This window comes from Rattus norvegicus, chromosome X, assembly GCF_036323735.1.
Source record: "Rattus norvegicus strain BN/NHsdMcwi chromosome X, GRCr8, whole genome shotgun sequence".
In the NCBI taxonomy this organism is placed as follows: domain Eukaryota; kingdom Metazoa; phylum Chordata; class Mammalia; order Rodentia; family Muridae; genus Rattus; species Rattus norvegicus.
Window position 1 is genome coordinate 121,188,232 of NC_086039.1, and position 143,172 is coordinate 121,331,403.

General features: G+C 42.5%; 6 protein-coding genes, 1 long non-coding RNA gene and 2 other non-coding genes across 14 annotated transcripts; 3 read left to right on the plus strand and 6 right to left on the minus strand.

Annotated features, from left to right (window-relative positions):
* Positions 1-4,669: 4,669 nt before the first annotated feature.
* Positions 4,670-7,665, minus strand: Rpl39 (ribosomal protein L39). Its single transcript, NM_012875.4, has 3 exons — positions 7,592-7,665; positions 6,589-6,692; positions 4,670-4,867 (listed from the first exon to the last, which is right to left on the minus strand). Exons 1-3 carry the CDS (start codon positions 7,592-7,594, stop codon positions 4,819-4,821), a joined length of 156 nt encoding a protein of 51 aa, NP_037007.1. The 5' UTR covers positions 7,595-7,665; the 3' UTR covers positions 4,670-4,818.
* LOC120099449 (small nucleolar RNA SNORA69) lies at positions 5,230-5,363 on the minus strand. The gene has a single exon (XR_005498627.1). It is a non-coding gene; the product is annotated as a small nucleolar RNA SNORA69 (small nucleolar RNA).
* Positions 7,666-12,761: 5,096 nt separating the features above from the next.
* On the minus strand, positions 12,762-30,828 carry Upf3b (UPF3B, regulator of nonsense mediated mRNA decay). Of its 5 annotated transcripts, none has more exons than XM_017602038.3 (11): positions 30,426-30,828; positions 29,493-29,599; positions 29,238-29,344; positions 24,819-24,917; positions 22,558-22,668; positions 20,750-20,793; positions 20,163-20,345; positions 19,730-19,768; positions 17,687-17,847; positions 16,650-16,867; positions 12,769-13,733 (listed from the first exon to the last, which is right to left on the minus strand). In XM_017602038.3, exons 1-11 carry the CDS (start codon positions 30,579-30,581, stop codon positions 13,666-13,668), a joined length of 1,293 nt encoding a protein of 430 aa, XP_017457527.1. In that variant the 5' UTR covers positions 30,582-30,828; the 3' UTR covers positions 12,769-13,665. The 5 variants fall into 5 exon arrangements, with proteins under 5 accessions (NP_001129345.1, XP_017457527.1, XP_006257517.1 ...); XM_006257455.5 differs by having other exon boundaries at positions 16,567-16,867; NM_001135873.1 differs by lacking the exon at positions 19,730-19,768 and having other exon boundaries at positions 12,762-13,733; positions 16,567-16,867; positions 30,426-30,690.
* A 19,654-nt stretch (positions 30,829-50,482) lies between these two features.
* Nkap (NFKB activating protein) lies at positions 50,483-70,129 on the plus strand. Its single transcript, NM_001024872.1, has 9 exons — positions 50,483-50,959; positions 54,265-54,345; positions 59,301-59,371; positions 59,777-59,917; positions 62,787-62,850; positions 64,653-64,762; positions 64,852-64,927; positions 66,251-66,400; positions 69,871-70,129. The coding sequence occupies exons 1-9, from the start codon at positions 50,580-50,582 to the stop codon at positions 70,043-70,045; spliced, it is 1,248 nt and encodes a 415-aa protein (NP_001020043.1). The 5' UTR covers positions 50,483-50,579; the 3' UTR covers positions 70,046-70,129.
* Positions 70,130-72,963: 2,834 nt separating this feature from the next.
* On the minus strand, positions 72,964-88,145 carry Akap14 (A-kinase anchoring protein 14). Of its 2 annotated transcripts, NM_021703.1 has the most exon segments (6): positions 72,964-73,160; positions 73,912-73,964; positions 78,055-78,234; positions 82,421-82,512; positions 82,604-83,703; positions 87,916-88,145. In NM_021703.1, coding segments are annotated over 5 exon segments (1,509 nt in total). In that variant the 5' UTR covers positions 83,694-83,703; positions 87,916-88,145; the 3' UTR covers positions 72,964-73,066.
* Positions 88,140-101,419, plus strand: LOC134484097 (uncharacterized). The gene is made up of 3 exons (XR_010061447.1): positions 88,140-88,289; positions 95,465-95,703; positions 96,788-101,419. It is a non-coding gene; the product is annotated as an uncharacterized LOC134484097 (long non-coding RNA).
* Positions 101,420-101,672: 253 nt separating this feature from the next.
* Positions 101,673-105,324, minus strand: Ndufa1 (NADH:ubiquinone oxidoreductase subunit A1). Its single transcript, NM_001108813.2, has 3 exons — positions 105,137-105,324; positions 103,976-104,065; positions 101,673-101,819 (listed from the first exon to the last, which is right to left on the minus strand). The coding sequence occupies exons 1-3, from the start codon at positions 105,236-105,238 to the stop codon at positions 101,799-101,801; spliced, it is 213 nt and encodes a 70-aa protein (NP_001102283.2). The 5' UTR covers positions 105,239-105,324; the 3' UTR covers positions 101,673-101,798.
* Positions 105,325-105,389: 65 nt separating this feature from the next.
* On the plus strand, positions 105,390-106,613 carry Rnf113a1 (ring finger protein 113A1). Its single transcript, NM_001014791.2, has one exon. It carries the CDS (start codon positions 105,539-105,541, stop codon positions 106,562-106,564), a length of 1,026 nt encoding a protein of 341 aa, NP_001014791.1. The 5' UTR covers positions 105,390-105,538; the 3' UTR covers positions 106,565-106,613.
* Positions 106,614-120,119: 13,506 nt separating this feature from the next.
* Positions 120,120-121,551, minus strand: Rhoxl (reproductive homeobox like). The gene is made up of 3 exons (NR_173353.1): positions 121,349-121,551; positions 120,568-120,766; positions 120,120-120,307 (listed from the first exon to the last, which is right to left on the minus strand). It is a non-coding gene; the product is annotated as a reproductive homeobox like (transcript).
* Positions 121,552-143,172: the final 21,621 nt, after the last annotated feature.

The following is a 143,172-nucleotide window of genomic DNA, read 5'->3' on the forward strand; positions in this document are numbered from 1 at the left end:
CAGTGAAGACTAGTGAGGCGGAGCAAAGTGAACCAATGCTCAAACCCCCACTGTCTGTGGGGTCAGGGGTCAGGGGTCAGGAATTTATATTCCTTCTAAACATCATGCATCCTTTCATGTGTCTGCTATAGAGAAACATCTTTTCACCTGTGTGCCCAGGCAAAACATCATTCATCACAACTGACTTTCCAAAGAAACTAGAAGTGTCCACTTCAATTCCGTTCTTTAATTTTTTTTCAGACAGTTTCAGGTCCCCAGTGCTGGATGACCTTGAATTTCCGATCTTCTTGCCTTGTACTGGGATTGCAGGCATGTGCCACTACGCTCCATATTTGCTTTATGTAGCACAAGGGGTTGACCTCAGGGGTTTGTGCATGCTAAGAAAGCATTCTCCAAACTGAGCCACATCCCCAGCCATTGGCATTTTTTAAATAAGGAGCTGGAGAGAAGACTCAGTTTAAGAACACTTTCAGGCCAGGCACAGTGACACATACCTCTAATACATATACTTGGGAGGCAGGGGCAGACATATTTCTATATGTTTAAGAACAGCCTGGTACATACTGTAAATTCCACTGCAGCTGTGTCTATGTAGAGTCCCTGCCTCAAAAAATAAAGTTTGTGGCTTCTCCAGAGGACCCAAATTTTTTGCATGGGATCTGACACTCTCTTCTGGCCTCTGTGGGCACTAGTGCTCTCTCTCTCTCTCTCTCTCTCTCTCTCTCTCTCTCTCTCTCACACACACACACACACACACACACACACACACACACACACTGTAGGCACTACCCCACTGTCATGCACATAACACATACATATAAAATATTTTTAAATTAAAAATAAATGACTGCTCATCATCAAAAATTAAATTCATTCCCTTGTAATAAAACACAATGACATCATGTCTATATAGCCTAGGAAAAATAAAAATGAAGATGGAGGGTCACATATAATGAAATATATACACTTGTTGAACAAAAGATATGCTCAATAATGTTCACAGCTATACTATTCATAAAGACTCCAACCAGGCACGGTGGTGTTGCATGTGATCCCACTGTGTGACAAACAGCAGTATGCAAGCCATTGTGTCTATCCGGCAGCACTCATAATCTGGTGGAAAAGGCGACATCAATGAATCAAACACACATGCAAGTTTACAATTAACAACTGTGATGTAAGCCCAGAGGCTAGTTGAAGAGGTAAGCCTAACTGGATTGGGAGGAGATGGGAACTTCATTCAGGGAGCCATTCACTCTCTGTGGACATATAAGGTAAGCTGCCACGTGACCAGTCTGGAGTTAACAGGTGAAGAGGAGGAGCATTCCTAGTTGAGGCAACAGCATCTGGTACTGTGAGGGGCAGACCCATGCGGCTGAATCCAACTTAGGAAACAGGGTATTGGAGGCACATCCTGCTTGTTTGAGTCATTTCAAGGAGTGAGCTTTCCCCTGAGAGCACTGTGAAAGTAGAGGCAGGGAATGGAGGGCTGGGAGTTGTGCCTGACATAGCTCATTCTGGCTGCCAAGGTAGTGCTATGGTACCAACCTTTCTCAGCCCAGGCATTGTTGGGATTTGGGGCAGGATAATTCTGTTGCGGACTAACCTGTGTAAGTCATAGCATTTTTAAAACTCATCTACTGTTAATGGCACCTCCCCTCTTAGTTACAACTAGAACTGTCTCTAGACAATGTCACCCCTCCTGGGCTAACTGCCAGGTGGTTGCCTTTGTTTGATTTGTTTTCTTGGTTGGTCACTTTATCTCCCTCAGTCCAAACACACAGAGCCATGCACAGCCTTGATTGACTGTGGTGCCCTTGGAGATCACACTTGGGGCTGGCTCTCTGCTCACTTACTAAAGCTTTGTGTAGCTAGGGGTTTGATGTATTTTTAGAGACCCACTCCTGCAGAGAATTTCATTGGAGTATAAATAATACTCCACCCAGTATCTCCAAAATTTACAAAATGTATTCCCTATTCAATAGGGATCTTACTTTAAACCCTACTAACAGCTACCTAGCATGATCCAAGCACCTAAAGAGTTGGTAATTATAAACTGGACATGGTGACACACACCTGTATTCCCGTATTGCCCCTGAAGGTGAAGGCAGGAAGATCAGGAGTTCAAGGCTGTTTTTAGCTATATACAATGAGTTCTAGGGCACCCTGGGAAACATGAAACTGCCTCATTAAAACAATTGCCGTTAGCAAGAATAAACTTTTGTTCTCCTCTGTAAAACAGGAGAGTTATCTGTTAGAATTGGCCTTGTGTAGGGACTGTAGAGATGGCTCAGCAGTTAAGACTGCATTCTGCTCTTGCAGAGCACTGGCCAATAGCCCACAAAACACCCGTAACCCCAGCAACAGGGGCCCTAACATCTTCTGCTACTCCTGGGCATCTGCACTTATGTATGCACATATCCACTCAGACACATGCATACACATAACTAAAAATAAATTTAGGGGCTGCAGGGACTCAGTGGTTAAGAGTTCCTGGTGCTCTTACAGACAATCGATCTGGGTTGAGTTCCCAGAACCCACCCCAGGCAGCTCACACCCACTTTTCACTCCAGTTCCATGGCACCTGGTGCTCCCTTTGGGCCTGAGTGCACTTGGCCACTGCACGGAGCACACATATGTACATGCATATACACACATATATGAAAGAACCATTTAAAAATTAAGAATTGGTCCTTTGTATATTTGTAAACATTATAACTTTATTCTGTAGCCCAGGCCAGCCTTGAACTCCTGACTATCCTTCTTTCCCCTCCCAAGTGCACCACCAGTCCTGCATTATGCAGTGCTGTCAAGGAGCATATCTTACTTTGAAGCTCAGAATGTGGATCTCCCTTTATAGTCCCGGCTGGCCTTGAGCTGCTGGCAATTCTAACTCAGCCTCTCTGAGTTAGGGTTGCAGGTGTGAAGCATCACACCCAGGGGATCCCCCTACAGTAAATTGCAACCATTTCAGAGACGGACCTGGAATCCAGCCCTGTCCTGACTTCAGCACCTAAGGGTTTTTCTCATGCCATCCTGCCTCCTTTGTTCAGCAACTCGAGTTAGAACCCTGGAATGGGAAGGGGTAGCATCTTCTGATTTCTTGAGTTGGCTCTGATCATAGCCTCCTTCTCCCTACTATCCTTGGGTGGCTATATCTTATTCCTACCCACTCAAGGTCCCAAGAGAAAGTTGATAATACTTTTAGTGTCATCTTGGCCTCCTCACTTAACCTCTCAGGTCCAGATGCCCGCCCAATCTCCTGTTTAAACTCACAGATCCTTAAGATGCCCCTGCCCCTGGAATGCTGGGATAAAAGGAGTGTGCATCACACACCTGGCTATAAATGTTTATTATCTCTAAATTATCTGGGTATGTGCATAAGTTGCAGGTACTTGAGAGGCTGGAGGCATATGGGTACTAGGAACCAATCGAACTCTGGTTAAGCACTGAACCATCACTCCAGGACTAAAATGAAAATAGGCCAGAATGTTTAAAAATTTGTCATGCTAATCCATTCCGGTCTGCTTTGGACTTGATAGTGACAGCGCTGGTGATTATGTATCCACATGGCTGGCCCTATGTCTTTATCTACAAAGCAATACTGGTAAAAAATCAAGCTACAGGCCGGAAAGATAGCTCAGCGGTTAAGAGTACTGGTTGCTATTCCAGAGGTTCTTCGTTCGATTCCCAGTAACCACATGGTGGCTCATAGCCACCTGTAATGGGGTCTGAGGCCCTCTTCTGGTGTGTCTGAAGAGGGTGACAGTGTACTTACATACATGAATTAAATATTAAAAAAAAGTTAAGCTAGCTCAGAGGTAAAGGAGCCAATTGTCCTAAATTGAATCCCTGGTTATCTACTCGCTCCTGCAAGTTGTTTCAACCTCCATACTTACCTTCAAATAAATGTAAATTTAAATTTCCTTAATTATGCAGAAACCTGGGCTCAGCCAAGACAAACATGCCTTTAAACTGCTGCACTTGGGGGCAGCAGTTCGATCTCTGGAAGCTCCTGACTCAAAAAACAAACAAAAAAAACAAGAACCAAGGCCCAGTGGGTGTGGCAGTACACACCTGTAATCCTCAAACCTAGGATCCAGGCCAGCCTGAGTTAATATCAGGACACTTTACATCTTAGTTCCCATGATTCCAGCTATCAAGCATTAAAGTCAGCCCATCAGGGTGTGGAAGACATAGCTGAGCAGTTGAGTACTATTCTTGCAGAGGACCTGGTTTCAACTCCCTGCACCCAGCGTCTACATTCATATTAACCCCCAGATTGAGAACCGCTGCTAGAGGACTAGGGAAGCAGTTCAGAGCGTTGGCTTACAAGAGCCTTGGGGCTCAATCTAAACACACAAACCACCATGCAAATGTGGAGGGGGGCGGTCATGGAGATAGCTGTTGGTAAAGCTCTGCCATAAGGAGAACAACTCCAGTTGACCTAACGTCTACCAACAATGGCTTATACATGTGGATACAATCTTAAGGTTTAAAACAAAACAAAATCTTTTTTAAACTATGACCCAAAGCCAGGACTTCTTCAAGAACACCAAGTACTTTTAATTGTTGAGCAATCTCTAGCTGCCAGGAAACAATACTTTACCCACCGAAGAAGCCTTATTAGGTCTTATAGGGGAAATTCAGTACTTTATAAACCAGAACATCAGTTTGAAAGGTTCTAAATTTTATTACTGGACAAATTAGTTCAGACACAAGTAAATCTCTAGGTTAAAAATGTTGAAATCCATCTGGTCGGACTGATCGATGACGGTGATTCAGTAGAAATCCTCAGTCTGGCCGTAGTGTGACTCCTTATAGACCCAGCTTCGTTCTCCTCCAGTGTCTTCTCTTAGAGTTGTACCTGTACAAAGAGAAGCCATCAGTTACAAGGTGGTTTGGTCACAATATATCTGCTCCTAAAGCACACTCAAGTCTTCCAGAGAACAGGATAATGGCTGCTTCTTAAATTCTAGCCAGCCAAAGTACACAGTAAGACTATCTCCAAAATAAGTAATTGTTACACGTGTCATCCATTTCAGATGTATGAGCTGGGACCACCTAGCTTAAAACAAAAACAACACCACCATGGCCTGGAAATTACATACAAGTGGTGCCAAACTAGGACTCACATTAGGTGCCCCCTAGAATTCACATTAACATAGGAGACAGATCCTACCTTAATTCCAAAACTCCAAATTGCAGAGCTAAGCCAACCAGTCTCTGAACTGTCCCCATGCAAGTGTCATGATTTTTACTCCAATAAATGCAAAAATCAGAAACATCAACATGGCTTTTCTTTCAGCAGGATTAATGGCAGTACTCCCACAAAATGAAGCACTGTAATTGCTACCTGCTCTTAAGTTTTCAGAGAATGGAAGAGTAAGGGGGGGGGCTAGTCCAGTGACAGCACTTGTTCAGCAGGCAGGAGGCAATTCTGTGGGTTGGGGGATTATATCCCCTAACAAAATACCACCCCATCTCTAGGATATTATGTCCTATATATTAGGAACACAAAGATATGTGTAAAAGTTTCATATTACAAAAAATAGGTGATATATTTATTTTTTCCAAATATCAACTATCAGTCCCCACTGTGGCTAGATATGGTCCTAGTGAAAGTTGATGTAATTATAAAAGGTGGCACCCACCTCACACCTTGGCACTTGGCAGGCGTGAGCAGATTAGCCAGTCTGAGCTCACAAGACTTTCAAAAAGCAAAGGATAACATCCTATCAAGCACATAAAATCCACTGCTTAGCTCAATGCTTTCCTTAGCATTCCATGGGGGTGAGACCAAAGTTTGACAGTCTTGTCCTGACTGCAATTAAAAGACTGAATAAAAGGACAGCACCTACCATACCAGGAGACAGAAGATGGCAATTAACTCGAATGTAAGGCCAGAGTGGGTTGTTGATCATCAAGCTTAAGTGGCTAAATTAAGAACAAGATTCTGGGGGCTGGGGATTTAGCTCAGTGGTAGAGCGCTTACCTAGGAAGCACAAGGCCCTGGGTTCGGTCCCCAGCTCCGAAAAAAAGAACCAAAAAAAAAAAAAAAAAAAACAAGATTCTGCCCCAGCAGATACACACCCAAATTTTTACTAATCCCTAAACTGGGCAGTGCTCAAATTTAATCCCAGCACTTTGGGAAGAGAACCAATTCCCACCAACTATCCTCTGACCACATATGGGCAGGCATCCCCACACAAATACTCTTCCCTCTAAGCCTCAAAGGCTTCAGACAGAAAGAACTCAGTAAGGCACTTCCTATGTCTGAAGGAGGCCTTGGGTTCGATCCCAATCCTCTCAAAGGTCCAGCTGGTCCTGAGTTCTGATGCCGATTCAACTCTGGTTGTAGTTAAAAAATAAATAAAATAAAATCTCCCGCCAGGATAGTCGAATCTCCTTAAGCCTTCCTAGGGAATTACCAAGTGAGAAAGCTCTGCCTCAAAGCCTAGCTGTGGCCACATAGAACTCAATGAAACACACAGGGGAAAACCAAAGGAGCGCCACAGCGTAGTAAACAGAGGCTCTGTCTTGAATGGCATGTGCTTTGCAACTGTGTATCTACAACGTTAGTCTTACCTGATTTTGTTACCAGTTTTCATCCGAATCCATTGAGGAATAGGACGATTTTGCTTTTGTTTCTTTGCCAGGAATCGCTTGATTCTGAAAGTCTTGTGAGAAGACTACGAGGAGATGCACCAGTTTAGTGACATCAGAGCCCTACTTTTGATTCAGTCACAAATTCCCACAAACATCAGGCCTGCAGAGCACACACCCAGGAAAATCTCCCAACCCCGAAGTCCTTTTACAAACTGGTTGCTTCTGTGCTCCAGGTCACCAAACAAGGAAGAGCTAGAGTAGGAGAGCAAAGTGACTTACTAGCTTTAGTTTTAAGTCAATGACTCTAGGTGCTGTTCTTTGGAAAACAGTCACATCTACCTTCAAGTGTCATTGCTGAGGAGCCCTTGACACTCAGTAGCAAGTACCACTAGATTAAAAAAAAAAGGCAGCGAAAGGAAAAGTACACTCGTCCTCCTAGACCAGCTGTAGATTTTACTTAACAAATTCTGATACTAATGCTACTTTGTACCTAGAGACCAATAAGCCTAATCTGTCAGTAGGCAGTGAATGATGCGCTGTTAACAGACGCTTCCAAACAGTGATGCCTTAACTTATGAAGAAAGGGATCTCAAAGTTCTTTTAACCCTGTGGACATCTCCCTGTGCAAGTAAGTTTCATGCTCTTTGTGCATGCCAAGGGAAGACTAAGGACAATCTAAGAGTGGCCCCAAGCCTCCCTTTTTGCCCCAAATCATGCAGATCACCGTCACCGAGGCTATGTGAAACAAGGATACTTTTCACCCCTTGCCAGGTTTCAGGAGGAGCAGCCCGACCCTGCTGGGGTAAATGGGTTAATTTCATGCCGCACCCGCGATCTATTAGGTGGCCTAACTCCCAAAACAAAACACTAAAACCCTGAAAATGCACCCAGCGCTTAATGCTGCGCACGTCCACCACAAAGGCACAGCGGTGTCCGGCCTCAGGAGAGCCGCCTAGGAACGGATGGCGGCCGATAGTCTTACCATGGCGAGGATCTGAATCAGGCGCAGAGCGCACGATGGCGGAGGAAAGGAGAAGAGAAAGGACAGGCCGGAAGAACGCGATTAGAAGACGCTGCTAGAGGCGGAGCTTAGGTAGATGACTCGCTGCGTCTTCCCTAGCCCCGCCCCTTCGCTACCAAGGGGCCGTGGGAACCCACACAGATTTATAGGGAATGTAATTTCGAATTCTCCGCTTCCACGCATGTTCCTCCTAGTGAGCATCAGAGTCTTGGGGGACACAGTCTTTGTGGCCGTGGTAGGTGACCTTTCAGAAGTAACCAAGTAAATAAAAGCAAAACCGGGGAAGCGGAGTAGGCAGTACCAACTCTGAGGGCGGGATAAGGGCTTTGTCACTTCCTACAGCTGCAACTTCCGTCCGGTCTTTGAGAGGGGCGGGGCTTAGGGCTGGGAATGCACACCCAGGGCGGGTGGAAGGGAGGGAAGACAGCTGCAGACATTGTTTAATGGCTAACTGCACGATTATAGAGAACCCAAGTTCTTTTCACAGCACCTGAGCCAGGCAACTCACAACCGTACAGCGCTAGGGGATAACATGTCTCTGGCTCCCAGGGGCACCTACAACTCATGATTTACAGGTGCACATCCCTACGTAGACACACGGACACATAATCAAAAGTACCTAAAATATTTCATTAAAAAGGGGGTGGGGTGGGGCTGGAGAGATGGCTCAGTGGCTATGAGCACTGACTGCTGTTTCAGAGATCCTGAGTTCAATTTCCAGCAACCACATGGTGGCTCACAACCATCTGTAATGGGATCTGATGCCCTCTTCTGGTGTGTCTGAAGACAGCTACAGCGTACTCTCATAAATAAGTAAATAAGAAAAAAAAAAAAAGACGCCAGGCGGTGATGGTGTACGCCTTTAATCCCAGCACTTGGGAGGAAGGCAATGCTATAGAGAAACCCTGTCATAAAAAAAAGACAAAACAAACAAACAAAAACGAACCGAGCAAACAAAAATGGATGAGATGCCACTTATCCTCTTGTCTGAATTGTCTCCATTCTGTCTTTAATTCCAAAGAAATCAAAGCTGGGAGTGTACTCCATAATAAAGTATTTGCTTAGCACCAGTGAGGGTTGTATATGTGTATGTGTGTGTTGCTAGGGATGGAACCATGATTGTATACATGTTAGGAAAAGCACTCTACCATTGAGACACACCCAGCTCCTATGAGTTTATTCTTTTTGACTTACAATATAGTTCTGATGGGCTTCAAACTCACCATATAGTCCACGTTGGCCTTAAACTTACAGTTTTCCTCCTGCATCAGCCTCTTGAGTACCAAGCATTCTAGATAATATCCCACCATGCCTGGCTCCCATTGGTTTATTATAAATAATATGAAGTTATGATTTAGGGCAGCAAAGGTAGGACATGGTGTACACATCTGTAATCCTAGTATGCAGAAGGCAGATGTATGTGAGTGAGGCTAGCCTGGTCTACAAAGTAAGTTCCAAGACTGCCAGAGTTACACAGAGAGATCCTGTCTCAAGAAATATAAAAAAAAAAAGGTGTTAGAGGGGGACAGCAAGGGAACAAACTGAGGTTTACAAGGGAGAGGGAGTGAGATGGCTCAGTGACTAAACCTAACACTTAGAAACCAATTCCCAAAAGTTGTCCTCCGACCTCCACACATTATGTCATGGGAATGCAGCTCCATTAAATAAATATAATAAAAAATAAAATTAGGGCTGGAGAAATGGTTCAGAGGTTAAAAATTGGTACTATTTGGGAGAGGGTGGGGGTTGATACAGGGCCTCTCTATATATTTCTGATGTCCTAGAACTCAGGCTGGCCTTGAACTCACAGAAATCTACCTACTTCTGCCTCCTGAGTGTTGGAATTAAAGGTGTTTGTCTAGCCTAAACTGGTCCCCAAGTTCCACTCCCAACATCCACAATGAGTGGCTCATTGCCACTTTTAACTCCAGCTCCAGAGGACTGAGCACCTCTCTCTGGCCTCCACAGTCACACACAGATACAAAGTTAAAAGAAAGCAAAGATAAAAGAAAGAAAAGGCAGCTTTGTCTAAAAGGTATCACTTCTCCACAGATTAAACAACTGCTTAAGCAGGAGGGAGGGCCCTCGTACGGTTTCCTTCAGTAAATCCAGTTTAGGGATTTTCTCTTTTTTTAAGATTTATTCATTTATTATATATAAGTACACTGTAGCTGTCTTCAGATACACCAGAAGATGGCATCGGATCTCTTAACAGATGGTTGTGAGCCACCATGTGGTTGCTGGGAATTGAACTCAGGACCTCTGGAAGAGCAGTCGGTGCTCTTAACTGCTGAACCATCTCTCCAGCCCTAGGGATTTTCTTCAGCACCGCTGGGCAGCTTCCAGGCAGGAGACTCCCAAACCAAGTTGTCTTCTCACAGCCCTTCTCAGAGCTGCATCTCAGGTTCTGACTAATTCCACTGGTAGTTCTGGTGGCCACTAACATATCCTAAGGACAAGGACTTGTCTTTTCTTCATCCTTGTCCCCAGGGACTGACACATATACAGTGAATAGTAAATGCTTGCTAATTGAATGAAGGAATGGAAGAAATCTGAAGGCGGGGAAATGAGCTTGACTCAGAGCTGGGCAGAATAGGCAAGCACCAGAAGAAGGTGCTGACAGGAAAACTGCCGAATTTACTCAGCTGCTAACAGGCCAGAAGGGAGGAAGACAGTGCTAGCTTGTTACTGATGGTTCTGGATGTAGCCTTTTTCCTAAGACCAGCTCACCTGACCTCTACCTTGGCTTCTATTTTGGCTGCCTTTGCAAGAATCCTACACTTATTTCCTCAGGTATCTCTTCTCTTGAATGTCCTCTAAATATACTTTAGTATTTCTTATATATGAAATAGTCATTTTTCAAGACTACTTGCCTTTTATTTCAAGGCCAGACTTCTATAAAGTTATAAATGCTAACTGAATCTATTCTAAACCTAATGACTTCCTGCAATCCCAAGTCATTAATGGTCTAGAAGTCAGCACATCTGTGAGTCTCTTCAAGTATCATAATTAAGTTTTCTCTAGCATCCAACCCTCTGTCTCTTCCAAGTGCTGTGATTCTAGGTTTGTGTCACCATACCCAGGGCCATTACTTCTTGAAACATTCTTTTAGATTAAGTAGCACCAGAATGTTTGGTTTTACTTCTACTCTATGGCTATCCCCCCACTCTGGGGTGTGTGTGTGTGTGTGTGTGTGTGTGTGTGTGTGTGTGTGTGTGTGTGTTGGTCTAGAAATGTTAGGATACACTCAGGCTGAGCTCTAGCTCTATTTCTGTCCCTACCTTATTCTTTTTGGCTGTAGCTCAATGACCATCTAAAACTAGAGAGTTTCTAAATTTCAAATGCCTTCTGATCTATTTGCCCCATCTCTACTTCCCACGACGTGCCATTCACTCTGGACTATGACATGGGTTCCCTCTAAGCCCTGCCAAATCCACTGACAATTTCATGCTTCTGTTCCTTCACCTCTCTCGGGTCAGGGACACACTGAGCCATTCTCCGGAAACTTTCCCTTACTTGGAAGTACTTTCTCAGTTTCTCATGAGTCTCTTCCAATCGTTTTTAGTAGCTCTTCTACCTGCTTTGAGGAACTGACTTCTAAAAGCTGAGGAAGGTGGCGCAGGGGCTGGAGAGATAGACTCGTGCTTTGGAGCACCTGTTGCTCCTGGAGAGATCCCATGTCAATTCCCAGTACCTATAGGGCAGTTTACAACTGCCTGTGATTCCAGTTTCAGAAGATGTGACTCCTGCTGGCACGAGGCACTCATGTGTAAGCACATGCAGACAAATGCTCAGGTACATGAAATGAATAAAATGAATTTGAAAAGATACATTGCATACATGTATGAAATTACCAAAGAATAAAAATATTTTTAATAAAGCTAAAGAAATATAAAGCCATAAGTTAACCTATTAGTAATGGGCAACTGATGCCTACTAGTTGGGGCTGGCAGGAAGAAAGTCAGGCAGAAGCTCAAGAGTGCTGTGCAGACTCATTGATAAGTGGCTATTACCCCAAATGCTTGAATTACCCCAGATGCATAGAACACATGAAACTCAAGACGGATGATCAAAATGTGAATGCTTCACTCCTTCTTTAAAAGGGGAACAAGAATACCCTTGGCAGGGAATAGAGAGGCAAAGATTAAAACAGACACAGAAGGAACACCCATTCAGAGCCTGCCCCACATGTGGCCCATACATATACAGCCATCCAATTAGACAAGATGGATGAAGCAAAGAAGTGCAGGCCGACAGGAGCCGGATGTAGATCTCTCCTGAGAGACACAGCCAGAATACAGCAAATACAGAGGCGAATGCCAGCAGCAAACCACTGAACTGAGAACGGGACCCCCGTTGAAGGAATCAGAGAAAGAACTGGAAGAGCTTGAAGGGGCTCGAGACCCCATACGTACAACAATGCCAAGCAACCAGAGCTTCCAGGGACTAAGCCACTACCTAAAGACTATACATGGACTGACCCTGGACTCTGACCTCATAGGTAGCAATGAATAGCCTAGTAAGAGCACCAGTGGAAGGGGAAGCCCTGGGTCCTGCTAAGACTGAACCCCCAGTGAACTAGACTGTTGGGGGGAGGGCGGCAATGGGGGGAGGGTAGGGAGGGGAACACATATAAGGACGTGGAGGGGGGAGGGGGATGTTTGCCCGGAAACCGGGAAAGGGAATAACATTTGAAATGTAAATAAGAAATACTCAAGTTAATAAAAAAAAAAAGAGTGCTGTGCAGATATGTTGTTGTTTGGGACAGGGTCTCGATTTGTAGCTCAGAGTAGCCGTGAACTTAAAGCACTATACCCATCTCATTTTGGTTCTTATGCTAAAAGAATAATGAACCATGATCTGACGCTCTAGTTGGTCAAAGCCTCTCCTTACCTACTAAAGGCAGAAATGAATATCATTTATCCCCTTTCAAAATTCCCAAGAACTTAAATCAGAATCAAATGTTTAACTTCTTAAAACCAACAGCTATTTAATAAAGTTGATAATCTCACTTGGCATGGGGCTGGAAAGGTTATAGCTCAGTGGCAGAATATACACAGGGCATGGTTGAGGCCCTTGGTTTCATCCCCAGCACCACATATAAGTGAGCACTTGAATAAATAAATGTAGCTTCACACTTGAATGAAGTAGAAATTTATTGACAGCATTACAAAACAAGCTAAGACTGAAAGCTGCCATGACAGGAACAGATATTGGTGTAGTTTGCTTCCTGAAGAGGGTATTCACTCAAATCATCAGACCTAAGGTAAAACAAAGACTAGATTATCAGTAACTAACCAAGGACTACATTTTATCTATTAACAGGAAAAGATGCTAAAGGCAAAAACGAGATGTTTACAAGTATTTTTGATGCTAAGTTCACAGAAGTAAAACAAGCTGTAATTACGCAAACTTCAGACACAGGATATAGATGTAACGAGACTATTTAAATCCTTTCCATCAGCCATTATTTGCTCTACCTTCTGCTCCTACTTGTGCTACAATTACATGCTTGTTGCTTCTACACTACAGAGTCAACACCAACAATGCAAAAGTTAGATCCCAACAAGACTTAGTGTGCTCCTGCTCCACTCGAACTAAGGCGCGCCAAGCCAGGATTAAGACACCTGTTGAGTTTCGAACCTGCTCTTTTTAGCTGTCATAACAAAGTTAAGCCCTTATTTGACATTTTTCACTTGCAATATCCTTGCTACCATCTTTTTCTGAGACATTAAAATTAACTTGTGGAAACTGCAGAAAACAATGAAATTGTCCTTTGATTCTGCGCCTGCAATCTTATTCTGCTTAGACACACTCCTCTGTAGTGCCCCACCAGCACAGCGACCCCTTTTCTTGTTCTCTGTTCCTCTGCCCTGAAGGCACTTCTGGACAGCATAGCCAGGTGCACTCTGGCTGCCTGGACAGTCAGGACACCTATGGCCATTTGGACTTCTCACTCCTCTCCTCCTTCTTTTCTATGGCTAATACCACTTTCCTGCTTTTTCTCCACTGGGGAATCTCCAGGCTTGATGCTGTCATCGGCGGGACAGAGTCGACTTCGGCTTCGAGCCCCTGGTTGGTAAAGCTGCATTGCTGGACGATCCTGAAACAAAACAAAATATTCATGTTATAACCCTGTGATTCCGCTTTAACACAGGGAGCGTTCCACAGCACTAATTATGCACTCATATATCCTGAGACCAAGTCATACCAGGCCAAAGACTTGGATATATGGTACATAACAGTTTCTCCTTTCCTCTCTCCTCCAAAAAAAAAAGCAAACATTTTTGGCAGGAGGGACTGAAACAAGAGCCTTGTACATGGTAGGTTAGTGCTGCACTGAGCCATATTTCCAGCCCCTTTTCTATTTATCCTGAGACAAGCTATCACTACGTGGCCCAGGCAGGCCTTGACTTTAACATCTCCTTGCCTCAGCCTTCCTGGGATTACAAGCTGTCACTACCAGCTCTAGCTGCTGCCACTTTTTATTTAAGTCAGGATCTCTCAATGTAGTCTAGCAGTCCTGGAAATTCTTATGTAGTCCAGGCTGGCCTCAAGCTCACAGAGATCTGTCTCTGCCTCCTGAGTGCTGGGATTAAAGGTGTTCAACACTATGCCCAACCTGTAGTCATTTAAGAATGACTCTACACATCTACTATGGTGACTTTTGGAGAAGTCTATTGTATAAGTTTTAAAATAATACTTTATTAATTCTTTGAGAATTTTGTACATGTATATAGTGTATTTGCCTAATTTTAAAACTATCTCAAGATCACCTAACTATTTAGCTATTAGCTAAATAAAAATTAATTGCCTCTACTTTTTTAAACTTAAAAACTACAAGAATCAAGGGCCAAGCTATAGCTCAGTGACAGAGCGTCTAATACATTCAAAGGCCTGGGTGAAAAACATCACTGAAGAAACCACAACAATTACATGCCTGTGATTCTCTACCAGTAAACTGTCTTTTGTTTGTTTGTTTGTTTTTGTTTTTGTTTTTTTTTTTGGTAGGAGAGGGAGAACAGGGTCTAAGGTAGCCCAGGCTGACTTTCAACTTGAAATCCTCCTTCAGACATGGGCCACCATGTCCCATGCAATAAATTCACTGTAAAAATTCAAAAGTACACAAAAATATGTTTGTTTGGCTCAGTGGTAGAATTAGGTCTTGGATTTGATCCAGCGAAGCAAAAACTGAAAAAAATCTGCCTGCCTTACAGAAATCTACCTGCTTCTGCCTCCTGTGTTCTGGGATTCTAGGTGTGCACCACACCTAGCCTTTTATTATATGTAAGTACACTGTAGCTGTCTTCAGATACACCAGAAGAGGGCATCGGATCTCTCTTTTTTTTTTTTCTTTTGGAGCTGGGGACTGAACCCAGGGCCTTGAGCTTGCTAGGCAAGCGCTCTACCACTGAGCTAAATCCCCAACCACACCTAGCCTTTTAAAAAAGATTTATTTATCCTTAAATTTTTAAGTGTGCGTGTATATATATAAGTACATGCAGTTGCCCATTGTGGCTGGAGTTATGTCTGTGAGCTGCCTGACATGGGTACTAGCAATTGAACTCCAGTACTCTGAAAAAAATAATATTCACCCCTTAACAGCTAAGCCATCTCTCCAGTGTTGTTATTGATACAGGGTTTCTCTACATAGCCCTGGCTGCCCTTGGATTCAGCTAAATAGACCAGGTTGTCCCTGAACTCAGGGATCCTCCTACATCTGCCTCCCAAGTGCTAGGATAAAAGCTTGTTTTTATTATCATTTTTTGAACCTAGGGCCTCATGCAAGCTAGGCAAGCATTTTAACCACTGAGAAACACTCTCAACCCAAAGCTCATTTTTATATACCACCCATGTCTATTTTCTTTCAGAGTTTGGCTGTTGTGACAGAGGCTGTATGGCTCAAACAACCTAATCTATTTAGCAGCTGGTCTTTTCAGAAAAAAAAATTGCTGATGTCTAGCCTAGATTTGACTATTACTTTCATTTTAAATTGTTTAATTATAACTTTTTAATGCTGGGTTTTGAACATATGGTTCCAATTATGCTGCTGTGTACCACAGTACCAGCACTTAACTAATAACTGTAAAAATAACAGAATATGTATGTTCAATGAGATAAAAAAGTTATAATTTGCCAATCTGCAATCTGAGAAGATTCACAGGACAAATTGCTTTCTACAACAACCAAGGGAGAAAAAGGAGATTGTTTAAAGTTCAACCACACACTATGAACATTTGTTCACAGTCCTTATTTAAAAAGACATTAATGATGCAACGGGGAAACTCTGACTCTGAAAAATTAGGATATTAAGAAATTACCTTTGAAGCTGGGCATGGTGGCACATGCCTTTAATGTCAGCACTCAGGAGGCAGAGGCAGGTAGATCTCTGTGAGTTCAAGGCCAGCCTGGTCTACAAAATGAATTCCAAGACAACCAAGGGTACAAAGAGAAACCCTGTCTTGAAAACCTCCCAAAAAAAAAAAAAAAAAAAAAGAGCGAACAAAAAAAGAAAAACAAAAAGTAAAAAAGAGAGAGAGAAATTACCATTGGGCTGATGAGATGGTTCATTGGGTAAGAGGACTTGCTGCCAAGCTTGACAACCTGGGTTCAATCCCTAGAACCCACCTGGTGGAAGGAGAGAATGGCTCCCACAAGTTATCCTCTGACCATCACTCATGCACTTGGACAGGTGTGTACTTGGGCACACTCATGTGCACACACGCAAAAAAAAAACCAAATGAATAAATTAGAAAAAAAGAAAATGAAAATGCCACAATGGGGACTGGGGATGAAGTTCACTGGCTGAAAGCTCGCAATGATTCAATACCTAGTGAGCGTGGGGAGAGACACATTCCTTTCAATTTATACTTGTAAGAACAGGGAAAAAAATCCTCATAAAAACAACCAAGTGTAATAAAAAAAACCAGCAGCACCTTGTTCCTTATGCGATCTCTCTTAACCACTTCCTCTTTTTTTTCAATTTTTTCTAACGAGCATATTGATTCTGTATTCTCACTCTTCTTTCCTTTATCTCGAAGTGCTTCTTTCTCTCTCTTCATTTCTTCTTCCTTTCGCTTAAAAGCCTTCTCTTTCTCATAGCGCTCCTTCTGCTGCTGCCTCCGGCGCTCTTCTTCCTGCCGCTTCATCCTCTCTCTTTCTCGGATCATGCGCTCCTGATCTCTTTCATAATCCCGGTCCCTATCTCTGTAGTCTCTGACACTCTCGTCATCAGGCCTGTATGAAAAATAAACAAGAGGGCTGGAGACACAGTTCAGTGGATAGAGCGCTTTGCCTAATGCTGTGTGAAGTGCCCAGGGCTCAAGTCCCAGCACTACAGGCTCGAGAGCCTATCTGAAAAACAAAACAAGACAAATTAGAACAGAACGGAATGAGGGGAGACTAAACCTTCAAGCATCAAGACTGCAAATGCAGAAACACTGGGATTCTAAATTGGCCATCTTATTGAGGGTGCACTTTTACAGCTGAGGAAAAAGTAGCAGTTGTTTTAGAAAATAAGAAGGAGCAGATATCAGGGCTGGAGAGCTGACTCATAAGAGCCTATCTATCGTTTTTGCAGATATTACTCAGATGGCTTATTACTGCCACTTACAACTCCTGTTACAGGAGGGTCTGACACCTTTGGCCTCCATGGGCACATGCACTCATGTGCACATAGGCACACACAAGACAGACAGACTGATACACACACACACACACACACACACACACACACACACACACTGAAAATAATGTAAGTAAAAAAGAAAAACCAAAGGTCATTCACCTAGCTGGAGACACAAGAATATTTGAAACCTTCGCTCCTCCTCCCTCCACTCCATATAAAGCAGTTCATTTCCTTTTTTTTGGACAAGGTCTTACTATGTAGTCTAAACTGACCTTGAAGCTAGCCATCCTCCTACCTCAGCCTGAGTGTTATTATTATAAGCTGCAAGCCAGCAAATAATTTAATTCCATCCCAGTCTAGGACACGGCCATCTACATTAGTGCTACTGATGAAAGATGGTTAAGAGCCAGCTCTCACTGCTGACTGACCTCTTTGGTTTTTCATCCTTCAGTTCGACATCAGAACGCCTGGGCAGAGTATAACTGTGCCCACTGGCTCTGTCTTCATTCAGATTTTCTTTGTCCAGTCTCTTGGTTTTGTCTCTTTTATCAAGTTCCTTTTCATCTCCTTTTTCTGGTTTCCTGAGCAGCTTTTAAAGAGAAAATGTTTAATTTTTATTCTGGTACATGGGGCACTGCCTTCTGATTCTATCCAAAATCCCATAATATACTAAATATTTTAAATTTAGATTACAGAAGACCCTTTATCTCTGCCATTAGCCTCAAACTTCCAGTGAGCAGTTAAAGCCCAATAGTGATTTATCAAAAGGAAGCTACCAATGTGAAAGTGTCATCCCCCTACAGGAAGTGGTTTCATCATCCTGTGGCAATGATATCAATACTCCTTTGGTTTCAAGTCAACCTCTTTTGAAGGGGCTTTGAGACAGGGTCTTAATATGTAGCCCAGGCTAGCCAGGAAATTATAATCTGCCTATATCTGTCTCCCTAGTGCTGGTTAAAAGTGTGTATCACCATACCTGGTTACAGGTCAAACTTTTAAGTGACTCAGTGTATTTTTTCTTAGTTTGTTTTTCTTATGTGTATATTCCTGGAATGCCAAATACCTTAATTACCAAAGGAGAGATCCATTGCAGGAATGATTCTTTAAGAAATGATGTTTAAGCCTGAGAACAACATATTTATGACGGTACAATCACATTGTCATTAGAGATAAATAGCAAGAATAATTTGGTGCTGGATTTTTAAAATCCAAAAGTCTTATACAATAGAATGTTGAGACTCCATCTCTATTCGGTGCCACATAAGATGCTCTTTCTGACATCATTGCTATAAAGAGGTATCATGAATACCTCTGAAAGGTGTTGGATGGGCAGTTTCTTAGACAAAACATCATAGTAAAGGCATAAGAGGGTCATCTCAGGGAGAGGGCATCATGCAAGTCACAAAGCAAAAGGCAAAGGAACCACACTTAAGCATGAGCTACTTCAGCACACACAGCAACTGCAAATGGGAAACCAAAATTGACACAATAAAGGTCCCAAAGCAAAATGAGGGCATATGTGCAGGTTTCATTAGAAGTGTTCTTATTTCTCTAATGAACATCTATCTACCTGTATTAGATGCCGAGATGTTCATTATTCTCATAAGAACATTAGAGAAGCTGTCCAGCATGGCTGGCTACCTTCCGTCTTGCTCATCATGAGGACTAGCAAGTCAAATAACTTGTGGCATGGCGGACAGACACTCAGCTGCAAGGAACTGAGGTGGAACATTCCCCTCTATCAGCGATGATGAGCCTAAAAAAGGCTCAGGAAACCCCAGCCCCTTTAAACTGTTGTGTTTCCAGAAAGTAGAAGAAGGCGACCATGCCAATATACCTGTAAGATGCTTTCAGGCTCTCTGAGGGTCTAGTGGCAAGTACTTCTCTAGGATGTTACTGCCTAAGCCATGCCCTTGGCAAGGAAGCAGAAAGGCTGAGCTTTTTCTACAAGATTTCCTCTTCCTACATGCAAGGCAGCAATAAGCATCTGCTGCTCATAGATTTCTAGATGCAAGACGGTCACTCAGGAATCACGTGAGAGGGGGAAAGCACTTAAGGCACAGTATCTGTCCATACACTTCTCCCATTGGAAGACGCATAAGAGAAGATGAGAAGGCGCTGTATATCCTGACTTTCCTCTGAATTTATATTGCTGGTACTTCTGGGTACCAGCAGAGCATCAGAGCTCCCTCTATTTTATTCTATCCTACTTTATTGAGACAGGTTCTGGACCTGCAGGCCTGGCTGGCTTCTCAAACTAAACCCTCGTGCTGTGTTGAGTCACCATGCCTAGTTTTGGGTTTCCTTTTAAAGAGAGATATCAAAAAGCTCAGCTTTTACAAAGCCCCAAGTCCATCTGTACGGGCTTTACTATGTAACACTAACACCACCACCACCAAAAGTTCTTATTAGCTAAGACCTGAGTGTATGACATGATACTAGGTGCTCTGTATCATGTACTTGATCCTTACATTTTTCTGATTCACAGCTTGTAACAGAAACCTGTGTACCTGAAGACAGTGGAAAACAAACAGATGAGGCAACTTCATGTATCATTTATGAAAGAAAAGCTGAATAAAACCCCAAATTCATGCAAGCCACAACTAAGTCCTCCTTTACCAGGAACCGAGAGACTAGTGACCCACATACCAAACATTACTAGTGACTTAAGCAAACAGGTCTGCAATGGAGGATGATAGATAGCATTGGGTAAAGTATTGAATCCTTCTATGGCATCTTAAGCTTAAAACTTAATACTATTGGCACAACAGGAAATGTATTTCTGTACACCACCCCCCGCCCCAGTGTAAAACCAAAACAAAACGTGCCGCAACAAGAGGCTCATGCACACACAGATGCATGCAGTTTTCAGAGGCATGCAGTCAGCTTTCGTTACTTTCATACCTTAATCTTTGGTTCATCCCTTATCTTTTCCCTTTCTGGAATTCTTTCTATCTTCTTTAGTTTTTCTATATCTTTTCTTTTTCGTTTCTCCTCTTCTTTCCATTTTCTTCTCTCTTCTTCTCTTTGTCTTTTCCTCTCTATTTCCCGTCTCCTCCTCTCTTCTCTCTTTTCTTCTCTCATTCTCTAGAAATAACAACACAACCCTTTTGATTACAAACATGCCAAAACCCCAATTAAACCCAAAGGCAGTTTGGGTACCTGCTAACCTATCTGACTTTTTTCCTTCTTTCTTCATTGTCCTTACTACCCATTCTCTTGAGAATCAAGACCAGAATCTGCTCCTCCTATTCTCTTTGTACACCTCAAGGCGTTCAGGGTACTGCAAATGTCTCTAGGACGGCAAAGCTCTCTCCAGGTCTACAGGGTAAACCTCTAGACCCACAACTGCCTTGAATAAGATGGCCGAAGAAGCTTGAAGGGCTAACTGGGGAAGGGAGCCATGTTTCCTGCAGGATTCCAAGGCTCTCGAATGTTCATTCACTGTAAACCAATAAAGAGCCAAGACAACTACCAAAATGAACACTTACCTGCTTGTTCTTCAGGAAGCTCAAAAGTGGGGTTGTCCTTTTAGCTATAAAGCATAAGCAGATTATTAATCAACCCTGGAAAGGAGTCTGCTTTTCATCATCCCCTACTACCCTTACCCACTCAGGATGGGGAAATTACACCCCTTACAAAATCTACAACTGCATTAACTCAACCAAGTTTTATAGTATTCTATTTCAAATTGCAGGCTTAAAATATTTTTTTAACTGTGGATAAAACCAGGTGTTGGCACACGCCTGTGGACACAAGAAGATCAGGAGTTGAGGCCATCCCTGGCTATATGGCTATAAGGTTTGTGTCTAGCTGGGACACATGAGACGCTCTCAAGAAAGAAAGAAGGAGGGAGGGAGGAAGGGAAAAGGAAAAAAAGAGAGAAAAATAGTGAATTAGTTCCCACTGAATACTGAAGTGTTTATGAGTCATTTGTAACTGGTAAGAAGTAAGTAAGGACAGTCTTATCATACAGGAGCGTGTTTGTTCAACTGGACAAAACCTGATCATTCGGATTCCCTAAATCTAACTCTAGGAACTTATTCTAAGGAAGTGATCAGATATGAGCTTATTCTGCATATTCATTAATAGAAATGTTTTAGAAATTTATTTAAGGAGGTTAAGAGCAAGTACTGCTATTCCAGAGGACCTGAGTTCAATTCTCAGTATCGACATCAGGTAGCTTAGAGCCTCAGAGTTCACAGTAACTCAAGCTCTAAACAATCTGAAGTCTCTGGCCTCCCTAGGAATCAGCACTCATGTGCATATACCCTCCTCCAGCACGCATAGACATCATTAAAAGAGTAAAAATGGATCAGATATGGTGGCACACTAGGAGATAGAGGCAGGCAGATCTCTGAGAGTTTAAGGCCAGCCTGGTCTACATACCAAGTCCCAGGACAGCCAGGGCTACACAGATAAACCCTATCTCAAAACAATAAACAAACAAAAAACCAAGCAAAATAAAAATGAGTTTTTAAAAAGAAATTTATTTAAGTTCATTTTTCAACATTCTGAACAATGATATTAACCTTGATGGCATCTTTTTGAACATAACTTTTGAAAATTTTTCTTTTTGTTTATTTAGATCTAGGGTCTAATATGGCTCAGGATGGTCTGGTCTTTGTAACTGAAGATGTTCTTAACCCCTGATCTTTCTGCCTCTATCCCCCAAGTGCTGGAATTACAAGGGTATGCCACCATTACAATCTTTTTTGGTTTGATTTGGTTTGGTTTGGTTTCTTTACTCACTAAATTGCTCAACTGGCCACAAGCAAACTACAGCCCAGGCAGACCTTAACTTTCCATCCTCCTGAGTGGCTAGGATTATGGAACAAATTTCTGGGATAAATTCCTAGGGGTGGAAATCCTTGGTCAAACTCTATATCAGTAGTTAGAATTGGTTGCTTAGAACAAACATCTGAACTGAAATTTCTCAGATTTTCAGTTTTATAGTAATGAATTTGAGCTGTTAGATTACCAGGTCAAGTTTTCAGAATAAACCTACTATTAGGAGACAATTGTTCTTCAAAGACTTACCTTTGGCTAGGAATCCTGTAACAAGCTTTAAACTCAGCATACTTATTACCACAGCTGTATAACACTAAGAAAGCCACTAGAATCTTGTCTTATGGATGCAGTGTCCCCATGTGAGGTAGGTGTTACTCTATGCATTCAAGTAGAAGCAGTGAAGAGAATGAATTCAAGATCACACAACTGCCAAACTATGCAGGAGGAGACAAGACTTTAGTAGTCTTAGAACCAAAAAGCCATTGGCCAAAATCCTTTTCCTACTTACCTATTAATTCTCGATTTTTGGCTTCAATTTCTTCCAGCAATGTCTCTGGAGTAGATGTCATTTTCTCATTGTCTGTGGCATAACTCTCCAAAAATTTTCTGTATTCTGGATCTAAATAAACATTTAAGGAACAGAAAATAGAGAGTTTAAACAACAAAAAGGAACTATTAGCTGGGATAAGTATTTATCTTAGAAGTACGGCATTTCGTCTACTATATGGAAGATTTTTAAAAAACTGAGCACATTGACAAGAGGCAGCAGACTGCTCCAGGCCTGGGTTGCACCTCAGTTGGAAAGCACTTACTTGGCATGGGTGAGGGGTTAGTTTTGAGTCTCAAGAGTCTCAGGAGATAAAAACTAAGACTTCTGCGAATCAAGAGCCACAGTTATAGGAGAAATGGGAATTATAGAGTAATTAACAGCACGTAAGCAATATGTACATGGGCATAACACACTTTAGGAATAGTCAACACAGGAGAGTGAGGTGTTCCAAAAAGATAATTGGAGGGCAAGTCCTAGACATGGCTTTGGAGAGCATGGTGATTCCTCCAGTCCATTCCTAGATACCTCTGTGCTAAGAAAGGGAGAGAAATACACCTGAGCTATTTTGTTTGCTCTTCCACATTTAATATCTGTACTATCATCAAAAAAGAGCTGTGCTGTCAAGTCCTCACTGTTTTATAAAGTACCTGTTAGAGTAACAAAAGACAGAAATTCAACAAGGTGATTCTAAAAGTTCAATCTGACAGAAAAATATTGGCTGGTGGCTGGATAGATGGCTGAACAGTTGAGAACAGTAGCTGGACTCTCAGAGGACCCAGGTTCAAGTCCCAGAACCTAATGGTACCTCACAGTATTCTGTCTCTCCAATTCTAAGGGATGAGGTACCCTCTTCTAGCCTCTGAGGTGCATGCATGTGGTATATAGATATACAAACAGGCAAACACCCACACACATAAGAAATAAAACTAAAAATTACTGAAGCTAAATCCTTATCTAATACAGGAGTCATACAACAGTTAGCCAATATAATGTTACCAAAATCGCAAAATCTAGAATTAGTTTTGCCTTAGATGGAAATTATTTCAGTTTTCCATTCCCAAATTTCTGTTTAGCCTAAGAATTCCATGTATTGTTAACTACATATTCAAAGCCTGGGAGATCAGACTGGCAATTTGAGTTGCTTTACATGAAGTTACTTGGGATAAGGCTTTTTTTCTTCTTTTGGGTGGGAGATGTTTCAAGATGGTTTAGATAGTACAGACATCTACTGTCAAACCTGATGACCTGAGTTCAATCCCCAGGACCCAAACAGTAGAAGGGAAGGACCAAGTCCTCCATGCTGTCCTCTGAACTCTACACTTATGCATTCCCCCCACCCCCACTACATACACCAATTAAAAAAAAGTTTTGGGGGGCTAGAGAGATGTCTCATTAGTTAAGAGTACCGACTGCTTTTGGACCAGGGTTTAATACTAAGCACCCACATAGTAGTTCCTAATTGCCTATACTCCAGTTCCAGGGGACATAATGTCCTCTTCTGATTTCTCCTTTCACGAGGCACACAAATGCTACATAGACATACATGCAGGCAAATTACTCATATACATAAATAAAAGCAAATCTCAAAAAATTGTACAAAGCTTTCTACCACAGGTCAAACCTTGTTTTAGAACACAGAAAGTCAAATCATGGCAACAGTAGGGGGTTGCAAGGAGCACTCATTAGTCTTTAAAAACTGATTTTTCTTACCATTTTCTTTTCAAAACATTTTATGTATTTTTTTTAAATTGTAGAAGTGTTGTCTGCATGTACACCTACATGCCAGTAGGGAACATCAGATCCCTTTATAGATGGTTGTGAGGGGGCACCATGTGGTTGCTGGGAATTGAACTCAGACCTTTGGAAGAACAGCCAGCGTTCTTAACTTCTTAAGCACTGAACCACCTGAGCTGCCCTTTCTTAGCATTTTCTAATCAGAAGACTCAGACTCAGAGTGATTTACTGCTCAGTGGTTAAGACTAGATTGCTCAGTGGTTGAGGAATGAAACACCAACAGCCAAAGAGAACAGAAACACAGGAAAACCCACACCCACTTAACAGCTTCCATAAGCATAAGATTTCTCATTAACTTTATCTGTATGTTTTCTAATTTAACATACTGGAGTCTAACTCACAAGGACATCATACAAAAGAACTAAAAACTAAAGTGGATAGCTAAAAGCCGACAATGGTAGTATATAACTGGAGCTATACTGTACCATCCTCGATAGTCCCAACTTTTGTATCTCTTTTCTTAATCTTCTTTTTTGCAGCTTTTTGAAATGGTGCAAATTCTACTATAGCATGATATTCCTGACCTGTTTAGGAAAAAAAATACCATTCTTGCTTTAACAATGAAGATGTCAAAAAAGATGTATAAGCAAATCAACCTGTTTTTTAGACCTACTTCGATGACAGTCATTTGAATAATCTCCCAAAGGCCAACACCCTTACTAGAATAACATAGAGTAACTACAGAATTAACTCTGATAACATAATTAAACATACGACAGCAGACTTAGGGAGTAGTATGTACCTACAATCTCAACTACCGGGAAGACTGAGGCAGGAATATTGCTTAAACCCAAGAATTTCAGGCCAGCACACAAACATCCTATCACAATCAACAACAGCAACAGATAAATAAAACGGAGCAGAGAAGTCAATGTTCCCTGAAATTCAACTTCTAAAATGTGGTGTTTTGATATGTGAAAAGACATTCTATAATTTAATTTTCATTAATGTATATATTAGAACCTAAAATAGTGGCTCTTGTTGATAAGTGCTAACACTGGTAAGGTGAAAGCAAGAGGGCCATGAGTTCAAGGCCAGCCTGGGCTGCCTAGCAAGCTCCTGTCTCAAAAATCCTAAATAATCTAGCAAACATTAGATATCCCTTAAATAAGCAAACTTTAAGAAAAACTATTTTTGCAAGTAGGACACTTCATGTAGCCACAGCCAGCCTCAAACTTGCTATGTAGTTAAACTATCTTAAAACCCTGATCCCCTTGCCCCTACCCTCCGAACTCTGGGGTTACAAGCATGTAATTCCCAGCTAGAAGTAAATCTAAAGACAGAAGCTTCATGTAGAGGCACATGCTGGTCATCCCAGTACTCATGACGAAGACCATTAGTTTAAGGCCACTGTTGGAGAGTGAGACCCTGTCTGGGGATCCAGGAGATACTAATGGTTTAGAGTTAGTTGTAGGGATGACAACTAATGAGTATGGGGTTTCTCATTGGGATGATGATCCAGTCTAAAATTAGGTTGTGGTGATGGTCACACAACTCTATGAAGAAATGAAAAATCAAAGGGGTAGATTTTGCTAGGCAGTAGTGGCAAATTCCTTTGGTCCCAGCAGAAAGAGGCAGATCTCTGAGTTCAAGGCCAGTCTGGTCCAGAGTGAATTCCAGAACTGTAGAACAACAGAAAAAAACTCTATCTATAAAAAAAAATGTGGGACTGGGGAGATACCTCAGAGATTAAGAGCACTGACTGCTCTTCCAAAGGTCCTGAGTTCAATTCCCAGCAACCACATGGTGGCTCACAACCATTTATTTTTTTTTCTTTTTTCTTTTTTTCAGAGCTGGGGACCGAACCCAGGGCCTTGCGCTTGCTAGGCAAGTGCTCTACCACTGAGCTAAATCCCCAACCCTCACAACCATTTATAATGAGATCTGGCACTTGCAGGCATACATGAAGGCAGAAAAAACACTATATACATAATAAATATTTTTTAAAGATTTATTATACAGTGTAGTTGTTTTCAGATACACCAAAGAAAGCAACAGATCTCATTACAGATGGTTGTGAGCCACCATGTGGTTGCTGGGATTTGAACTCAAGACTTCTGGAAGAGCAGTCAGTGCTCTTAACCACTGAGCCATCTCTCCAGCCCATAATAAATCTTTTTAAAAAGTGGGTTTTATTATGTGTAAATTGTGTCTTCATAAAGCTATTTTTGTGAATAAGGTACCAATGTGAGTTTGACAGATGAAATTAACTTCATTATAGCAATCATTTTACAGCATATGCATAATCAAGTTATCATATTACACAGCATTCAGAAAAGAGAGACAGGAAGTTCAAGGCTGGCCTGGTCTACACAGAGAAATTGTTTCAAAAAGTCAGGACAAAGGAAAATGAAACTCCGAAAGGGCTACAGATTGCACATATTGTATGATTCTGTTGAAATGAAATGCCCAAGTAGGGAAATCCATAGAGACAAAGTAGATCAGTGTGGCTGCCAGGGCTGAAGGGGAGATAGGAGAAACGGCTACCAGATGCGGGGTTCTCTGGGGATGAGGAGACACTGCAGAAGTAGTAGTGATGATTGCAGAAGTTTGTGAATATACTAACCCCATTAAGTTTGCACTTACAGATGGTGAATTTTATGATGTATAAATTATAGTTCAATTTTTCATTGACTGTTAAAAGAAGATATATTAGATCACTCCCACCAAGCAGTGTCATACAAGGTACACAATACTATCTTGTCTTCAGTGGCACATGGACATTAACTAGAATAAAGTAAGAACTGGAGTTGGGTTGGGCAGCATATACTTGTAATCCTAGTACTCAGAAGATGAAGGCAAGAGGAGGAGAAATCCAAAGCCGGACTAGGTAGCAAAGCCACATCATGAGGGAAACATGGTTATGGAAATCCTAGAATGCAGAACCAGATGAGTAACTATTTGAAGAGTAGAAAAAAACAGATGAAAGGACTGTGAAATTGGCGGAGACAGACTGGGGAAACAAACAAAAAAGAAAACCAGAACTGAGGTGAGGCAAGGCAATGGAGGGCTATGACTTGGAAGTTTTGTTTCATAACTATCAGTTTAAATCATCTTTTCAAAAGGGTTAATTTCAAGTTTGGTATATAGCTCACTGGTAAAGGCATGGCCTAGTATGTGAGAATCCCCAGGTCTAATCCTTAGTATAGTGGGTGCGTGCAAGTGTGCACACACACATGTACACACACACACACACACACACACACACACACACACACGAGGATTTTATGCCAATTAAGTTGAAGTATACAGAAATAGAAAAACAGAAACCCTTGCAAAAGACGCTGACTGTCTGTATATTACCTGGTGAGAACACAATGTATAGTATAGATAGTCTCAAAAAAAGCCCTAGAAGTCTCAGAAAAAAACTACATTTTAGGTGCTGGAGTGATGGCTCAGTGATTAAGAGTACTTCTTACTCTTAGATCTGGATTCAATTCCTAGCACCCACATCGCAGCTCACACACATCTGTAACTCTCCAGTCCAAGTAATCTGATGCCCTTGTCTGGCCTCTGTAGGGAACAGGCATGAACAGGCAACACCCATACACATAAAATACTTTAAAAATAAACACAATAAATGTAACTGTAAAAAAGAAAATCTACAGCAGGCTGGTGAGAGGGCTCAGTGTGTGAGGGCACTTGCCACCAAGGTTGATGATCTGAGTTCAACTCCCGAGACCCTCATAGTAGAAGGGAGACTAAGGATTCCATAGCCTGATGACACACAAAATAAACACATTTGTGTAATAAAATTATTAAGAAAATAATAAGTTGATAAGACATCACTTAGATAAAAGGGATAAAAAATGAAAATATTATACAACTTGGATCCCTGAAGTTAAATGAGAGATCATTGTCATCTACTAGAATAAAAATGCTGGTCAGGAAAAGATAGCCAGTTTGGGAAATTTGATAATTAGGCAAGAGGAAGAATGTAGCAAAGAGTGACTTTTAGCAAGTAAGAGACCCTTATTTGACCCTAAGTGTACACAAGTTGGACAGGCACAGTTGTCAAGTCTCAACTTGTATAGGCATATTCCATAACAAGGATTTAATATTTGCAAACTTAGAGTAATTGAGGAAATAAAAACAGACAGGAACCCCCACATCACTTGTCCATGATCATAAAACCAAATGAGAGCTGGCAAATGGCAACTTGAATACATTGTAGCTAAATATTGCAAATACCAGATAGCAAATAACAAGTGAGACAGGAATTCAGTCAGAAACCTGTCACTGTTACAAACTGTGTATCTTGGATCCCAAGAATTTGTGTGTTCCTGTTTGTTGCTGATGCTGGGGATTGAACCCAAGGTCTCAGACATAATCAATCACTGCATTACATCTCCAGCCTGGAAGATCAAACTTGATACTTTAGTTATATGCAACTTTGTGAGAAAGGTAAACAGTATCCTAACTGAGGACTGGCAACAAACGTTATTAATCAGTAGCTTTGAAACAGAAAGTCAACATTTAAAGCAAGTTTAAAGTATCACATAAGGAGAAAGCAGTGGCAATTTCACTCACTGGATCAAAGTAAAGAAACAGTAAATTAATAAAAATATCTCAGAGTTATAAAAATTCTTTCAGTGTTGCACATTTTATCTTAAAGAAGTTTAGAAAAAGTAGCTACCTAGGCATGCTCTCCCCAACCCCTTCCTCCCTCTCCGCAACCCTCTCTCTTTTCTTCTCTCTCCAGGGTCATTTCTAGACTGGCCTCAAACTTGAAGTCATCCTCCTGCCTCTGCCACTAGCGCTCTGATTACAGGCATGCATCACAAGTGGCTGTACACATTCTCTTAAACATAACCATGGCAAACTCTCCTGAATTGTATACTCACCTTTATTGTCAAGGAATACATAGCCATCAAATCGGTCCCTGAATAAAAGAATGTCCTCTTGGTTTTTAAAGTTGATATATGCTCTGGCATACATATGAGGATAAAGACTGTAGAGGGGAAAGCAATGATGTGAATATGGTTGCAGGTCTGGCTGAATTGCAAACATGTATATATTAAAGACACTAGCTCAAAAAAACAAAAAGGATAAAGAGAAAGAAAGACTGTTTTGCACCCCCGTTTAATTTTTTTTTTTACCTAGTATCATTGGAAAAAAACTCAAAATAATCATGCTCAGGCATAGGTTGAAGATGTTCCTGAAGCTGCTCCTTGGTCAGAGTGGGAGGTAATCTTCGAATTACGACCTTAGGAAATGAATGGAGAAAGTAAAATCAGTACATAGCAACGAAGTCTTTGACGTACCATGGCTTCTGATAATCGGCTTAAAAAGACAAAAACACTTATTATAAAACCACTGAAAATATCCTTCAGCCCAGTGCTCTGAATTACTCAAAGGTATAGATAGCGTGGGTCTATACAAACTCCTGGAAATGAAAACTGTCTGAGGCTAGAACAATCCCAGGTTCTGTTCTTAAATGGAGTTTAAAATCCATTTCGTCCGAATCTGTTGGTTAAAAAGGTAGACGAATCCTGGTCTTTTGTGGGTGTCACGAAATTTTATCTCTCACACGTCTAACGTGCGCTAAATGAACTCCCCTCCTCATTCTGCTTAACACACAGAAAACATTTACCCATCGCCCTCCTTCGGTCCGCTCTTCCAGGTCATCAGTTCCCTTAACGTGCTCCCCCAACTCGCCTCCATTAACACTTACACTACAATAACTCCCACCCCTAAACCCTGGTGTCGAAAGGTCTATTTAGCAATTCAAACCAATTAAAGTTCCCCTATCTTTACTGCCGCTCCCCTCTCCCATAGCCACCCGAAAGTCGCAGCTCTGACCTAAACCCTTCTCATCTGGGAACCGTCCCTTTCCCTCACCCCACACTTCAGGGGCTTTACCAGAACCTGTTAATCCCATTTCCACCAGCTCGTGAGACGGAGCGAAGCAATTTCCATTCAGTTAGAAACAGAAGAGATACCCGGGTGAGGAAGAGAACAGCCCCGTTCCCAGCCATCATCCCCAATCACTGTACACGTCCTGCCCTCTCGTGCTACCAGCCTATAAGCACCTTGCTCAAAGCTTCTTTCTTGTCCCTGTTGCGATCTTGCCTATCGTCCCCTTTGGCGCCTTCTGCGGTAGCTCCAATGCAGCCGCCTGTAGCGCCCTGAGGCGTTAACAGGGTCACTCGTTTCTCCTTAGGCCTATGATCTTTTTCTTCCTTCATGGCCACGGTGACGCTCTTAAGAGCGGTGGCACAGCTGCTAAGCCGTTACGCCGGGCACCTATGACTCTAGGGTAGAGCCCTCAGGAGCTCCGCCCACAACAAATAGCCCTAGTGATAAGCCGAGCCCCGCGTTCCATTGGGCTCCCCGAGATCTCGCGAGAGTTCAAGGCACCCGGTTTCACTCAGGGTTAAGGTTTTAACACCTGACCTTTACTTCCCGCCTGCCTAAGTCCCGTTGCTGCCCAATCCCCTAGCGGCCCAGATTCCCTCGGGGCCCGCCCCTTAGCGCGTCATTAGCAACTTCGCCATCTTGTCTAGAAACGACTCTTTCCTGGACTACAACTCCCAGCATGCAAAGCAGCTACCATTTAGGATTAGAAATGTGGGCATCATCCAGATGTCTCATAAAGATTTTTAAGTATATGTGATCTTTTAATCTTAAAAGTTTAGTGATTTTTTTCAAGATAAAAAGTACCATAAAGATTTTAAGTATATATAATCTCTTAATCTTAAAAGTTTAGTGCTTTTTTTTCCAGATAAAAAAAATACCCACAAGGTTTTGAGCCACATGAGGTAGATCGAGTGCTGGGGAACCTGAAGAGGAGGATCACGGCAAATTCAAAGTCTGGTCTAAATAGCAAGTTTCAGGCAAATTAGTACTAGATAGTGGAACCTTGTATCGACCAAACAATCAGCAGGTAAATAAATAGATAAGTAAAAGCTTTTTAAAACTGAAGTACACTTTCAGAGGCATTAGGATTTACAGATACTCTAGAAGCACACATGACACTAATTTCAATGAATTAGAACCAAAATGTATGAAATTTGTTTTCACCACCTTTCTTTCTTTTTCTAATTAAAGAATTCTCTCCTGGTATTGGTATCTAACAGGAAGGGGAGAGGAAAATATCCAACTGGATTTTGTTCACTTTCTTCCCTTTGAGAAAGGTCCAATGCCCATTAACAGTTGAATGGACAAGCAAGATGTGATACATCCACAGAATGAAGTATTGTGTCGTGGTAGTGACCAGTTGGTACATGCCATAAATTTGAGCAATAAAATGAACTATTAACCAAGTGTGGTGGCATGTTCCCTGCTTTGGGGAAGCTGAGGCAGGATGGTCATAAATTCTAGGTCAGATTGAGATATCCAACAAGATGTTTTCTGTAGATGGAAGGAGGGAGGGAATGAAGAAAGGAAGACAAGAATAAAGCATGTTGTTAGTGAGTCCACCTGAAGGAGGAGGGGAGTCTCCAGGGCAGTTTGCTGGTGCCCAAAGAAGACAAGGCACTGACTGGGCCCGGTGTGGCAGGTTCCTGATCGTGGCAGGTGGTTCTCAGCACTGTGATTAAAAAGAACCATGGTGTGTTGCAATTAAAGAAAGAGTGAGGTCTGGAGCAAACTTCCCTCACCTATATTCTGCACTAACCTGAGAACTAAAATTTTGCTACTACAAAGGATGACCTTTATCTGAAGTTGACCAGATCCTGTAACTTTGGTCTTTCTTGTAGCCCTGTATTTTTTGTGGGGAAAAAAAAGATCTGAAACCAGCATATTTATGTGTCAGGTAGACAGAGGTAAATAAGTGTAGTGGCAGATAGTAGTAGTAGTCATAGCTACTACTCCCAGCTACTGAGCCACAAGTTCACTGAGCTCACCCGTCTGAGCAACAAACTAAAATTTCATTGTTCTCCCCAAGAGACATTTATTTGCTTTTTGTTTCTTTGTTTTTTCAAGACAGTGAGACAGGGTTTCTCTGCGTAGCCTTGGCTGTCCTGGCCAAGGACTCTGGAGAACAGCCTGGCCTTGAACTCCAAGATTAGCTTGCATCTGTCTCTGGAGTCCTGGAACTAAAGGGTGTGTGTCACTAATGCCCGGCATGAGACAACATTTATTAACACTTATTTTGTTTTAGAAATACCTGGGGCTGGAGAGATGGCTCAGCGGTTAAGAACACCCGACTACTCTTCCAGAGGTCCTGAGTTCAATTCCCAGCAACCACATGGTGGCTCACAACCATCTGTAATGGGATCTGATGCCCTCTTCTGGTGTATCTGAAGACAGCTACAGTGTACTTATATATAATAAATGAATAAATCTTATATTTTTGGTTGTGAGCCTAGCCTTTAACGGCTGAGCCATCTCTCCAGCCCATAAATGAATAAATCTTAAAAAAAAAGAAATACCTGGCTTGGACTCTGTGGGAGACTCCTAGCATTGGCAGGATATGGATCCTGAAGTGTCCACTTCCTGTTGCCAGGCAGGACCTCCAGTGGAAAGGATAAGGCCTGCAACCCATCCACAAAAACCATCTACCCAAAATTTGTCCTGCCTATAAGATGTGCAGAGACTGTGGGAATGGACAGCCAGTGACTGGCTCAAATTGAGATCCATCCCACAGGCAAGAACCAATCCCTGACACTATTAATGATACTTTATTATGCTTGCAGACAGGAGCCTAGCCTCTGAGAGCTTCTTAGAGGCTCCATCAATAAGCTGACAGAAATCGATGTAAGGACCCAAGGGCCGAAATTAGATGGAGCTAAGGGAGTCTTGTGGAAGAGTTGGGGGAATGATTAGGGGACCCAAAGAGGACAGGGACATCACAGAAAGGCTAACAAAGTCAACTAACCTGGACCCTTGGAGTATCCCAGAGACTGAGTCACCAACCAAAGAGCAAGCATGGGCTGAACAACACCCTCTCCCCAGAAATTGCATATATGTAGCAGATATGCAGCTCAATCTTCTTCATGCAAGTCCCCCAACAACTGGAGTGGAGGCTGTCCCTGTGGATCCCATTCCTCTAAGTGGGAGGGGAAGCTCCTAGTTCTACAGTTCTACTTGATATGACAGGGGTGGGTGATGGGGAGACTCCCCCTTCTCCTCTGAGAAAGGGAGGGAAGATGGAGGAAGGATCTCTGTGAGGGGATCCTGGGAGGAAAGGGGGGCCGATATTGGGATGTAAAGAGAATAAGTAAATTAATTTTAAAATATACCTAGTTTTTAAAAAAGCTGGGCAGTGGTGGCACATACTTTTAACCTCCGCACTTGGGAAGGAAAGGCAGGTGGATATCTGTGAGTTTGAGGCCAGCCTGATGTACAGTGTGAGTTTCAAGACAGCCAGCCAGGGCTACATAGGCAAACCTTGTCGTGAAAAACCATAAATAAATAAATAAATAAATACCTGATTTTATCATAAAGATCACAATAAGGTATTTTAAAGCAAAAAGCTAATATGTTGGAAAACAATTCAGAAGTAGAGTTCTGAGGCAAGCTAAAAAAGACAGGAAGTTGGGGAGACATGAGGGGAGAAGGAAGCCCCTTCATCTTGAAATCCAGCTTTTGTCATTCCAGTTCTCAGAGAACTGAAAGGAGAGGAGTCAGACAGCCAGGAAATGTCAAGACTAATGACAGGGAAACTTGCATACAGAGACAATGTGTGCCTACCAAACCCAAAATGTCATGTAATCTCAAGTTTTAACACCTCTTTAATCCAGTAATTTTGGTAACTCTTTTGTAACTTTAAAGCTTTTAACCTTGTTCTAAAACACACTCTGAACAATGGAAAAAACTGGGGAGAGATTGTTCTAAAGGTTTAGAGATGTAACTTGAGAGATGTAATATGCCTTCAGTCCCTAGGATCCATACTTACACACCACCAGCACCAGCACCACCACCACTATAATCCTACATGTGCCGATTGTAAAAATGCCCAAAGATGAATCTCCTTTGAGAAGCCATTATCCACACTTGGTTATGTCTGATTTTTCTGACTGCCTTTCTTCCCTAAATCTTTGTGGTTAACTTTTTTCCTGAGATTTAAAATTTTAGGTTTCATTTATTTTTATTTAAGTGGATGAGTGTTTATCTGAATGTATATCTGTTTTTTTTTCTTTTTTCTTTTCCATAAAATGTTATTTGGGGTTTGACTGTATGCCCTTGAGTAAGATAGAAGACACGCTACCAGACTTGGCATTCTCCTTCCATCACCTGATTTCCAGATACACGATTCAGATTGCCAGACCTGGCAGAGGGAAAATTAGAATATTTTTAGAAGCATTTAATTGTATGTGTATGAAGGTGTGCATGCATGTCTGTGTACCATATCCATGCCTGGTGCCAGAGGAGGCCAGAGGTGGACATGGGAGCCCCTGAAATTAGATGCAATAGTAGTTGCAAGCCACCATGTGGATTCTGGGAATAAAATCCAGGTTCTCTGCAACAGAAACGAGTACTCAAAGCCCCAGAGCCATTTCTTCATCCTTAATGTGTTTTCAAACTTAATTTTTAAAGGCTTAGCATGGTGGTGTACACCTTTAATCAGAGGAAGAGAGAGGCAGAGAGAGAGAGAGAGAGAGAGAGAGAGAGAGAGAGAGAGAGAGAGAGAAAGAGAGAGAGAGAGAGAGAGAGAGAGAGAGAAAGAGAGAGAGAGAGAGAGAGAGAGAGAGGCAGAGAGAGGCAGAGAGAGAGGCACAGAGGCAGAGAAGCTGGCACATGCGCGCGCGTGTGTGTGTGTGTGTGTGTGTGTGTGTGTGTGTGTGTGTGTGTGTTTGACCCTGTGAGGCTAGATGATGCCTCACCTGACTGCTCTCTCCTTCCATGATGTGTCCTCCTGGATTGAGCTCAGGTCTTTAGACATGGTGGCAAGCACCGTCCACTCTGACACTTCATAACCTCTACCTCCTTTTTAATGTTCTTTTGAGGGAGGTATGAAAGGTTCCCTCTGTGTCTCTCTGTCTCTCTGTGTCTCCCGGTCCCCCTCGCTGTGTTCCTGTTCCTGAGGGGTACAGGAAGGAGATGGAAGATGACACTCACCAGGGCTGGCTCTCTTCTTCCATCACAGGGATCCTAAGGCTTGAACTCTGCTTTTCAGGCTTGTTAGCAGGCACCTGGTGAGCCATCTTGCTGGCTCTTTTCTTTTTCTTTCTTTCTCCTTTCTCTTCCCTGTTGTTGTTGTTGTTGTTGTTGTTGTTGTTGTTGTTTCCCCTTATTTTGGACAAGGTTTCACTCTGTAGCCCTGGTTGGCTTCAGACTCAGGGCAGCCCTCCTTCCTCAGATTTCCATGTGCTGTGATTATAGGTGTGGTCTACCAAAGTAAGTTCAATGTCTCTGGTGAAAATGCTTTTAAAGAATGTCCCAGTTGTTGGGACTGGGTTGCATCCATATGAGTTGTTGGCCAAAGGCATCCCAAGCAAACCCCCACACAAACCAAGCTGTTGCCAAGGCAATAGATTTCTTTCTTCAAACTGATATCAAGGCCCCATTGTTGAAGATAACACACACACACACACACACACACACACACACACACAACTTATTAAACATGGAGTGATAGATACGGTGCCAACATAGAACATCCGTCCCTATATTTTAGCGTCTTTGGTACAGGAAAGTTCTTGGCAGGTTACCGAAAGAGAAAGATAAACAACCTTGCCATATTACCTTTGACCTACAATACTGTCATGCCAGAAAAAATATCCTAAGGCAATGGTGGCATAACCAACCAATGTTTGATTTTACTTAAAGCCTACCCCACAAGATTGAAATCATATCTGATACTACTTAGGAGAGCAAGAACCAGAGACTGTATAGCCCAGATACCTAGGGTGAAACCAAATATTACCGGTCTTAAAGAAATAGTAAGAATGTACGTGACTCCTAATGATATTCTGTAATACTTGTAGATTTGTGCCTTATTCACCCATCATTAGAGAGACTTCCTCTTGCAGCAGACAGGAACAGGTGCAGAGGCTACAGCCAGACACTGCACAGAGAGCGGGTAAGGGCTGACTTTGGAACACGCAGATCTAATTCCACTGTCTCTACAAATCCCTCCCTTCAGAGCTCAGGGAACCTCCTAGAAGAGGAGGCAGAAAGAATGTAAAAGCCATAGGGGATGGAGGACAGCAGGAGAACAACATCTGTAAATCAACATGAACAAAGCTCATATGAGCTCACAGAGACTGAAGCAGCCTGCACAGGTCTTCAGTGCTGGTTCCTCTGCGTATAGATTATGGATTTCAGCTTAGTATTCTTATGGGACTCCTGAGTGTGCGAATGAATGGGTCTCTAATATTTGTGTTTTCTCTTGGGCTCTTTTCCTTCCATTGGTTTGCCTTGTCCAAATTTGATGCAATTCGTTTTGCTTTATATTATTACATTTTATTTTGTTGTGTTTTGTTTTCTCTTGGTAGCCTGTTCTTTTCTGTTAAGATCGAGAAAAGGAGTGGATCTGGATGGGAGGGGATGTGGAGAGGAACGGGGAGGAGTGGAGGGGCTGAAAACTGTAATCATAATAGAGTGGATGAAAAAATAAGCTATTTTCAATAAAAGGGCAAATTCCCAGTAATGTGTAGTTGTTTATGTTTTTTTTTTTTTTTGGTTCTTTTTTTTCGGAGCTGGGGACTGAACCCAGGGCCTTGCGCTTCCTAGGTAAGCGCTCTACCACTGAGCTAAATCCCCAGCCCCGTTGTTTATGCTTTTAATCCTATCACTAGGTAGGCGGAGGAAGATGGGCGGTTATCTTTGAGTTTGAGGTCAAGCTGTTCTACATAATCAGTCCCAGGGCAGTGCTGGCTATATAGTGTTATCCTATCTCAAAAACAAACAGACAAGCAAGAAAGTGTTTGAGTCCAGGAGTCACCCCACAAAGCATACGAACACCAGTCTCAGTCAGACAGGGATAGTTTATTGCCCCAGAACTGATCTATTAGGGCTGCAAACCAGACTCGGGAGCTGATTGCAACCCCCAACCAGAATCCGACAGACCTTTTAAAGCCTGAAATTCACAAACGTCTTCACCAAGTTATTCCACTGACAGGATTTAGGGATACGAGACTTCTTAGATTATGTCTTTGTTGTACATTTATCCTATTTATTGGGTTATTCAACTGTGGCAGAAGACTTGCCTTGTCTAACATTCATATCTTTTTTTTTTAAGATTTATTTATTTTATACATATGAGTACACTAGCTGTCTTCAGACACGCCAGAAGAGGGCGTCAGATCTCATTTACAGATGCTCTGGAAGAGCAGACAGCACTCTTAACTGCTGAGCCATCTCTCCAGCCCCGATTTTTTTTTTTTTTATTAACTTGAGTATTTCTTATATACATTTCAAGTGTTATTCCCTTTCCCGGTTTCCGGACAAACATCACCCTCCCCCCTCCCCTTCCTTATGGGTGTTCCCCTCCCAAACCTCCCCCCATTGCCACCCTCCCCGCATAGTCTAGTTCACTGGGGGTTCAGTCTTAGCAGGACCCAGGGCTTCCCCTTCCACTGGTGCTCTTACTAGGATATTCATTGCTACCTATGGGGTCAGAGTCCAGGGTCAGTCCATGTATAGTCTTTAGGTAGCGGCTTAGTCCCTGGAAGCTCTGGTTGCTTGACATTGTTGTACTTTTGGGGTCTCGAGCACCTTCAAGCTCTTCCAGTTCTTTCTCTGATTCCTTCAACGGGGGACCTATTCTCAGTTCAGTGGTTTGCTGCTGGCATTCGCCTCTGTATTTGCTGTATTCTGGCTGTGTCTCTCAGGAGCGATCTACATCCGGCTCCTGTCGGTCTGCACTTCTTTGCTTCATCCATCTTGTCTAATTGGGTGGCTGTATATGTATGGGCCACCTGTGGGGCAGGCTCTGAATGGGTGTTCCTTCAGTCTCTGTTTTAATCTTTGCCTCTCCCTTCCCTGCCAAGGGTATTCTTTTTCCTCATTTAAAGAAGGAGTGAAGCATTCACATTTTGATCATCCGTCTTGAGTTTCCTTTGTTCTAGGGATCTAGGGTAATTCAAGCATTTGGGCTAATAGCCACTTATCAATGAGTGCATACCATGTATGTCTTTCTGTGAGTGGGTTAGCTCACTCAGGATGATATTTTCCAGTTCCAACCATTTGCCTACGAATTTCATAAACTCGTTGTTTTTGATAGCTGAGTAATATTCCATTGTGTAGATGTACCACATTTTCTGTATCCATTCCTCTGTTGAAGGGCATCTGGGTTCTTTCCATTTTCTGGCTATTATAAATAAGGCTGCGATGAACATAGTGGAGCACGTGTCTCTTTTATATGTTGAGGCGTCTTTTGGGTATATGCCCAAGAGATGTATGGCTGGATCCTCAGGCAGTTCAATGTCCAATTTTCTGAGGAACCTCCAGACTGATTTCCAGAATGGTTTTACCAGTCTGCAATCCCACCAACAATGGAGGAGTGTTCCTCTTTCTCCACATCCTCGCCAGCATCTGCTGTCACCTGAGTTTTTGATCTTAGCCATTCTCACTGGTGTGAGGTGAAATCTCAGGGTTGTTTTGATTTGCATTTCCCTTATGACTAAAGATGTTGAACATTTCTTTAGGTGTTTCTCAGCCATTCGGCATTCCTCAGCTGTGAATTCTTTGTTTAGCTCTGAACCCCATTTTTTAATAGGGTTATTTGTTTCCCTGCGGTCTAACTTCTTGAGTTCTTTGTATATTTTGGATATAAGGCCTCTATCTGTTATAGGATTGGTAAAGATCTTTTCCCAATCTGTTGGTTGCCGTTTTGTCCTAACCACAGTGTCCTTTGCCTTACAGAAGCTTTGCAGTTTTATGAGATCCCATTTGTCGATTCTTGATCTTAGAGCATAAGCCATTGGTGTTTTGTTCAGGAAATTTTTTCCAGTGCCCATGTGTTCCAGATGCTTCCCTAGTTTTTCTTCTATTAGTTTGAGTGTGTCTGGTTTGATGTGGAGGTCCTTGATCCACTTGGACTTAAGCTTTGTACAGGGTGATAAGCATGGATCGATCTGCATTCTTCTACATGTTGCCCTCCAGTTGAACCAGCACCATATGCTGAAAATGCTATCTTTTTTCCATTGGATGGTTTTGGCTCCTTTGTCAAAAATCAAGTGACCATAGGTGTGTGGGTTCATTTCTGGGTCTTCAATTCTATTCCATTGGTCTATCTGTCTGTCTCTGTACCAATACCATGCAGTTTTTATCACTATTGCTCTGTAATACTGCTTGAGTTCAGGGATAGTGATTCCCCCTGAAGTCCTCTTATTGTTGAGGATAGCTTTAGCTATCCTGGGTTTTTTGTTATTCCAGATGAATTTGCAAATTGTTCTGTCTAACTCTTTGAAGAATTGGATTGGTATTTTGATGGGGATTGCATTGAATCTGTAGATTGCTTTTGGTAAAATGGCCATTTTTACTATATTAATCCTGCCAATCCATGAGCATGGGAGATCTTTCCATCTTCTGAGGTCTTCTTCAATTTCTTTCCTCAGTGTCTTGAAGTTCTTATTGTACAGATCTTTTACTTGCTTGGTTAAAGTCACACCGAGGTACTTTATATTATTTGGGTCTATTATGAAGGGTGTCGTTTCCCTAGTTTCTTTCTCGGCTTGTTTCTCTTTTGTATAGAGGAAGGCAACTGATTTATTTGAGTTAATTTTATACCCAGCCACTTTGCTGAAGTTGTTTATCAGCTTTAGTAGTTCTCTGGTGGAACTTTTGGGATCACTTAAATATACTATCATGTCGTCTGCAAATAGTGATATTTTGACCTCTTCTTTTCCGATCTGTATCCCCTTGATCTCCTTTTGTTGTCTGATTGCTCTGGCTAGAACTTCAAGAACTATATTGAATAAGTAGGGAGAGAGTGGGCAGCCTTGTCTAGTCCCTGATTTTAGTGGGATTGCTTCAAGTTTCTCTCCATTTAGTTTAATGTTAGCAACTGGTTTGCTGTATATGGCTTTTACTATGTTTAGGTATGGGCCTTGAATACCTATTCTTTCCAGGACTTTTATCATGAAGGGGTGTTGAATTTTGTCAAATGCTTTCTCAGCATCTAATGAAATGATCATGTGGTTCTGTTCTTTCAGTTTGTTTATATGATGGATCACGTTGATGGTTTTCCTTATATTAAACCATCCCTGCATGCCTGGGATGAAGCCTACTTGATCATGGTGGATGATTGTTTTGATGTGCTCTTGAATTCGGTTTGCCAGAATTTTATTGAGTATTTTTGCGTCGATATTCATAAGGGAAATTGGTCTGAAGTTCTCTTTCTTTGTTGGGTCTTTGTGTGGTTTAGGTATAAGAGTAATTGTGGCTTCATAGAAGGAATTCGGTAGGGCTCCATCTGTTTCAATTTTGTGGAATAGTTTGGATAATATTGGTATAAGGTCTTCTATGAAGGTTTGATAGAATTCTGCACTAAACCCGTCTGGACCTGGGCTCTTTTTGGTTGGGAGACCTTTAATGACTGCTTCTATTTCCTTAGGAGTTATGGGGTTGTTTAACTGGTTTATCTGTTCCTGATTTAATTTCGATACCTGGTATCTGTCTAGGAAATTGTCCATTTCCTGAAGATTTTCAAGTTTTGTTGAATATAGGTTTTTATAGTAAGATCTGATGATTTTTTGAATTTCCTCTGAATCTGTAGTTATGTCTCCCTTTTCATTTCTGATTTTGTTAATTTGGACGCACTCTCTGTGTCCTCTCGTTAGTCTGGCTAAGGGTTTATCTATCTTGTTGATTTTCTCAAAGAACCAACTTTTGGTTCTGTTGATTCTTTCTATGGTCCTTTTTGTTTCTACTTGGTTGATTTCAGCTCTGAGTTTGATTATTTCCTGCCTTCTACTCCTCCTGGGTGTATTTGCTTCTTTTTGTTCTAGAGCTTTTAGGTGTGCTGTCAAGCTGCTGACATATGCTCTTTCCTGTTTCTTTCTGCAGGCACTCAGCGCTATGAGTTTTCCTCTTAGCACAGCTTTCATTGTGTCCCATAAGTTTGGGTATGTTGTACCTTCATTTTCATTAAATTCTAAAAAGTTTTTAATTTCTTTCTTTATTTCTTCCTTGACCAGGTTATCATTGAGTAGAGCATTGTTCAATTTCCACGTATATGTGGGCATTCTTCCCTTATTGTTATTGAAGACCAGTTTTAGGCCGTGGTGGTCCGATAGCACGCATGGGATTATTTCTATCTTTCTGTACCTGTTGAGGCCCGTTTTTTGACCAATTATATGGTCAATTTTGGAGAAAGTACCATGAGGAGCTGAGAAGAAGGTATATCCTTTTGCTTTAGGATAGAATGTTCTATAAATATCCGTTAAGTCCATTTGGCTCATGACTTCTCTTAGTCTGTCTACATCTCTGTTTAATTTCTGTTTCCATGATCTGTCCATTGATGAGAGTGGGGTGTTGAAATCTCCCACTATTATTGTGTGAGGTGCAATGTGTGTTTTGAGCTTTAGTAAGGTTTCTTTTACATATGTAGGTGCCCTTGTATTTGGGGCATAGATATTTAGGATTGAGACTTCATCTTGGTGGATTTTTCCTTTGATGAATATGAAGTGTCCTTCCTTATCTTTTTTGATGACTTTTAGTTGAAAATTGATTTTATTTGATATTAGAATGGCTACTCCAGCTTTCTTCTTCTGACCATTTGCTTGGAAAATTGTTTTCCAGCCTTTCACTCTGAGGTAATGTCTGTCTTTGTCTCTGAGGTGTGTTTCCTGTAGGCAGCAGAATGCAGGGTCCTCGTTGCGTATCCAGTTTGTTAATCTATGTCTTTTTATTGGGGAGTTGAGGCCATTGATATTGAGAGATATTAAGGAATAGTGATTATTGCTTCCCGTTATATTCATATTTGGAAGTGAGGTTATGATTGTGTGCTTTCATTCTCTTTGTTTTGTTGCCAAGATGATTAGTTTCTTGCTTCTAGGGTATAGCTTGCCTCCTTATGTTGGGCTTTACCCTTTATTATCCTTTGTAGTGCTGGATTTGTAGAAAGATATTGTGTAAATTTGGTTTTGTCATGGAATATCTTGGTTTCTCCATCTATGTTAATTGAGAGTTTTGCAGGATACAGTAACCTGGGCTGGCATTTGTGTTCTCTTAGGGTCTGTATGACATCTGTCCAGGATCTTCTGGCCTTCATAGTTTCTGGCGAAAAGTCTGGTGTGATTCTGATAGGTCTCCCTTTATATGTTATTTGACCTTTTTCCCTTACTGCTTTTAATATTCTTTCTTTATTTTGTGCGTTTGGTGTTTTGACAATTATGTGACGGGAGGTGTTTCTTTTCTGGTCCAATCTATTTGGAGTTCTGTAGGCTTCTTGTATGCCTATGGGTATCTCTTTTTTTAGGTTAGGGAAGTTTTCTTCTATGATTTTGTTGAAGATATTTACTGGTCCTTTGAGCTGGGAGTTTTCACTCTCTTCTATACCTATTATCCTTAGGTTTGATCTTCTCATTGAGTCCTGGATTTCCTGTATGTTTTGGACCAGTAGCTTTTTCCGCTTTACATTATCTTTGACAGTTGAGTCAATGATTTCTATGGAATCTTCTGCTCCTGAGATTCTCTCTTCCATCTCTTGAATTCTGTTGGTGAAGCTTGTATCTACAGCTCCTTGTCTTTTCTTTTGATTTTCTATGTCCAGGGTTGTTTCCATGTGTTCTTTCTTGATTGCTTCTATTTCCATTTTTAATTCCTTCAACTGTTTGATTGTGTTTTCCTGGAATTCTTTCAGGGATTTTTGCGATTCCTCTCTGTAGGCTTCTACTTGTTCTCTAAGGGAGTTCTTTATGTCTTTCTTGAAGTCCTCCAGCATCATGATCAAATATGATTTTGAAACTAGGTCTTGCTTTTCTGGTGTGTTTGGATATTCCGTGTTTGCTTTGGTGGGAGAATTGGGCTCCGATGATGCCATGTAGTCTTGGTTTCTGTTGCTTGGGTTCCTGTGCTTGCCTCTCGCCATCAGATTATCTCTAGTGTTACTTTGTTCTGCTATTTCTGACTGTGGCTAGACTGTCCTATAACCTGTGTGTCAGGAGTGCTGTAGACCTGTTTTCCTGTTTTCTTTCAGCCAGTTATGGGGACAGAGTGTTCTGCTTTCGGGCGTGTAGATTTTCCTCTCTACAGGTCTTCAGCTGTTCCTGTGGGCCTGTGTCTTGAGTTCACCAGGCAGGTTTCTTGCAGGGGAAAAATTGGTCCTACCTGTGGTTCCAAGGCTCAAGTTTGCTTGTGGGGTACTGCCTAAGTCCTCTCCGCTGTGGCAGCAACCGGGAAAATCTGTGCCGCTCCTTCCGGGAGCCTCCGTGCACCAGGGTTTCAGATGACGTTTGGTGTTTTCCTCTGGCGCCTGGATGTGCACAGAGTGCAGTCTCTTCTGGTTTCCCAGGCGTGTTCGCCTCTCTGAAGGTTCAGCTCTCCCTCCCACGGGATTTGGGTGCAGAGAACTGTTTATCCGGTCTGTTTCCTTCAGGTTCCGGCAGTGTCTCAGGCGCAGGGGTCCTGCCGCTCCCGGGCCCTCCCCTACGGGAACCCAGAGGCCTTATACAGTTGCCTCTTGGGCCAGGGATGTGGGCAGGGGTGGGCAGTGTTGGTGGTCTCCTCCGCTCTGCAGCCTCAGGAGTGCCCACCTGATCAGGCGGTGAGGTCTCTCTCCCACGGGGTTTGGGAGCAGAGAGCTGCTGCGGTCCGGGATCCGCCGTTGTGGGACTTCCGGTAAACACAGGAAGTGCCCGGCCTTAGAGGAATTTTGCCTCTGTGTGTCCTGAGTTCACCAGGCAGGTTTCTTGCAGGGGAAAAGTTGGTCCTACCTGCAGTTCCAAGGCTCAAGTTTGCTCGTGGGGTACTGCCTAAGTCCTCTCCGCTGTGGCAGCAACCGGGAAGATCTGCGTCGCTCTTTCCGGGAGCCTCCGTGCACCAGGGTTCCAGATGGCGTTTGGTGTTTTCCTCTGGCGCCTGGATGTGCACAGAGTGCAGTCTCTTCTGGTTTCCCAGGCGTGTCCGCCTCTCTGAAGGTTCAGCTCTCCCTCCCTCGGGATTTGGGTGCAGAGAACTGTTTATCCGGTCTGTTTCCTTCAGGTTCCGGCAGTGTCTCAGGCGCAGGGGTCCTGCCGCTCCCGGGCCCTCCCCTACGGGAACCCAGAGGCCTTATACAGTTGCCTCTTGGGCCAGGGATGTGGGCAGGGGTGGGCAGTGTTGGTGGTCTCCTCCGCTCTGCAGCCTCAGGAGTGCCCACCTGATCAGGCGGTGGGGTCTCTCTCCCACGGGGTTTGGCTCATATCTTTTTTTAAAGATTTATTTATTTATTATATATAAGTACACTGTAGTTGTCTCCCGACACACTAGAAGAGGGCATCAGATCCCATTACAAATGGTTATGAGCCACCATGTAGTTGCTGGGATTTGAACTCAGGATCTCTGGAAGAGTAGCCAGTGCCCTTAACCACTGAACCATCTCTCAAGCCCTAATATTCATGTCTTAACTTGCCAACCAGGATGTCAGTTATCCATGTACATGATTCTTTCTGTCAGGTAGGATGTCAATTCCCAGAGAGGTCTTAGAAACTTAAAGCTTTACTCAACCCCTACTCAAAGTGGAAGTCTTATTCCAAAAGATGTTTTTATATTAGCACAGGTGTCTTTCTTATTGGGATCCATCCCAGGGGCAGCTTAAAATGCAAAAACCATACAAGCTCATACACAAGTGCAGAAAGTGCTGCCAGATGGTTGGTTTGGGTCCAAGGATATTGTGGCTACTATGCAAAGCAGTTCTAACTGACTTCTATTGTAATTTGGTGTTTCCGAGAACACCAAAGGACAGAACATAACAGAATATGCAATCAACTAGGACATGAGAAAGTTTCCTAGTAAGAGTAGTAATAGCACATAAGAAAGTTTCCTTGTAACATTAGTAACAGCATAAAACGGCTGGCTACACAGGCAGTAGTTACTCAGGCCTTATTGGAAAAGAAAGAGGGAAAAAAAACTCCCTCCATTTCTGGATTTTAATTCATTCTAGATGTAGTCAAGTTGGCAACCAAGAAAACCAAGAAGATCCATCACGCTAGATTAGAAGTTGCTCATGTGGCAAAGATTAAAACAGAGACAGAAGGAACACCCATTCAGAGCCTGCCCCACATGTGGCCCATACATATACAGCCACCCAATTAGAGAAGATGGATGAAGCAAAGAAGTGCAGGCTGACAGGAGCCGGATGTAGATCGCTCCTGGGAGACACAGCTAGAATACAGCAAACACAGAGGCGAATGCCAGCAGTAAACCACTGAACTGAGAACAGGACCCCCGCTGAAGGAATCAGAGAAAGAACTGGAAGAGTTTGAAGGGGCTCATGACCCCTTATGAACAACAATGCCAAGCAACTAGAGTTTCCAGGGACTAAGCCACTACCTAAAGACTATACATGGACTGACCCTGGACTCTGACCTCATAGGTAGCAATGAATATCCTAGTAAGATCACCAGTGGAAGGGGAAGCCCTGGGTCCTGCTAAGACTGAACCCCCAGTGAACATGATTGTTGGGGGGAGGGCGGTAATGGGGGGAGTGTGGGGAGGGGAACACCCATAAAGAAGGGGAGGGGGGCGGATTAGGGGGATGTTTGCCCGGAAACCGGGAAAGGGAATAACATTCGAAATGTAAATAAGAAATACTCAAGTTAATAAAAGAAAAAAAAAAGAAGTTGTTCATGTCCAGCCTCAGCAGGAGGAGGGTCCTGAGAAAGGGGGAATGGGAGCAGCGTTGATTCAATAAGGATTCAGAGTCAGTAGTGGATGCAAGCTGTCAGTTCAAGTGCTCTCTCTTTGTCCAAGAATGTTCATCATTCTTCCTTCTTCTCATTCCTCACTCCTATTCTTCATTCTGATTTGAGAACCTGAACCCAGTCTTTTATTTACTAAAGCTATATCATCAAGGCTTTGACCATTTTAATAATTTTTTAGAAATTCTTAAATTTACATAAATTCTAACAATACTGTATCATTATTTCCAACCCCCACTTCCTTAGAGCAGAAACTAAATACAAAGCAAAAACATATTTCCTTATGGGTTTATACAGCCTATTCTTTTTTTAAAGAGTTTAGTTTTTATTTGAGTATACTGTAGCTGTCTTCAGATACACTAGAAGAGGGCATCAGATCTCATTACATATGGCTGTGAGTCACCATGTGGTTGCTGGGATTTGAACTCAGGACCTCTGGAAGAGTACAGATAGTGCTCTTAACCACTGAGCCATCTCTCCAGCCCTATACAGCCTATTCTTCATGGGTATCTGGAAACAGCTCCTGTGGTTTTCTGGTACAGCAGACAGCAGTCTTTAGTAACTGTTTTCGTGTAAGAACAGAAAGGTGACAGACTACTAAGGTTGAAATTATTTCTTTTTTTTTAAAGATTTTATTTATTCATTTTATATATGATGAGTACACTGTAGCTGTCTTCAGACACACCAGAAGAGGGCATCAGATCTCTTTACAGATGGTTGTGAGCCACCATGTGGTTGCTGGGATTTGAACTCAGGACCTCTGGAAGAGCAGTCGGTGCTCTTAACCACTGAGCCATCTCTCCAGCCCTGAAATTATTTCTTACAAAGTTTCAAAATTTATGCAGGTAAAGCAGCTATATTCACTACAATATATCTCCAGGAATTGGCAACTCCAATTCTTCAAGTAACTAAGGGAACAAAGTACAAACTTTTCAGATGCTTGTACATCATCTTTTTTTTTTTTTTTTTCGGAGCTGGGGACCGAACCCAGGGCCTTGGGGACCGAACCCAGGGCCTTGCGCTTCCTAGGTAAGCGCTCTACCACTGAGCTAAATCCCCAGCCCCGTACATCATCTTTTAATTCTCTAATCTTTGTTTCCACATCCTAGCAATTACATGGCTTCATGTGCCCTCTAATACCATTTGTTTCTAAATCACATATGAGCCTTCCTCCTATAAGATAACCATCGTCATTTCCTTGCTTTCTGTAAATTCCTCCTTCTTTCCCTACCCATGCCTTTTCTTCTTGAGACCACTTTAACTCTCTATCCTTGAGTCCCTCAGTTCACCCTAGCTAATTAATGCAGCGGCCATTCAACCGGAGGGTACATGTATGTCCTCACATAATTCCAAGTTCAAGGCCAAGTCTTGCAGTGAGTAATTTCTACAAAGGACCATGTAGGCTTTCATGACCTCTGTGGTTATGTCTAGATCCTTTCTCATGGCCATAAAGACTAAGTGGAAGGCCTGTTCCTCGTCTGCCACAGTCTCATGACTACCCCCATTCCTCATTCCTGAGAACCACATCTGTTTTATTTATTATAGAGTGATTAGCTCTGAGTAATGGGGGAAATATATTCTCCAGAAAGAGAGATTGAAACTAAAACACATAGATCAGACAGCAGATCAGTTGCAGGCCAACAGCAGTCAATCAGCACATGTGGTGCCTGGCAATGCTTCAGGGGTAGGAACTGTGTCATACACACACACACACACACACACACACACACACACACACACACACACAAACACACACACCCCTCTTATGTAGCCATTGCTGGACCTGACAAGAAGCCCTGCTTTGAGTTATTGGTTATGGGAGTCCAAGAGACTCCCCAAACAGTATAGGCCTTTGCTGTTGTTCTTTGCTGCCTATCAGAAGTTGACGGTAAGTCCATATTTTAAAGACACTACAGAGTTCAGACAAGGACCTAGACGATACACACTGGATCTGACTTGAAAGCCTCCTCCCTGAGGATTAGCAATTGTGGTACAAGAAGGTGCCATACAAGCTTCCAGAGCAACCAATAGTCATACAAGCAACGGTAGCTGTGGGCTTCAATATCAAGCAGCATAACATGATATCTCTAAGGGTACAGGAAGGGCATGAATATCCTGGAAGTAACCAACATTTCTCTAGTTGGTTGCATCCTCTCTTAGATGAGTCTGCCTTTCTTTGAGTCTGGCTTATTAGTCATTGTTTCTGTTTGTATTTTGATTCGTGCCTGCCTCATACCATTTTCATCCCTTTCTTCATTCTACCCCACAACCTTTTTATTCATCCTTTTCTTCCTTACATTTTCATTTATCCCCAAATAAAATAAGGCCTGCTCGACAAGCGGGAAATGATGCCCCGTACTAGAAACCCAGCCAACTACCCAGGACTAGTGATGTCATTGATCTTTGCAGAGAACCTACATCCACCACTTTACTAAACCAGCACAGTTCTTAATCGCATTCAAAATATTTATGCGCACATCCACATATACAAGTGTAATGATCACCCCTCATTAAAGAAACTTATCTTTGCAGAAAATCAAATTTGGTGGTGTCATTTCACTCATTGAAATAGGTACTGCATTCATCATAGAGAACAACTAATCCTGTGGTGCCTGGACCAAACTGATCTACAAGCAACCTAACCCTTGCACCTACAGCTCAGGGAACATCGAGGAAAGGAGTAGGCAGAAAGATTGTAAGATCCAGAGGGACAAGACGTCTGTTTTCAGACTGCATCCCTTAGAAATGAGGGAAACTACGAAGTCTCAGGAATGTGACTACTGAAGCAAGATCTGCCAAGGATGACATCAACAGGTAGATTATGGTAACATGAAAGGGGGAAATCTCAAGAGGCTCTAACCCTAGACAAAGAACTACAGGCAAATAGGTAATGCTGAGAGCCAGGAGAAATAATAGTCTTCCCTCAGTTGATCATCCAATACCAAATGGTCAGTCCTGAAATCATAAACAGACAGGATATATATATGGATTTACTGCTGTACCTGGAACTGTTTCCAAGTTGGAGATATACACATACATATATACATACATACACACACACACAGAGAGAGAGAGAGAGAGAGAGAGAGAGAGAGAGAGAGCAAGCAGGTTATTGTAACAATGCTCCAGACCTTAGTAGGTTCCCAGACCTTAGCACAACTGACTCCATAATGGAAGCATCATTTGGGCTATAAAACTCACTATGTAGATAGTATCACCTGTCAAAACCAAAGACATAATCCATTTATAGTTCTGGGAAAGTCTCTAAAGGTGCTACTAATCTTGCCTTTGACTTCTGCAGTTTCACTTTTGGCTAACTGTTCTTGTTCATTGAAGTATATCAACCCAGGACATGTGTTTGTGTGTGTTTCTGTGCTGAAAAGTTCATCCTGAGAAAGGCTGGGGCCAAGCTGGGACCACAAACACCCAGGGTAGTTGCTGGCCAGCTAATGAAGACTTTCTACTGGCTGAAACCCATGTCCAAGCAGTCTTCTCTGGTGAAAACTTTACAACAGCTATAGTTACAGATACATGTAACAACAACTAAAGAAAAAGAGGCAATGAATTTAAAAGAGCAAGAAGAGGCCCATGTGAACGGTTGGAGGTAGAAAAGGGAAAGGGAAATGACATAATTGTATTTCAATTTCAGAAAAAAACTAAAAACCAAAATTAATATTTGAATGCTTTCACCTAAAAATAATACTTGATACATACAACTATGAATCGTCTACCTTATATTTTGCTGGGCTAGTGTATGATGGACTAGTTTAAGGGGCTTGATAACTTTGTTTTGTGGGACATTTGTGGGTGGCTGGAAACTAAGTATTAAGATTTTCTCTGGGTCGCTAAACTAATCGGAGTAAAACACACTGAAGTTATAAGAATGTATGCCTTCTAAGTGAACTGGACAACAATGATCTTAGATTAAAGTTTAACCCTAATCGTGATAAACCCTCTTTTGTTTGCTTAGGATTTAAAAAAAAGTGGGGGTGGGAGTTATAATACACACACAGATTCATACGCGCACACCATACAGGCAAATATAGTCCCACACGAAATACGGGGAAAATTGGCGGTGTTGCTTATATGGCTACTCAATGAACTACGTGTTGCATTCATCATAATGTTCTTTTAGGTATCTGGTGCAGTTTAGATTTCAGAAACCTCACTAGGAACTGGATGAGAGCGTGTCCCCAGTTTCCCGGCCGGCTTCTATATGGAGATACACACATCCCTTCCTGTTGGCTGCAAGGACTCCGAGTCCAGGGGAAGGGATTTACTGCTGTACCCGGAACTGTTTCCAAGTTGGTTTTTTTGTTTGTTTGTTTGTTTGCTTGCGTTTTTTCTAGTTCGGTCGCTGCAAGCTCTAAGACCCTAGGTATCCGAGAACCTTTAGGGGACAAGGAGAGCGCCTCCTTGTCCCGCCCCTTAGCCGGTTCAGCTCACACCACCATGGCTCCTGTGTCGGGCTCGCGTAGCCCTGTACGGGAGGCCTCCGGGGGAAAGCGTCGCAGTTCGTCGAGGAGCCCCAAATCCATCAAATCTTCCCGCTCCCCGCGATGTCGCCGGTCTCGCTCGCGCTCTTGTTCTCGGTTCGGTGACCGGAATGGCCTCAGCCATTCGCTGAGTGGCTTCAGCCAAAGCTCTCGAAACCAATCTTATCGCTCCCGCTCTCGATCGCGTTCTCGAGAACGGCCTTCTGCACAGCGGAGTGCCCCGTTCGCGTCTTCATCCTCGTCCGCCTATTATGGCGGCTACTCGCGTCCCTACGGGGGTGACAAGCCATGGCCTAGCCTGCTGGACAAGGAAAGGGAGGAGAGTCTGCGGCAGAAGTGAGTGAGATCGCCGCACCCTCTCTTGGACGATTCCGCCTGCCTTTGACTCCAGCTTGTCGTTCATTGTTTCTGTTTTGTTTTGTTTTTCCGCTTCTCGCCCGCCTAGCACCTTTTTCATCTCTTTTTCAATCCACCCCATGACATTTTTATTTATCCTTCCTAACTTACATTTTCATTCATCCTTAGACTTCTTCATAAAGGGATCTGGTTTCCCACTACCTATTTCCCCCTCTTGGCTTGCTGGCTGGTATCACAAAGAAGCTCGGCGCTATTGTATTTCTTGATTGTGCCATTATCCGTACACCTGTCTTTATTCCTCACTAAACTGTAATAGAGGTCTGTGATTTTATTGATCAGAGAATTAGTAGTACCTGCCTTTTGGTAGGCATGCAGCTGTTTCTTGTTGCATGAAGAATCAGAAAAAATTTGAGATAAGAGGATATTTCAGTGGAAAAGTTTTGCAGGGAATTGGGAAGTATTGTAATTAAGTGTATGTATTGGCTCTGAGGAAAAGGGATAATTAGATGAGGCTATGTTGGGAAAAGTCTTGTAAGTCTCAGCCGTGTTGACCATGAAAACCGATGTGGGAAAGAGATTGGATCTCCTCTAATGGGAGTTCTTAGTTTAAAAAGACACAGACCTTTAGTGGCAACAGCTATGAGTCTCTTGAGGGAAGTCAGAACAGTGTCATTCTCATTGATGTAACAAATTTAAGGCCACCTTGGTCTACATGAGACCGAGTCTCAAGAAATATTTAAATTCAAACGCTGGGCATGATGGCTCACTAAAGCCGATGCAGGATTGTCATAATTAATTTGAGGCCAGTCCATACTACAGAATAAATTAAAGGTAGGCCTGAGGCAGAGTGATACCCTGAGAGGCTTATATTGCTGCATTAGTCATAGTATCTAATATATATGACGTTTATTATGTTTGTTAAAAAATTATGTCTTAGGCACTGAACTAGTCCCCATACCATGTGTTTAAAAATACTAAAATTTCAAGTATTGCAGGCATTGAAGAACAAAACTTTCCAACAGTTCAGAGATGTTTTTATGTTTTTTCCCATCAGGGAAGCAATAAAGTATAACAACAAAGGGGGCAAGTTTCAGAATCACACTGTCAGAGTGTGAAGGCTTCGTTTGCCAGGAAGCAGGGTAGTCTTGGAGGAGTTAGACCTTTCTGAGCTTCACTTCTTCATCATTAAAATTCCGTAGAAGTGGAGCTGTAACTCAGGGGGAAGAGTGTGCCTAGTAGACCTGAGTCCCTGAGTTGGAGCAGCAACTCGGGTTGGGGAGAGGGAAATTTGTAACAAGGCTTTTAAGGTGTAATAATGTCCGTAAGTGCGTGGAAACAAACAAACAGTCCTGAATTCTTAGAGACCTATGGTATGGTACCCATGGAGTATGTCAGTCGAAAAGCAAATGCTGAACCAGGATCATGTCTGTAATCCCAACACCGAAGAGAGGGTCAGAACCACCAGGAGCTGAAGGCTAGCTAGACCCTGCTCCATGAGAAGATCCAGTCTGAGAGGTGTAAGGGGTTTACTGAAATGTTAAATGATTGGATTAAATTTGCATTCGTACTTTTGGATGATATGAAGTTCATTGTGCCTGTTAAACATTGTCTTAGACACAGCAGTAGGCTTTATACCTTGTATTTTAAAATAAGAAATTGTAACATATTATAGGAGCAACAGACATGAGACTTCTGTGTTTGTTATGGCTGGGCAGCCATTCTTCCCCAGCAGTTACGAACAGTTTCATCCCATCTCTAAATTGTCTGATTGGCAAAATACAAAATTCTCCCAAGTCTCTCTCTATATAGTTATCAATGCCTTTTCTCATGATCAAAGATGTTAAAACAAAAGAAAAGAAAAGCCAATTTTATCTTTTGTAGTGATTTTTAAATGTGAGTCACAAGCTGCCAAACTTTAAGGAATTCAGGCTTATTTTTTTCTTCAAAGAATTATTTTATGTATTTTTTGGGTCAAGGGAGTTGAGACAAGGTCACTATAGCTTTGGCTGTACTGGAACTCATTAGGTTGATAAAGCTGGCTTCAAACACAAAGGTATCTGCCTGCCTTTGCCTGCCAAGTACTAGGACTAAAGGCATCCACCATGGCATTCAGTATCATTTTTATTATTATTTTTAATTATATGTATGTATGTGTGTCTGTGTATGGATATGGATATGTCAGTATAGATGCCTTGGGAGGCCAGAAGGATCACATCTCCTGGACCTGGAATTATAGGCAGCTGAGAGCTAACCAATTGGGGTTGGGGATTTAGCTCAGTGGTAGAGCGCTTGCCTAGCAAGCGCAAGGCCCTGGGTTCGGTCCCCAACTCCGAAAAAAAGAAAAGGAAAAAAAAAAAGAGAGAGAGAGCTAACCAACTTGGATGTTAGGAACCAAATTCCAGTCCTCTGCAAAAGCTGAGGACCCCTGGGCCATCTTTCCAGCCCATAGTTTGTATTTTAAGTTTATGAGTTGGAGTATATAAAATGAAAAAGTACTCCTTACCCCCCAAGAGTAGAGAATGTACTCCTCCAAAAGGACCTAAAAGGAAAACTGGTAATAAACCTCATATAGTGTGAAGACAGTTTTTGTCAAGTAAGATTTTGCTTCCTTTCCAGAATCCCCTGTATTTTCCTTTCATCTTTATCTTCTTCACTAATTCCTCAGTTCCTAAAAACTGAAAGTTCAAATCAAGATTTCCTTATCTTTATACATAAACAAATGAATTTATTTTTAAATTTGAAACTTTCTGTCAAACTTTACAGCGAAATGGGGACATTTAGAATCTGTGCCACACATTCAGCAAAGGGACAACCTTGACAGTCTTACCCAGTTTCTGAGGCACTTTAAGTTGGTATCTGTTGCTAATACTCTCAGAACATCAAACCCACCTAATGAGTTTAGTTAAGTTAAGTCTCTCCCCTACTCTCCTGCCCTCAGATAGTATACCCTGGCTGTCCTGGAACTTTTGTAGATCAGGCTGGCCTCAAACTCACAGAGATCTGCCTGCCTCTGTTTCTGCCTCCCAAATGCTGGGATTAAAGGCATGCATCACCACCACCTGGTTTAAAGCAAGTTTGTATTAACTTTTAGACATTTAAATAAATCCAGGTGTTCCTGTGGCTCCAGGAGTTCAAAGCCAGCCTAGGCAATGTGGTAAGATCCTTTCTCAAAAGATGTATGAGTAAAATAATACTAGAAGACTTGGCTTCTGTTGAGTTTATTATTATGCATTTAGGAAACAGTCCATCCATTGAGTTATAATTTAACTATTTATCTCTTTTAGGAGATTAAGTGAAAGAGAGAGGATTGGAGAATTGGGAGCTCCTGAAGTTTGGGGACTTTCCCCAAAGAATCCTGAACCAGAGTAAGTGTGTTTAAAAAAAAATAACCATTTTAAAATGTTAATAGCATTTGTTTAAATCCTGGTCTGCAGTCAAATAATTTCTAATTATATTTTCTTCCGTTTTATTTGTTTGTACATGTGTGGATGTGCACAGGTGGAGGGCAGAGGACAACTTGCAGGAGTCTGCTCTCTCCTTCCACCATGTGGGTCCCAGGGATTGCTAAGGTCATCAGCCTTAGCAGCAAGAGCCTTTACCTACTGAGCTGTAGGTCAGCTGTACTGTCAAAATTTTTAAGTGAAGAGCTTTAAGTACCTATAAGATTTTTTTTTGCTTTCTTATGATTTGTGCTATTTTACCCCTTATATTAAAAAAACATGGAACATGGATAATGATTACAGATATTGTTAGTAGATTTTAGCATATTCATCATGTGTATGTGTGGAGGTTGTTTTGTTTTGTTTTGTTTTTGAGATACGGTCTCATTCTGTAATCCAGGCTATCTGGAACTCTCTGTAAGAGCCAAGGCAGGACTCAAACTCAGAGCAATCCTCCAGCCTTCACTCCTTGAATGCTGGAATTACTGGCACAGACCACCATGCCCGGCTTAATTGGGTCTTTAAATAACTCACAAAGCACCAGTTTCCTACTCAAAAGATTCATTATTAAAAATAATATATTTATTATTTTTGTTATTTTTTTCACCTAACCAATTATCAAACTACTAGGTGTTAGCATAACAAAGAGTTTTAATTTTTAAAGTGATACAAATAGACGCATTTCCCTAAGAAAGAAGGCGCTCCTGGGGGTGGGAGTAGCTGGTCTGATAGGAAAAGCAGATCCTCAAAAGTCTGAAAACAAGAGTGCATATGAGTGAATGTGAGTGTGTGGGCTCAGAACTTGAAGTCACATCTCCTGTGATCTCTACCTTACCTTTTGGTTTACATTTATTTATAGTTTATTTAATTTATATTTATTTATTCTGTGTGTGTCTGTACACGTGCATGCTTGTGCACGTGCATGAGATTGAGTGCCACATGTGAAGGTCAGAGGACACCTTGCAGGAGGTCAGTTCTCTTCTTCCACTGTGTGGGTTCGAGGAAATGGAATTCAAGTGGTTAGGCTTGCCATCAAGTGCCCCTACCTGCTAAGGCATCTTGACAGTCCAGCACCTTAGTTTTTTGAGACAGAGTTTCTTAATGAACCTGGTACTGATCTGATGACATGGATTGGTTGACCTAGAGGCCCTGTGTCTGCCTCCCCAGTGCTGGATTGCAGGTGAATGCCACCATGTCCACCATGTTGGGTGCTAAGGATCTGAACTCAGGTCTTCCTGCTTATGTGACAAAGGTTTGATCAACTGAGTTACCTCCCTGGCCCCTAAACTAAAAAGAAGTTCACACAGACATAACATTGTTCACTGCCCATAATCCCCACCCATGTGTTCCTTTTATTCCCCAAAACAGTTTCTTTTTTTCATTTTATATACACATACGTGACTGTATGTGACTGTATGCAATCTGGGTACTACAAATGGGATAAAACATGAAATTTGTATTTCTGAGCCTTCTCTGAGTTGCTCAATATGATTCTTTCCTGTAGCCTTTCTTTTCCTCTATGCGATGCAGCTCTGTTCTTCTTTTGCCTGGAAATGATGTTCTCACTGTGTGCACTTACTACACCTTTAAATCTGTCTCTCTGTTGTTAGATAGCTAATTTGATTGGGTAACTGAGCCACTGTGGATCGTGCTGCAGTTACACTGCTGTGTGAGTGCCTCTGTGATGTGGTGACTTCCAGTCCTTCAGGCAAACACCCAGGACTGCTATAGCTACATTCTGTGAAGATCTTTTTTTGTTTGTCTTTTGATTCATACTGATTGGCCCAGAAGCTGGATACCTTCCCACTGAGTATATAAGGGCCCCTGTTCTCTACATTCTCAACAGCATTTGCTCTTGGTTGCTTTCTTAATGACTCATTCTGACTGTGAGGTAAGATGGACTGGGTGTAGTTTTCATTTGCACTTCCCTGATGGACTGTGAGGTTGAACATTCTTTTTGTGTTTATTGGCCATTTAGAGAACTGTCTGTTCATTTCTTTAGCTCATTCACTAATTGTGTTGATTTCTTGTTTAGTTTCTGTGTTCCATGTACATTCTTGCTATCCGTCTCTGTAAGATGTAATAGGTAGCAAGATTTTCCTCCCATTCTATAAGCTGTCTCTTCATTCAGCTGTTTTTCTTTGCTGTACAGGCTCCCATTCATTGATCTGGGGTTTAGTTAGTGAATAACTGGCATCCTATTTAGAAACTTCTTGCCTATATGTATAGTTTTTGGAAAAGAATTTTTTTTTTTTCGGAGCTGGGGACCGAACCCAGGGCCTTGCGCTTCCTAGGTAAGCGCTCTACCACTGAGCTAAATCCCCAGCCCCAAGAATTATATTATTTTTTAAGTGTTTTGCCTACATTGCATATAAGTGTACTGCATGCAGCCCTGGGCCTACAGAGGTCAGAAGAGAGCATCAGAGCCCTTGAACCTGGACTTACAGAAGGTTGTGAGCTAGGAACTGAACCTGGGTTCTCTGCAAGAGCAGCCGATGTGCTTAATCACGGAGCCACCTCTTCATCCCATTTGTTTATATCCATCTTATAATTTCATTAAGGTCACCAAGAGTTTTAAAATTAATATATCAGGATCTAATATACTGCCAGTATGCTCACCTGTAATCCCAGTCTGCTCTACCAAAAAAAGCTCCTGCATCTAATGCTCTGAAGGCTGTGCCCATTTTTTCTATTCCATATTTATTTACTTTTCTATTGTTTTCAATATTTTTTAGGGAGGGGATATGTGTATATCATAGCACACAGGTCGCAGTTGCCCTCTCCCTTCACAGTATGGCTCCAAAAGATCAAACTCAGGTCATCCGGCTTCACAGCAAGCATGTTTAACTTGCTGGACCCCATATTTATTTTCTCTTTGCTGCTGCTCAGAAGTTTGTTCTTCCTGTTTCCTGCCCCACCCCCACCCCACCTCAAGAGAGAATGTTTCTCTGTGTGGCCTTGGCTGCCTGCAGGCTGTCCTCAAATTCAGAGGTCTGCCTATGGGGGTTAAAGGCATGTGTTACCATGCCCAGCTCCACTCTTCCGCTTTGAAGATGTGGTCCTTACAAGAAACTTATAATTTGTGTCAGAGCAATTAAGCAATATTATCTGAAACTTTTTCTTATAGATGCTTTAATACATCAGATGAGAGTTAAACCCTAAAAATAGTTTTGTAGATAATACTTAAGTTATTCCATGTGTGATCTTCAAAACTTTAAAGTAAAAGATGACGCAATATGAGAACACTCCTTTAGTACCCCCAAAGCATTTGAATTTCTTAAAGGCTGGCCCGAAGAATGTTTTTTTAAATATCTATTTACTATTTTGACAGGGTCTTACTATGTGGCCCTGGCTGGCTTGAAGCTCACTGTGAAGATGAGGCTGGACTTAAATTCACAAAGACCTCTTCATCTGCCTCCTAAGTGCTGGGATATAAAGGCATACATCATATCTGGCAATTTTTATTATTTTAGTTATGTGTATTATGTGGGTTTCCAGGAGTATGTGCATCTAGGTGCTGGTGACCCCAGAGGCCATGGACATCAGATTTACTTGGAGCTGCTAGAATTATAGGTGATTGTGAGCGGTCACCCAACATGGGTGCCAGGAATCAAACTTAGGTTTTATGCAAGTGCAGGGCACACTCAGATAAGAGCTGGTAAAGTGCTTATCTAGAATGTATAAGACTCTGGGTTTGATCTCTAGCACTCAATAAACCAGGCACGATAGTGCATGATTTATAATCCCAGGATTGAAGAGGTAGAGTCAAAACTGAAAGGTCATTGCTACATAGAGAGTTCAACCCCATGATAGGCTTGAGTCCCTGTCTCAAAAGAAAACTATCCAGGCCAGTGAGATGCTTCAGCAGATACAGGTGCTTGCTGCCAACTCTGACAAGTTAACTTCAGTTTGATCTATGGGGGGACCCACATGGGGTGAAAGGAGAGTCTTATATCCTGAAATTTATTCTCTGACCTCCAGACACACACACATACACACACACACACACACACACACACACACACACACACACACACACATGCTCTAAACAAATGAAATGTAAAAAATAATATTTCTAAACCCCAAAACAAAAAACTTGCTTTCAGAATTTATTTTACAAATTCTGTAGTTCTGGGAGATGGGAATTGTTCTAGCACATATCCTTCACCTACTTAAAATTAGGGAGCTAGGATATAGCTTGGCGATAAAGTAATTGCCTAGGACTTTTGAGGCTTGTGTTTGATTCCTGAAGCCAAAAAATAATAATAATAAAATCACGAATTCTTCCTTTAACCTTCATGTTTGTCCTTTCTTGATCTTATATTTTCTATTTCTCAACTTTGCCTTGTGAGTTTCTTCTGAAAATATAAGTATTACACATTTCTTTTTTAAATGGTACTGTATAAACTCAAAAGCATTATTTGAATATGTTACTTTATTCTTATGAAGGTAGTAGACTGTTGAATATAGTCTTACAAAAAATACTTGCTTTAGGGGCTAGAGTGAGAGTTCAGTTGTTAAGAGCACTGGCTGTTCTTCAGGGTCCATAGGTTTGAACCCTAGCACCCACATTGAGGCTGTTCTTTAATGCCAATCTCAGAGGATCTGATGCCTTCTCTGGCCTCTGTGGGGACTGGGCACAATTAGATGTATAAGCAAAATGCCTGAAGATAAAATATGATGATGATGATGATGGTGGTGGTGGTGGTGATATAAGATTTTAATAATAATAATTATAATAAAAAGATTTTTTTAAATGCTTTAAAAATCTTTAAAATTTTTAAAGGTTCCTAGGCATAAGTGCTGTTACTGAGAACTGTAAGTACATATTTTAATGCCCCTATGGTCCATATTTCTTATAACCACTTTCTGTCATTTAGCTCTGATGAACATACACCAGTAGAGGATGAAGAACCAAAGAAAAGCACTACTTCAGCATCTAGTTCGGAAGGTAATTTTTTAAAATAAGAAACTTATTAATTGGGCTGGAGAGATGGCTCAGTGGTTAAGAGCACTGACTGCTCTTCCTGAGGTCCTGAGTTCAATTCCCAGCAACCACATGGTGGCTCACAACCATCTGTAATGAGATCTAATGTCCTCTTCTGGTGTCTGAAGACAGCTACAGTGTACTTATATATAATAAATAAATCTTTAAAAAAAAGAAACTTATTAATTCAGAAATTTCAAAAGTATGTTTATAAATAATTGAACATTAGACTTTGCTTTTACTCAAACTACCAAAGACCTATTCCTTTTCAGTATTTCAAATATAGTAAGACAGTTAGAAATACTTCTTTTTTTTTTTTTTTTTAGAAATACTTCTTTAGAAGTTAATTTCCCTTTTGTACTTAAACAGATGATAAGAAGAAGAAAAGGAAATCTAGTCGTTCAAAAGAAAGAGCCAAGAAAAAGAGAAAGAAAAAGTCATCTAAAAGAAAACATAAGAAGTATTCTGAAGATAGCGACAGTGACTCAGAGTCTGACACCGACTCTAGTGGTAAGAAAGCCATATCATTCTGCAAATCCTACAATGTATTGTAATTGTTACTTCTTTTTATTTATTTGTTTGTTTGTTTGTTTGTTTATTTTTTGGGAGCTGGGGACCGAACCCAGGGCCTTGTGCTTGCTAGGCAAGCTCTCTACCACTGAGCTAAATCCCTAACCGTATTGTAATTGTTAAAACATGTTATGTGGATGCATGTTTGCCTGCAAGCATGCCTGTGCACCGTGTGTAGTCCTGATGCTTGTGGAGATCAGAATCCTGTACTGATGTTACAGATACTTGTGAGCCACCATGTAGGTGCTGGGACTCAGACCCAAGTCCTCTGACAGAGCAGCCAGTGCTCTGAACTGTTAAACCACCTCTCTAGCCCCTCAGCTTTTTAAACATTTGTTGAATTATAACCATAATCATGGCCATGATAATTTTCTGATTATATTCCAGTTTATTTACTTATTTATAATTTTTTAATTCACTCTACATCCCAATTACTGCCTTCCTCTGGTTCCCTCCTCACATAGTCCCTCTCTTTCCCGTTCCCTTCTCCTCTGAGAGGTTGGAAGTACCCCTGGGTATCCCCCAACCCTGGCATATCAAGTCTCTGCAGGGCTAGGCACAATCCTTTCCCACTGAGGCAAGACAATGCAGTCCTATTGGGGAACAGATTCCACAAACAGGGAACAGCTTTTGGGATAGCCTCCATTCTAGCTGTTGGGGACCCACATGAAGACCAAGCTGCACATCTGCTATATATGTGCGACAGGGAAGCTAAGTCCAGCCTGTGCAAGTTCTTTGGTTGGTGATTCAGTCTCTGAGAGCTCCCAGGGGTCCAGGTTAGTTGACTGTTTTGGTTTTTTGTGGAGTTTCTGTCCTGTTTGGGGGCCTCAATTCTTCTCCCAACTCTTTCATAAGAGTCTCCTTCCAGTGTTGACTGTGAGTTTTTGCATGTGTTTCAGTCAGCTGCTGGGGTGGAGCTTCTCAGAGGATAGTTGTGCTCCTGTCAGCAAGCATAACAGAGTATCATTAATAGTGTCAGGGATTGGTGCTTGCCCATGGATGGGTCTCAAGTTAGGCCTGTTATGGCTGACCATTCCTTCAGTCTCTGCTCCATCCCCAGTGCCTGTATTTCTTGTAGACAGGATAAATTTGGGGATACAAGTTTTATGTGTGGGTTGGTGTCCTTATCACTCCACTGGGGTTCCTGCCTGATTACAGGAGGTGGTGTCTTCAGGTTCCATATCCCCAGTGTAGTGAGTCACAGCTCAGGTCACCCCCATTGATTCCTGGGAGCCTCCATATCTCAGCTCTCTGGTCTGTCCTTGAGAGTCTCCCCTACAGGCTGCAGATTTCATTTCATTCTCCTGGCCCTCTGTCCCTCTGTCCTGTCTCCTCACACCAGATCCTGAACCTCCCCATTCCCTTCCCCATCTTCTTTCCCTCCCAGTTCCCTCCCTCCATCGATGAGTATTTTATTCCCCCTTCTAAGAGAGAATCAAGCACACTCACTTGTGCCTTCCCTCTTGTTTAGCGTGTTTGTGTCTATGGAGTATAGCATGGACATCCTGTATTTCATGCCTAATACCCACTTTAACTGAGTGCATACTATGCATGTCCTTTCGGGACTGGGTTCCCTCACGCAGGACCATATTCTCAGGTTCTATCCATTTGCTGTGTATTGGGGTTTTTAATAGTTAGTGTGTATCACATGGTTCCACAGGCCCTCTGCCTTCAGAGCCAGTCATTCTCTCCATCTACCTCAGCTTACTCTGTGCAGCAGTGGACATGTGTGCTTTTGTAATCAACTGAGTTAAAAAACAAATAGCTTAAGGGTTACCTCCTCGCTGCCAACCATTCCTCAGTCATCTTCCCAAACCAGTCATATTTTAAGTTACATTTTATTCATTTATTTTGTGCCTACGTGTGTTTGTATGTGGATGTGCACACCACAGCTTGTATATGGAAATCAGAGATTAACTGTGTGAAGTTGAAGTTTTTCTCCTTCCACCATAAGTGTCCTGGGGATCAAACTCACATTCCCAAGCCCAGCATTAAGCACCCTTACCTACTGACCTCTTTTCAGACTCCTCTGGATCCACAGAGCACCCTCTGCTTTTTTTTTTTGTCTGCCCAGATTACACTCATTTGATACCACCTCTCATTCCACTGAGATTCTGGAAGACATTATCTTCCGGTGCCCCCGCCCCCCATGCATACGCACACACCCACAGTCATTTCTTTTTGGTTTTGTTTTTTCTCACTATGAAACTTTAACAATTTTCAGGAAAATGAAGGGAATAATGTTAATCATCCTCATTGTTAACTTTTGTTATTTGACTCATTGCTTAAAATATAGGGGTCAGGGGAGTTGCTGTGTTATTCAGAGTAGGTTAAGTCATTTCTTGGCTAAACATTTCTATACGTACCTGTGTAAAATGGGACATATTCCTACTTAACCAATGTCGCCAGTTCAGTGAATGAATTAATACCTAATGTGACTTTAATTTTTGACATTTATTTGCTGTATGCATTTGTGTGTGTGCACTCATACATGCAATAGGCCGTGTGTGGAGAGATCAGAAGACAGCTTATAGGAATTGGAGGAAGCGGCTCTCTTCTTCCATCAGAGCGTTCTGGGATTCAAGCTCAAGCACTTTTATCTGCTGAGCCATCTTACCAGTCCATAACTTCAATTCCTTTGACTCCTGCCTCTAGTATAATTCATGGGAAGGTTCAACAAATGTTAGAATCAATTAGTTCCTCTGTAACAAAAATGAATGTTTGAGAATAGAATATTTGTGTTAAAATAAAAAATTTTAGCAATTTTGAACTTCAGAACTTTTCAATAATAATGTACTTTAATTTGCAGATGAAGATTCAAAAAGAAGAGCAAAGAAAGCTAAGAAAAAGGAAAAGAAGAAGAAACGAAGAGGGTCAGTTTTCTTTTCTTTTAAAAAAGATTATGTAAAATAGTATAATGGTCCACCGTGTGTGTGTGTGTGTGTGTGTGTGTGTGTGTGTGTGTGTGTGGGTGTGTGTGTGATCTCTCATGGGGTAGTTTCTATCACCCTCTGTTATTTTGGAACTAATTGGACTTACCATTGTCTCCATAAATAATTCAACAATTTAGTACCTTCCTCTAAAGGGTTTTCTTCTCTTTTTTTAAAGATTTATTTATTTATTTTATGTATATAAGTACACTGTAGCTGTCTTCAGACACACCAGAAGAAGGCATCAGATCTCATTACAGATGGTTGTGAGCCACCATGTGGTAGCTGGGAATTGAACTCAGGACCTCTGGAAGAGCAGTCAGTGCTCTTAACCACTGAGCCATTTCTCTAGCCTGGGTTTAAAAAAAAAGACTTTGATTGTGCATAAGAATTTAGCAATCAGCTCTCTACAGTTTTTTCCCTGTAGTTTCTTCAAATCAGAATGCAAATAGTCCCTAAATTATAATGAGTATAAAGAGTGAATTAGCATGTTTTTCTGTCATTTCCATTTCCTGGTGAGAGAGGGGTCTCAAGGTTGGCAAGATTCAAATTGGAATATTGGCCGGGAATATGTTCTAGGTGGTGCTATGTACTACCTTCAGTAGACAACTAGTGTTTCTTTTTGTCATATTAATAAACATTGCTGGTCATTGTCTAGATTTATTATGTCATTGAGATTGCAAAACAGTGGTAGTTTACTTTGGATACTGCTGTTTAAATATTTGATATATTTTAATCATACCGAACATTTTTTTTTGAGGCTCATGTTGGTGAAAAGTTGTTTTTCTTTTCTGTGTGTGTGTTTTTTATTGGGGGTTACTTTATGTATTTTTAAAAGATTTATTTTCATTTAAGTCTATGTATGCATTTATGTATATGCAATGGACATACAAGTACCTAGAGAGGCCAAAAGAGGGCCTCAGATCCTCTGGAGGTAGATGTAGAGGTGGGTATGAGCTACTTGATGTGGGTGCTAGGATATGAACTCTAGTCCTCTGGAAGAGCATCAAGCACTCATGGTTGTTGAATCATCTCTCTAGCCACAATGTTTGTTTTTGAGATAGAGTCTTGTATACCACAGGCTGGCCTCAAGCTCACTGGACAACATAAGATGGCTTGGACTCTTAATTCTAGCTCCTAAGTGCTGAGATTTCAGGTATAAGCTACCACCTCCTACCTGAGAGTTAGGTTTTAAGCTAATTCATTTCCATTTACTTTCTCTATAATAAATGTATTTCATTGATTCTTTAGTCATTTCTTTTTTCTTAAAGATTTATTTGTATTTTATTTTTGAGTACACTGTAGCTGACTTCAGACACACCAGAAGAGGGCATCAGATCTCAATACAGATGTTTGTGAGCCACCATGTGGTTGCTGGAAATTGAACTCAGGATCTCTGTAAGAGCAGTCAGTGTTCCTAACCAATGAACCATCTCTCCAGTTCCTAATCATTTCTTGTTAATAGCAAAATACTATTTGGTTAACTGAGAAGATTAAATCAAAAAGTTTGAATAAGCTAGGAATTCTGATAATTTTATTAACCTTTTCATTCCCATGAAAACTGAGGATACCTGGGGCTGGAGAGATGGCTCAGTGGTTGAGAACACTGGTTATTTTTCCAGAGAACCTGGGTTTAATTCCCCCGCAACTACCCGGCAGCTCACAACTGTAATTCTTTTTAACATGAGAATGGATGCTTTTTAACATGAGAATACTTAATTTGTAATACATTATAACCCTTGCAGGAAGAAATACAAGAAAAAGAAGTCTAAGAAAAACAGAAAGGAGTCCAGTGATTCAAGCTCTAAAGAGTCCCAAGAAGAATTTCTAGAGAATCCGTGGAAGGATCGATCAAGTAGGCTCTTGTATTGACTAACTCAAAACAGTTGAAACATTAACTGATTAGTCAAGATGTGAATGTGTTTCTTAATCTATTTCATGCAGAGACAGAAGAACCATCAGATCTGATTGGCCCAGAGGCTCCCAAAACACTTGCCTCCCAAGATGATAAGCCCTTGAAGTGAGTAGAGGTGTACGGTTATGGAGTTTTGTGGTTTTCTTTGTTGTGGGTTATTAGTTTTGTTTTCTGCTGAGTGTGCTCGTGTAGGTTAGCACTCTGCTGCTGAACTGTGCCCTCAGCTAGTAGCAGTGGATTTGCAAGATCCAAAGCACTTTTTAAAAAAATTATTTATTATATATAAGTACACTGTAGCTGTCTTCAGACTCACCAGAAGAGGGCATCAGATCTCATTACAGATGGTTGTGAGCCACCATGTGGTTGCTGGGAATTGAACTCAGGACCTCTGGAAGAGCAGTCAGTGCTCCTAACCACTGAGTCATCTCTCCATCTCTCTAAAGCACTTTCTTTAGCTCAGTGTGGTTCTTATGCCTGTGATCCCAGGATTTGGAAGGAGGAGGCAGGGAATTCAGGAATCGTTGTAGGCTACTTTGTGATCTTAAGGCAACCTGGGCTATGAGAGACCCTGTTTCTACAAAATCAAAAGAAGATCTTTAGCTCTCCTTCAAGGCTCCTTTGCAGAAGCAACAGTATATGCTTCTCTGCAAGGCCTTGTGATTTCTCGCCATCTTTAGTCCTCACAGCATTTCCTGTGTCTTTATATAACGTGATTTTTAAAGGGTTTATTAGTTTGTGTATTTCTTCTGTATGGGCGAGGGGAAGGCATGAAGGTCAGAGGACAGCTAATGTTTAGGAGTTGGTTCATCTCCTTCTCCCATATGGGTACCAAGGAGTACACTCAGCTCTGCAGACTTGACGGTACATAAATGCCTTTACCCTGTGAGCCTTCTTGGCGGCCCATACAAAATACTAATTATGTTTAACCTACAGTGTAGTAAATATGTAAACTTCATAAGTATAGAGATTACTTTTGTGGTATAAGCTTTAAGCTTAATTGGAATACAAGAAAACATCACCGAACTGCTCTTAAAGTTTCTTTTAATCAAAGCCAAAAGATAATTCTTATGATGTTATTGTTTGTTACAAGTTATTTTGAGATGTATTATTTATCTGAGGTTTTTTTTTTAAGTGAATGAGCCAAGGGTAGAAACAGTACTGGCTAGCTATACCTGGTGAATTAATCCACTGTTATAAAGTATGAATTTATACTTGTGAACATCGGTTCTTTTGTTCTTCTAAATTATTTATACATTTCTCGGTCAGTGATATAGGCTGTAGTACAGTGTCCCCTAGTAAAAATTAAGAAATTCACATAAAGCACAACACTGTTATTCTTACTACTGTTTGAGGGAAAAGATTGTGTGCTGTCATTTTCCTATGGAGCTAGTTTGATGAACCTTTTTTGAATTCTGGATTCCTCTGTAGCTATGGCCACGCCCTGTTACCTGGTGAAGGTGCAGCTATGGCTGAATATGTAAAAGCTGGCAAGCGTATCCCGAGAAGAGGTGAAATCGGCTTAACAAGTGAAGAGATCGCATCATTCGAATGTTCCGGTTATGTAATGAGCGGCAGCAGGTACTTTCTTACCACTGAGTCAATTTTTATGATTAGCTCTTTTTCTTCTCTCTTACTACTACAATTATATTTTGGTGATCTGTTTTCACTGACTATTTCCTAGTGGAAAATAGAGTATGTGCCTCTCTCTCTCTCTCTCTCTCTCTCTCTCTCTCTCTCTCACACACACACACACACACACACACACACACACACACACACAAAATACTAGTCTCATGAGAAAAAACATACCCGGATAAGTTTCAATTATATATAAAGCCTCAAACTCTGTATATCCAGATGTAATGAATCAATAGTTTCCAGTTTTAGTTTTTTACCCTGGTAAATATAATTTAAGTTCAGCCATCTGTCATAGGGGCATATAGGATTCCAGTAGTGAGGAAAACAATTTCATAAGATAATCTTTCTTGATTTCTGAGTTCGTTTTCAGTTCTCAGAGACCTAGAATTTCTGGAATGAATATCAGTTAAGGATCATGAAAGATGTCAGATTCAGCATGAGGAAATAAAACTGTAGAAGAATCACAAAATACTTCTCAGGGAGAGTAAGGGCAGCAATACTAAAGTCACATGAATTGTGGGTTCTTTAAGATTACAAACTATCTATTAAAATAGTTAACCGCTTTGAATTGGTACCAGAGACAAATATATGTTGAACCTCTGAGGTATCTCCAGAGTCTTCGATGTCTTAAAACTAACGTCACTTTTGAGGATGACACAGTATGACAAGGACAAATCACTAGAGACATAAAGATCAGTAAGGAGGGTTCAACGTCGTCATTTTTGTGATTGAGATCTTCAGGAGCTTAACAAATGATTGCATAGAGTCATTACAAAACCAGTTGTTTCTACATCTCAGCAACAGGCAACTAGAAAACAGAAAATAACACTTCTTTAATATATATTAATACAATTAAACATTTATCAGAGAATATGAATGATTTGGAAATAAATCCTAACATTATAAATCCCCAGACCTCCACAGGGAAAACTATAAGCCATGAAGAAACATTAAGAGACTGGAGTGACGGCCCACTGGTTTAGAGCACTGGCTGCTCTTTTAGAGGACCCAGGTTTAACTCCCAGCACCCACATGCCTGTAACTCTATTCCCAGGGAATCTGAAGCCCTCTTCTGGCTTCTTCAGGTACTACACATATGTGAGGTACAGAAATACATTCAGGCAAAACACACATACACATAAAATAAAAAAAATCAAATAAAAACTTATCTGGGTATATTGGTGCATATCTTTAATCCTGGCACTCAGGAGGCAAAGGTAGGTGGATCTCTGAGTTCGAAGGCAGAGTAAGTTCCAGGACACCCAAGGCTACCCAGAGAAACTCTGTCTTTAAAAAAACAAAACAAAACAAAACAAATACTAGTAATAATAGAAATAAACATTAAAGAAGATCTCTATCAATGGAGACATAGCATGTTCAAAGTTAGAATAGCAATATTGTGAAGTCAGTTCTCTCAGATTTTTTTTTTCGGAGCTGGGGACTGAACCCAGGGCCTTGCGCTTCCTAAGCAAGCGCTCTACCACTGAGCTAAATCCCCAACCCCTCTCTCAGATTTATAGTCAATAAAATTTCAATCAAAATCATGGCAGTTTATGAAACTTAGTTAAGTGGTTCTAAAAGTATTTGTTAGACTAAAAGGCCAAGAGTAGCCATGTTAGTTCTGAAAAACAGTAGAAAAATAAGATGAGACCTATGTAAGATTTAAGGAGCTTGCAGGATTTAGGAAGCATTTGGATTAGCCTAAATATTCAGTGGGATAAAATGCAGAACCCAAAGCCAGTTGTACATGTGTGGAATTTTGGTATGTGAAAGATAGCATGTCCGATCTGTGCAGAAACAAGTATTCAGAGAATGGTATAGCAAAAACATCATGTTTTAAAAGAATGTAGAATACTGAATCACCTTATATAAAAGGCAGTGTCACTAGATTAAGTACTTTCAGAGAAAAAAAATTGTTTTCTAAACAAAACAAAAAAATGTGCTGCCCCAAAGTTTACCTAAGCTAAACATAAGAACTTATGTCTGTCAAAAGACATATTAAAATGTGAAAACTCTGGGTTTGTATAAGATTCATGGAATACACATAATTGATAAAGTATTGGTAGAGAGAATATTTAAATACCTATAAAAATACGGGGAAATGACATGGCCATTTATGAAAAGAATACATATGTCCTATACATAAATGATATTTATTGTTACCGGAAATGGAAGTCAAGACCTGAGTGCAATACTGTTTTGCATACATTTAATGGGAAAAGGTTCAAAGTTCCGACAATGCCAAATACTTGAAAAGCTGTGGTGCCACAGGACCTCTTAAACACTTCTGGTAGTCTATCCTTTAGTACACTGAAAAATCAATGTGACATTATCTTAGAAAGTCAGGCTCTCATATGCATTATGAGCAAGCAGCACCACACTATGGTACCTATGGACTAGAGGCATTTATGCGAGTGCTTGTTATAGCATCACTGTGTGTTGCTTCCTGTTCCTTATAATAAACAGAGAACCCGCAGTACTCAAATAGCCAAAATCTGTTGCCATCTCCTTAGCTCTCCCATGTTATCCCTAGACACCTCCATGCTAACCTGAAATGATTCTCTCCTCTTTACCCAGTCTTTCATGGTTTTTCTTAGAGATGCGTTCCTTGAACTGATTATGTAGGCTTGGGTATGTATACACAAACGGGGTCATTAATACTGCTCTCTGCCTAGCAGACCTTCTGAGTCTAATTTCCTCTGTCTCTGTATTTTACTGATCTAACTCTTAGACTGAATTCCCCTTCTGTTTTCTTTGTGATGCTTCTGGATTCTAAGGAAATTAAACTATCCACAGAATGCCTCTTCACTTATAAGTTTAGACTTGATTCTCCTCTTTGTATCAATAAAGTTGAACCTTAATGTGCCACTTGATTAATTAAGAGAAATCTTTCATCTGTCCTGCTCTGGACTCCACAAAGACAAACAAACAAACAAACAAACAAACAAAAAACCCACTATTACTGGCTGGGCATGGTGGCCAATAATTTCAGTGCTCAGGAGGCAGAACAGATGGATCTGTGTGAGTTCGAAACCAGCCTGGTTTGCATACAGCACTTCATGCTAGCCAGAGCTACTTAATGAAACCCTGTTTTAAAAGAATCACCTAAAATATTTAATAAGTTTCCCATTTTGGTTTATTCAAAATAACAAAAATAATTTGTATTTAGTGTTTGAAATTAATGGTATCACCTATGTTGACAAAACATTGGAGATTATTATTTGAATACTGGAAATAAGTCAAAGGAAAAGGAAACATCAACAGGTAAAATACACATTCATTTAACAACCCATATCCAGTGTCTATTATCATCTTGTAAATAGAAGATTCTATATTAACAAAGGATTAATGACAACATACTATAAGAATCATTAGTATGAAATGAAGTAAAAAATAAAATTTGTCTCCAGGCATCGCCGAATGGAGGCTGTCCGACTTCGGAAAGAGAACCAGATCTACAGTGCCGATGAGAAGAGAGCCCTTGCCTCCTTTAACCAAGAAGAAAGACGGAAGAGGGAGAACAAGATTCTGGCCAGCTTTCGCGAGATGGTGTACAGAAAGACCAAAGGGAAGGATGACAAGTGAGGGCTCTCTGACTTTGCAAGTGGACATTTTAACATCAAAAAGGAAATGTGGGTTCTAGACATAAATACAAAAAGCTTATTGTTTTGTTTCTGTTTTGAGTTCTTTTTTGATGTGTGGTTTCAATTAGCCCAGGTTGACCTCAGGCTTTGTAGCCAAGGATGACTCTGAACTCTTGGTCTCCTGTCTCCACCTTCCGAGTGCTGAGATTCCAGGTGTGTGCCACCAGGCCCAGCCAAAAAGGCTATTGTGCTGTGAAACGGCTTTTCAGGGCTTCTGTGCCTTCTTTTTAATTCTTCAGTCCTTCAATAAAAGATGCTTGTAGATATAATTAGTACATTACTTGGGGCTTTTTAAGATCTACCCTAGTCTTCTGGTTTAAAAGTCCAAATTCTGAATGAAGTCCTGCTATGTTAGGAAGGTGGCCTAGAGAGAAAGCGGCAGATGAATGAGGAATTTAAATCTCACATCATGATCTGGTGTGACCATCATTAGCCCCACACAGTGTCTGCCGCTACCCCAGAACAAGTTGGGGGTTCATATCTTGTCTTGAATGTGTTACAAGTGGACTTGACAGGAACTATTTAGGGGATATTTCTCTTAAGAAAATGAAGTTGTTGCTGTACACAGCAACTCTGGAGTTTGAAAACTGACTTGTTTGCTGTACTCGGCCCTAGAAATGTATTTCAGGCTAACTCTACCTCTGCTCTCAAACCAAGCAAACCAAATGGCTAACTCACAGATTGTGGACTAGAAAATGTGAGCATTAGGTGTTTCAGGTTCTTAATAATCACTGAACATTGTTCTTTCAGTGGCTAGGGTAGAGCTCAGAGTTAAAACACGGGCAGATGAGGCCCTGAGCTACATCCCCAGCAGTGCAAAACTATTTCAAATACAGTTTTGGGAAGTCTAGTGTGCCAATATAAGAAAACTATTCCTAACTAAGCTGATATTTAATATAGGGTAATATCTTAAAAATGAGTATCAAGAGTGCTAATAAGGGAAAATATAGTAAGTCAGTATTTTAATTAAGCTGTTTCCTGATGATGAAAGCAAAATATTAAACATTTTCAATTGTGTCTTTTATGTTATCAGATTTCTTGTTTGGGACAGAGTCTCACTATGTAGCCCTGGATGGCCTAGAACTCACAGAGTTCCCCCTGCCTCAGCCTTCCAGGTGCTAGGGGTTAGAGGTGTGTGCTATTACGCCTCAGTACAGGATTTTCTTTTAAATGTTGCTAAGCGCTTCAGCTTTTTATATGTCTCATGTCTTCAATCCCTAACTTTGGAGAAACCTTCCTCACTTCATCACTGTTTGAAAAGTTTAATATTTGTTCTGGGAGAATGTGTTTCTAACCCACAACTGCTGAATTAAGCAGCAGTTAGCATATGGTAAAATCTGTGATCTTTGAACTTGAAATTTTTTCACTGCATTTATACTTCTCAGTCTGATAAGTCTATAGTTTCCTAAAGTCTAATGGAAACTAGGTTCCAAAGTTGGAAGGCTTATTAATCCATGCACTTCCCCATGAAATACTATGTAAAGTTTATAATCTCTACTTTAAAAGTTATTCTCTAGGGGCATTAGTTTTTGTTAACTGGCTCCTAGCAACTGGATGAACATGTTTTTCTTTTTAAATAGGAAATGTTGTTTCAATGCAACATTTTTGTAGTGTATAAATATTATGGATTTTCTTTTGATTCTTCTCCACAGAATATATACAATCAGTGAAAAAAATAGGAATTTATTTTAAAACCTATCATTTCTAGAAATGTATTAACAGGTCCTTTAAAAAGTGGAGGGCTGGGGTTGGGGATTTAGCTCAGTGGTAGAGCGCTTGCCTAGGAAGCGCAAGGCCCTGGGTTCGGTCCCCAGCTCCAAAAAAAGAACCAAAAAAAAAAAAAGTGGAGGGCTGAAAGTATTTTATTTTCAGCTTGTTTGAATTATCCCTTCAAAGTGTGTTCTGTCACCTGAGTTCTAAGTCAGCCATTGTTGGCAAAAACAAATCTTTACTGCTCTACAGAGGAAGAAACACACACTCATGTGTGTACACACACACACACACACACACACACACACACACACACACCACACACAATCAAACATTAATTCAGGAATTCCCTCTTTGTTACATTCCCAGTGAACATGATAGTGGTTAGGCTTCTATGTGTACTCTTTATAGTTCTTTAGGCCCGAGTAAAATCTATGTAGAACTATTGTAATTGAGATACTTTGTTTTCTAAAGAGACTTGCTGAGTTTCTCACCTTTTCACCTGTTGTTCATAGGATTTTTCTCTCCTTGTTTTTATTTGTTGTACAAAGATAATAGTAAAAATAGAGAAATTGCTCAGTCCTACCACATGAATTGTTACAAGTGTTCTGTGTTCCTTGTACGTCTTTGTCATTTGAAGTGTAGTGTAACTTTGTCTTCGGGGTTTTAGAATTGTGTGATCAGACATAGCAGTCCCATTGGGAAGTTAGGAATACATGATGACCCAGTGTGAAGACAGAAATAAGACCAGAAATAAGGAAGGGTGGTAACCCGTACCTGCTTCGTTGCAGTCACGAGCATGATGTTCTACACACCAAAATCCTCTGGTTCAGAGTTCAGCAGTGAGGCTCACCTTACAGTAGATGAGGTCTGTGACTAGTAGAGCCTTTCAGACTGTTAGGGTAAAGTATAGAGCTGTTACCATTTTGTTACCCAGATACCCATAAAAGTGTCTGTCAAGCTTGGAGGTAGACATAGAGGAGGACCAAATAGCTAAGGGCCAATGGCTGAACTTTAATAATGTTCAAAACTCAACTCTGTGCTTGCCAGACTCCAAAATCATGATACAGTGTTGAGAAAAATATTTTCAAAAACAGAAAACAACTTGTTTCAGAATGGATAATGAATAAAAACAAAAACGCAGTTGGGTTATGTGCCATGAGTTTATTATTCAATAAATATTATGTGATTTGATATGCTGTTTCATATTTTTAATGTCGGTTGTAAAACATCCTCAAACATAACACAGGAATCAGACAACTTTAAAAGGGATAGACTCCAACAAAATATGTTTGGTCTCAGTAATGTCCCTCAGCCATTGTTCTCGAAATCGAATCTTTCCTGGCCTACAGAGGAAGGAAAAACACAAATACACACAGTTTTATCATCAAACAGTTCAGGCAAGAGTTCCCACCTCACATTCCCAGTGAGCAAGTCTCTGACTGGGTTCTAGCTGTGTTCCTTACTGTTCGTTAGGACTACAGAAGAAGTCTTGCAGGGAGCCGCTATACAATAACATGGGTTGTTACACATGATATGAGTTTGGTGTGGTTCTCTACTGGGAGGGGGAGTGCTGAAACATGATCTCACTCTATAGCCCAGACAGGTCCCAAACTTACAGCAATCCTTCTGCCTCAGCCTCCCAATTGCTGGGATTATAGACATGACTATAACACCTAAAAGGGGTTATATCATCCATAGTAAATTCAGTAAAATTCTGAGGTTTCCCTGAAGAGGACTGGGGCTGTACCTCAGTGATAAGAGTACCTGCCTGGCATGTGGAAGGCCCTGGTATTGATACCCAGCACCATACACACGCATGGACACACACAGAAAGAGACAGACAGACAAAGAGACAGACATGACTCACTTTGCCCCATTCTTCTTTCAACTAATCCTTAAGTTTCTAATTACTGAAAAACCATAAAAATTTTCTAGAGTAATGCTAGAATCCAATTTTCAGCCCATGCTATAGGGTAAGTGGTCCAAAGATAAAGGGGAATCTGCTTGAATTATCTGTCTATGGGCCTGTTGGAGTCCTAGAATGTGGCAACCTTTACCTCACTCATTTACAATAAGTCTCCAAATTTTAATTACCTTTGAAGTAGTTCTGAATTCTCAAAGATATAAGAGACATCAACAGGCATATCCTAAGAAAGAGGGACAAGTGTGAGCCTGGACCAAACACGCCAATGCTTAATCCTTCTATTTTACCCTTATCCGTATTGTGTATTTGCATTTTCAGGGCCTACCTTTATTTACTGGGAATCCATTAATTGGTAGTTCTTTAATATTTCAAATGTATTCTGCAAAAGGTCACGGATACCTTAGGCTACTCCACAAGATTGGAGACAACTGGCAAAGGCTTGGGTTCCTCAATAAGACCATGAATCAGTCTCCTTTCGTCTCCTTTTTAATTTTTTTTGACAGGGGTGGAGGTTGGAAATTTTTAATTTTGAAGCAGGGGTTTTACTGTGTTATATATGGCTAGCTGCAAGTAAACCTCTCCTCACAACCTCTCTCCTGAATGATACGATGGTACGTGTGCTACCGCACCTAACAAATATATTTGGGGTTTGGAGACAGGGTCTCATGTAGCCCAGGTTGGAGTCAGATTTAGTATGTACAAGGTTGGCCTTGAACAAATCCTCTTGCTTCCTCCCAAATTCTAGGATTACAATTGTTTGCTACCAAGCCTAGCTCCAAGAAATACATTTTTTTCCAAAGAGGAAAAATTATTTTTTGGGTTGGGCAGTGGTGGTGCACTTTTTAATCCCAGCACATATCAAACCCACCTCCTAAAAATAACTAGATTTATGGACAGTTAGTTGAAAGCCACCATATGGGTGCTGAGAACTGAACCCAGGTCCTCTGCAAGAGCAGTAAGTGCTCTTAACTAAGCCAGCCCTCCAGCCCTACAAGTACATTTTTAAGGCAGAAAAATAGGTAATAATATTGCCGTGGTCCCTATTTATTTATTTATTTATTTATTTATTTATTTATTTATTTATTCATCATTCATTCATTCATTTATAGACAGAGTTTCTCTGTGTAGCCCTGGCTGTCCTGGAATTCATTCAGTAGACCAGGCAGGTCTCGAACTCACAGCCTACCTGCCTCTGCCTCCCAAGTGCTAGAATTACAGGTGTGCACCACCACTGCTTGATACCCCCACCTATTTTCACCTTCAAAATTGTGCTTGGGATTTTGAGCAAGAGCCTTTTCCCCAGGGCCTCATCATATGATATCTGGTCTTGCCTAACTTTCCCAGTCTCACCATCTCCCCTCCCTCACTGAGGGAGAGAATAGCATATAAATTAAATATAGTTATAGCTCATAGGCTCTTGCTACTCACACATATCTCTAAGTGTGCGCTGCCAGAATTACCTAGGGGTTTTGTGAGGAATGTATTGTCTCAGCCAGGCAGTGGTGGCACACACCTTTAATCCCAGCACTCGGGAGACAAAGGCAGGCAGATCTCTAGAAGACAGCCTGGACTGCAGAGTGACTTTCTAGATGGCCAGAGCTACACAGAAAAACCCTGTTTCAAACAAAACCCAAAAAATGAACACCACCACAAAGGATATATCATCTAGCACTACCCAGATCTCCTGAATCAGAATCTTCATTTAACGAGCTCCTCAAATACTGTCATGTTCTTCGAAGTTCCAGAACCACTATGGGAACATTTTAAACGAAGGACTGTTAAGCAACCGTAAGAGTGCTCTTGCAGAGGACCTGAGTTCCTAGCACCCATGGTAGGCAGCTTGCAACTGCCTGTAACTCCAGTTCCAGAGTATGTGAAACCTTGGCTTCTGTGTACAGCAGCTGCACTCACATGCACACACATAAATACTAAAAACGGGATCCCCATTGAAGGAATCAGAGAAAGGACTGAAAGATCCTGAAGGGGCTTGAGACCCCATATGAACAACAATGCCAACCAACCAGAGCTTCCAGGGACTAAGCCACTACCCAAAGACTATACATGGACTGACCCTGGACTCTGACCTCATAGGTAGCAATGAATAGCCTACTAAGAGCACCAGTGGAAGGGGAAGCCCCTGGTCCTGCCAAGACTGAACCCCCAGTGAACGTGATTGTTGGGGGGAGGGTGGTAATGGGGGAGGATGGGGAGGGGAACACCCATACAGAAGGGAAGGGGGAGGGGTTAGGGGGATGTTGGCCCTGAAACCGGGAAAGGGAATAACAATTGAAATGTAAATAAGAAATACACAATTTAATAAAGATGGAGAAAAAAAGAAAATTAAAAAAAAATAGATCTCTAAACACAGTGATGGAAAGTCACTTTAAAAGGCTCTGGCTGGCTGACTGCTACATGCGGGCAAGAATAGAAGGAGAGACCAGTTACGCTATTGAAATAATCCGAGAGGGGGTGGGTGGGATCTGTATATATTTTCCTCATGGGACAGATGTGAGAGAAAGAGAAGAGTTGAGGAAGATGCCACAGATTTGGCCATCAACTCAGATGCAAAAACTTGAAGTGAGTTGGATGTGGGAGGGAAAATCAAACATTCAATTCCAGAACTGGGGAGACAGCTCAGTGGTAGAGCACCCGCTTAGCATGTAAAGGTCCTAAGTTCAACCTTCAGAACCACAAAAACAAAATCAGCTTTAAAAATGGTTAAGTGAAAATTTCACTGAATATCAAGATATGCTAGAGATTTGGAAATTACAAGGTTGAAGTGACATTAATGTATCTTATTGATTGACCTTTTTTTTGAGCTGAAGGAGTCACACTGTGTCACCTAAGCTGGATATCAACACTTCTTTAAAAGTTCTTTTTGGGGCTGGGGATTTAGCTCAGTGGTAGAGTGCTTACCTAGGAAGCGCAAGGCCCTGGGTTCGGTCCCCAGCTCCGAAAAAAAAGAACCAAAAAAAAAAAAAGTTCTTTTTATGGGGTTGGGGATTTAGCTCAGTGGTAGAGTGCTTGCCTAGCAAGCACAAGGCCCTGGGTTCGGTCCCCGGCTCCAAAAAAAGAACCAAAAAAAAAAGTTCTTTTTATTTTATTATTTATGCATATAAGTGATTTGCCTCATGTATGCTTGTGTACTGTACATGTGCCCAGAACCAAAGAGGGTGTCAGATCCCCTTTGACTGGACTTAAAGATGGTTGTGAGCTGCCATGCGGGTGCTAGAAATCTAACCCAGATCTTAACCACCGAGCTAGCTCTGGATTTTATTTTTAAATTGTGTGTGCACACGTGTGTGTGTGTGTGTGTGTGTGTGTGTGTGTGTGTGTGTGTGTTTGTGTGTGTGTGTGTGTGTGTGCATGTGAATGCCATGGAAGCCAGAAGCCAGAGGCCTTGGATCCTGTGGAGCTGGAGTTACAGGTAGTTATGAGCTGTTCATGTGACACGGGTACTGGGAACCAAACACAAACACAGCCAGAGCAGTAAGTGCTCATAACTGCTGAACCACATCTCCAATCCTGCCGTTACCTCTTAGGTTCAAGTGATACTCGACCTCCTGAGTGTTGAGGGTAAAGTGTGCACTGCTGCGCCCAGCTTGGGGTTTTGTTTATTTTTGAAATGTAGATCTTGCCGTTGCTCGGGCTGGCCTGTGAACTCTAATGATCCTTCCATTTTAACTTCCCGAGTAAGCGGGACTGTGGGCACGCTCTGTTAACTCAGCTCTGGGTGATATTTAAAGTCACAGGACTGGATTAATTACCAAGGGAAGTACAGAGAAGGGGACTGGATGTCGGGACATTCCCACATGAAGGTGTTTGTGTGTGAGGCAAACACACCAGTACATACTGCCATGGAATGGCGAGGGAGGCACAAGGAGAGCATGCTCTAGAAACCAGACGTGACGTGTTATGGAGAACAGAGTAATCAGCATGGTAAGTGCCACAGCTGGGTCAAGTATGATGACGGCAGAAACCTGTCTATTAAGTTTCATGGGTTAGAGATACAGCTCAATGGCAAAGGACATATGCAAGGCCTTGGGTTCAACCCTCAATAAATAGCTTGAATTCATTCGAGCCAGCATAGTGATGCACACCTATAATCTCAACACTGGGAAGGCTAAGACAAGAGGATCAGGATTTCAGGGCCATCCTTAGCTATCTAGGTAAAGATCAGAACCTTCATAAAACCTAGCATTTTGCAATGGGGGCTGGGGGAGAGAGGAGGGAATCAATGATGCCTATGACTAGAAATGTCATCATTGCTGAATCTTAACCAAAGGGACCAGGAAGCAAAAAGAAGTGCTTACCGCAGGTTTGCTCTTGTTGAACTTGATGGTGAAGTAGGCGTTGGCACTGACTCGTGCCATGGGTCTCACAGCAGTGGGGGCACTCCAGCGCACCCGGTAGATATAGTGGAAGGAGTGAATTAGGTCTTTCTTCTCTATAAAATCTGCATAGTACACCCAGCGGTTTTGAAACTCCCATGTCTGTTTCATAGAAGAGCGGTGGAGGGAGGGAGAGGGAGGGGGGGGAGGGGGAGAGGGAGAGAAAAAGCTCACTGAGAAAGAAAAATCAGGCTCAGTTCAACAAAGGCACTGCATAACAGGGTTACAAATTCTGAAATCTTGACTTTTTAAAATTTTGATTCAAACTAGAACCCACCTCCACTTATTCCCACAGTAGAGGAGAAATGGAATAATTCAGCAATGTAAAATTCACTTGAGATATGCTTTGGACTGTGATGGAGGAGGGGCAAGGGTTAAGGTCTGGATGGACATACCATACTTCTCCACATCCTCACTTGGGAGGCAAGTATGTGGCTAAACTGGAGGATAATTTGTGATGGAATACGTGTTCTGCTTACCCTATCTCAGGAGACCTAAGGGATGACTAAGGTAATGGACCCAGTTTTAGTCATCTGTAAGATTGGACTTACTTCATTGGTTGTGATATGTGGTTTATAAAACAAGTTCTGGGGAGATTTCTCAGTGAAGGTACTCATTATGCAGGCCTGACAACTTGAGTCAAACAGCCAGGATCAATGGAAGAGGTAAAAGGAGATCTGAAGTAACTCCATGAGGTTGTCTTCTGACCTATCTACATGGGCACTGTGGTATGCGCACATGTAGACGACACCGCCAAACACACCCCCACAATAATAAAATATAAAAGTAAAAGAAGACCGGACGAGAAATAAGTCAGGCAATTGGACTATCCACATGCCCTCAAGATGGCGTCTGGGAGATTGTAGCTCAGTAGCAGAGTGTTTGCCTCGTGTGTAAGGCCTTCCTGGGTTTGAATCCCTGTAGGAGTCTCTTGACTTTTTCAGACGGGGTCTTACTATATAGCAGGCTGCCCTCAAACTCACAAGTTCTATCTCTCCTCCTAAGTTCTGAGATCACTGGTATGTCTCATTACACCTAGCCGGAAGAGCCACTGTGCAGATATTAAACTGAAGATTTTGGAGTATCTCTGCTGTCTGAACCTGTTTTTGCAGTTGGGATGGGAATAGCCAATTAAAAGGAACTATATTATTGACAGAATCAGCATCCATCCAGAGCCAGGTATGGTGATATAGGCCTGTAATCTCAGCCCCTGGAGAGTCCAGGCAGGGGGATTGGGAGTTCCAAGTCATCCTCAACTGGCATTCCAGGCCCGCCTCAAAAATCTAGGGAAAGATGACAAGAAAGTCAGGAATGTGCTGTGTGCATAAGCATGAAGACCCAAGTTCAATTCCCAGCACCCACTTTAAAAGTCATTCATGGTACTGTGTACTCCCAGTGCTGGGTAGGCAGAGAGAGACAGACAAATTCTTGCCCAGAAAATCTAGCTTAGTTAGGTGGCCAGCAAGACCCGTGAGAAGCCCTGTTTAAAAAAATGGTGGGGGCTGGAGAGATGGCTCAGTGGCCTGCTCTTGAAATCCTGAACTCAAGCAACTGTCCTTTTTTCAGCCTCCTGAGTGTCAGCAACTATGAGCAACTATGGGTGCCACACAAGAGCCTGGCACTTGAAGGTCTAGTGACAGAGATGAGAAGTGGGACCCAGAGGAATCAGGCCCATGGCTTTAAAAACAATAAAACAGGGGTTGGGGATTTAGCTCAGTGGTAGAGCGCTTGCCTAGCAAGCGGAAGGCCCTGGGTTCGGTCCCCAGCTCCGAAAAAAGAAAAAAGAAAAAAAGAAAAAAAAAAACAAACAATAAAACAGTCTGGTCTTTTGCCTCAGCTTATTTCAAACTCATCTCCAATTGGCCACTTCAGTTAGAAGAGAGAAACAGTACTCAGTTTGTTGAGGTTGGGGACTGTGTCTTCTCCCATCGTCTGTATGGCATCGTTCCCTTTTTCCGTTTTAAGACGGGGCTGTATTATATATAGCCCAGACTGATTCCAACATGCTATGTAGTCAAAGATGACTTTGAATTTTTAACTCTCCTCGACCTCTATAAAGTGTTGCAAATGAAGGCATGCCTTGTTTATTCAGTGTGGGGTAAACTCAGGACTTAGTGCATGTGTGGCAAGCTCTCTACCAACCGAGCTATATCTCCAGACACTTTGTTTTTTGCAATAGGGTGTCATGTAGCTCAAGGGGACCCTGAACTCCTAACTTTCCTGCCTCTCCCACCCATGTGATGAGAACTGTAGGCATCTGCCATGCTCGCCAGTGCATTAGTTCTTGTAGAGCCTGGCAGTCAACTCCTTGTGCCCGGGTTTCCTCACCATTCTCAGTTACTCAAATTTGTTTCCAGTGGGAATGTTTGTCCCAAAAAGACTCTGTAGCACTAGAATAGTTCCTAGGGAATGTCTAACCAAGTCACTAACTTTTCAGGTGAAGATAGAGGGGCCTCAGGCCTGGACTGATAGCCAAGGGCTTCTGGGCACAAAGCTCAGTGTTGTCAGCTTCCCACCAGATGCCTCACATCTCAGAGTTTCTTCCTCTCTGCTTGGTTGTACTGTACTGTACTAAACTTCCGTTACATTCAATTCTGCTATTTCTATAAGCCAATAATTGTATGGGCAATGGATTTTATGTCGCTCCAGGGAATGTATATTTTCCTTATGTTTTGTAATTTTTTTATATAACACACCTTCATTAAGTGACTATTTCCTAAGGACCAGCAAAGAGGCAGCCATGGCGGGGGGAGAGAAAGGTGAGAGGGCAGAAGTTCTACGATGGGGAGAGTGGGCACTCATCACCTTGGGCCTTACAGGCCTCTGGCCCGGCTCGCTTTGCTGGTTATTCAAAACAGCTGTGCCTTTGGGCAGAGAAACATTTGCCCCTTCCCCTGGCCCATTCTGGGCCGAGTCAAGAGCCCTGAATGCAGTGACCAGGGTGGTGTTTGCTCAGCCTGGAAAGAAACTCACACTAGAGCAGGATGATGTTCAATAACCACTCACGCCGCTCATTCCCAGGGTGCTCTAGACGCCCTTCCTACTGGAAACATTGTGCGGTGCCTAGTGCTGTCCCTGCTTTCTCCCAAGGCCATCGGACCGCAGTGGCCAGGGTCTAGGAAATTGCCCTTGGGACTGTAGGCTCAGACTGGGGCTAGGCGACTTCACTTTTACTTTCCGCTAACCTCCCTTCAGACAGTATACTGACAAGAGATTTCAAGCCATTCTTCTTCAGCTACCCGTAATGCAAAGCAACCATGCACTAACCAGAAGCCACCTAAAAGGGTCAGAACTAGACACAGGTCACAGGTGGGGGAGGATTGATGGGCTTGCATATCATTATCATTACCATCTCGGCAAAAGTATTGATCTCGGGGATGGCAAAAGTGGGTCAGTCCTAGGAAACATTTAAACATGTTTAGTGCAAGTGATGCTGTCAGTTCAGTCTCCGACACTGTATAAAGACATTTAAGCCACCCTGTAGCCTCTGTTAGCCTGAACATACTGATATTGTTGGAGGAAAGCTGCTTTAGGGATGCTTCTCTCCTTAAGCCAGCAGGCCCCCATTGAATATATCAGTACAGACAAAGGATTTCGTGGAAACAGCAATTTCCTTGGGCAGTGTACAATAACGATGATACAAATGCATGACAATATGGCTGCAGTTTTCTCCTTCAAAGATTTTCCCGCCTTGGGCTTGGAGAGACAGTCGGGTGGTTAAGAATGCTTACTGGCTGGGGAGGTGGTGCACCCTTTTAAATCCTAGCATTCAAGAGGCTGGAACAGACCGGTCTCTGTGTGTCTGAGGCTAGCCTAATCTACATGGCAAATTCCAAACTAGCTTGAGTTACATAGGAGACTCTGTCTCTTAAAAAATTAAAATAGGGCTAGAGAAATGGCTTACTAAGAACACTGGCTATGCGGGTTCAATTCCCAGCATCTGCTTGGTAACTCACAGTCACCCCTAACATTCAGGGCATCTGACATCCTCTTCCAGCCTCCACAGACGTGCGCATGCGCGCAAACACACACACACACACACACACACACACACACACACACACACGATATTACCTAAGGGTGTATAATGATTTAAAAAATAAAACAACTAAGCAAAACTTTCCTATCTTGATTTTGGAATTTACAAGAAAATTATGTTTACTTATTTTAATTGCCTATGACGTCACCCCTTTGGTTTTCATGACCTTAAACTTATGATTAGTGGAGGACCTTTTATATTGTTGCTCATACCGTTGGGTACCAAACTGGAGTGACCACAGTTACTTACTGAAACAAACTTTTCAATTTGTTTTCGACCCTTTTCTGCCGTGAATTCCCCATGAGTGAGCCACTTGATGTTCTTGATGGGATTTCTGGCTTCTGGAAACAAGGCATGAGTTTATTAGTTGCCTGATAGTGTGGCGTTATGGTAATGAGACAATGGTTTTGGTTGTACAAACCTGAAGCCTACCTTCCACAAACTGAACAGAAGCAGCCAGTACGCCCTCAACTACAGTCCGAGCTATCTCATTCATCCTCTCGTCTTTTTTCTCTACAACTGCAGGCTTTTTCTCTTTTACGTCTGGCACAATTAACTTCTCTTTTCCATCTATTACTTGTGTCTTCTCTTTGATCTCAGACACAACCTTTTTTTCTTTTATCTCTGGTGTGAATAACACCACCTTCATTTCCTTTAACTGGGGCACACGTGGTGGCACTTCCTTTTTCCGCTTCACCTCCGACACCCGAATCTTCTGTTTTACTTGTGGAGCAACTGGCGCAACTAGCGCAACTGGAGCATCTGGCACAGGTGGCGCAACTGACGCAGGTGGCGCAACCGGCGCAGGTGGCGCAAACGGCACAGCATGTGCTACCGGTTCAGTATGAGCAACTGGCGCAGGTGGCACAACTGGCGCAAGTGGCACAACCGGCGCAGGTGGCACAACAGGCAGAGAAGGCGCAACCGGCGCAGCATGCGAAACCTGGGCAGTATGCGCAACCGGCGCAGCATGCGCAACCGGCACAGCATGCGGAACCTGGACAGCATGCGGAACCTGGGCAGCATGAGGAACCTGGGCAGCATGCGCAACCGGCGCAACCGGTGCAACCGGTGCAACCACCTTCTCTTTCGGATCTATTAGCTGCACTTTCTTCTCTTTTACTTCTGGCACTACTGGACCCTTTTCTTTTGTGTCTATTGATGCAATCCTGTTTTCTTTTGTGTCGGTCACAATCCTCTTGTCTTTTACGTCTGTCACAAATGTCACCGTCCTCTTGTCTTTCTCTATCACAGGTTTCTTGTCTTTGGGATCTGAGATCGTCACAGTCTTCTTTTCTTTTGGTTCCGTCACACTCTTTTTGTCCTTTGGGTCTGCAATGATGGTCACCGTTTTCTTCTCTTTCTGATTTGTCACAGACTTCTTTGGGTCCTCCACGGCCTTACTATCTTTTGGTTCTGTAACATTCTTGGGCTCTGGAGCCTCCGGTTTCTTTGCCTTGGCTGTGCTAGTGTTCTCCACAGTCTTCGCCTTCTGGTTTGGGGGCTTTTTTTTGTTATTCATTTTATTTTGCCTGGATTAAAAAAAAACTCAAGAGTTTACTCTATGTGTGCAGAGTTACATGTAACAAATATACTCACATAAGTAGACACTCTCCTTTTAAAAGAATGTTTTTATTTCTTTATGTGTATGCATATTTTGCTTATGGTTTGAGATACGGTTTCTCTGTGTAGCCCTGCCTGTCCTAGGACACAAGTTGTAGACAAGGCTAGCCTTGAACTCAGAGATCCACCTGTCTCTGTGTCCTGACTGCTCCCGGCACATGACTTTTTTTTTAAAGTAGTGAATTGGGGAAATAAAAGCATATTCTAGCAGTAGAATGCTTACCTAGTCTTGGGAAGCCTTGGATTGCATCTCTAGCAACACACACACACACACACACACACACACACACACACACACACACGTAATGAGTCAAGAGACATGGCAGCCGATTGGTGTTTCCATCTTGACTTTTCAAGGTATATAATTGTATTACTTCAAAGAAACCATTACTCTGACCATCTCTTTTCCTGAACATATGTATCTCTTGTGCTTATTAGCTTTGGTTACCACTTTCAAAACTGTCCCATGGAAGTCAAGGTGGTCATTATGATCATTATTCTCCTTTGTTTCCGACCCACTGGGCGCTGCTTTCTGCTGTTGCCCCATTTAGGATGATGCTTGCTTATGGTCTGAGATTTAAAGCTGGGGAGAGTGGTAAATATCTGTGATCTTAGCATTTGGGAGGCTGAGGTAGGAGGATTGCTACTAGTTCAAGGCCAATCTGGGCAACACAGTGTTTGTTAGGCTAGACAAGGGCTGTATACTAAGACAGCGCCTCCCCAGCCAAACACACACACACACACACACACACACACACACACACACACACACACACGTGCCAAAAAACAATCACCCCTACCCAAAAACAACCAACCAACCAATCAAATAAAAAAACCAAAACAATACCCAAACCAAACCAACCCCAAAATCTATGGATAAGCCAGGTGTGGAATTGCAGGCACATCTGTAATTCCACCTGGGAGTGGGAGGCAAGGGATCAAAAGTTCAACATCATCCATCCTTAGCTACATAGCAAATCTGAGGCCATCCTGAGCTATATAAGACGAGGGAGAGGGAGAGGGAGAGGGAGAGGGAGAGGGTGAGGGTGAGGGAGAGGGGGAGGGAGAGGGAGAGGGAGAGGGAGAGGGGGAGGGGGAGGGGGAGGGAGAGGGAGAGGGAGAGGGAGAGGGGGAGGGAGAGGGAGAGGGGGAGGGAGAGGGCGAGGGCGAGGGGGAGGGCGAGGGAGAGGGAGAGGGAGAGGGGGAGGGAGAGGGAGAGGGGGAGGGAGAGGGCGAGGGCGAGGGGGAGGGCGAGGGCGAGAGAGAGAGAGAGAGAGAGAGAGAGAGAGAGAGAGAGAGAAGAGAGAAGAGAGAAGAGAGAAGAGAGAAGAGAGAAGAGAGAAGAGAAGAGAAGAGAGAGACCATTTGAGGCTGGGCATGGTGATATGGCATATGCCTGTCCCAATATTTGAAAAGCTAAGGCAGGAGAATTGTGAGTTGGAGGCCAGCTTGAGGTACATTGTGACACCTTGTCTTTTAAGAAAAGGTGAATGGGTCAGGCGGTGGTGGAACACACCTTTAATCCCAGCACTTGGATCTCTGTGAATTCCAGGCCATCCAGGGCTACACAGAGAAACCTGGTCTTTAAAAAAAAAAATGAATGGAGCTGGAGAGACAGTACCGTGGTTAAGAGCACAGACTGCTCTTCCAAAGAACCAGAGTTTGATTCCCATCACCCATCTGGAAGCTCATGACTGTCTGTAAATGTAGTTCCAAGGGATCTGACGCCCTTTTCTGAACTCCGCAGGCAGGCACACATGTGGTGCACAAACACACATGCAGGCAATGCACTCGTACACATAAAATACAAATTAACAAATCTTTTTATTTAAAAAGGGAAAATTTTTGTTCCTGTTTGAAGAAGACTTTTTAAAAAAGTAATGAATGTAGCTCGTTTTCCAAATACCTTCAGCATCGATCGCTGATGTGAACATTGGCTTTCTCAGGGTTATGGACAGGTGTTTATCACATAACAGGAGTGTGTCCATCAGGGACTTTCCCCCTTTATACATCTTTCCCCCTGAGTCTCAGACTCACTTCCCTGGCTTCCCTTCCCTGCCCTTCACTCAGAACTGCTCACTTCTGAGAAATCATTTCTAGCAGGCAAATCTTTCCTCTCCTTTTCTTTTTCCTGTCTGTCTGTCTTTCTTTCTTTCTTTCTTTCTTTCTTTCTTCCTTTCTTTCTTTCTTTCTTCCTTCCTTCCTCCCTTCCTTCCTTCCCTCCTTCCCTCCCTTTCTTCCTCTCTTTCATTCTTTCTGAGACCCAGTCTCATTGTATATAGCCTTGACTGGCCCCTCAGAGCTCCTTGTGTAGACCAGGATGGCTTTGAAATCACAAAAATTCATCTGCCTGCATGATTAAAGGTGTACAATACCATGCCCAGCCTTCTTCCTTCTTGCCAGCGAATCTTTAAATGGAGTGAGAGAATGGTAGTAGAGGTCTTTCCAAACTGAGTGAGTATTTATTTATTTATTTATTTATTTATTTATTTATTTATTACACATGCAGATCTCAATTTGGGACTATTTAATGTGCCATGTTTCATTAATGACCCTATGAATGACATCCACTCTCCTCTCTCTCCAGCTTCACTGGATAGCTGACTGGAGACCACATGAAATAGCCTTCTAGTGCCATCTAGTGTCCTTAGGAGGCCATACACTATGGGGCACCTGTGATCTGAGGCCTGGAGAAGTGTCGAGCTTCTCCATGTTGCTGTCTTACACGACTTCTCAGTCTGGTTTCCCCCACCTGCCACTAGCCCAAATGGCTACAAATCTCAGGCAGTTTAAATTTCATTTGTCTCTCTCTGTACTGTGGCCACATCTTTTATTTCCCTGACCAACTATCTTAATTTTAATATAAATGAAAAAAATGTTTGTTTCATTTTATGTACATATTTACATGCCTTGTGTGAGTGTACGTAAGTGTAGGTAAGTGTACTGTGTTCGTGCAGGAGCCTGTGGAAACTGGAAGAGGGCATTAGATTCCCTGGAACTGGGGTTACAGGCAGTTGTGAGCCAGCTGATATAGGTGCTAGGAAAAAAAATACATGCAACAAAACTATAAATTAAATAGAAGACTTCCAGCCTGGCACAGTGATGTACACGTTTAACCTCAGAATTCAGGTTGCAGAGGCAGGCAGCTCTCTGTGACTTCAGTGAGCCTGGCCTACATAGCTAGTTGCTTCACAAAGAAATCCTGTCTTAAAAAGCAAGCAAACATACAAAGAAACAAAAGAAGAGGCTTCCAGACACCTTTTCTCACCTTGGTATAGTTCAGAATGTGCTCCTTTCTGCAAGCTGCATCTTAAATTCATAGTTTTTGCATTAATCTCTTTATCTGGGGCAGGGAGGTGCTAAGGGTGACTCAGCAAGTATGTGTGTGTGTGTGGGGTGGCGTGTCAAAGGGTGACTTGCAGAAGTAGTTTCTCTCCTTTCACTATGTGAGTTCTGGGGACCACCCCCTTTATGCACTGAGCCATCTCATTCTTCCTGTAAGCCCCTTTCGTGAAGGCAACCCTGTTTCCTTTTCCAACTTCTTTGGTCCCCAGGGTACACTAGACACTACACAAGCAACCAAGTTCCCTTGACCATTGATCAAAAAAAATCTGTATACCCTTTAAACATTCCTGTAATAATTACAGACTAAATGCTCATTTAGGCCTTAATATTTTCATTGTCCACTCAGTCCTCCCCCCATCTTCAGTTTCCTTTTGTGCAGCTGGCAGAAAACAGACCTAAAGAAAGTCTTTCCAAAACCATTTTTGGCTATGTAGCAAGTTTGAAACCAGCAAGTTTGGCTTACACAGACCCCTCTCCTCCAAGGCGGCAGCAACAACAAACCAGAAAGGGAGGAGGAACTGAGGAAGGAAAGAAGGAAGAAAGGAAGAAAGGAAGGAAGGAAGGGAGGGAGGAAGGAAGGAAGGGAGGGAGGAAGGAAGGGAGGGAGGGAGGAAGGAAGGGAGGGAGGGAGGGAGGAAGGAAGGAATTTAACCTATCAGTGGATGCACATCATTCTCAGGTGTCTCTCCCATTAGCTTCTCTGGGGGTCTGGGTGACTCATAGAACCACTTCCACTCCCTTTCCAGGCCTTCCCCTCAATAAAGAAAGCACAGTACCTAAATGAGCAGGTTCTTTGAAGGAGTAGCAGAGGAAGCTTTAGCAGTCTCTCAGCGGCTCTGCCCCAAGGTTCCTAAAGAGAATGTTTACAAGTGCTGCCACAGCAACGTTGGCAGTCTGAACAATGGACAGCCATTCTGTCAGCGAAGGAAAGGAAATGGAGAGGAGAGAGAATGACAGCCCCCTTTGCTATTTGACCTCAGGATCAGAGCTAAGCTGTACAAACCAAGCCTAGCTTCTGACCAGGAGGAGAGGCATGCCCAGCTGTGCCTGGAGGACTGGTGAGGTGACCTTCAGTCAAAAACCACTAGGCATTGGCATGCTGTGAAAGTCACTGCATCAAGCTGTCCCCATCTTGCAATACCATCCGAAGGTAGTATTACTGTTTCTTATTATATTTGCATGAAGTGAGGCACAGAGGGTGCCATGGGAACTGTCCGGAGATCAAACTCAGAATTATCTGCCATCACTGCCTACAATTTGACCTTTTCATGTCATCATTTTGAGGTTAGGACTTTATGTGCTTGACTATTTTGTGCATTGAGGATGAGAGAGTGAAGCAATGGGTACCTGCGCAGACTCAGAGACAGTGGACTTAGCACTTTTCTTTCTCCTTTTCTTGTCTACAAAATAAAGATGAGCATGACCTAGAGTAGAGGGTCTGGTTCTTTTTTTAGACAAAGTCTTTCTATGGAGTCTGTGCTGGTCTCAAATGTGAGATCCACGTGTCTCAGCCTCCTCAGTGCACCACCATGCCCAACTTTGAACAAGTTTTCTGTCTGTCTGTCTGTCTGTCTGTCTGTCTGTCTGTCTGTCTGTCTCCTCCTCCTCCTCCTCCTCCTCCTCCTCCTCCTCCTCCTCTTCCTCCTCCTCCTCCTCTTCTTCTTCTTCTTCTTCTTCTTCTTCTTCTTCTTCTTCTTCTTCTTCTTCTTCTTCTTCTTCTTCTTCTTCTTCTTCCTTCCACTCCCCCCCTTTTTATCTCTCTCTCCCCCTCTCCCTCTTTCTCCGCCTTAAAAACACAGTCTTATGTACTATGTACTGCAGGCTGAACCTGAACTGTGGAGGTTGGTCTTGAACTTCTGACTCCCCTTATGTTATAGAATCACTTACGTGCATCAGGACTTCATGAACATTGGGCAAGAATGCTGCCAACTAAAACAAACAAACAAGCGAACAAGAATGCTGCCAACCGAGTTGCATCCTTAGGCCTGAATATATTGTTTGGGGGGAGGTGGTTGTTATATTTTGTTTTCCTTGTTTCTTTTTGAGACAGGCTCTCACCATGTTAGCCCTGCCTGGCCTGGAACTTGCTACATAGACTAGGTTAGCCTCAAACTCACAGATATCTGCTTGCCTTTGCCTCAAAGAGTTGGTGTGGGGGTGTGTTTAAATGGGAATTAAGTCCAATTATTCATATGAAGATTAAGAGTAGTGGTGCCAAATACATCACGAACTTTCTATATGTTAGTTGATAGCATTCCTAGTATTGTTATCAATAATATGGTGTGTTTAAAAGGTTTATTATTTTATGTGTATAAGTGTTTTGCTTGAATGAATGTATGTGTACCACATATATGCTTCATGTCAATGGATGCCAGAAGAATATGTTGGAACTCCTGGATCTGGAGTTACAGACTATTGTGTGTTACCATGTGGGTGCTAGGAACTGAACCTGGGTCTTCCATGAAAGCAATTAACACTTTAATCTGCTGAGCCATCTCTTCAACCCTGATAGTGGAGATTTAAACATTTCCAATTACTTATATATTTTTAAATGTATGAGTGCTCTGTTTGCATGTATGCCTGTATTACAGAAGAGGGCACTGGATCCCATTATAGATGGTTCTGAGTCACCATATGGTTGATAGGAATTGAATTTAGGACCTCTGGAAGTGCTCTTGACCACTAAGCCATATCTACAGCCCCCGGAGTATTACTTTTTCTTTTCTTTTATTGGATATTTTCTTTATTTACATTTCAAATGTTATCCCTTTCCTGGTTTCCCCTCTGGAAGCCCTCTATCTCATCCTCCTCCCCCTGCCTCCATGAGGATGTTCTCCCACCCATCTTTCCGCTCCCTCCTGCCTCCCTACCCTGACATTCCCCTACACTAGGGCATCAAGTCTTGGCAGGACCAAGGGCTTCTCCTCCCATTGGTGCCCAACAAGGCCAATTTCTGCTACATATGCAGCTGGAGCCATGGGTCTATCCATGTGTACTCTTTGGGTAGTGGTTTAGTACCTGGGAGCTCTGGTTGGTTGACATTGTTGTTTTTATGGGGTTGCAAGCCCCTTCAGCTCTTTCAATCCTTTCTCTAATTCCTCCAATGAGGACCCCGTTCTCAATTCAATGGTTGGCTGCAAGCATCTGCCTCTGTATTTGTCATGCTCTGTCAGAGCCTCTCAGGAGACAGCTATTATCAGGCTCCTGTCATCTTGCACTTCTTGGCATCAGCAATATTGTCTGGGTTTTGGTGACTGTATGTGTATGGGCTGGATCCCCAGGTGGGGCATTCTCTGGATGGCCATTCCTTCAGTCTCTGCTCCAAACTTTGTCTCCATATTTCCTCCTATGAATATTTTTGTTCCCCCTTCCCGGTGTTGGGGCAGTTGTTGTGGCTTCCTCACCTCTGATCCTGGGTATGTTAGAGCACCTGGGAGTTGGGCTTCCTCTGGATGTTGTGGGAGTGGGTGTGGAGTCAACGCCCAAGGTCTGGTCAGGGCACTGGTTCAGAGTGGAAGGGCAGGAGTATTATTTTTAATGGTATGTGTTTAAATGTCTAGTGAAATGAAAATTGGACAACTCTATATCAGGATCACCACAAATTAGAGGAAGTGCAGACCCTAGGCATGGGGAGGGCCTGGTGTGAGAAATTTGAAATAGGATTATTTTTTTTCTTTTTTTCTTTTTTTCAGAGCTGGGGACCGAACCCAGGGCCTTGCACTTGCTAGGCAAGCGCTCTACCACTGAGCTAAATCCCCAACCCCAAGAGGATTATTTTTTAAAGGCTTATGAGATATCTCCTGTATGCCATATTCTTGGACGTTTGATTACTTGCTCCCAGTTTGTGACACTGGGTTTTGTTGACACTGATTAGGAGGTGTGTCTGAAATGGAAACGTAAGGGTTCTTTGGGAAGTCAGTAGTGCTGGGGCAAACCTATGAAGGAACATTTCACTGAAGCAGACACAGGTGAAAGGATGTTCCAATACAGCAAGCACATGAAAGGACACGTGATGAAGGAGTCTTTGCTAACACCACACATGTATTGGCCGCCTTACATTGCATAGTTGAGCTGCATTTGTCAGGACTCCATAGAGAGAAACACACCAAAAAACTTCTGGTGGTGTTCTGCGGCTTCTTGTCACTTCTTTGGACTTGGGATGATTGGCAGAGTGATGTCAGCTGAGGCAAGACGTGTTGAGGCAAGACATGGAAGGCGTATAAACAGAACTTGATGGACACTGATGGAGGCTGAGCTGGCCTTGCCTATAGAGCTAGCTGTGCAATGCTTGTTCGTCTAGTGTCTTCACTGATCTTCGTTTCACTGGAAGAGGCACAGCCAAGAACTTTTCCTGGCATTCCAGTTTGCCCTGGTCCCTCCTGCTGACTCCTGCTGATTTGGCTGAGGCCTTTGCTAGGTCATGCCACCACTGCTGCTATCCTGATACTACAGAACTGGGCTGCGGGTGTATCCCTGAAGTAGTTGTGAGCGAATCGAGCTGCCTTTGCTGACCTGTGAATGAAACTGCCAATTTCCAGACAGCACAGATGGGAGTTGCCCCAAAGAGCCTTTCTAAACAGGTTCACTCTCCCCTTATCCTCTCTTTCCCATTACCTCTGGTGGGTGGTGGGCTAGAAGGAAAGTTAAAGCATTTAAGAACCATCATTAAAATAGGTTTTGAAAAAAAATTAAAGTTACACATGTCCTTACTGGAGGAAGTATGTCATGGGGGGAGGTATTGAGAGCTCAAAGACTCTCACCATTCCTAGTTTGCTCCCCATAGCTTGCGTGTGATTTGAGATGTGAGCCCTAAGCTTTTTCCCCCTGCCATGCTTGTTGCTGGCTACCAAACTTCCCTGTCATAATGGCAATGGACTCTTATCCAGTTAGAACCATCAGTCCCAAATAGACCTTTCTTTCTGTAAGTAGTCTTTGTTATGATGTTTTATTGCAGCAATAGAAAAGTAATTACTATGGTTTACTGTTATTATTTTTATGTATGTATCTGTATATATGCTACATGTGTCCAGGTGCTTTGAAGGGCCAGAAGAGGTTGTTGGACCACCTGGAGCTGGAGTTATAGGCAGTTGTGAGATGCTGTGAAGATGGTGGGCCTGGGACTGGAGAGATGGTTAGAGTTCTCCTCCAGAAACTGTCTATCAAGGTCCTGAGTTCAATTCCTGGCAACCACATGGTGCTTCATAACCATTTATGACCTGGTGCCCTCTTCTGGCCTGCGGGTGGGTAGACATGCAGGCAGAATGCTGTATACATAATATATAAACGAACCTTAGAAAAAGAGTTTGGGGGGCTCAAGACCCCATATGAACAGCAATGCCAAGCAACCAGAGCTTCCAGGGACTAAGCCACTACCCAAAGACTATACTTGGACTGACCCTGGGCTCCAACCGCATAGGTAGCAATGAATAGCCTAGTAAGAGCACCAGTGGAAGGGGAAGACCTTGGTCCTGCCAAGACTGAACCCCCAGTGAACGTGATTGTTGGGGGGAGGGCGGCAATGGGGGGAGGATGGTGAGGGGAACACCCATAAAGAAGGGGAGGGGGAGGGGCTAGAGGGATGTTGGTCCGGAAACCGGGAAAGGGAATAACAATCGAAATGTAAATAAGAAATACCCAAGTTAATAAAGATGGAGAAAAAAAAGAAAAAGAAAAAGAGTTTGGGATCCAAACTTGGCTCCTTTGCAAGAGCATTAAGCTCTCTTATTGTCAAGCCATCTCTCCAGCCTCCAGGAAGTAGATTTATGATTGTCAAAGAAAGACATGCAGGGAACTGACAGGTAATTCTTTCTTGACAAAATATGCCTTGATGAACGGAAGGACAAGAGATTTCCCCAAGACAAACAGGCCTTTTCTCTGTAGCGGGAGGATTCATCTAGCCTCCAGGGGTCAGCAGATTTAGAGACCTCTCATGCAACACTGAGTACACATTCTTCCCAGCTGTGCCAAGTTCGATGCCAATTCAGTAAAGTGTGAAGGAGTATAGGAGAGCAGAATTGGGGGCATCAGAGCTCAATGGGGGACAGTTAAAGGAACAAGAAGCTCAGAGGAGGCGTTGTACACTGAAAGCTCAGCCATCTTTCCTTGCCTGGGAGACCTCACACCTCTACTCAGCCACCTCTCTCTGCTCCCCCCCCCATCCCCACTCATTGTGCCTCTAACAATCAGGGTGTCCAGCCTCCTTGGAATGTTAAACCTCCATTCCTGGCCTTGGCCATGTAGGGAGCAGGACCCCCCACTGGCTCATGGTTCAGTGATGCAGTGATGAACTGGCATTTACCTGTGAGAAGTTTGGGATAATTTCCTCAAATTCCAAGGGATCCTTCCTGTTCTAAGGGAAAGCTGCCTTTGCCTTGTGGCAGGCCAGGCCAAAATAAGTCTATGACCCATTGGATCCCAAGGAAAATTGTACATGTCCCATGTTGCTCACACGGAGTGCCCAATCCTGGACAGAACTCCGGTGAAGAGAGGAAGCCAGTACCTTGCTTGGTCCAAGTGTGGAAAGTAGAGGGACTGTCTGTCAAGGACACTGTGTTCACCAGGAAACATTGCTTTGGAGACATTTGCAGGACCTACTCTGTTAGATTCTTGAACTGAGAAAAACCCAGACATTGTCCCTGTATTACTTTGCATTCTATCTATCAATATGATAAAACACTGACAAAAACTCTGGGTAGGGGGGAGGGTTTGCTTGCCTTACAAGTCCTATTACAGTCCTTTACAGAGTGAAGTTAGAGCAGGAGCAGAGGCAAGAGCAGTCAAAGGCCAGCTTCGAAATCCAGGGTAAACTGAGGCGAGGTGTAGAGTTGGTGATTGATCACTCAGTTTTCTCTCTGAAGGAACAAAGCTTGATTCTCTGAGGCTGGTGAGGAACTCTCTGGAGCTGTGCTCTCTGGGGTTTGTGAAAAGGGTGAGGGAATACACACAGACACAACACACACACACACACACACACTTGGTGGATAAAGAAAGTTTCACCAAGCCCCAACCATTTTATACACACACACACACACACACACACACACACACACACACACACATACATATATACATACATACATACATACATACATACATATACATACATTTTGTGGATGCAGCAAAGCTCCAAAAAATTTTACATATATACATATATACATACCATGTTTGGTGAATGAAGCAAAGCTCCAAAAAACTTTATTTTTTTCTCTTAGCCTTTTAAAACCACCTAAGACAAAAATTGTCTATGTTAAAAATGATTTCCTCATAGCCACAAGTTAGTCTATAAAAACCATCACCATAATAGCATATTCTTCAAGAACAGATTAAAATCATTACACAAAGGAATTGCAATAGGATTATCACTATGTATACTTCTATTGAAACTCATACCTAACTAAATATCTCCCACTTTCTCTCACTGTAACCCCAAAGCAATAACCTGTTTGTCATTGATTAACAAAGTTTATGCTAGCCAGTCTACAGTAGCAAGTTTTCTCCTATGCTTAGCTGATGACAATTTGTATTTATGAAGAAACAGATAATCATCTATTTTATGTCTTACTTTTGAAGTCTTGTTCAGCTAAACTGGCTAATCATCTGTTCTTATACTCAAAACAAAATTATTTGTTCTTTATTTATAGCCCTTTCTTTTCATGGTACACACCGAAACCTGTGGCTACATCCCTAGATTACAAGATCCAGAAGCTCAAACCCAACCTAGAATGAATGTTTTCTTTGATTGTTAACTTGTCCCAAGCCTATTTTTATCTTCTGAGTACAATTACACACTTGTAATGCTGAAAGCCCACTGGACACCTTTTCTACCCTAGACAGCTGTAACTTTAACTCTTTAAAAGCCTGCTTAAAAAAAAGCTGAAACAGACGCAAGTGAATGCACGTGCTAAAGTAAGCACGTGAAAGGACATGCAATGAAGGATTCTTTAACAACACACATACATTGGTCCACCTTACCTTGTGTAGTTGAGCTCCACTTGTTGGGACTCTCCCTATATATGGAGAGAAACATGCCAAAAACCTTCTGGTGGTGTGCTGCAGTTTCTTGCCATTTCCCTTAGACTCGGGCTGATTGGCAGAGTGATATCAGCTGAGATAGACTCATGTGTGGTTTGCTAACTCAAGACTCAAGAGACCCATGGAAGACATGTGATGTTTGGAGGGAGTATAAATAGGACACGATGGACTATGACAGAGGCTTAGCTTGGCTTGCTAATAGAGCTAGCTGTGCAATGCTTGTTCGTCTAGTGTCTTCACTAATCTTCGTTTCACTGGAGGAGGCACAGCCAAGAACTTTTCCTGTCATTCCAGTTGGTCCCGGTCCCTCCTGCTGACTCCTGTTGATTTGGCTGAGGCCAGGCTGTCTCTGCTAGGTCATGCCGCTACTGCTGCTATCCTGATACTACTGAACTGGACTGCTGGTGTATCCCTGAAGTGTTTGTGAGTGGATCAAGCTGCCGCTACTAACCCGTGAACAAAACCCTGCACAAAACTGCCAATTTCCAGACAAAATAGATGGGCGCTTGCTCCAAAGAGCCATTTCTGAACAGGTCTACTTCCCCTTATCCTTTCTTTTCCAGTATCTCTGGTGGGCAGTGGGCTAAAAGGGAGGTTAAAGCATTTATGAGCCATCATTAAAAGTAGACTTTGAAAAAATTAAAGTTACACAATCACACCAGATTGTAGGCAGCGAGAGTCTCCCTACACCCAATCACACCATGCTAGATACAGGAGTAAAATAGCAATGACCAACATGAGAAGGCACAGCAGCGTCAAGAGGCAACCCAGAGTCAGCCCCCACACCCCCAGGCAGTGCCTCTCTCAGTATATCCACTGCAGCTGTACAAAAGTAGTGGCCTCTCTCCAGAAAGCTTACTTGCCCATTCTAGTTCCTCCTGTGTGGTGTTGGACAAAGAACCATGGCAGAATGCTGCTTACTGGCTTGCTGTCCATGGCTTACTCAGCCTGCTTTCGTACACAATCCAGATCAATGTGCCTAGGGGTCGCACCATGCTCAGTGGACTGGGCAGGCTCTCCCACTTCAACTCTTAGTCAAGAAAAGGTGCCCCAGATTTGCTTTCAGGCAGTGAGAGGGGAATCCCCCAATTGAGGTTTCCTTTCCCCAGATGATTCTAGCTCTGTCAAGTGGACAACAAAACAAAACAAAAATCAAACAAATAAATGAAAAACCAACCAGCATGAGTCCCTAGGTTGGAGTGGACTACATCAGAACACAAGGAAGAGGGAACTGAGAGAACATTGTGAGACCCCTCTTCAGGACTTTCCACATGGGGCCTTACACTTTCCTGTCCACCTGTGTCCCTTCATTCATTGTACCCTTTCCTGGCTTTGTCCCTCATCCTTCTTGAACACCAGTGGTTCTCAGCCTGTGGGTCACAACCCCACAGGGATATCAGATACCCTGCATATCAGATATTTACATTATGATCAATAACAGTAGCCAAACTACAGTTACTAAGTAGTAGCAAAAATAATTTTATGGTTTGGGGGTCATCCCGATGGGAGAAACTGTTTTAAATGGTCACAGCATGAGGAGGGCTGAAGTACTGGCTGCTACTATAACAGCACATCACACTCTCCCCTCTCTATCTTCTTCCCTCCTGTCCTCTCCAGGTTCCTTCGTCCTCTCCTGGGCATGACTTGGAAAGCCGAGGGCCGGATGAGGGCATCCTCTTATCAAGTGGATCCGGCCAGCCTGTCCATACACCATGGGTACCTGCAGCATGTGCACACAGCAGGTACTGTGACGTAAAGGTAAGTCAGATTCCTCCCACAGTGACTCACAGGCTAGAGGGAAAGGTAAGGCAGCGGCAAGAAAAGGAAAGTAGCCGTTGATCGTGGTGGTGCATGCTCGCAATCCCGTCACACGGGAGGTAGAACATCTGCCTGCCAAGGACTATATCGATAGAAGATAGGAAAATGGAAGCCAGGGCCTTGTAAATGCTAGGCAAGCCCCCTACCACTGAACTGTATCCCTAGAATGCTAACTAGAATTTTGAACTCTGCAGGATCCACTCAGAAAAAGAACCGAGGAAAACATGTTTCTGTATTCTTTTAGTCATTTTTTTCTTTTTCTTTTTCTTTTCTTTTTTTTTTTTTTTTTTTTTTTTTTTTGGAGCTGGGGACCCAACCCAGGGCCTTGCGCTTGCTAGGCAAGCGCTCTACCACTGAGCTAAATCCCCAACCCCTTTCAGTCATTTTTTAAGAACTATAAATATCTTAATATAAATTACAAAGGTCACTGCAATGCCATTCATGCACTATTAGATGTTTATGCACAGATGACTGTTGGATAATCAGCATGTCAGTAATTTCACGTCTTGTCTCCTTTTTAAAATTTGTATATGTATAGGCGTTTTGACTGAATGCATGTCTGCACACTATGTGTATGCAAAACATAGAGAAGGCAGAAAGGGGGCATCAGATTCTCTGGAACTGGATTACAGATATTTTTGAGCATTGGTGCTGGGCACCAAATCCAGATCCCATGCAAGAGCAGCCAGTGCCCATGCTCTAAACTGCCAAGCCACCTCTCCATCTTGTTTTCAGTGGTAAAAATGACATTGTGTGCTCTTGACTATTTTTATGAATGTGGATTTGTGTGTGTGTGCCCACAGAGGAGTCGCATCCTCTGGGGCAGGGGTTACATACAGGCAATTGTGAACCGTCTGGTGTGTGCTTGGAACTGAACTTGGGTCATCTGATAGAATAGCAAGCACTCTTTGTGGCTTAGCAATCTCTCCAGCTCCAACTGATTGACCTTATACTGGGTTTTTTGTTTTTTGTTTTTTTTGTTTCTCGGAGCTGGGGACCGAACCCAGGGCCTTGCACTTGCTAGGCAAGCACTCTACCACTGAGCTAAATCCCCAACCCCTATACTGGGTTTTTGTTGTTGTTGTTGTGGTTTTGTTTTGTTTGGTCTTTTGTTTGTTTACTCCAAATTTTATTCCAGATAACTTTCATGAGTTGTTCTCCTTATTACAGAGGTTTAAAAAAATACTTTTACCAAAAGTGTGTCTTTTGATATGTACATGAGTGCTTCCTGTATGTCTGTGTGCCCCCTACTTCTACAGGTCAGAAGAGGATGTTAGATCCCCTAGAACTGGAGTAAGAGGTTTGTGAGCTGCCATGTAGGTGCTGGAATTGAACCTGGGTTGTCTACAAGAGCAGCCAGTGCTGTTAACCACTGGGCAACCCCTCTAGCCCCTATGTTAGGTTTTGGTAATTTACCGACATCATGGTTATCAGACATCAGTAATGAAAGGCCCTGCTATTTTTTGGATTAACCTTAATCATAGTAATTGTTTATGTTTGATGTCGTTAGTGATGACCACTCGTCCACATTACCTTCAAATAATGACACTTGAACCTCTAAGCTCATACCTGTTCACGTACTCTGTCTGCCAGTCAGGCTGAGACTTACAAAATGTTATTGTATGAATGAGTGGGTAATGTCACTGAGCTCGGCTGTGCATGGGGAAGGCAGCTTTTGGGAGTCAGTTTTCTTCTTCCATTTTGTTTTAAGGGTCTTCAGGCAGTAGTCATGCATCAGGAGGAGGGGCAGTCAGTATTGGCGCTTGAAGAAAACAACTTAGCCATCAGCAAAGCCACTATGAGTAGACCTCTGATAGAAAAACCCTGAGGGTCTTGTTTCCTGAAGACCCCTTGCTATTGCTAGCCTTACTAGACTTGTTGCTGCCTTGGTCACTCTGGTTTTTTTTCTTTTGCCTTGTATAAATATCCTTGGGTGGGAGGGTTCTAATTCTCCACTGGGTAATGCAATCACAATGTATAACAATAGTGATTTCCCCCAAAGCATTGCCAGTCAGATAGATTAATGATTTAACATAAGATTTCTGAGAAAAAAATTTTTAAATATGTACTGTTAAAAAGATTAGGTCAAGGTGCTCTTTATGTACAATGAATTAAATCAGGTCAGGGTGTTCTGTCAGCTGCTTTGTAGCAGTACACCCAGGGCACATCGTAAAACCTTCTCAGTTACTGAATGAAAGGCATGCTAAGGTCAGGAAGTAAAACTAAGGCAAGCCCAGTTGCTAAGGGCTCGTGAGTTTCAGTGCCCGTTGTTTAGATTGAGTTCTGTGTCCATTTGTAAAATCTGCTTTTCCTGGTTTTATAAATTTGCTGATAACCTTTGGTGTGCATCTTGAGGACTTACTGCATGTAGACTGGGTAGAGTCTTCTTTTTTGTTGTCTCAAAAAAAGTAAAAGATCTCTGACCTAAAGTTCTCTTGTTAACCATACATTTACTTTGCTATAAGAACAATATAAGAACAGGTAGATGGTTAATCGTGTCAGATGAATAAGAACTGTGTTAAGTTAGAATAACATGATGTCTACTCCTTGCTTGTAACTGCAAACTGCTACTTGCTGGTACAAGATAAACTGGCTGTTAAACATATTTGGCTTGCTCAAATCTGTTACTCCATAATAGAAAAACTATTACTTTAGGACATAGATGTATTATGGGAAGAAATCACATAAGAAGCTGAATGATCAGATGTGGAATTTAGAATAACTTGCTTTTAAAAATATAAAACCTGGGGGCTGGAGAGATGGCTCAGTGGTTAAGAGCACTGGCTGCTCTTCCAGAGGTCCTGAGTTCAATTCCCAGCAACCACATGGTGGTTCACAGTCATCTGTAATGAGCTCCAACAACCTCTTCTCATGTGTCTGAAGATAGTGATAGTGTACTCATATACATTAATCTTTAAAAAAAGAGAAATGGTTATAACGTGATTTTTCCTGCATGGGGATTTAATTAAGGCATATAAAGACTAAGAGAAAAAGTTGGTGGAGCCTGGTTTCACCTACTGAGTGCGTGTGTGCCTGTGTGTGCGCACGCGCGTGCAAGTGCGTGCTGTGACTGCTTTAGTCACTGCCCTCACATCTCCTTGGATCCCTAAACACACCGATAGAGCAGGCTTCTGGCAGTCTCTTGTTTCTGCCATGCTTCATACCCCAGGTTAGCTGGTGTCAAGGTTGCAGGTGATTCTCCTGCTTCTGCTTCTCATCTTGCAGTAAGAGTGCTGGGATTACAGATGCATGCTACCACATCTAGCTTTTTTAAAAGATTTAAATTTTCTGTGTCTCTCTCTCCATGTGTAGGTACGTGCATAAGTGAATACTGCATTCCTGAGGTCCACAAGCTGTGGGACCCTCTGGACCTGTTGTTATAAATGGTTGTAATCACCAATATGGATGCTGTGAACTGAACTCAGGTCCTCTACAACGCAGTAAATACTTAACCACAGAGCCAACTCTCCAGCCTTAAGTTCTTATGTAAAATGGGGCTTCTGGGGATTGAACTCAGGTAATTATGCTTGCACGGCTAGCATATTTACCAGCTGAGGCTTCTTGCCAACCTGGTTGAGCCTTTTGATCCCTCAAAAGATAAGGTGGAAGTCTCTGCTCAACACAGAAGCCTCAGAATTGTTTTCAATCCTTTGCAACCCTTAAGAGATCAACATTTCAGAGGAGGAAACTGAGGCAGGATAGAAAGTAACAATTATGGGGACATAGGAAAGGAGCCCCTCGCCTTGGAGTCTGACTGAAACTTCTCTCTAGTTGAGAAGAATTGCAGCACAATTAATGACATTTGTTGTAAAGGTTGTCAACATTAAGAATAACATTTCTTTATATATAGATATGTTAAAATAGCAATGAACTAGGCTTAAGGCCTGAATGTGTAGGACCTTGGGTAGGGAGGGACTGAACATTTTCTAGAAATCTCAAACAAGACAATTAACATTTAGAGTGAAAATAACCTACCTAGACCACTTTTTACACATTTTTACCTTACCACTGTAATCTAGACTATAATCCCCCCAGAAAGTTTATGATAGCATTTGTTTCTTAGCAACCCTTTAAAGCTAGCAACTTCAAAACCTACTGTACTGGCTAGCTTTATGCTGACTTGACACAAGCTGGAGTCACTAGAGAGCCTCAATTGAGAAAAATGGCTCTGTCGACTGTAGGGAAGCCTGTGGGCATTTTATTAATTAGTGATTCGGGGGGGGGGGCCCAGCCCATCATGGATGGTGCCCCTGGGCTGGAAGTCCTGGGTTCTCTAAGGGATCAGGCCGAGCATACCATGGAGAGCAAGCCAGTAAGTAGCATTCCTCCAGTGGACTTGGCATCAGCCCCTGCCTCCAGGTTCCTGCCCTCACTGCTTTTGATGATGAACTGTTATATGGAACTGTGAGTGAAATAAACCCTTTTCTCTTCAAGTTACCTTTGCTCATGGTGTCTCATTACACCAATAGTAACCCTAACTAAGCCTCCTACCAAAATCCTATATATGACTATTGTAACAGAAAAAAAAGAAGACTCTTCGAGAAGCCCACACCCACTCTCTCAGATGTGTCTTAATTTCTTCAGAGTGCCTCTATTTCTCTCTTACCACTCATGCTTATGCCTATACAAAATTATCTTTACTAAACCCTTATTGTGCTTCATAGAAAAGAAAAATGACTTTAGATTTTTTTTTACTTTTTATTATGCATTTCATAACATGTGCATAGTATATAATATGCTGCACAGCCTTCTAACAGGAACAGATGACCATAGCTGAGTAATTTTTTTCATCAGCCAGGAAAATGCTTCCTTAGTCAATGTTCTCCAGGCCCTGTAAAACAGTTTGAAAAGCAGAATGTGAGGATTCTGTTCCCATCAAAATGTAGCATGTTGTTTAATTTCCAGTGTCACAGAATAGCATTCTGTTACTAAAACAAGTGATTTCACATCTTGCATTTCTCTAACTGCAACAATAGGAAGTAAAGTGGCTTCATAATCATTAAGAATGGCCACTAAAGGAGGCCCCTGTTAAGACAGGTTCTGACTCCACAGTCCTAGTTGGCCTCAAAGTCAGATTCACTTGCCTCTATCCCTAGAGTGTTGGGATTAAAGGTGTGTGACTATACCATGCCTGGTTTTATTTTTGACAACTTCTCATGTAATTGAAGTTTGTCTTAAACTCCCTATGTAACCAAAGGGGAATTTCTGATCCTCCTGCCTCCACCTCCCAAATGCTAGGATTGTGGGATGCACCCCTCTACCTGGTTTACTTCATTTTCTGACAGCAGCAAACATATCACTATAAATGAAAAGACCTTTCCTTCACCCTAACTGGAGCTACAGTCAAGTAATCGTTCACCTCCTGGGTCCTCATATGCAGCCCCCTGCCATGAATCAGAGGACCAAACAGTAAACTGTCTCACACAACAGTACTGAACACAAGGTGAATACTGCATGTCTTCATAGGTGATGAAATAGAGAACCCACCTGATTCTGTCTCAAGAAAACAAAATCACTTCCTTAAGGCAATCAAGTAGTAGCAGAGCCAGGGTACAATGACCCTAACTCCAAAACCTTTGCCCCATAAACATCCAAAGACCTAAAGTGGACACAGTAGTGCACATCTGTAATCCTAATCCCAGTATTCAGAAGGCAAGTTTGTTCTAAGTTTGAGGCTATTAGAAGCAAGGGCAGAAGTTTGCTCAGAGTTTGAGGCTATTGTAGGCTACACAGCAAGCTCCAGACCGGTCAGGCCTATGTAACAAGTGCTTGTCTCCAAAAAAAAAAAGACAATAGCACCCCTGCAAAAAACAAACAAACAAACAAAACAAACAAACAAAAAAACCCATTCATAACCAACTGCTTACGACTACTAGAAATATGTAATGACATTCCTTCTGGGCAAATATACCATAGAGTAAATGAAAGCACGGAACACCAAGGCACAGGTTACGTGTACATGAGATGTATTCTCACACAGCACTGAACTGAGCCTCTGTGCAGAACTTTTTACTCATTCTACCCATGTTTTCTCATCTATTAAATGAGCACAAAATTTACCTACATTCACCGTGGGGGAATTCATGAGGTAGGAGCAGCTATTACGTGATTTATGAAACCTAAAGAATTATGAGGGCGAGAGGCAGAGGTATGGCTTTGTATGCAGACTTGTCAACCTGAGTTCAATACCCAGAGCTCACAAGGGTGTGGGCAGAACTGACTGCCTTCAGATTGTCCTCTGACCTCCACATATAACCTGCACTCACCAACTCAGACCATACATAAACACATGAAACTATAACAATTCTTTTTTATGTTTAGTTTTATGAGCTAGTATCTTACTAGGTGGCCCAAGTTAGCCTCAAAATCACAGTTCCCCCTGCCTTAGCTTCCCAGGGGCTAGGATTACAAAGCACATGTCACCATGACAGCTCTATCCATTCTTTAAATAAGGTACTAGGGCTAACAAGATGGAACCATGAGTAAAAGTGCCTGCCACTAAGACTGAGGGCCTGAATTTGATCCCTGGGACCCACATGATAAAAAGAGAACTGACCCCCCCAAGCTGTCCTCTCACCTCCACATTTATACCATGGTGCATATATATGAATAAAGATGAATTTAAAAATAAATACCTAGGCCTGCTAGTATACACATTTTATCCCAGTACCCAGGAGTCAGAGGTAGGCCAATTTAGGACTTCAAGGTCAGTTGAGTATACATAGCAGGTTCCAGGCAAGCAAAGGCTAAATATTAAGACCCTCCTTGTCTTAAACTACAAATAAACCAACCAACCAATCAGATAAATAAATGGTTGTGCCCTTCATATGCCCATGCATGAGCAAGTCTACCCACATACACATACACCAAAGATCATTATATATGTAAAAGATTGTATACTACATTAGTAAAAACCATGCAAATTAGATGAGCACTGTAGGACCTTAGCTAAGGCATTACCAGACCACAATCTTTTAGTCAACTTACCTTGGACACATAGTAGCGATTGACACCAGAGATGCGTCTATCGCGTTCCATCAAATACCATTGGTAATGAACTCGAGCAACTCTCTTTTCCTTCAAATAAAGGACAATGCAGTTAATAAATATAAGTGATCCAGTAAAAAGATATATCCAACGGTTTTTCTTAAATGACACCCTAGAGGCTAAAGAGATAGTTCACTGGTTAAGAGACTCTGCCTGCTATTCCTGGGTGCTCAACTGCCTTCCCAGCACCAATTTGGTGGTTTTTTTTTGGGGGGGGGGTGAGTGTCATAACTGCAAGTCCAGGAGAGACAAAATACCCTCTTCTATTCTTCATGGGTGCACACAGATAGGAGCAGACACACATACAAAACTAATAAATATTTACCAAAAGAAATGGTTCACTAGAAAAGTAGAATTCTCCTTAAAACAAAAGCTAACACAAAGCTAAAAATCTTCTAAATAAAAATCAAACCGCGGGTAACTGACTTCTCAGATTTCCTCTCCCTTTTTTGGTTGGGGGAGGGGACCAACACCACTGATTTGGTTTCCTTGTCCTCTTTCTCTATCTCAACTTTTTTTTTTTTTTTTTTTTTTTTGAGACAGGGTCTCACTGTAGTTGAGGCTTTCCTGAACTTGACTGCTCTTTGCTCCTGCAGAGGACTTGATTCGTGGCACCCATTTCTGGTGGCTCCTAACCTCCTTTTAGGACAGTTCCAAGAGACCCGGGGACCTCTCTTGATCTCCGCGGGTACCTGCACTCAAGTGCACAAATACATCCACCAAATCAATTAAAAACTGTCCACAAGGAGATGAATGACGGGAAGGAGCGGGAACGCGACTACCTTTCTCCTCTGCCTAGGAATCAGGGCCTAACTCCTTGTAATCTACCTTGCTAACTGCCAAATAGATATTTTGCCTTCTTGGACTACTCCTCCTCAGCCGAAAACTAGCTACGGTTTACTAAAGTAAAAGGTGGAATCCCAAGTCTCCGCTTTCAGGCAACATTAAGAGAAGGACCCCCTTAGATGGCTTCGCCTTCACTGAATGACAGCGAATCCAAGCGGCCACCGTCCCCCACCGTAAATGGCCACTGTCCCCCACCGTCCCTAGAGGAACTCTCGAGACCGCAAAGCCCACCCGCGGCAGAGTCGGCCGCCTTACCTTGCCCCCGTTGGTGAACTTGTGGATGTACGCAGTGGACACCCCGGGGATGACCAGGCACACCCCCATAATGGCGAGGCCAGGGAGAATCTCGAACCACATCTCCTCACCGTTACTCACACTCCAACCCGTCACCGTTACCGGCTCCTCAGAGGTGACCGGGGGCTTCACCGCTCTTCCGGCAGCACGCGAGAGGGGCGGTGCCCCGTACCGCTCAGTAGGAAGCGACGGCGGCTGCGAGGGCCCAAAAGTAACTGGCGTTCGCGGTCTGGCAAGCATTCCCCGGCGGTGTATTTTTTTAACCCCCTCTTGTCCGATTCACTGCAGCAGAGACCACCAAGAGGTGTGACGACCGGAAGCGGTCCCGTAGGTCACAGCAGTTTCAGAACTTGGGGATCTCTAATGGCGGAGCAACTTTCTCCAGGGAATTCTACCGGTAAGGTGTGCACTTTTCTCTTCAAAAAGCCTGGCCGGAAAGGAACGGCTGGCCGCCGAAAGCGCCCGCTCTGTGATGAGGGGTCCGGGGACAGCGGCAGCAGCAGTGACGAAGGCAGCGCTGTGGTCCGCCCCGAGAAGAAGCAGGCTACCCACAACCCGATGATACAGAAGACGCGTGGCAGCGCTAAACAGAAGACAAACTACGGCGGTTTGAGTAGTGAGGATGAGAATGAACCTGAGGGTCTTGGCGTGACCTACAAGTCTACCCGTTCAGCAAAACCCGTAGGGCCCGAAGATATGGGGGCGACCGCTGTCTATGAACTGGACACTGAGAAGGAACGAGATGCACAGTCCATCTTTGAGCGGAGCCAGAAGATCCAGGAGGAGCTGAGGGGCAAGGAAGATGACAAGATCTATCGGGGAATCAATAATTATCAGAAATACGTGAAGCCCAAGGATACATCTATGGGCAATGCTTCCTCCGGGATGGTGAGGAAAGGCCCCATCCGAGCCCCTGAGCATCTACGTGCCACCGTGCGCTGGGATTACCAGCCCGACATCTGCAAGGACTACAAGGAGACTGGATTCTGCGGCTTCGGGGACAGCTGCAAATTCCTTCATGACCGTTCAGATTACAAGCACGGGTGGCAGATCGAACGTGAGCTTGATGAGGGTCGCTATGGCGTCTATGAGGATGAAAACTATGAAGTGGGAAGCGATGATGAGGAAATACCATTCAAATGTTTCATCTGTCGCCAGACCTTCCAAAATCCAGTTGTTACCAAGTGTAGGCATTATTTCTGCGAGAGCTGTGCACTGCAGCATTTCCGCACCACCTCGCGCTGCTATGTCTGTGACCAGCAGACCAATGGCGTTTTCAATCCAGCGAAAGAATTGATTGCTAAACTTGGAAAGCATCGAGCTGAAGCAGAGGGTGCTGCCTCTGATTTCCTAGAAGACCCAGAGGAGAGTCCAGTTTCCATTATTTAGATTTTCCGTAATCCCCAGCCTTAAAATAAATATTTTGTTGTTTCTTAAAGTCTTTTGGTATCTTTCTTTCTTTTTTAAAGGGCACGAGTGGCAGAGAAGGAAGGCGATGGAGTAGCGCTCCAGAGGGAAAGTTTCAAGATAGGTATTATCTGGAATTTTAGCCCTGAAATAAATATTCCACTGGTGAGTATTTGCAGAGCCCTATTGCATAAGTTATGTGGATGGGAGAAGTTCATTGAAAAAAAAAAGCTAGGATTTACTTGAGGCAACCAAAGTTGTGATGACGTCAAGAACTGAACCTATTTATTATATCACATTTTAATACTTTAGAAATTTAATGTTGAATGTGTTAACAGGAACAAGTGCTGTTTTAAAATTCACATTTGGAGGGAGGGCTTGAGTTGGTTCTCGATCGCTTGGAGAGTGTTTCTGGCAATCTTTGGACAGTTGTCCATGCTCTCCTTGAAGCACCCATAGGTAACCCCCATTTCCACAGATGATGGGAATGCTCTCTGATAAGTTGACAAATATGCAAGATATTATTCTCATGTGGCTGTCAAGTGCTTGAAATGTGCACGTGGCCACTGAATTGGATGTTGCACTTAACTGAATTTGTGAACTTGGAGATGGCAGAAAGCCTAATGCTTTATCATCTGTAATCTGAAACTATCCCTGTCCTCATAGATTCCAATAGGACTAATCACACCACGTTAAAATTAGTGTACCCCTATTCACAATTGTTTGGGAACCAGCTTAGTGCTTGGTATATGCTAAGAAACCAATAAGCAGAAAACGTTTTAAGACACAGGATTTAGCTCCAATTCCACACTGAAGGATTTTAAGGTGTATTCTGTAGGTAATGGGGAGATGAAAATAACAAATGCATTTGGTTAACATTTCTGAGATGCAGAGAGGACAGGCCAGATGAGCAGTAATATTTTAATGATAAAACTTGGCTTGGGTGGATATAAGAAAACAGAGGGAAGTATATGTTGAGTTAAAGGGGCCTTTAGTCATGTTTATTAATCCGTTTAAAGAGATTCTTTGAACAGACCTTCTTAAGCACAGTGTTTATGATAGAGCCTAATATCAATGAATAAAATAGGCACAGGTCCAACTTCATAGAGCCATTCAGAGAGTAGCAAAGGTGGTGAGTATGGGAAAAGAGTATACTGGGTTGATCGCAGAATTAACGGAATCGCTTGGGCCGTGATATGGCTCAGTGGGTGGAAGCCCCTGCTGTCCCACCTGACCACTGAATTGGACCCACACAGGGGAGGGACAGAATTGCCTCTCAAAGGTTGTCTTCGGATCTTTAAGTACACACAGAGAATATAGTAAATAGAATGTAAAGGGGAAAATAAGAATGAACGCCAACCCTAGGGTTGAGGGAAGATGGTTCAGTACAAGAGCAACTGCCTGGAATACCCAAGGTGGGAGCTGGGGAGGGGGAGAATTGAACACCTGCCGAGGAGGTGTTTACAGACATGAAATCACCTTTTTCTTGAGAGTTATTTTGTGTGTGTGTGTGCTTAAGTATATGAGGGCATCATGTGTGTATACTGCCTTTGAAAGTCAGAAGAGGGCATTAGATCACCCCAAACTGGAATCAGGGCAATAATGAGTTCATACGCGATCCTTTGTGTGAATAGCAAAGGCTTTTAACTGCGGAATCAACTCAAAAGCCCCACGAACTCACATGACTAGGACGGATTCTGTAGTACATGTAACTGAGGTCTATGAGCAGTTTCCTAGAAAGGGTGTTTGAGAACATGAAGAAAAGTAGCATTTAAGAGATGAGCGGAAGTAATAGTTAAATAGGAAAGAAAAGAGGATATTGTAGAGAAAAAAAACTTTTGCAAGGCAAAGGGGGAAAAATGAACACAACATGGCCAAGGAGGTAATGGGTAAGGGTGCTTGCTGGGAAAGCTTGAGGACCCGAGTTCAAATCCTAAGCACCCAGCTATAAAAACTGGCCACGATTGCATACCCCTCAGCTTTGCGGGAACAGAAGCAGAAAACCTAGTAAAGCACTGAGAGATGGCCTGGTGGCTAGGAGTGTCTGCAGTTCAAACCCAGTGAACTGACTTTGGATCACTGGAACTCATGTAAAAAAAAAAAAGTTACAGTGGTGTTTGAATCTCAATAGTTCTATAATGGAATGGGAGGTGGAGACAGAAGAATCCTCCTGAAGCTGAGGGCCAGCTAAACTGAAGAACACAGAGCAACAAACGAGAGATACCCTGCCTCAAAAGCAAGACAGGGAGGCTGAAAATGCAGTTCAGCAGTTAAGAGTGCTTAACTATCCCAGAGGACCCGCACTGGGCAGTTCACAGCTGCCAGTAACTCCAGCTCCAGAGGATTAGTGCCCTCTTCTGGCCTGCCGGTGTTTAGACCGCTCTACAAAAGCATTGCTGTGCTTGTGTGCTACCACACAGAAACACGTGCTGCCACACAGAAACAAGCACACACATACACAGAAATGAATGTCTTTAAAAGATGGAGGCTAATACTTCAGTATGCCACCCCTCAAACACACACACATTAAATGAATGAATGAATGAATGAATGAATGAATGTAAGTTTTGAAAGGCTGAAGAGAGCCAGCAAGATGGCTTGGAAGGTAATAGAGGGTTGCAATCCAACCTGAATCGGATGTACCAATCCTTTTGGTAAAGGGAAAGGCCTTCGCATGAGCACCATAACAAGCCACCCCATCCTCGGCACACAAATAATAAGTAAATATAGTTTAATTATTTAGTAGTGGTGAGCAATAGAGAAAACCAACGGACATCAAATTCTGATGGAAATACACACACACACACACACACACACACACACACTAGTATGTACTGTAGTAAAAAATAGCTGGGTATGGATAGATAGAGAAACATTGTCTCAAAAAACAAAATAAGCCTTTTTTTTTTTTTTTTTTTTTTTGAGCTCGGAAGATAGCTCCGTCAGAAAGGTGCTTCATACACAAGCATAAGCACCGGAGTTTGAGTCCCCAGAACCCATGCAAAGTGTGGTAGCATGCAATTGTAACCCTAATACTAGGAAGGTAGAGACAAATCCTTGGTGAGCCCAGTCAGTCAATGTGAACTTAGGAGAGCCCCAAGTTCTGTCAGAGATCCTGTCTTAAATTAACATGGTAGGTGGCTTGTGGGGAACAACAACCAAGGTTAACTTCTGGCCTACCTACACACACACAAAGACACATAATAAATAAATATTTAAAACTTATTTTATCTATTTATTATATGTACAAATATCTTACCTGTATGTATGTATGTATGTACGTACGTATGTATGTATGCATGTATACCATGTTCATGTAGTGCCTGAGAGGCCAGAGAGAGCATTAGATTCCCTCAGATTGAAGCTACTGATGGTTGTTAGGTACCTTGTGGGTGCTGGGAATTGAATCTGGGTCCTCCAGAAGAGACTAGTGCTTTTAACCACAGTGCAATCTCTCCTGCCCAAACTAATGTTTTCTTGGTTAAGTTTTTAAACTAGGGCTGCTGAGATGTTTTAGTGTGTAAAGGGCCTTCGGTCAAACCTGATGCTCTTGGTTCCATTTTTAGAACATACTTGATGGAAGGAGATGGGTGCCTCTAATGGGATGTCACCTGACCTACACGCATACATGCACATTCACACACGGACACGGACACGGACACGGACACGGACAGTGACACGGACACGAGCGCGCGCGCGCACACACATACACACACACACACACACACACACACACACACACACACACACACACACACGATTTTTAAGGAATGGTAAGATGTCTCCACAAGTAAATCTTGAGGACCTGAGTCCCATCCTCCAACCACCAGGCAGAAAGAAAATGTTTATTCTTTAACTTTGCTCTCCCACTTCCTTGCCCTGGCAAACAAACAGATATGCACACACACAGCAAAGGTATTTTTTTAATTATTAAATTTATTTATCAGGGATGTATGGACACCACATCATTCACATGGAGGTTAGAGCACATGCCATGGGAGTTCATTCTGACCTTGCATGTGGTCCCAGGGGTCAAACTTAGGCTATCAGTTTTGGTGGCAAGGGCTTTTACCCATTGAGCCATCTTGCCAGCCAGTCCAGTAAATAGATTTTTTAACGCTTTCTAAAGGGCCAGTGGAATGTGCTGACCAGTACATTCTACCAAGTACCTGCTACCAAGTCTGAACATTAGTGTTTGATTTTGGGACCCACGCAGTCTGAGGATTGAGCTGATGTGGCTGAAATATCTTCTAATCACATGGGCTTCATTTACCTGGACCCATGCATATGGACACATACCAACTAAGTCAAAGAATGAATTAAGAAATCATTATATTTTTATTTTTGTGCTTATGTATTATGTACACCACATGCACGTATAATAACTGCAGAGGCCAGAATAGGGTGTTGGATCTCCTGGAAGTAGAGTTATACAGACGATTGTCAAGTGCCACATGGTTACTGGGATCCCAAGATGGGTGGAGATGGTAGAAAGTAGAAACATTGTCCCAGACAATGAAACTATTAACATTAAGGGTTCATTGGCCCCGGACCCTTCCGCTTTCGGCTCCTCTACATCCTTCTGAGTCTTGTGTTTTGCCCTATAGGTTTGAATACAGAGACATGCTCCAAACCTCACTGCCCTCAGACCTGTACTAGGAAACTGAGGAAGACGAGCACAGAGAGGTAATAGCTAACATGAACGAAGACCTACATTCCATCTTGACCTTTGCACACCGATGCCCACTCTAAGTGTGTGGTTGTACTGGAGAGAGGAAAGATATGAAAGTTGGTCTTTTGAGATAGGAATAGAGATTACAGCTCCCTGCCGTTGGATCTCCTAGTTACGAGAAACAAGAGGAGTTTTCATTGCAAAAACTTGGGGTTGTGGAACAGAGGCTTCCCTGCGCACATGGATGAATACATATATGTGAAAGAAACCCTCCTCTCAAGGAATGCACAGTAGGAAAATGTAATCCAATGCCTACAACGTTAAACTTCAAGAAATTCCTTACGAAAGATTCTGGCTTTTGGGGAACAGGGAGAACCTGAGGAATCAGACCTCCAATGTCACAGAAAGAAACCCTGGGCCTACTATCCAGAAGAAATTGTGTCCCCTTTAGGTCTCCAGACCTTTGGGTTCTAACAAAACTCTTCTATCCAGGCCAGATCTCCAACCAACTTTCCCTTCCAGAGAAACTATTTCACTCAACACACCTGGAACCAGAGCCCCACCTCCTGCTCTTCAGGAAGCTGGAGGATTCCTATCCCTACTTTCCACACTTGACAAGGTCCACCACTTAGTGAATCAGCTAGGATTTCTGGTTATGTTATGGTGGGGGTAGTTAATCCCCCCCATACTACTGTCAGTCTATTGGCCGACAAGGCTCGTGACCAGGAGCAACCCAAATTAATGTTAAGGGACTTAAAAAAAAGGCTGGAACTTGTCTAATATACAAAATCTTTAAATCTACACATTTCCCCTTATTTCTGATACCTGCTATTCTGCCTTTGGGTTAACTCATCTGGACAACAGCGATATATACTAAACACGTGAGACTACCTGCTGGGCATGGTTTGACTAAATGTGCCTCTTCTGATGCTTGATGAAATGAGAAACTCCTTTTATGCACCTTTTGCTTAGATATATCTATATAATTGGGGAAAGGAGAGAATATATTTTAATATGGATCCTGGACTAGAAAGAAATAGAAATAAATAAATAAAGAATAAATGAATAAAGAAAGAATAGAAAAAATAGCTATGCCTGTCCTCATTCCACTCCTGGCTGGCGCGGCATAGCCAGTTCAATAGTCACAGGAGCCTCAGCCTTCATCGTGGGGGTTGAAAATTTTAAGGAACGAAGTAGACAGGTAGATGAGGACCCAGAGGTACCAAAAGATTCCAATTCTGGATGAGAACAACAGTTAGCTCTCTTTCAGAAGTGGTTCCAAAACATCAGAGGCTTAGACTTATTTCTCACGAGACAAGGACTGTGTATGGGTTTGGAAGAAACCCGTTGTCTCTATGTTAATCGAGCAGGAGTAATTGAAAAGCAAAATCTGGCCATATTTGGGGGAAAACCTCAGAAAGGTATTGGTACAAAGACATGAATCAGATAATTGGTACCATTTCTCTTGGTCCCCTGGCTAACTGCCCTGCTATCAGGACTGACTGGACCTTTAATTCTCATCCTAATTGGATTAATGTTGTGGTCCTTCATCTTAAATCCCATGGCCAATTGTGTACAACAAAGGAGTAAGTCAGTCAAATTAGTGGTTCTTAGTACCTACCACACCCCTTTAGAGTAGGTTGAGTCCATAATTTGACTCATTCACTAAGACTGGTGGGGAATATCATAGGCCCCCAGGCCTTAGCACAATGACCTCTTTCAGACCATAAAACTCAGCACATAGACAGTACTACCTGCCAAAATAAAAACAGAGACCTAATTCATCAAAGTCTGTAGTTCTGGGAAAGTCTTTAAATGGACTGACCTCGGGCTTGGCTTCTGTAGTTCTGCTTCTGGGTAACTGTTCTTCTTAACTAAAGTACACCAATCCAAGACATGTTTTTTGCATTTAAAAACTCATCCTGAGAGAGGGTCAGTGCTACGCCAGGATCCCAAACACCCAGTGTAGCAGCCTACCAGAGAATAAAGACTTTCTGTTGTTTTAAATCCATATCTGATAGTCTTCTCTGGTGAGTACCTCAAAACACCAGTAAAATAAACAAATAAAAGTGATAAAAATATGAAAGAAAAACTGAGCCATTTGAGTCAGAAGGATGGCTTCTGGAGTGTAGGAGTTCAAGGCCAGCTTGGGTAATATAGAAAGAGTGTTACAAGAAAAAATAACAAGACTAACATTCTTGTTAGACATTCTGACATTTGTGTTACCACTGTGTCAACTGTGTACAAATGCCAGCTCTGACTACCTGTTTCGATTTCAGATAAAAAACATACTCACTTCTGCACCTCTGACTGACATAATGTTTTTTTTTCTGATCAGTTTAATGAGAGCAGCCTGTGTTTCTTACATTGTTACCAAGGAGGAAGAGGAACATGAAGGCTGGCACAGGCAGCAAGTGGGACTGAGCTTACAAAAGTTGAGTCCTAAGGAAGCTCAGAGCTGAGAAAAAGAGCCATTTAAACCTAACACAGATCCAATCTTGTGTGTATTATGGGGACATTCAGTTTCCATTAGCTTTTACTCTACATCATGACTATGGAACTAACCAGGAAAGGACGTGAATGACACCCAAAGGACAGGCAGGAATCTGGATTGTGGAAACGGAGGTTGACAGAATGAAGGTTAGGGAAAATTTATTTATTTATTTATTTATTTATTTATTTATTTACTTATTTATTGAGTGCCAAGAGTGACCAACTTACAGCCCATAAACTGCATGTATCTCAAGAAAGCTACCAACACATTTGTAGATGACAACACCAGGTTATAACATCAGCAGTTTGCACATACTGGACACAGTTGGCCTCGAACTTGCTATGGAGTAGAGGCAGGCCTCAACTATGCAAGCCTCCCATCTTGACCTCTCAAATTCTGGGATTACAGGCTTGTGCCACTTTGTCTAGCTTCAGGGAGGCTATATCTGTGCGTACTTGCACTAGAAGCTACTTTATGGCTATAGCAAGAATGACTGAAGACCTTGCATGACTAAGTGGCCGCAGAATCAGCTCAGTGGTAGAGCACTTGCCTGGTAAGTGCAAGGCTAAGGACATAGCCCCCAGTCATACCAGGCCTCCTGGCATAACACTTTTTATGAGATTGCAAGAGCTGTTGAATGTAGTGCCCCACGAATATAACCCCAGCACTTTGGAACTGGAGACAGGAAGACTAGGAGTTCAAGGCCACCTAGGTAATATGAGACACTGTCTGAAAACAAACAAACAAACAAACAAACAAACAAACAGCAAAGGGGATTTACATTTTCAAAACTTGAACTTCATGCTTTAAAAAAAAACACAATAGTCTCCCCAAATATTTATTTTTTTTAATCTTCCCAGAATACTGTGCTGGTTAAGTTTGTTGGTTTGTTTGTTTTAGCCAACTGGACACAAATTAGAGTCATCTGGGAAGAGATAGTTTAACTGAAAAAAAAAAGGCCCAGTAAGATTGGTTTGTAGGTAAGATTGTAGGGGAATTTTGTAAACTTAATGTTTGAAGTGGGAGAGCCCTTCTCACTGTGGGCAATGCCATCCCGAGGCAGGTGGTTCTTTGTGGTATAAGAAAGCTGGCTAAGCAAGGCCTGGGGAGCCAGCCAGTAAGAAGCACTCCTTCAAGGTTTCTGCTTCAGTCCTTGCCTCCTCCAATGAACTATGACTCAGGATTTGTAAATCAAACCAACCTGTTCCTCCCCAAGTTGTTTTCGGTCATGATCTTTATTACATCAATAGAAGTCAACTAAGACAACTTCTTAACCAATATAGACTCGTGATTCCCAAAAAATCTGCTAGGATAATGGCTTTGCTAGGATTTCTTCTCAAATAATGAATTGGACCTCATTCTATACAAAGGACTTTGATAATGTTAGGTCTCTAAGTGTATAGAAAGTCTTCAAACTCTTAGGTTAGCATATTTGACCATGTTGGGAGGATCTGTGTCTGTTAGCAGTTAAAAATATGATAGGATTAAAAAAAAGAAATGAAAGTAGATGTGTAAGGGGGTGGGGGATATGGGAGGAATTGAAGGAGGAGAAAGAATGTGGGGAAGATTTATTGTATGTAAGTTTTTTAAATAAAAATTGTTCTGTTAAGAAAAACTATGGTAAGAGGGGCTGGGGTTGTGGCTTAGTGGTTAAAAGCACTGGGGTGCTCTTGTATAGGAACAAGATTTTGATTTCCAGCACAGGTATGGTGGCTCACAACTATCTGTAACTCCAGTGCAGGGAAACTGATGCCTGTTGAGCCATCTCTTCAGCTCATACAATCTATGTTCTAAAAATATAAGGGGCTGGGGATTTAGCTCAGTGGTAGAGCGCTTACCTAGGAAGCGCAAGGCCATGGGTTCGGTCCCCAGCTCCGAAAAAAAAGAACCAAAAAAAAAAAAAATATAAGACAAGGAAAGCCTGGTACTAGCCTTGGGTTTGACCTTTGAACTTGACAGCCGCGATGCAGGCAGAGAACTAGGGTACTTTAAAAAATAAACATTCTTGATACATTTGTTTTATTTTTTTCTTTCAAACCTACTTTCTCCGATTTCTTTGCCATCCCCATTTCTTTATTAATTGTCTGATCTCACCATTGTATTTTGTCCTGTATTCATTTTTGTCAAGAGACTACTTACTTTCACAAGCTCCAGTAATTTTATAAAAAAATTTAAAGCGTTCTTTAATGTTACTTATTTGTTTTAAAGTACATGAGTATTCTGACTGTATGTATGACTGTATGACCACACACCACTTGCATGCCTGTTATCAGAGGAGGCCAGCAGAGGGCACCAGTGTGTGTGTGTGAGTGTGTGTAAATTAAATATCAACACGTGGCTCGGCTGGAATTTGCTGTCTAGGCTGGCCTCAAACTCGTGGAAAGATAAATCTGCCTCTGCCTTCTGAGTCCTGGGATTAAGGTGTATGAAACCATAATTAGTTCATAAATGCCTTTTTAAAAGATGCAAGATCATTCCATTTTTTTCTTTTGAGATAGGGTCTCACTATATAGCCTTGGTAGGCCTGGAACTTACTCAGTAGAGCAAGGTGGCCTTAACTCACATAGATCTACCTGCCTTTGCCTCCCATGTACTAGAATTAAAGGCACATGCCATCATGCCTGGATTATTTTTTTCTTTTTTCCAAGTAGACTATTAAATCACAGGATACTATGACTTTCTTGGGTGTTGGCTTAACAGTCCATGAAGGGCAGTTGGTTTTATATCCTAGAATGCAAAGTCTGGTGATCTAGTATAGCCCTGTATGAATGTTTATCGGCATAAGCATGGCCATATCAAGGACCCCAAAGCTTCAGAACCATGGGATTACCTTCCCTAGTCTATGTGTGATCTTTACGAACATTGACCTTTAGCTAAAACCCCTGTGTCCTGGATGACTGCAGCTGGAGACTGCTCTCCTACAGAGATCCTCTACTGAGATTAGTTAACTCACTTCCTCCTTGGTCCTGTACACAATTAAGAAGTTTTAGTTTCCTTGATCCTGTTGGTGCATCTCCATCAGAGCACAGAGCCTACCCGATCTTAGCCTCCTTTTGTCTTCCTTTCTTCATTTTCTGTTCCTCCAGTCTAGGCCAATCCAAAAGCCATTCAGATCTCCAAAACAAAGCATACCTAATGGCAATTTGGAGTCTATGTCACGAAGCTAATGTATCTTGAATATTTTAAATTACTTCTAGTCCAGTTTTTTTTTGTTGCGGTAATTATTAAATAAATGGTATCTTTTATCCCGTCCCCGCCCTATAGCCGGCACCTTAGGGCCACGTGGCATCTTCCGGAACACCTTCATCTCAGAGGCGGCCGATTCCAGTGCCACGTCACCTCTAGCTATCCTCTAGCCCTTCCTGGTGGTCTCTTTGCTCCCACTAGGGCGCGCCCTCTCCTAGCTGTTTCTCTGCTAGCCAGGAACTCACTGGTCCTAGCTACCCAGTAAAATCAGGACACTAGAGGTCCAAGAACGGCTGGCTTATCGCGGCTGCCTGTCGCGGACTCCGTCCACACTTCCAGCAACGGTCCCCTAGTAATTATAATATAAACTCCCAGCAACCGGCCCCTAGTAGTTATAATATAAACTCCCAGCAACCCATTAAAATCAAGACTCAATAAGCTGTAATTTAGCAATCAGATTTATATGTTAAATTCTCAATCCATAATACGTCCACACAATAAACTCACAACCAATTGATAAAGATATAAACCGCCCATCTAGATAAATTGACCCATAGAAATCGATCCCTTAAGAAATATTTATAGGGCTGGAGAGATGGCTCAGCCGTTAAGAGTGCCGACTGCCCTTCCAGAGGTCCTGAGTTCAATTCCCAGCAACCACATGGTGGCTCACAACCGTCTGTAAAGAGATCCTATGCCTTCTTCCGGTGTTTCTGAAGACAGCTACAGTGTACATATAATAAATGAATAAATCTTTTAAAAAAAGAAATATTTATAACTACCTATGGACATTTAAGACCACCCAGATCTGGGTCGTCCTTCTCGGTCTCCATCTTGATTCTTCTTCTTTCCTCTTCTCTCCTGCCTTACCAAAACTCTGTCCCCGCCTTACTTTTTACTGTCCAATCATGGGCCTTGATCTAACTTGTGCCGGCCCTCACCTGCATATAGACATCAATTTACATTTTATAATAATTTTTATAATGTTCTATGAAAGATGAAAATGTTGAGCATGTACTGTAATGTTTAAAAACTAGTTCCACTGCAAACGGAGTTTCAAACTAAGTTACTGTGTCAAAAAAGAAAAATCTAGAAGGCAGCAGGACCTTATTTTTAGGTTCAAGATTGTTAACCACAAGATGTTTAGACCTTGACTCTAGCCTTAGCCCCTTTAGTAGTTGAGTGTTGACAGCAATCTAAAAAGAAGACTGATCTCAGAGCTACTTCGGCACCTCTGATTGGCATAATTTTTTTTTTTTCTCTTGGAGCTGGAATTACAGGTGTTTGTGAGCTGTTTGAAGCTGGGAATTGAACTCAGATCCTCTACAAGAGGATCAAGCACTGTAACTTCCGAGTCTTCACTCTAACCTCAGCTTAGGAGTATCTAAGCTATCTAAGCAAACTGGGCCAAAATTCACTAAAAACAAACCACCAGCTCAGCAGTTTCTCCCCGTAATTGCACACAACACGCACTATAAGAGAAACCTAATAAAAACACTACACAGTGCTACAGTACAGATACGGCAATAAGTCTGAGCACCTGGGAACCTCAGATAGGAGTATTGATTGCCGTGTATTCTTAGTCCAGTCTGGATACCTAGTGAATATATAAGAAGCCAGTCTCAACAAGCCTGTCTCAACCAAAACAGAGGGGGAAAAAAGCCCAAAATATAACCAGAAAAAGTCTTTAATACTAGAAATGTCTGGGGAAAATATTCAGAGCTCAAAATTGTGCCCTATCTTCAAAGTATATTCAAAGTAAGTTGAGTCATTGAACTTACTGTTACCCTTTATTCTAGATGTGTGCATATGTGGGAGGGTGTGTATGCATAGCAGAGCAGAAGCCCTTGGAGGTCAAAGGCATCAGATTTTCCAGAGAGTAAGGTAAGGTACTCCTTACCTTAGTACTGGGAACCAGAGTTCTCTGAAATAGCACTATAGCTTGCTCATAAGTACTGGGCCATTTCTCTAATCCTGAGGGTTTGTTTTTTATGATTACATGTATTCTGAGCGCATCCAGTGAAGGTTAGAAGACAACTTTCTTGGAGTTTTGTCTCTCCTTTTACCCTGGAATTGAGCGCAGAGTTTCACACTTTTGGGGCAAGCACTTATATCCTCTGAGCCACCTGCCCTGGCTCCTAGATTCTTTGTTTCAATTTTAGAGAAATGTCCAAGCTGTTAAAGTTTTACCAACAACCACACCATGTACTTCAGCAGCGTCTTAAGATGACATAACTAGTTTAGAAAAATTAAAATCTAGGGTTAGGACTTTTCATACTACATTACTACAGGCTAAAAATAGGACAGTCAGACACTTTGACTGTTGAGATATCTCCACCAGAACTAAATATGTATTTAAATATGTATTTAATTGCTTATATAGTGTGCTTGGGTAAATTGAACTTTTATCTCAATGCCACAACGTAAGTTTGTTCAATTCGCTAAGTCTGTGTGTTTTAATTTAAAAAATGAACATATGGATGTTTTGCCTGTCACACAGGGAAACAGGAAAAGTGTCAGATCTCCTGAAACTAGAGTTAAAGGACATTGGAAGCCACCGTGCGGGTTCTGGGAATTGAATCTGGATCCTCTTGACTGCTGAGTCATCTCTCCAAACAGGTCTTTAAAATGATTATTGGAACCGTAATGTTAAGTCCCGGGGAACAAATTTGCAAACTTCCCAATTTAGAATGGGTACTGAACTCAATCCCACCCAGAAGTATTCCTTAAACACCTACACCACTGCTACACAGTTACATTTTACTTAACCCCACCCCCCCACCCCCCCCACCCCCCCCCCCCGGAGCTGGGGACGGAACTCAGGGCCTTGCGCTTGCTAGGCCAGCACTCTACCGCTGAGCTAAATCCCCAACCCCACATTTTACTTAATCTTACACAGCAAACAGGAGGTGCAGGTTGATTCCTTTTCTTTTTTTCTATTAGTAGCTTACAGTTCTTTTGGTGAGATTCCCATTTGATGTTTACTCAATTTTGTTTATTATTTTTTTTTTTTGGTTCTTTTTTTCGGAGCTGGGGACCGAACCCCGGGCCTTGCGCTTCCTAGGTAAGCGCTCTACCACTGAGCTAAATCCCCAGCCCCTCAATTTTGTTTATTATCCCCAAATGCCAATTTTAATATTCACTTTGCAAATATCGGGTAGGGAATGAAATGCGACGCTAAGTTATTAGATTTCCAATTCCTCAAAAATTTTATTAAATTTCACAAACATTGGGCCAGTAGCCAAATAACAAGGGGAAAAGTGAAATGTCTTCTTGCATGTTTTAGAATGGCTTCTTGGACATTTCTTCTGGTCCACTGCGCTCAACGGACTGAGCTTGGGATTCAGCAGTTGCTGGTACTCCAGGTTCCTTTCTGAGGGAAATAAAACAACAAATGTTCAAGATTTTATAATAGGTAAAGTGAAATATAGTCAACTGGTGGTGAGCCTCCTGTCTCTGCCTCTCCAGTGCTAGGATCCTAAGAGTTGGGGACCCTAAGCTTAGCAAAGGTGATAGAACCCACCAAATGGGCCCCCTACAGCCTCTGACTATGGGGGGAAGGGAAGGAAGCTTGGAGAAGCCCAAGGGGTCCCCCCAGAAAAGACTTCGAGCTCCCTAGAGCAAGAGGTTTACCTCATAAACACGTTGGGGAACTGAGTGCGTTGGAAGACTCGATCCAGCTCTTGAAGCTGCAGCCCGCTGAAGGCATTGCAGATCATGCTGATATCAGAATCACCCGGCAAATGCTGGATCCTGCCTGCAGCTTGCAGGGCTGGCTGGTTCTGGTCACCGTGGCCTTTGATTCCCGCATCATTCTTGGCTCCGGGCATTCCTGTACCGAGAAAACCAAAAGTATTGCCTTCTGCTGCTCTTCCCAAATCAGATTTAGGCCAAATTTGGTCACCACTATCACCACCTCCCCCAACATTGATCATAAGTGGCTTCACTTTTGAAAAAGAGGATAGAAGGAGATGAAGATACCACGAGGCAGATAGAAGGCATTCTAACCCGACACCCAAAGGCTGCCACCAAAGAGTAGCATCTGCGGCGTCTCTCTATCCTAGCCACATGTGTATCTTACAAAGCATGTTAGAGTAGCATCTGCGGCGTCTCTACTATTCTAGCCACATGTGTACCACACAAAGCCTGTAGTAGCATCGGAGGCGTCTCTACTATCCTAGCCACATGTGTACTACACAAAGCTTGTAGTAGCATCGGAGGCGGCTCTCTATCTAAGCCACCCGTGTACCTCGCAAAGCCTGTGGTAGCATCGGAGGTGTCTCTACCATCCTAGCCACATGTGTACCTTACAAAGTTCGTTTTTGGGGGGGAGAGGTATACCCTCCGAATTCCCCTAGAGGTTTCTTTGGGCAGCGATGGCCGCCAATTTCTCTATTGCAGCCCAAGTACCAACCTTTAGCTCCTTCCAAGGAAGCATCAGTTCCCAGGCTCTGATAGCGGGTGTCCTGGTTCTCGAACTTGCGGGCTTGATCCATTTCGAAGGTCTTCTTGAAACTTTAGGCGCTTGGAACTCTCTCAGGCGGTCTGCTCTGCGAGATGGCGACTGGACTGTCCTCGCGCTGCGCTGCCGCCAACTGTTTTGCTCCAAGCTTTGAGGGGCCAAGGGAGATTGAACCTACTATGACGTTCACAAGGCTGATGATTGGACAGCTAGCTGTGACGTGCAGGACGATGGGGATTGGATACATTGCAGGCAAGCACTACACTGGCAATTGGACAAGCTAGGATGTGCATAAGGTTTGTGATTGGATGGGCTGTGATGGTTTGACGCTGCAGATTGAACTGTCTAGGGGATCCTGTCCTTGGGGGTTGGACGGCTATAACAGGCACAGTGGTGGGCATGAAGTGAGGATTGAACAAGAAGCAGGCATGTGATTGGATAGATTTGGAGGCATATCAGGTTTGTGATTGGATGGGCTGTGATGCATTTGTTGCTGCAGTTTGGACGTCTAGGGTCTTATGTCCCTGGGGATCGGATAGGCTGGGAGGCACATTCTTACAGTCCTAGGGATTGGAGGGCTAGAATGTGCATATCTGTGATGCTGGGGATTGGGCAGATTGCAAATGGCACGATATTGTGGGGATTGAGTAACATGCTTATGGGAGTGGCTGTTGGGAGGAAAAACATGCGTCTTGTGGAGGAGGGGCATAGGATCGAAACTAAGGGTGAAATCTCGCGAGAGCCTCCGAGAGTGTGGAGAAAAGCCCAGGTGCGCATGCGTGCATTTATGGTGTGCACATGCGCACTTAGGGTGGAATGCCTTCGTGCCTCGAGCTACACAGAACTGGAAGATCAAGTTTCTCAAAGCTCAGCTAGTTTGGAAGAAAGGACTTGCCCCAGGGTTCTGGCCCATTCTCTCCCAAAGTGTCTAAGTCGTAAATAAGAGGAAACAATGAGGCAGCAGTTTATAAGCTTTATAAGTTTGTCCAAACACATATGAGAAGCTGAGGGCACTAAGCGTGGCAAGGTATCCAGGAAAAACTACAACCTGACTGGCAGCTGCAGGGAGAAGTAAAGCAAGCAAGCAGTTTAAAGCAAAGAGCTTTCAGTTGACTGGGGCATTTTGACCCGGACTTTCTAGAACAGGGTGTGGTACTTCTCCAGGGAGTCAGTGGTAGAAAATGGGGAAAGGTGTCAGTTTCAGTTTAAACCAGCAATGGAGCCAGCTGAGACAAAATGGAGGAAGCTTTGCTTTGTCACAGCAATCAGATAAATGTACAGACATATAGAACAGTGATTTGAATCTGGGAAGTTAGAAAATACGTGATTTGAATCTGGGAAGTTAGAAAATACATGCTCCTCCATGACCATTTCCTATTCTTTTTCAAAACACGATGCAGGTGACAGGAAGTTCTTAGGTAACAATAGAGATAACCAAAGAGGAGAATTAGTATTTGAAACTAGAATGCCCAAATCTACTTCTTTGCTGAAATTTTAGTATTAACACCAAAATGAAACACTATCCTTCAACAGTCACAGAGGCTGTTACACAAAATAGCTATTGCGGGGAAGGACAGGATAGGGTGCGCAGAAAATAGATCTTTATGTATTACCTGTGACTTTAAAAAAATGCCTTCGCTCCTGTAAGAAACATGAACAAAAGCCCCAACAACCTATAGATTTGCAGTCCAATCTGTCCGTTTCATTTATGGGTAAACACTCAAATGAATTAAGAGCAGAACCTACACAGATCCTTGTAAACCACATTCACGACAGCATTGGTCATAGTAGCTGACAACGAATGTACCCATGTGCCTTTTAATAAATGAGTTGCTGAAAAGTGAAACATAATCATACAGAATGAACTATTTATTATTTATGATGTGTATTACGTTTTTATGTAAATTACTTATAGTGCAATACATATATGGGATATTCATTATTGATACTTAGAAAAATAATGAAATCCTGGGTTCTATCTTCAGTTTTTGATACTGCAAACGAAAACAAAAGCTTCTGAAATAAAATAAAGCATTTCTTTTTGGTTTCTTGAGACAGGGGTCTTGCTACATATACTCCAGGCTGGCCACATCTTCTGAATTGTCATGTGCTGGGGTGGTGATGGGGTGGTGGTGGGTTGGGGTAGCCCCAGCCGGGGGGGGGGGGTTCTTTCTTGTTGGTTCTTCTTGAGGCAGTGGAGGGGGAAGAGCATCGGTGGAGGGTAAGACTTTGTCTCACGAGATATTTAGGGTTGCTGTATAATAATAAGTTTATTTATCTAAGTCTAAGTTACTATGTTACTGTAGCTGATTTACTTATCTATGTCTAAGTCACTAGGCTCTGCTACTGTAACCGACCGCCTTCTGTGTTCCTCTGAGGCCAGAAACTGCAGTCTCTGGCATTTAGCACTTTATTCTAAAACAGCAGGAGATAAAGGATTCATTGCTAGAGTCTTTTCCCTTTTGTCTCTATGGTTCTTGCTTGTCAGGCTAGGGGGAAGTTTGGAGCAATAAACTCCTACTGAACCAAGAGAAGTGAATAGCTAGCTCTTGCAGAAGGAAAAACTTTTACATAGGCAAATATGCATAATCTTTTTTTAAAAGATTTATTCATTCATTTATTTACTATATATAAGTACACTGTAGCTGAAACCAGAAGAGGGCATCAGATCTCATTGCAGATGGCTATGAGCCACCATGTGGCTGCTAGGATTTGAACTCGGGACCTCTGGAAGAGCAGTCAGTGCTCTTAACCACTGAGCCAACTCTCCAGCCCCCAAATATGCATAATCTTAAATAAGTTCATATACTGATTCTTGAATGTGCATTTATACATTCCCACTCAAACAAGTTGGGTTGAACTTCCATGCATTCTCACAATTACATTCTTTTTTTAGTATATGTGCTGCCGAAGCGAGCACACAATTACATTCTTACACACACATGCATAATTCTCACAATTATATACTTACACACATCCATACTTACATTTGCATATGGAGCAAAAGACCAAGCACCAGTGCAGAAAGAACTCACTCTATTCTGGATGAAAAAATGAGCTCCAATCTTTTTCCATAGAGAAAGAAAAAGCTTCTACCCTTTTAATGCTAAATGAATCAAACCCAAGTTTGTAAGAAAAAAAAAGCTTTGTTTAATAAAACTATGCCTGGGGGTTGGGGATTTAGCTCAGTGGTAGAGCGCTTGCCTAGGAAGCGCAAGGCCCTGGGTTCGGTCCCCAGCTCCGAAAAAAAGAACCAAAAAAAAAAAAAAATAAAACTATGCCTGCCTTGCTATTAAGAAATGACCTGTTCTGTTCCATGGTAAGGAGAAGCCTGCTCCTTCTGCTCTCTGTAGCTTCTTTTTTCCTCTTTCCTCCTGCATTCTGCACATTGCCCTCAGTATTTTATGTTACAGAGAGTCTCTAAGTTATTCCACTCTGCATTCTCCTTCTAATCTTGCTCTCTTCCTGCCCTTATGTCCCAATAATGCTCTTACTCTCAATGCCTTTTCTCCTAATGCTATGCCTATACTTCTAAATTCTTCTTGAGTTCAGTTCTGTCTAAAAAAGTGTTCTGTCTAAAAACTCTGCTCAGTTCCTTTCTCAGCTCGGTTCTTCTCAGTTCAGATCTTCTTAGCTCACTTCTTCTTAGCTCAGTCACAACTCTTCTCTTATACTCAGCACTTAAATATCTTTCAGAATACATGATCACATGTTACAAAGTTCATCACAAGTTCACACAAAAAATAAAATCATAAATTGAAATAAAAGTTCACAACAGAGAATGTTTACCTGCATATCCATTAGGAGTAATTATTTGGCTAAACATCCATCACCTGTCTCAGCTCCACAGGTTCACTGAAGGGTTAAAATCATAACTAAGTTATTAGTGAAATTTTATATAGATAAATCCAGTCAATATTTTATCCTCTGTCCTAGCACCTATAACAAATCATTAGTTCCCTTTTTATGACCTTTGGTTAATTGTTTTACAGCCTCTTAGAATGTGCTCTGAATAGGAGAAAGTCTGGTTACCATCTAAGGGCCATTAACTGGTGACACTTGGGAGACTGGCAGAGTTCTCACTGCAGTTTTGACTATCAGAAAAGGACCTAGTAGCAGTCCCACTATAAAAGAGCTTAATAATCACTGATATAATTTTAGGAATACTTATAGGATCATAATAAGACATAAGAAGTCATCTATTTGTCTATATAGCATCACTATGAGACAGTACATCTTTGTAGATGTGCATAGACCTGCTCCAAAGGGGGTGTGCTATTACTTAATGATTGTTATATATATTTAATAATAACAACAGGAAAACATTTTAATAGCAGGAATCTTTCCTAAAATGAATCCCTTATAGCCTTGCTTAATAAGGGTGAACGGTCGCAGATTATATAATAATCTGAGGCTGGCCATCTCAGGATGATCACCTGCTTGTTATTAGCTTGTCCCGTTATAGCTCCTGACAATCATTCTTCCACATCTATATTTGTTGCAGTCCAGGCTTACAACATTATTTCTGTTACGTTACATTATAACTGAACCTTGTATACATTGTGCTAATAGGATAAATAAAGGATAAATTACATGTTTTTGTGTGTGTGTGTGTGTGTGTGTGTGTGTGTGTGTGTGTGTGTGTGTAGCGTTCAAATTCATATAGGTAGAGTAGTGTTGCCTGGGGGTTAGAGGATAGAATACTGAGAGATTATGTTTAGTGAACGTGAAGTTTCACTCTGGGAAGGTATAGAGTTGGGGAGATGCAATGCCTGGTGGTCATAGTTGCTCAATGGAGTCAATGTACTTAATGCTACTAATAAGTGTGCTTTTTTTGGTTGTTTTTGGAATACAGGGTTTCACAGTGTCACCAAAACACAATTGAGCATGCTATTGAATGTGGGATAAAATTGCTCAATATGTAAATATTGTCAGAGAAATTTATGGAACTGGGGGATGGATATTCTATTTGATTTGGAATAGGAAAATTTCAATGAGAACTTGCTATCATTTCTTTTGAGCTATCAATATGCACACAGTTCTCATGAAAGCCAAATTTTGCAACTGTGGTGTTTGTCAGCTGCCTATATGGTGAGAACATGTTCTATCTAGATCCTGTTAACAAACCCTACTCACAGCTGCTACTCTGATTTAAGAGGGGCAGGTGTTTTTCTTGCCTTATTTGGGGGTGGTGTGTATTACCAGGATAGGAAGTGAGGGGGGTGTAGAGCATGATTGGCTTAAGAGGAGGCTGGGATTCTATTCTTTGGAGGTCAGATTTGGAAGTAGGAACACCCAGTATCTGATCAGTGTTGCAAGCAGTCTCATGGCTGATAGTAAGAGACATGAGGGTGAACACAGTACATGTCTGATTTTGTCAGGAATCCCTTAACATGCTGCAAGAATGAAAAAAAAAAGATTCAAGTAAAGTAGTCTGTTTCTGAGATACAAGAACTATATAGTTAAGAAAGACCTCAAGAAATATGAGATTCTGCTTTGGGGAGGAGCAGATACCTGGACTGGAGCTGTGAAACAAGAGAGAAAAGCCTGCCTGTGAACTGGATGGGGTGGAGTCTAGTGTTCCTTTGAAGCAGCAGAAGCCCTGCCAGAGTAGCTGTCCGTGCCCTCTGTGTGCCACATAAAGGGAAGGCAGGGGAAAGAAGTGGAACCAGCTTGGGTATCCTTGGGCTGGCTGCTGCTTCTTCTCTTGGGAATAACGTCATAGGAAGTTTCTTTTAGGGTTCAGGGTTGAAATGAAATTCTCGGCTTAATCAGAACCAGCTTTGTCTGGAAAATTACTGTCTTTCCCTAGGGACTTGTCCTGCCTCTCTTGCCCATGGTCAGGGGTGAGGCACATCTTATCTCTCACACTATGAGTTGGTCCTGAGATATGCAGCACTGTCACCTCGTTAAAGGAGGACCTTGTCATCTTGTTTAAAGGACAGTTTCTGATAACAGACACCATAAGTTTACTAATCCAGAAGACATACACAGAAACATGTTGAGAATTCACCTCTTTATTGAAAACACAAATACTAAGAGGGTATGGCTGAAATATTAGGTTGTTGGTGATGTGGGGGCATGGAAGGAGGGGGTGCAGGGGTGAAGCTTCTGCATCTGGCTCCTAGGCAAAGGTGGAACTCGAGGCTCCTCCACAATCTTCAGGGAAAGGTGATCTGCTTCTCAGGAGGAGGAACACCTCTGAGCTTTTATTTATGCATTATGATAGTCTCTATATTGCACTCTCTTCCTTTTACACCAGTTCTACAACAGGAGAAAAAAATGGCTTACTTTATAGTAAAAAATTAGTAGAAAAACCGAAAAGCACATCATGATTTTCTGTTATCTGTCAGAAGACCCCTTTTCTTTGCTGCTCAAATTTTGTGAGGGGCTGACGGTGTGAAACATGGGACACTATCCTCAGCGGTACAAAATCGTTCTCAGGCAAATGTCTAAATGCCACATGCCCTTTCCCCCTCTCTATCACAGTGCACATGAAGACATTAGCAGCAGCATTTTCAGGCACATGCAACAGCATGCACCAGGGAATGACAATGCTGGTTGCCTTTATCTGTGTGACTTCACTAGGCACTTTGAAACAGCAGGAGGATCAGGCATTTAGACTCTATGCTTTCCCCATTCCTACCAGCCTCTGTTTAACCACTCAGCTTTCTGAGTGCTGGGCTCTGTTTGTGAGCACTCAAATTGTCCTTGTAAGGATTAAATTTGCTATTTAATTTTTAGTATTTCAAATAATTTAGCATCACGGAGCCCCTGGCTACACTACTTTGAATGATTTACGTATTACAACCTTGATGGGATGTCTCCCCAGAGACAGTCTACTTAAAGAATACCAATGTTAAAACGACTTGTACAAGATATATACTTCTTTATATATCTCATTTATCTATATGTAATCAATAGAACTATGTGCACATATAGCAAGTATGTATTTTTATAACTTAAACACATATACTGATAATTTATCCATCAGCTAAGTGTGTACAATATGTATACGTTTAGGGAGCGAAAGTAGCTTAGTAGTCAACTTTGTTCCTTTAGGAAGTTGTGTTCCATCTTGAAATAAGTCAATGAGGCTACCTTAATCCTCCCTTTCCTTTGTCTACAGTGATCACAAAGTTCTAAAGTCAAATTGACAGGGATAGAGAGATGTTTCAGTAGGAAAGAACACGTACTGTTTGTGCAAAGGTCCTGCATTTGCTTCCAAGCCCCCACAGAGGCCCACAAATGTCTGTAATTCTAGCTTGAGATGATATAATGTTCTTTTCTGGTCTCCAGCACCCACAGATATGTCATATACACAGACATAAATACATGTAAATAAATAAAAAAAATCTTTAAAACGACAATTTGAGGGCTGGAGAGAGATGGTTCAGCAGCTAAAAGTGCTGGTTGGTCTTCTAGAGGACCTAATGATGGCTCATAGCCATTTGTAGCTCCAATTCCAGGCCATTGGACTCCCTTTTCTGGCCTCTGGGCGCACCAAGCATGTGGTTCACAGACATAAACACAGGCAGAACAGCCATGAACATAAAATTTAACAATAACAATAATTTTTAAAAGGTAGTTTTGAAATACTGTGAGGTCAAAACAAATAAACAAAAAAGCCAAACCAAGAACAAGAAGAGCCTCGGCAACTTCCTGGACAGAATAAGGCCATCCTAGACCCGAAGCAAGTTCTAGAATGGCAGTTCTGTCAAGTTACCTTGTCTTTACTCACCTGCACTTTGGCTTCATGCACACCCAGGCACACTGAGGGGATAAATGGCAAAGGTTCAGCCTTTGACACCACAGATGAAATGAATTGTGTATAGGATACGTCCTATTAATTTTTTAAAAATGTTTGCACCATTTTGAGGCTTAAAAACATTTTATCAGTGATTGTATTTCATCAACCCACCATTAACATGCATAAAAGCCAGTCATGTTCCTAATAAATAACTTGAAAAACAGTAATATAGACAGAAAAAAAAAGGGAGGGAGGCTCCTAATATTGGGTGTGCAGATGAAGGAATTTACCAAAAAACAAAACCAAAAAACCCAACAACAGCAACCAACCCCCCCCCCCAACAGATTCACACAAGAAAAACTTATGTGAGCCTCTTTGTCAGGACAGAAAGATAAACTCAAACAAAAGAAGATAGATGGATGGAAAGCATCGGAGGATTTCTAATGTTCGTTCAGTTAACATACAGGGGTATCAAACCTCCAAGGCAGTGATATGTTACATTTATTTGCTGTGCCTGGGCCAGGGTGAAGAGCTAATGAATGCTAGTTCTCTCCTGTTGTGTGTATGCTAGTGAGTTTGGGCTCTCAGACTTAATGGCAAGTGCTTTTACCCACAAAGAAAATCCAAGAGAAAAATCAACACAAGTAGAATATGTTTGAGATTCTTGCATAAATGGACTCACTAGTCATGGGCTAGCCCAGGACTCATTATGTAACTGAGGACAATCTTGCATTTCCAATCTGTCTGCCTTTACCTCCCAATTACTGAGGTTACAGATAATTTTTTTTTTCTGTTTTGAGACAGTGTACTACTCGGTAGCCCAGGCTGGCCTGGAACTCATCACTGTAGTCTCATTGGCCCATCTAGTGTCACATTTATAGACAGAGACCCCATATTCAATGCTGAATCTTGTTTTATTGAGAATATTTTTGGAGGGGCAGGACATTTAATGAGAGGCCAAAAGACAGTAATTGAGAGAACTGTGCCAATATATATAATTGTGCAATTTAAGAAAGATGTGATGTACAAATGTACCAAACTTTTGGTTTTTAAAAAAACATGTATAGTTCATGTGTGTGAATGTTTTGCCTGCATGTGTGTATGTGTCTCGTATTCCTGCCTTGTAACCAAGGAGGTCCGAAGAGAGATTAGATGCCCTGGAACAGGAGTTAAAGATGGTTGTAAGCTGCCATGTAGGTGCTGGGAAATAAACCTGGATCCTCTGCAGGAGCCACAAGTGTTCTTGACTGTTAAGCCATCTTGCCAGCCCCAGATGTATGCACATTTTAAACAAAGGCACAATATCACTCAATACTATGCCAAGCACACCTCATGCTTCTCACATCTGTTCTCTAACAAGTCCTTATATCAACAGACACGACCCAGTTTGATACAATTCAATATTATACGACCATTTCTTTACTCCCACTTTTACTAGCTCCCATTCTTTACCCCAGGACCCTAGTGCTGGAGGATGGAGGTCTGACAGTCTGGATTTTGTAAGAGGCTTTTTTTTTTCAACATGGCAACGGTAAGGCCAAGGAGATAACTCAGCAGGAAAAAGTACTTGCTGGCAAACCTTGTGGCCCGAGTTTGACCCTGGGAGCCACATGGTATAGAGGGGACTTATTCCCCTCGTTTTCCTTCCACCTCAGTACTTAACGATGTGGTAAACACACAACCAAATAAATCAATAAAAACATAACGTAATAATAATTGGGGCACCAGGAGAAAATGCATAAACAACTCTGGCTCACATGCACCCAGCCAGGACATCAAGCCTGGCTATCTGCTCGCCTTACGCCTGCACTGATGTATTGAGTGCGCTGGAAAACAAGCTCTAGCTACCGTAGCCGCCAGTGGGTGAATCAGCTGCTGAAGCCACATTTGTCCTTCGGCAGTGGCACAGGCTGCACGCCACAAGGGCCTCTCATGCCCCAGAAAACTGGCTGCTGAGGCTGATGCACATTCTCTCTGACACAGCGACTGGTACCATGGTCTTCTTGGTTCCAGTTAACCATGAAGCCTGCAGCGCCAGCAGCAGGCCCACCCTGTCCACTTAATTCTGTTGTTGCTGCGGCTCCCGACCCAGGCCAGCCCCGTCATTCCACTCTGTTCCTCATTTCTTCCCTCTCCGGCCAGCAAGACCATCAATCAGTGCCTTCACACCTTAAGTGGGGAAATGGAAAAAATCAGTTGTCAGGGCCTAGGCTGGTACAGAGGTGCCATGGAGTCACAGCGAAGTCCGTGGCACACGGCGCCTGTTCAGTCGCCTTGGATGCTCCTCCCTTCATGGGCATCACGAACCCACCATTCCCAGCACTCACGGACCATTCACATTTTTCTCAGGTCCCACTTTTGATGCTCCGTGTTCCGAAAGCTGTGAACGCGGCTTGCGGCTTGCTGTCCCTTGTGTCTCTGCATAGTCTGGACTGGAGCCCCCTACAGTTCTGAAAAGCTGAGCATCTCAACCAGCAAGGGCTAGATTCTGGCCGAGTGAGTAGAGTATCTAATCATGGGCGCACAAGTCCTGCTTCTGGTTGTCCTCCTGTTGCTATGGGCTGAGACCCTAAATTGTGAAACTGAGGGCGGATTGGAGCTGCAATGAGCAGGAAATATTTAAAGGAAATCATGGCCCTTGAAAAGTAAGGTGTAGAACGGGCCTTCGCATCTCAGCTGAGTCCTCAGGCCTTGCTTGATTATCTTCCTAGGAAAGGGATGGCGGTTCATTGCGGGAACCCACTTGCGGGGGTGGGGGTGGGAGTGGGGGTGGGTGGGTGGGTAAGTAAGAAAAAATCCCCCAGTAGCTCTGGAGGCCTTGCAGAACTGTGTGGACAATATCTCTTGGTCTAGTTGTCCACATTGGGTCCCTGGTACTTGGCACAGACCGATATTAAACTAATGGGTTTCTCTGGGAGGCTCTTCCTTTGGACTTTCAGAGAAAGTGAAGCACACGTAGTCTACTGCACTTCCACACTCTGTCTTTCCAGGAGTTGGGCTGAATTGCAGGGCAGTTGACACAGCAGACAGATCTACTGGAATCATCCTCGCCAGGTCTACTGGGTGCTGGACAGAGGGGGAGTGGTGGGGACGGGACACAGGACTTTAGTAAGTCAAACTTTGATACGTGCTGGTAAAAGCTGTGAGAAGTGGCATTCCTGTGACGAGCTTCCTCACGTTTCTCTAGAAAACACACACACACACACACACACACACACACACACACACACACACCCCCATACCGAGAGAGAGAGAGAGAGAGAGAGAGAGAGAGAGAGAGAGAGAGAGAGAGAGAGAGACTGAGACTTTTTTTTTTAAATTAACTTGAGTATTTCTTATATACATTTCGAGTGTTATTCCCTTTCTCGGTTTCCGGGCAAACATCCCCCTCCCCCTCCCCTTCCTTATGGGTGTTCCCCTCCCAACCCTCCCCCCATTGCCGCCCTCCCCCCAACAGTCTAGTTCACTGGGGGTTCGAGACTGAGACTTTTAATGTCTTCTCTGAAAGGCCAAAGTGTCAAGGGCAGGGTTTTATGCCTTGGTCTCCATCCCAGAACTGTCAGTCAAGCAGCCCCTTCACTGGCATGTGGCTAGTCTCATCCAATGGTATATATATATATATAAATTCTTTTTCTTTTCTGGCCTTTGTCTCTACTCTAAATCCTGAAACTGTTACTCTAAATCCTGAAACTGTTACTCTAAATCCTGAAACTGTTACTGGCAAGGTGTTGAGAACATGAGACATGAGAATTTCTCTCCTTAGTCTGACCACAGTCATAGAGACACTGATTATTTCTGGGCAGGGGATGTAGCTTAGTTGGCAGTGTCCTTGTGCCACATAAGTAATATATCTTGGTTTAGAGCCCCAGAACTACATGAATCTGGCATGGTGTTTTCCAGTCCTGTAATGTGTGTAACCTGGGTACACAGAGAGCAAAGGCATTAAGATCAGAGCTTTAGAATCTTCACCTTGGCTACAGGATGTGTTTGAGATCAATTTGAAACATTTGAGACTCTTTTGGAGATGGGGGTGGGAAGACATCTACTTCTTTTCCCGAATTCTGATAGCTCTAATTTTTTCCTGTAAAACGGTGAACAATGAGACTGATTTAATTTTAATGTTTTTAATTTTTTTTTTTACAAAATTTGTGGCTGTTTCAAGTATATACAATTTACATATTACATTTCCATAGAAATGTAAATAAGCTGTGCATGCATCGGTGTATGGCATACCTTCCGTTGTTGTTTTGACTTTCTGATCCAGGGTCTATTTATGTAGTTCTTACTGTCCTGGAACTCACTCTGCAGACCAAGCTGGCCTCAAACACTCAGATATCTACGTGCCTCTGCCTTCCAAGTGCTGCAATTAAACATGTGCACTAACAAGTCTGGCTCTATTGTTTATTTTTGAGATAATTTTGTTTCTCCCCCTCTCTTACCTCCATTGAAGTTGCCCCATACACCCCACCCTGCTCTTTTCAAATTCATGGCCTGTTTTTTCAGTTGTTTTGCCTGCATATCTATCTATCTATCTATCTATCTATCTATCTATCTATCTATCTATCTATCTATCTATCTATGTGTGTATACCTATATATTTTCCAATAAAATTGGTTATTATCTTGTATGGTTTTAGGGCTGACTGGACAAGCAGTTGATGTGCTTCCCCCCAGGGAAGACCACCTTTCTTATTCTTAGTTTTATTCAGTTGTCTGTAGTTATTTGTGTAGGGTTGAGACCTCCTGGGCTTCCCTGTGAAGTTTGACATGCTTGTTTGTGTTCAGCTCATATTTGGGCAGGTGTGTTGGTGAGACTTTACGGGTACAGTTTCCGGTGTTACTAGGAGACATAGTCCCACAACAGACTCACTCCCTGATCCTCTGAGTCTTACAATGTTTCTGTCCCCTCTTCCGCAATGTTCCCTGAGCCTTAGATGTAGGAGTGTTGTATACATGGATCCATTGGGACTGGGTTCCATGACACTTCATTTGATTAGTTTTGTTTCTCTGTATAGTGGTCTCTCACATTCATTTGCGTCTATAAGGACAAATGTTTCTAGATTGTTGTTAGTGATTGTGCTGGTTTGATAAATTAGTGGTTGCAGATTCACTTCCAAGAACCCTGAGTAGTTAGCTAAGTTTCTAGTACTAGGCAAGGGCTGCTCCCACTGAGCGCATCTTAAGTACAATTTGTTATTGACAAGGCATGTATGCCACTACTTCATCCTTAGGGTTACTATGCCATGTTGGTCATTGATGTGGTTTATAAGCATCATAGTTCGATAGAACTGTGGGTTGCCTTCCTCTGTTGTAAGTTTGCATGACAGCTTCTGTTACAATGGAAGTTAGTTCTTAGGAAGTGGGTATTCAGGTTAGTTCCACCTCAGAGGTCTCTGGGCCTGTGTCTGAAGTGCTTGGTGGCTTCAGCAGTACCTTCTATCTTTGGGGGGTAACCAAGGGCAGCAGCAGTAGGCTGCATGTTTTAGGAATCTCTTGGATAGCCCTGTTCAACATGTTCTCATGTCTGGTGTTGGGGTTTTGGTTAGGTAGGTTTTGGTTCTGTGCTTTAAGGTGCTAATTCTTTGATGTGCTCAGACGTATGCTTGCAGTCATGCTAAGTATAAGTATAATTTGTTTACAGGGCAAGCTTGATTTTTTTCTTTCTGTATATGTTTTCAAGGTTAAATCTGAAGCAAGTAACTAAGATCAAGTAAAGCATGTTTTATTTTTAAATAAATATATTTAACAGATTATGGCTCTCAAAACGTCTAAGAGATCTGTTGAATAATATGGCATTAAAAGTGTTTAATGAAAAAGCTTCTCCTGATAGAAATACCAGCTCCTAGAAGTGACCCCAAGGTCTCCAAAGATGATGGGGCATAGACTACTCGACTTGGATTGTGGTAATGCTAACTGATGGGCAAATAACTGCCCTATGCCTTGCCTGATACCAGGGCTCTTCCCAAACTCTAGACACTTTTCAGTTCACTGCCCTACTGTGCCTTACCAGTGTAGGCCAGATTTCCTAAGTTCCTTGCCACAGGAAAGTCTCTCCCATCTTGTTGGTGTGGCAGCCAAAGCCAATGCTGCCCTGTGTGATGGCTGGTGACCTTTGACCTCTGCCCTTTGTGACCACCATGGGGTTGGAGGGGACCTAGGATAATGATCCAGGTAGCAGGTAACTCTTTGTCATTTTAATTGATACAGAGGCCATTTAGATTATACTTCCTGCTCTAATTTATCCTTCTCATATTTTACTGGCTGGTTTTGTGTGTCAACTTGATACAAGATGAAGTTATCACAGAGAAAGGAGCCTCCATTGAGAAAATTAAGACATTTGCTCAATTAGTGATCAAGGAGGAAGGGCCAAGCCCATTGTGGGTGGTGCCATCCCTGGGCTGAAAAAGTTTGACGTTTATGTAAGTTGTGAGGGTCTAAAAAATATAATTTAAAATATATAAATGCAAGATGTCTGAATATGTAAAAGCTTAAGTTGTAAGGGCCTACAAAAGTGATTTAAGGGGTGTAAATGTAAGTTGTAAAGATCTAAGGGTCTAAGGAGGTAAAAAATATATGTGAAAAATGACAAATATTTCAGATTTCTTTCCCCATCTATGCTATTATTATAGTAAGATTTCAAAATTTCAGAGTTTTAATAAGAATCAACGTGAATTGGAAATTTCTGTCTCTTTTATGAGATGTTTTGCTGAAGCAAGACATGTGATGTTTGGAGGGAATATGACTCAACAGACAGTGACAGGACACTTACATAGCTAGTTGTACATCACTTCATTGCTTTTGTATCTTTGCTAATCTTCACTTCTTTGTGAGAGGCACCACAGAGAACTTCTCCTGGCTTCCTGGCTGGTTCCAGAAACTCCTGCTGACTTGTGCCAATTTGGTGGAGGCCTGACTGTTTCTGGTGGATTGTGCCTCCTCTGCTGATTCATTTTTTGTGACACTCTTTAAACTGTACTGTTGGTATCCTGACAATGGAGATTGTAATCACCCCAATGATCTACTTATAAATAGGTCCTCATCCCTTTGTCCTATTTACCATATTCCCCCCCCATCTTTGGATGGTGGGCTAGAAAGAGGGGGTGTCAAAGCATTTGAGAACCCTTATTAAAGTAGGTTTTAAAAAATCTAAGCCTACATCAATATTAGCTGCTTTTTTCAACAAATGAGAATTTCAGTACAGATTACAAACAGTGATAATGCTAATATATCTAATATTTTTATCTCTTTCTTTAAACTTAAAAAAAATCATGTAAGCTCAGGGAGTCCTGACACAGGCCAAATGGACTTCAGATACATAGTGTCTGTAACAGCTTAAGCTCCCCCCACATCCCCACCCAGCTACCTACCCATAAGGATGGGCCTGCCCTTCCCCTAGTCTTGAGACTTCTTTCCTCCCTCCAACTAGGACTGTAGGCCTGGAAGTTTGAAGTGTACACTAGAAGATTTTTCTCTAAAGATACTGAACTTTACCTTGTATTCCTAGTCTATATTGGTTATAACAGATTTCCAATCAACTACAGGCTAGAAACTGCTTCAAAACTACCTGCAGTACTCCAGCCTCAGGTGGTCCTTCAGAACCATCTAGCAAAGGAGATGGGCCTGAATCCTCTCCCCATTTTCATCCTTTGACTAACATTGCAGCCTTGCTGGGCCCTGGCAATGCTGTTCTAATTTCAGCTGAGAAGAAGTTACAGAAGAGATTATGCTACCCCTTATCATCAATAAAGTTAGGAATGTCAGGTCAAATTACTATCTCTGGTGTCTATTAGCATACTAAGACTCATATTGTTTTCCTCAGTTTCATAACTACCTGTGGCTGTTCTCAATTCTTCTTACCCTGTTCTCAGCTCAGCTCATTCTGCTCCCTACCCCAAACTTCTCCAGCTTGTGGGCTTCCCTCATCCAGATTCTCCTTTTCGTATAACACCTGCAATTTTGTCTGCATACTCTTTTGGCTTTTTGCTCATTCTCTTTTGTCTTCCTCTCTTAGTTCTCCACTCTCTCTTTTCCCACCACCCTCTCTCTCATGGCCAAGTTCACTCTGTTACTACTTTCTCTCTCTGCTCTGTACTCTTCCAGATACCCTGGCTGTCCTCTTCCTCATATCTACAATAAAAACTTTCCTTTCAATCATACCTTAGAGTGGTCATGTCCTCACTTTATATACTCACCATCTATTTGCATTTGCTTTCACTCTTTAAAGGTTAAACTCCCCATAGGACTATATTTTAAACTTTTATTTATCTTTTTGTTGTCATTGTTGTTGTTTTTAATTTAATTCAGCAACATGGCTGCTCTGGCAAGGGATCACATCCAAAGACCTTCTAGGTATATATTTTGATGGAATGTAGATAAACCCTGGATTATATTATGATCCGGCTGGAATACAGACACTCCTTTAGTACACTTAATTCCTAACAATGAAGGTAAGGTTAGTTTGTAGAAGTAAGTGCCCATGTACGAAAATATCTAATTGAAGGCCAGACGGTGTGATGAATCAGAGAAAAATTGAAAGAATGAAAACAGAACAGAGAGAGAGAGAGAGAGAGAGAGAGAGAGAGAGAGAGAGAGAGATGAAAGTCCAGAGAGAGTCAGTTGAGATCAGTGCAGTAGAGTTGAGTCAGTTCAATTCAGTTCAGAGTGGAGTGAATCAGCTCAGTCAGTGCAGTGCAGTGCACGGCAGTTGAGTTCAGTCAGTTGAGGCAGTTAGGTTCGGTTAGTTCACTGGAGCTGAGTTCATGCAGTTCATTGCAGGTCAGCAGAGGCAGTTGAAGCTAGGGAATAAGAAGGTGCCAAAAGATTAGAAGGTGCCAGAGTTAGTTTGAGGCCAAGCAGAACAATTCAGTGAAAAGCAAAATAATCCAATTTGAGTCAGTCAGCTTGGAGAGGAGTTTGGACCAGAACAGCTGAGTTGAATCAGCCAAGCCAGCCAGAGTTCAGAAAGAACTAGAAAGAGTGAGTTTATTCAGCAGTAAGCCTCAGAGGTTGAAACATTCTAGGTCCAGATTAGATTGTTTGGAGACTGGAAGCTTCCAGGACTGGGCCTAGGGATAGTTAGAACAGAGAAAGAAATGCTCTGGGCTTGGCCCAAGCAGTGTAATTTGCACAGCTTGTAGGTATGGATTTCAACTCATCCTCCCATTTGAGGAAATGAAAGATACTTTTACAACCTTTTACTGATTCTTTGTGAATTTCACATCATGAAGCATAATTGCACTCATCTCCCTGTCCTTCCATAGCTGCCTTTGGCCCTTGCAACCTCCCTGCCACCAAAGAAAATGAACAAAGTTTTTCGTTAGAAGCTGTGGTATGTCACATACTCTTTTGCTCAAACAGCTTTTCTTACAAATACTCATTGCAGTGAGTTATTGGTATTGTTTGAGGCCTTTACTACCTTCTGCTACATTATCAATACTTGATTCTAACTGGGACTCCTCTCAGATATTCTTTTATTGCTCTGTGTTGTGAAGATTTTGCAGCTTTGGTTTTGGAGGACCAGGCCCTTCATACACCCTAGCATTCATATATATGGGGTAGATGTTTGTGTGGGCCAACTCAAAACCCTGGATCTGGGCCTGGGTGTTGGCAGAGTTGGCCAACCGCCCCCCCACCACCCGGGCTAGCTCTCCAACACTGCCCAGGTAAGGGGTTGAGATAGCTCTCATGCTCTCAAGTCCTCAGGGCGAGTTCTTCTGTGATGCTCAGCCAAGGGTTAGGGCCCACTTTGCCAGTGCTGGTACAGGGCAGGGCCAGCTTTCCTGTGTTCACACCCACAGGGCCAGCTCTCCCACATTGCCCAGACTAGGTGTGGGACCAGCTCTCCTGCAGAGGAGCAGGGGATTGGAGGAGGAGGGCATTTCTTCTGTACCCATGCCACTGGAAGGCCAATGAGGAGTGGAGCCAGCTATGCAGAGCCCTTAGATATCAACATGGCCCCAGGCAGCAGCCCAGACCAAGGACTTCTGCATGGCCTTTGGTCGTAACATGGGCTGTGGACATTGATGCTGACCCCTACTGCAGCAGTACCATTAACCCAGACCTAGCCCTTGATGGCCACCATGGGCCAGGACCTAACCATAGCCTCAGGTTTCATCTTAGGGTACTCACAGCAGGCTGTTCTTCACTATGCCGAGTCTCTAGTTCCACCTCTCTTCATTGCACACACATTCTGCTTCTCTTTCTCTTCTATTTCTCTCTCCACCACTTACTCATTTTAGTGGATCCCTGGGCTTCTGGGTGTCTTTCATGTGGCATTGGTGGGGGTTGTCCTGTTTATCTATTTTTCTTATTTTATTAATCGTTTGAAAATAGCATACAGAATATTTTGATCATATCTCCCTAACTCCTCCTAGATACATCCCTTTCCTTACCCATCCAATGTTGTGTCTTTCTTTTGAACAGAACATACTATGTGTGATTTGGGCTGCATGAATGTGAATACTCTTACATGTTTGGCCTCCCCTTGGAGCATGGTATACCTATCATTAGACACATCTTTAAGAAGACTGTCTTTCCTTCTCCCAGCAACTATTAATTGTCAATAACCCCTTATAGCTAGGGCTGGGATTTCATACCTACCTCCCCTCTTCCTGCTGGAATATTGTATAGCTCATGTAGGTCTTGTCCATGTGGTCACACCTGGTTTATATGTGCAACTGCCTTGATGTATCCAGAAAACACTGTTACTGTGTCGTTATTTACCACCTCTGGCCTATGCAATCTTTTGCCCCCTCTTCCACAATTATCCCAGCCCTAGGAGCATGTTTGTCATATGATAACAAATGTCCCATTTATTGCAGAGCATTCTCGAGTCTTTCATTCTCTGCACCTTGACCAATTGTGAGTCTTTACATTATCATCTACTACAAATGGAAGCTTCTCTGATGAGGACTGAGAGATGAAGTAATCTATGGATAAAATAGTGACTAATTTAACAGTCACTAATAAAATAGTGACTGTTTAATACTATGCTCATTTAGCCCAGTAACGGTTGTTTTTTTTTCCCTAAAACTTATGACCTGTCTAACCATAGGTTCTTGGCCTTATAATGGTGCCAGGTTTAGCTTTCAACTTTTGGAGTAGGGCTTAAATATGATCAGAAAGTGGTTGATTACCCCCATGCCATCCATGTCACTTATCATGCTTATGTCCATATCCTCCCAGGCAGGTTTTTATTGTAGTGCACAAGGCTCTCATAGCTGAGTAAGACTGGCGATTATTTTTATCCTCTGGTACCATGCACAGCACCTTCCAGCAGTATGAAAGCCGTGGGAACAATGGTTCCAGGTTTATAGAGGGACTATCTTAGACCCTCCAGCTATATAAATATTGAGACAGAGGCTTTTTAATATTTTAAAGCTTAGGGCTTTTAGCTAGGGCAGTCTCCCAGCAGATACCTAGCTTAACCCCACTAATCCTGACACTACATCTCTCCACATGGCTAGCTATACTTCTCTGCTTTACTCTGGTCTGTCTCTTCACCAGGATGTTCACCAGCAAATCTGTGGCTCATTTCTTCTCCCAGCATCCCTCTCTCTCAGAAGTTCTGCCCCCTACTTCCTGTCCAGATACTGCCCATCAGCTTTTCATTACAGTCAATCAGATACAATTCTAGATTGCTTCTTGGTTAGTGAGGATGAATATTCGTAATATATGAGACTGGTGATAGGCCATACAAATAACAACACCGAGATCCAGCTAGTATTTAGCTCTTTGCCAGTACAGAACTAACAATTGAAGATACAGAGATATACCTCCATACAATGCACCCCAACACAGGTTAGTACCAGCGTGATTACTCTGTGTGTGACTCAATGATGGGTTGTCTTAAGCATCAGGGTCTTACTATCATGTTCTGGCAAATAACTGTGGCCGTTTGAATGAAAATTTTCCCAATCTGCTCAAGTATTGAAACCTCTTGGTTTCCAGTTGGAGGTGCTGTTCAGGGAGGTCATGGTGAGGTATAACCTTGCTGGAGTAAGTACATAGCTGAGTCCAGGCTCTGAGATTTTATAGCCTCACCTCGCTTCAGGTTTACAGTTAGGATGTTTGTTACCTCTTGACTTCCAGATCCTGCTTTGATGCCTGGCACTTGCTGCCATATCTTCCTGCCACGATGAAGTCTTATCTTTCTGAATCCCTAAGCCAAAAGCAATTCTTCCTTTTATAAGATACTTTTTGGTGATGGTATTTTACCACAATATCAGAAAAGTAACTAATACAGGAGTTGGTACTAGGGTGTGGTCTATTGCCAGGAAAAACCTGACTCTTTCTTCTTTTTTTTTTTTAGGGACGTGGAAGCCTTTGAAATTTTGGATTACAAACATGGTTGAATATTGTAAACAGAGCCTAGGGAGGTATCCCAGTAGGAGCCTGGAAGGCAGAAGTGTTGCGAGCAACGTGGCCACGAAGGCTTGAATGTAGAAGTTTCGGAGGGAAAAATATAAGCAACCGAGCTAGAGGACATTCTTGTGATATTTTGGCAAAGAATCTGGCTGCCTTCTGCTCATCTTAAGAATAACCCTGAGGCTAAACTGAAAAGTAATGGACTAATTAAAGGTAAGTTCAAGATCATAATATTGAATCCGCGGCATGGTTATTAGTAATAATACATTTGTAAGTCTACAAGGAAAAATGAGTGGGGCTGAAAGAAGTACAATATGTACAGTTTGGAGAAAAGAACACTAGGAAGCTTAATATTGCAAGCAAGGCTTGTGTTGAGAACCTACAATCGTTGAGATTAGCCAAGTTAATGTGAGGCCTCCAGCTCTCCACTTGTGCAATAGGAAGGGCATCCCCAGGGTAAGACTCCCTGTAAATAAGCTTCAAATCTTGTGAAATAAAGAGAGCTTTTGGAAAGCAAACAAAAGCTGCTGTAAATGCGATTGGGGGGAGAGAGTCCACCCCAAGCTGGCAGCTGAATTTAGTAGCGCTATACAGTACCTGGCACTAACTTTATAGTGGGCTTTCCAGTTCAAGAAATGGGGTCCCCTGGGTCTCTTTTCTTTCTTTTTAAACTAGGAAGTAGTGCATTTACTGGATTAATATCTGAAAGCCAGAGAACCCCAAATCTCACAAGGATGAGGCTTTAATACATTATTGGCTCCTTTGTCTCTCATGTATGGCTACATGTATTCTGGTTGGGTGTTTTAAAGTAAGTAGGCAGTGGCCACCAGGTTGAGAAGGTAGGGGAAAAAGGAAAGAAACTGCAGGGCAATATGGTCAGTGTCAGGTCCAAGGGATACTCTACTCCCCTTAATCCTGGGGCCCGTTCCCCTCTACCAAAGGGGTTATTTGCTTGTCACTGTCAGAAACATGATTATTGTGGTGCCTAATATCATATCAAAACTTAGGCTGGCCTCGGGCTTCCTCAGCTTCACAACTACCTGTGCTCTTCTAAGTTCTTCTTACCCCACACCCTACCTAATCTCCAACTCATAGGCTTCTGTCCCACAGCTTCTTGTTCCTATATAACCCTATTACTTCAGCCATGCACTCTCTAGGTCCTCTTTTGTCTTTCTCTCCTGGTTCCCCTTTGCCTCTCTTTCTTGGTCTCCTTTGCCTTCACTTTCTTTCTCTTCCTTACTCACTATTCCCTCCTTCCTTTCATGGCCTGGTTCTGTCTGCCAGCCACGTTTAATCTATTACTTTCTCTCTCTGCTCTGTACTCTTCTAGATGCCCCTGCCTGTACCCTCATATCTGCAATAAGAAACCTTCCCCTCAGTCACCCTGAGTGGTTATGTCCTCAGCCTGTATAGTCAGTTCACACGTACACATGAGTGTACTGGTCAGTTGCATGTACATATGGACATTGACCAAGCCTCATGCATATTTTCTGTTGTCTGTTCTCCTTGTTCTCTAGATCACCTCTTCTAGAATGGTGCTTTTTGGGGTCCAGGAGTTGCCTTACAAACCACACGTACATCAATCTTAGTCAGACAGGGATAGTTTACCGAGCCTTTGCCCCAGGATCTATCAATCAGGGTTGCAAATCAAACTTGGGAGC

Coding starts and splice junctions, on each gene's coding strand:
- Rpl39 (NM_012875.4), bottom strand. Junction 4,868..6,588: donor AAAACTGGTAACAAAATCAG/GTAAGACTAACG, acceptor CTCTTTGTACAG/GTACAACTCTAAGAGAAGAC.
- Upf3b (XM_006257455.5), bottom strand. CDS start 30,581: ATGAAGGAAGAAAAAGATCATAGGCCTAAGGAGAAACGAGTGACCCTG. Junction 29,345..29,492: donor TTTTTTTCCAATGATACTAG/GTAAAAAAAAAA, acceptor TCCCCTCTACAG/TCTTTATCCTCATATGTATG. Junction 22,669..24,818: donor AGTTGGGACTATCGAGGATG/GTACAGTATAGC, acceptor ATGTTTATTTAG/ATCCAGAATACAGAAAATTT.
- Nkap (NM_001024872.1), top strand. CDS start 50,580: ATGGCTCCTGTGTCGGGCTCGCGTAGCCCTGTACGGGAGGCCTCCGGG. Junction 62,851..64,652: donor AAGAAGAAGAAACGAAGAGG/GTCAGTTTTCTT, acceptor TAACCCTTGCAG/GAAGAAATACAAGAAAAAGA. Junction 64,928..66,250: donor CAAGATGATAAGCCCTTGAA/GTGAGTAGAGGT, acceptor ATTCCTCTGTAG/CTATGGCCACGCCCTGTTAC.
- Akap14 (XM_039100002.2), bottom strand. CDS start 83,693: ATGAATAACAAAAAAAAGCCCCCAAACCAGAAGGCGAAGACTGTGGAG. Junction 82,513..82,592: donor TTGTGGAAGGTAGGCTTCAG/GTTTGTACAACC, acceptor CCTTGTTTCCAG/AAGCCAGAAATCCCATCAAG. Junction 78,235..82,420: donor AAATTGAAAAGTTTGTTTCA/GTAAGTAACTGT, acceptor TCTATGAAACAG/ACATGGGAGTTTCAAAACCG.
- Ndufa1 (NM_001108813.2), bottom strand. CDS start 105,238: ATGTGGTTCGAGATTCTCCCTGGCCTCGCCATTATGGGGGTGTGCCTG. Junction 104,066..105,136: donor AGTTCACCAACGGGGGCAAG/GTAAGGCGGCCG, acceptor CTTTATTTGAAG/GAAAAGAGAGTTGCTCGAGT. Junction 101,820..103,975: donor ATCGCTACTATGTGTCCAAG/GTAAGTTGACTA, acceptor ACTGTTTTACAG/GGCCTGGAGAACATTGACTA.
- Rnf113a1 (NM_001014791.2), top strand. CDS start 105,539: ATGGCGGAGCAACTTTCTCCAGGGAATTCTACCGGTAAGGTGTGCACT.